This window comes from Papaver somniferum, chromosome 3 (genome assembly GCF_003573695.1).
Source record: "Papaver somniferum cultivar HN1 chromosome 3, ASM357369v1, whole genome shotgun sequence".
Lineage (NCBI taxonomy): Eukaryota > Viridiplantae > Streptophyta > Magnoliopsida > Ranunculales > Papaveraceae > Papaver > Papaver somniferum.
In genome coordinates this window covers 21,276,454-21,420,632 of record NC_039360.1, presented here as the reverse complement: position 1 = coordinate 21,420,632, position 144,179 = coordinate 21,276,454, and the positions used below count along the sequence as shown (strand labels likewise).

General features: G+C 36.1%; 5 protein-coding genes, 1 long non-coding RNA gene and 1 pseudogene across 8 annotated transcripts; 2 read left to right on the top strand and 5 right to left on the bottom strand.

Annotated features, from left to right (window-relative positions):
* Window positions 1–47,829: 47,829 nt before the first annotated feature.
* Window positions 47,830–49,851, bottom strand: LOC113361012. The gene is made up of 2 exons (XR_003364908.1): window positions 49,554–49,851; window positions 47,830–48,203 (listed from the first exon to the last, which is right to left on the bottom strand). It is a non-coding gene; the product is annotated as an uncharacterized LOC113361012 (long non-coding RNA).
* A 7,933-nt stretch (window positions 49,852–57,784) lies between these two features.
* Window positions 57,785–57,884, top strand: LOC113362364 (annotated as a pseudogene).
* A 12,601-nt stretch (window positions 57,885–70,485) lies between these two features.
* Window positions 70,486–75,856, top strand: LOC113355499 (KH domain-containing protein At1g09660/At1g09670-like). Its single transcript, XM_026598367.1, has 7 exons — window positions 70,486–70,768; window positions 71,808–71,902; window positions 73,094–73,227; window positions 74,376–74,501; window positions 74,596–74,712; window positions 75,225–75,368; window positions 75,457–75,856. The coding sequence occupies exons 1-7, from the start codon at window positions 70,647–70,649 to the stop codon at window positions 75,607–75,609; spliced, it is 891 nt and encodes a 296-aa protein (XP_026454152.1). The 5' UTR covers window positions 70,486–70,646; the 3' UTR covers window positions 75,610–75,856.
* Window positions 75,857–75,937: 81 nt separating this feature from the next.
* Window positions 75,938–78,148, bottom strand: LOC113355500 (floral homeotic protein AGAMOUS-like). Its single transcript, XM_026598368.1, has 9 exons — window positions 77,923–78,148; window positions 77,432–77,618; window positions 77,203–77,287; window positions 77,036–77,097; window positions 76,832–76,931; window positions 76,657–76,698; window positions 76,512–76,553; window positions 76,259–76,430; window positions 75,938–76,143 (listed from the first exon to the last, which is right to left on the bottom strand). Exons 2-8 carry the CDS (start codon window positions 77,611–77,613, stop codon window positions 76,281–76,283), a joined length of 663 nt encoding a protein of 220 aa, XP_026454153.1. The 5' UTR covers window positions 77,614–77,618; window positions 77,923–78,148; the 3' UTR covers window positions 75,938–76,143; window positions 76,259–76,280.
* Window positions 78,149–101,351: 23,203 nt separating this feature from the next.
* LOC113355498 (peroxidase 47-like) lies at window positions 101,352–103,499 on the bottom strand. Its single transcript, XM_026598366.1, has 4 exons — window positions 103,213–103,499; window positions 102,928–103,116; window positions 102,672–102,834; window positions 101,352–102,037 (listed from the first exon to the last, which is right to left on the bottom strand). The coding sequence occupies exons 1-4, from the start codon at window positions 103,408–103,410 to the stop codon at window positions 101,640–101,642; spliced, it is 948 nt and encodes a 315-aa protein (XP_026454151.1). The 5' UTR covers window positions 103,411–103,499; the 3' UTR covers window positions 101,352–101,639.
* Window positions 103,500–114,354: 10,855 nt separating this feature from the next.
* On the bottom strand, window positions 114,355–116,081 carry LOC113361011 (peroxidase 47-like). 2 transcript variants are annotated; one of them, XM_026604406.1, is made up of 4 exons: window positions 115,772–116,081; window positions 115,382–115,570; window positions 115,087–115,249; window positions 114,355–114,970 (listed from the first exon to the last, which is right to left on the bottom strand). In XM_026604406.1, the coding sequence occupies exons 1-4, from the start codon at window positions 115,964–115,966 to the stop codon at window positions 114,573–114,575; spliced, it is 945 nt and encodes a 314-aa protein (XP_026460191.1). In that variant the 5' UTR covers window positions 115,967–116,081; the 3' UTR covers window positions 114,355–114,572. The 2 variants fall into 2 exon arrangements, with proteins under 2 accessions (XP_026460191.1, XP_026460192.1); XM_026604407.1 differs by having other exon boundaries at window positions 114,355–114,865.
* A 1,198-nt stretch (window positions 116,082–117,279) lies between these two features.
* Window positions 117,280–121,296, bottom strand: LOC113355497 (luc7-like protein 3). 2 transcript variants are annotated; one of them, XR_003362469.1, is made up of 7 exons: window positions 121,119–121,296; window positions 120,839–121,007; window positions 119,163–119,238; window positions 118,845–119,045; window positions 118,524–118,733; window positions 117,976–118,437; window positions 117,280–117,882 (listed from the first exon to the last, which is right to left on the bottom strand). XR_003362469.1 is itself a non-coding variant. In XM_026598365.1 (6 exons), exons 1-6 carry the CDS (start codon window positions 121,159–121,161, stop codon window positions 118,054–118,056), a joined length of 1,083 nt encoding a protein of 360 aa, XP_026454150.1. In that variant the 5' UTR covers window positions 121,162–121,296; the 3' UTR covers window positions 117,280–118,053. The 2 variants fall into 2 exon arrangements, 1 of the variants encoding a protein (XP_026454150.1); XM_026598365.1 differs by having other exon boundaries at window positions 117,280–118,437.
* Window positions 121,297–144,179: the final 22,883 nt, after the last annotated feature.

Genomic DNA, 144,179 nt, shown 5'->3' with positions numbered 1-144,179 from the left:
CAATTATATAGCAGTCTCTTCCTATTTTAAGGAAGATACTCATGTGTTTGAATAATCAGGCAAGGTCAATGGAATTCTCAGCTTTTTTGATGATCCTAGGACGCTCTTGTTAATAGAGAGTGAAAGGCAGGACTTCGGGATAGCATAGGGGTGCTTTGGTTTAATGAGATGGGGGTGGGGGTGGGGGAGGGTCAAGTTTACTTTGGAGTTTGTCATTATTATGAGACATCTAGCAGTTAAGCTGGATCAAGTGGTGGTGTCAGATTTACCCATCTACTTACGCTTTCACGTAGTTCCAAATGAGACTCATAAGCTTGAAATGTACAACCAGGTAACACATGTTTTCTTTTTTAGTTCATTTTTATTTAGATGTTTATATCATGTTATATCTGGTTCTTCACTGGATTGGTATATATTTTTGCTCTTGTAACTGAACGGGAAATGTTATATCATGCAATCTGAAAATACAACTGAATAACAAGGATATGCATAATCTGAACAGTTATTTTCTCTTTGCAGCGTTCTGTTGGTATATGTAATATGCAAGTATTGGAATTTCATGATTGTAAAAATTTTTAGAATCCTTTCCCTCCTTCCATTATGCATGTGTTCACATGTGCATCCTAAGGAAGACTGTAGGTTGTTTGATTATCTGAAGCCTTTGTATGACAAGAAGAAGCATCATGCTGAAAGAAAGAAGTATATATCAGTAAGATGTTCAACGGGGGACGCACACAAGGCAAAGTACAAAGTCACAATCCTTAGTGACAGACCATATCAATTCAAAGATTTCAAATTTCTATCTGACGATGACCCTGCTGAGCTTTGGGAATCTGACACTAAATAGATGTTTGATTTTTTACCAAAGTTGTTAGTTTTGGTGGTAAGGTTTTTCAGGGAAGCTCCACAACCTATTTGAAATGACGAGAATACCCAAGTACACCACAATTTTTTCGTTTCATACTATAATAAGTTCGGGGAGGTGTTCAACAATAATATTGATGATGCAGATGGATCTGTAGAGTCTGGATAGGTGACATAAATGACTACTCTTGTCTCCCAATAGTTATAAGCTTATTATATATCTAAAAGTAGTTTTTCGGTTTCTTTTGTGTCTAGTAAGTGTAGTAACTGCCTCAAACTACCTAGTAGTATTTAAACTCAGAATCTTGATGATGGAGGAAATAGTTTTCTTAAACAAGAGGCTTGAAAGGGAATTCACTTCACACTTTAGTAGGTCGAGGGTCCTTCAACCTGCCATAATTGCCATAGCCTTTGTATCGATGAACCAAAACAATTTTTTGTACTTGTTGGTAGATTAAAAATAAACATGCTTGGTTGCTAAATGAAAATTAAGTTAACACAGTAATCTCATGTTCTGATTTACCATTTGCATCGGCTTAAGACTATATCCAAACCCATCTGAGTTTCATTTCAAAATATTTTTAGCTCAATGTTTATGTCTTTCGTTCAATTCATATCTTGTTGCAGGTACCGATTTGATGATACAAGGCCCGGAGTTATTGCAGTATGCCAAAAGTTCTGTGACCATCGACTGAATAAAGTCGTTTCTAAAGTAATTAATGTATGATTTTTTAGTATCTAGCATTTCTAAAGTAATTAATGGTGCACCCGTGCCTATGTTGATAGGGGAGTTTGTTGTTATTAAAGTAAGCGTAGAGAGTAAATAAGTAAACAAACAATTGGATTCGATCTGTTTCTCTCTAACACATTCGATAGAGAAAATTAAAACAGCTCAGCTTTAGCGCTCTCGGATGACTCTTGAGTAATGAGTCTAATGGCAAATGGCACTTTATTCTTTGTGCTTTTACTAGTAGGACTTAATCTGATGGATGGTTTTTCAATCTTTGGAAGAGACAACAAGAAGTCTTGTGGATTCAAAGTAGCCTCTAAATTCCTCGTATCCGAAATGGCGAAATCCTGAAAAGCCTTGATGAAGAAAGATAATGACTTTTCAGGAGCACCTTCAGGAGTATCTTGTCAAGACGGTAATAGGTACTGATGGAGCAATCAAGACTTACCAGGATGGAGTTATAACTTAACTGAAAGGCTGCGGAATCGGTATTAGAAGGCATGTTTGTGATTATTAAAGCATCTCAGCTCAACAAACGGAGCAATAGCTCACGAGATAATACATAAAATGAGAAAATATAAAAGTAAAATGGCCAGACGTGGTTAAAGATTGATATGTCAAAAGCTTTCGACAGAGTCGAATGGAATTTCCTAATTGAGATTATGAAAAAACATGGTTTTTCTGAAAAATGGTGTAATCTGGTATTTCAATGTATTTCAACAACATCTCTATCCTTCTAAATGGGTCTCCAACAGATTTTTTAAGCCAACGAGAGGATTAAGATATGGAGATCCTATATTTCCTTATCTTTTTCTGTTTTGCATGGAAACTATGTCTGGGGCTATTATAAATGCTGAAGAGAATGGAGATATAAAAGCTACCAAAATATCCAGATATGCGTCATCTGTGAGTCATCTTCTTTTCGCACATGACTGTATCATATTTTGTAAAGCTGAAAAAAACTTGTCACAAACTGGTGTCCATGTTTAAAGATTTTGGAATGAATTCTGGCTAACTAATAAATCTTAGTGAATCGGGGGTTTTCTTTAGCCCCAAAACTGAACCGGATAAAATGAGAAGAGTCAAACAAATACTAGGACTAAATTCAATTCCTCTAAATGATAAATATTTAGGATAACTGCTTTTTACTAACATATCAAAAGTTAAAAGCTTTGAACCCCTAATCAAAAATATAACCAAACGATTAAAAGGTTGGAATGGTAGTAATGTAAATAGTGCTGGAAGAACAATTATGATTAAATATGTAACATCCTCTCTTGTTGTTTACCACATAAACTGTTTTAAAATTCCAGACAAAATATGCAAAACTCTTTCGAATCTTCAAAGATATTATTGGTAGGGAAAGGATGAAAATGGAAAGAATACTAACGGTAAAAAAAGAATTTACCTAAAAGCATGGGAGTCAATGTGTAAATCTTTAGAGGATGGTGGATTAGACATACAAAATATAGAAAACTTTAGTCTAGCAATGATCTCAAAGATGAGGTGGAGACTAAAAGAAAAACCAAACCCATTAGGGGCTAAAATATTATCCACATTGTGATATTTTACGTATCAATCCTAAACCAAAAGATGGCGACAGTTGGGTATGGAAAGGGACTCTTACGGGAGTTGAACAGGTTAAGAAACATTGTACTTGGGAAATAGGAAAAAGGAAACTTATTGACATTTATGAAGACCAATGGATCCCAAATACTATTGCCCCTCTGCCTCAACCAAGTTCAGGTACTACAAACTTGAAAAAAGGTATGTCATCTTTTCACAATAAACAAAGAGTGGGATGAACAAAAGTTAAAAATTTTCTTTAATAACATCACATTAAATAGAATTCTAGATATGCCTATACCTGTATACGATTTAGATGAAAATGTTCATTGGAATTTAGAGAAAAAAGGTAATTTCACAGTAAAATCTTTGTACAGTTCAATAAATAGTAATGGTAATAATTATGAAAATAGAAGTAACTGGGGAAAGATATATAGATTAAAGGTAATTCCATCCATAAAGATTTTCATCTGGAAAGCAGCAAATTCAATTTTAACAACAGTTATGAGAGTAGCTGCGATTCTTCCTAATATCAATACTAAATGCAATCTTTGTAATGATAATAAGGAATCCTTATCTCATCTTTTTCTCAAATGCAATTTTGCAATTCAGGTATGGATGCACCTAAATTTTGATATTAATTTTTGGTACGAAAGCGAGATGTGAAGTAACATTTCAAATAAATAAACAAAACAGTGCATACACAAGAAAACAAATAGTTCGATTTATCAATGATTATTGATGATTAACAGACCAGACTACAACGTAATGCAAACACTATTCTATGATCCTATGCATGATGAATCTCTACAGATTTTGGACAGGGAACTGGAAAAACATATTACACACCTAAGCATGAGACTGTCCACATCCCTAACAATGCACCTGCCAATAAATGCATCTGGAATTGGATTAACTTTGATGGATTTTACAGGAAAAATTATTGAGGCACGAGGGTCTTTTGTATACTGCATAAACAGGGAGCAACTAGAAGAAAAGGGTGTCGAAGATGCCTTCTGTTGGGCAACTGAATGAAGTGGCTATAATGTTATCTTTCAAAGTGATTCGGAATCCACTTTAAAGTTGCTGATGGGAAGATACACAAAGGCTAGAAAAGAACGTTACAACATTAGTGAGGACTTTGAAGATAACATAAATACTTGTATTAAATTCAAAGCTACTGCTTTTGTTTTAACTTCAAGATTTAGTATTAGAAAGGCTGCAACTATAGCTACTTTTTGTAATCTTAATGTTGTTCAACACAATTGGACAGGAGAAGGCATTTTAGCTATTTTACATAATATTTATATTTGAAAAAGCGGGGGTCTCACAACCACACCCAATATTTTGCTTAGAAATATGTATGGACAAACTCCAATATACTTTCTAGAGAATCAACTAGACAGTTAGACTCAATCAACAGAAAAGTATATCAAAGAGTTTAAATCTATATCTCTCCATTTAAATCTTACTCAAGCAAACTGCGAGTCTCAATTTAAATACAAGAGAGATAAACTTGGACGGTACATAAGACCAATATCCAAGTGTCAATCAATTTAAATCAACAACCAAAAGGTCGGATATTCTAATTGATTGAACAACGCACAACCTGTATTATTTCAATTATATAAACAAATATAATGCAGAAAAGAAATAACACAGACACCAACAATTTTTTTAACGAGGAAACCGCAAATGCAGAAAAACCCCGAGACCTAGTACAGATTGAACACACACTGTATTAAGCCGCTACATACACCAGCCTACTCCAAACTAACTTCGGTTTGGACTGTAGTTGAACCCCAAACAATCTCACACTGATACAAGGTACAGTTATGCTCCTACGTCTCTGATCCCAGCAGGATGCTACGTACTTGATTCCCTTAGCAGATCTCACCCACAACCAAGAGTTGCTACGACCCAAAATCGAAGACTTTAATAAACAAATCTGTATCACACAGAAAAGTCTATGGTAATAGATAAATCCGTCTCCCACGAATATACCTACGAGTTTTGTTCCGTCTTTTAGTAAATCAAGGTGAACAGGAACCAATTGATAATCCGGACATATATTCCCAAAGAACAGCCTAGTATTATCAATCACCTCACAATAGTCTTAATTGACGCAGCGAAAAAATATATTGTGGAATCACAAACGATGAGACAAAGGTGTTTGTGATTACTTTTTATCTTGCCTATCGGAGATAGAAATCTCAAGCCAATTATTACAATTGTTCACGTACGATAGAAACAGCAAGATCCGAACACACAACTACAATAAAAGTAGTATCGGTCTGGTTTCACAATCCCAATGAAGTCTTTAAGTCGTTAACCTAGTTTAGAAGAAGAAACCAAAGGTTAAAGGAGAATCGACTCTGGCTTAGCACAACTAGTATCACACAGAATGTGTGGGGATTAGGTTTACCAGTTGCTAGAGTTCTCCCTTATATAGTCTTTCAAATCAGGGTTTGCAATCAATGTTAGATTGGTAACAAAGCATTCAATATTCACCGTTATATGAAAACCATATTTAGATTCAAGCTAATATTTATCAACCGTTAGATCAAAAACATAGCTTGTTATACACAAATGAAATGCACGTTTCTTGGCTTGTGTAACCGTACCCAAACTTGTACATTAGTTGGTTCAACAATAGTTAACGAAATGGTTAGCCATATGATCAATTTCATATCAACCATATTCTTCTTCACCATAATTAGTTCAAATGACTTAAATGAACTAGTTAGAGAGTTGTTCAATTGCAAGGAAATCTTATGTACTACACAAGACACAATTGAAGCAAAAACGATTTGATTCACATGAATCGGTTCATGAAATCTATAGCCACGGTTTGCAATTTCATTCCTTGTTTATAAAGATAAGTTCACTAAACATCGTTTTTAGACATAACCTTATCAAGTTCGCGGACTGGATTCCCGGATGGAGTTCACAAACTCCAGCAGAAATTCTCGGGTTTGAGAACTTCGCCAGTTCGCGGACTGGGTTCACGGACTGAGTTCGCGTACTTAGCTCACGCACTTCTCCGGTTCTGATCAACAAAGTTCGCAAACTTCGGTTCTAGCAATAAGGACTTATACATATATGTGTTTCCACAATAATGCTTATATCCTCCAAATGGTTATATAGTTTAATCTCGCATTTCAATCATTGAAACATTCTCAGAGAACGTTATATGGTTGTTATTCACAAACCATTTTTCGTCAGATCAATTTTCAAAGTGATTGAAACATAACATGACTTTCGTCACTAGGTAAAGCTGAACTTGGCTAAAGCGAAAGCTTTACCAACACATATTTCGAGAAACAGATAGGCGAGATAAACTCGGCTCGAAATACCAAATGTGTATAATCTAAGTCTATATATCAAAACGACTTTTGTCTCAAGATAGGAGATAAATAGACTTTTGAGTGATATATAAGTTCAAGTCTCCACATACCTTTTAGTCTATGAGGATCCACAGTTCCTTGAGTATTCCTTCGTCTTGTATGATGATTTCCATGGAGTTCTTGAGCTCAACTACACTTTCTATCCTAGTCCGAGACCTTAGCTATAGTAGACTAGAAATCAAGACTTATAGTTTTGATCACTAACATTGACAAACATTCTTGAGATAACAACGCATGCGAGTTCGACCGATCAATGCTCTAACAATCTCCCCCTTTGTCAATTTTAGTGACAAAACTATGAATAGATATGGAATACAAAAAATATATAAATTAACTTTTGTAGCTCCTATTCCACATGCCTAACCTTCAACATTACTTGAAATCTTCGTCACTGTCAAGTACTCCAATGATCCCAAAGGTTGTAAATTTAGCATCATCGTTGTTGAAAATCCGTAGCTATAACAATGAAAAAACAAGAGTTCTCAATCATTGTTATACAGTGTCATAGTATCATTACACATCATCAAAGTTCAATTGTATCACAACTTTATCACAACTTTATCAACAATACTATGGTGATATGTCACTCCCCCTTAGTCAATACTCCATCTCACATGGAAACCACTCCCCCTTACACAATGATCCGAAAACCACATGTATTTGTAGTGTGAACTACATACTAATTCTCCCCCTTTTTGTCAATAAAATTGGCAAAGGTACAAGAACGGGATCCTAATGAAATTTCCGAAAGAGGCATTTCATGACCAAAAGAAAGCACATATCATCTTATTTAGATGCAATCATAAAGCCGGAGCTAAATGCATTCATCAAGGAGTTTATTAAGATACAAGATAACCCCTAAAATATTCCACAGTCGCACTCCCCACAAAGATTTGGCAATTAAGCAGAAGTTCAAAAGAACTCTCCCCCATAATATGTCATTCCCGAAAGAACAACAAGAGTGACCTTAATTTCAAACGGAAAAGAAGGATTTCTTTGGACATAACAAATTATATACAAGTATGAATTTTAATCCAAAATATTAAGTTAATCATAAGAGAACCCATGATTAACTTAATCGGAAATGCTCAACACAAGTAAACTTATGGAGACTTAAAAACACTCAATTATATTAGTAACAAGAAAACCCATAATTAATCTAATCGAAATACACAATCAAACTAATCACAAAAGTAATCAATTTAATTGGTCATGCTCGATACAAAGTATCTCATGGAACAACAACTATGCCAAAACAATGACTCAGTCGATAGAGCTCAACATAAGACACCTTATGTAACAACACAGTATGTACACAAATTGTGGATCGGAGATCGACCTAATACCGTGGAATAATCAAGAACTCATTCTATTTTCCATCACCATTTGCACAATGACATCCAATGGACATAATCCTTGAACACAAAATATTTTAACCTATCTTCCATCAAAAAGTGACATAATAGGCTTAACTTTTGTATTTTTCAAAAGTCAATTCATTCTTTCATCAATACATACATATCAACTCACGAACGACTTTACTTTTGACAAAGTATGGGACAATCAAGTTCACGGATGTAAACACACATATCCCGTAACAATATTGCAATATATAAAACCATAAAGATTAATACTGCAAAAATCATCTTCCAAACAAATTTAGAATTCAAACCAATAAATATAAAAACATGAAGATGAAAACGTTGGACATAGCTATGTGTAACCACAATAATGGCTATTCCAAACTCTAGTTATTCTTCTAAGTAAAACAAGAAATAGAAGATTCACTACGCAAACTAAATCAAAATCAGAGTTCGTTGAGAGCCTCATATCTTTCAATGAATCCATCAAAGAAGGTATCACGGATTTCCTTTATTCTCTTTACCATAGACACACCATGTTCGTGAGTTAGAACACTAACTTTATGATCAACAACCCGAGAAAGTTGTCTAGCCTTGGCTTAGTCCATGATGAGCTTCTTTTGATTCCATTTTAGGAACGCTAATTTAATATCCATTTGGAAAAGTTTGACCTTGAGAAAACAAGCATAAGCCAATAAAAGTCTAATGGAATCAATGCGTGCCACAGGAGCAAAGATTTCGTCAAAGTCGATACCTTTAATTTGTGAGTATCTTTGAGCGACAATTCTGGCTTTATTTCTGACAATTATGCCAAATTCATCAGACTTGTTCTTGAATATCCATTTTGTACCAACAATATTGATATTGGAGGGACAAGGTACAAGTTCCCATACGTCTTGTCTCTGAAATTGATTTAACTCTTCATGCATTGTATTCACCCAGAAGGGATCGCTAAGAGCTTCATCAATATTTCTTGGTTCTACTTGTGGCATATAACAACCAAAATTGCACATATTTTGAAATTGTCCTCTAGTTTTAGCTGTAGAATCTCTTCCTCCAATAATACTGTTGGGATCATGATTCCTTTGAACCCAGAGGTGTCGTGTTCGTCAGGAGTACCCTGATCAGTGCTCTTCTCCTCGTTACTAGAAATATCAGGATCAGTAACAGTTGGGATGACTTCAACTAAATCTGGTATTTCTTTGAGTTTGTCAATTTTCTCAGTTGGAGGCAATTCAGCGGGAGGTTTATCATGATGAAAGTTACTAATATCATCAATAATAACATTAGCAGACTCCATCATGACCTGGGTTCTGAGATTAAATACTCGGAAACCACGACTATCAGAAGCATAGCCAAGGAAAATACCTTCATCACTTTTGGTATCAAATTTCCCTCTCTGTTCTCGATCTTTTAGAATGTAGCACTTACTACCAAACACTATAATATAGTGCAAGTTGGGTTTTCTACCGTACCAAAACTCATAAGGAGTATCGAGGGTCTTAGACCGTAAGTAGACACGGTTGATCAAATAGTATGCTGTAAATATAGCTTCTTCACAAAACCTTAAAGGTAAATTTTTGTTATGGAGAATTACCTTGGCCATTTCCTGAATGTTTCTGTTTTTTCTTTCTGCAACTCCATTAGCTTGAGGAGTAATGAGTGGAGAATATTGTTGAATAATTCCCAGTTTGTCACAGAATTCAAACACCTTGGTGTTCTTGAATTCAGTTCCATGGTCGCTTATAATCTTCTTTAGTTTGCGACCTTGTTCGTTCTGGATTCTATGAACAATAATCTTGAATTCATCAAGGGTTTCATTCTTATGAGATAGGAATGCAACTCAAGTGAACCTGGTATAATCATCTACCATAACCAAAGCATACTTCTTACCAGCAACCGTGGGTTGTTGAATTGGTCCGAAGAGATCCATATGAATTAAATCAAGTGGAGCTTTAGTGAGAATATCTCGATATGATTTATGGTGAACTTTCATTTGTTTACCCTTTTGACAGGCACCACATACACCTTCAATCTTTGCATTAATTTTGGGAACGCCTCTAACAAGTTCTTTGTTAATGATATTAGTTAGAAGACGATAGTTGATGTGACCAAAACGCTCATGCCAAATATGTGTAGATTCCACTTTAGTCAAATTGCAACAATTGCTGAACTGAGTATCCAGAAGATAACAGTTATTTTTTCCACGAATTCCCTGAAAAATTACTTTCCTAGTTTTGTCTACAATGTCACATCCATTTGCATTAAAGACAACTCGATGGCCTTTGTCACAGACTTGACTAATAGAAAGAAGATTTGCGGCCATACCTTTTACGTAGACTACATCATGAATTTCAGGTACGCCTGGTAATTTGATCGTTTCCTTCTTGCTTCTGTACCAACAACTCCCATCTCTGAATGTTACTGGTCCGCCTTCATAGTCATCTGAAGAAATAAACCAAGTGATATCACCTGTCATATGTCTGCTACATCCACTCTCAAGAAACCATTGAAAGGGTGATGTTGATTTTAAAGCAAAATCTCCCATGCTATTAGTACTATTCTGTTTAGAATTTCCTGATAGTTTTGTGTATCTTTTTAGAGATGCAACGAGTTGTTTAGTTTTCTTGTGAAGATTACTTGCAACTTTTTATCTCTTTTGAAAAGACACACAAACATGTTGAAAGTGATTAAAGGAATCACATGGGCCAACACCTTTTAGTTTGATAGAGTAGTTCTGATTCACATCAGTTTTCACAACATTTATTCGTTGTTTGTCACCTGATATATGATCATTCTTCAGAGAAGAACGTCTGGAGTTACTCACATCCAATAAAGGATTTATAATGGGTTTCAAATCCTTAAGTATTGCAATTTCCGCAATAAGATCAGAATTGATCTGGATTTATTCATCCAACCTTTTCTGGAGAATAACCAGTTTATCAGAACATCTTCTACGATTGGTTTTTAAACCCGGTGAAGCGTTACAAGAGACTTTATCGTCCATCGAGTCAGATCGCTACAAACACAGACTTGTAAGGTCTTAAACGTATTTGCCTACTCTGATACCAATTGAAAAAGCGGGTGTCTAATAACCACACCCAATAATTCGCTTAGCAATCTGTATGGACAAACTCCAATATACTTTCTAGATAATCAACTAGACAGTTAGACTCAATCAACAGAAAAGTATATCAAGGAGTTTAAATCTCTATCTCTCGATTTAAATCTTACTCAAGCAAGCTGCGAGTCTCAATTTAAATACAAGAGGGATAAAATTGGATGGTACCAAAGACCAATATCCAAGTGTCAATCAATTTAAATCAACAACCAAAAGGTCGGATATTCTAATTGATTGAACAACGCACAACCTATATTATTTCAATTATATAAACAAATATAATTCGGAAAACAAATAACACAGACACCAGAAATTTTATTAACAAGGAAACCGCAAATGCAGAAAAACCCCGGGACCTAGTCCAGATTGAACACACACTGTATTAAGCCACTACAGACACTAGCCTACTCCAAACTAACTTCAGTCTGTATTGTAGTTGAACCCCAACCAATCTCACACTGATCCAAGGTACAGTTATGCTCCTACGTCTCTGATCCCAACAAGATGCTACGTACTAGATTCCCTTAGCTGATCTCACCCACAACCAAGAGTTGCTACGACCCAAAGTCGAAGACTTTAATAAACAAATCTGTATCATACAGAAAAGTGTATGGTAATAGATAAATCCGTCTCCCACGAATATACCTATGAGTTTTGTTCCGTCTTTTGATAAATCAAGGTGAACATGAACCAATTGATAATCCGGACTTATATTCCCGAAGAACATCCTAGTATTATCAATTACCTCACAATAGTCTTAATTGACGCAGCGAAAAAAGATATTGTGTAATCACAAATGATGAGACTAAGATGTTTGTGATTAATTTTTATCTTTCCTATCGGAGATAGAAATCTCAAGCCAATTATTACAATTGCACTCGTACTATAGAAACAAAAAGATCAGATCACACAACTACAAGAAAAGTAGTATCTGTCTGGATTCACAATCCCAATGAAGTCTTTAAGTCGTTAACCTGGTTTAGAAGAAGAAACCAAAGGTTAAAGGAGAATCGACTCTAGCTTAGCACAACTAGTATCACACAGAATGTGTGGGGATTAGGTTTCCCAGTTTCTAGAGTTCTCCCTTATATAGTCTTTCAAATCAGGGTTTGCAATCAATGTCAGCTTGGTAACAAAGCATTCAATATTCACTGTTAGATGAAAACGTGATTTAGATTCAAGGTAATATTTATCAACCGTTAGATCTAAAACATAGCTTGTATACACAAATGAAATGCACGTTCCTGGGATTGTGCAACCGTACCCAAACTTGTATATTAGTTGGTTCAACAATAGTTAACCAAATGGTTTGCCATATGATCACATTCATATCAACCATATTCTTCTTCACCATAACTAGTTAAAATGTCTCAAATGAACTAGTTAGAGAGTTGTTCAATAGCAAGGAAATCTTATGTACTACACAAGACACAATTGAAGCAAAAATGATTTGATTCACATGAATCGGTTCATGAACTCTATATCCACGGTTTGCAATAGCATTCCTTAGTTTATAAAGATAAGTTCACTAAACATAGTTTTTAGACATAATCTACTCAAGTTCGCGGACTTAAGTTCCCGGATGGAGTTCACAAACTCCAGCAGAAATTCTCGGGTTTGAGAACTTCGCCAGTTCGCGGACTGGGTTCGTGGACTTAGCTCACGCATTTCTCCGGTTCACTTGATCAACAAAGTTCGCAAACTTCGGTTCAAGCAATAAGGACTTATACATATATGTGTTTCCACAATAATACTTATATCCTCCAAATGGTTATATAGTCTAAACTCTCATTTCAATCATTGAAATATTCTCAGAGAACGTTATATAGTTGTTATTCACAAACCATTTTTCATCAGAGCAATTTTCAAAGTGATTGAAACATAACATGACTTTTGTCACTAGGTAAAGATGAACTTGGATAAAGTGAAAGCTTTACCAACACATATTTCGAGAAACAGATAGGCGAGATAAACCCGGCTCGAAATACCAAATGTGTATAATCTAAGTCTATATAGCAAAACGAATTTTATCTCAAGATAGGAGATAAATAGACTTTTGAGTGATAGATAAGTTGAAGTCTCCACGTACCTTTTAGTCGATGAAGATCCACCAGTTCCTTGAGTAGTCCTTCATCTTATATGATGATTGCCATAAATTTTTGGAGATCAACTACACTTTCTATCCTAGTCCGAGACCTTAGCTATAGTAGACTAGAAATCAAGACTTATAGTTTTGATCACTGACATTGACAAACATGCTTGAGATAGCAACGCATGCGAGTTCGACCGAGCAATGCTCTAACAATATTGCAGATTGCCGTAATATTGTAACAGTTAATGATTCTCATACTTCTGAGAATCACTTTTATCAATATATGTTATGAGGGTTCTATCCTCTTTTATGAAAAAAAAAACAACAAACAGAGCAATACACAAGGAACGTCTGTTGGACACTGTTGCGGAGAAGCTTAGTCTTGATAGAGGGTTATAAGATTAAAAATAAAATGAACATGAAAACTCATAGAGCTTTAAACATTTCTTAATATTCATCAAAAACTACCGACTAAACATAAGTTCACAAGCCTAAATAGAACCCTAAAACTTGTAAACTAAGAAAAGATACATATAATCTAGGTACGCCACGTCCAATTATTCCACTTCATCACTATTCCTGTCACCTATCCAGATCCATCTGCGTCATCAGTGTCGCTGAACATCTCTCCGGAATATTGGCTTTCCAAAGCGTTATCCGACCCTTGATGAACAACTTCACTAAATTCCCCTTCATAGTCAAGATAAACAACTTCAGGTTTATCATCCGAGTCCCTTTTTTTTTTCGAAATCCCTTTTAATACGAAGCAGCGGAAATCTCAACAATTATCTCATCCTTTTCATCACTAGAAGTATCAGAAAAACGAACACGTTCTTCTTTTTCAGGAGCCGAGTAGAAGGTTCTCGCAACAACAAGTTGCTCTGATACTGTCTAAAATAATAACTAGAAGACTCTTAAATAGACTTGGGAGAAAATCCTAAATTGTGCGACAAAAGAGTATTAAAACAACCAAAACTTAACAAACATATAAAAAACTTATTTTCCAAGATATGTACTACCTTTAGGAAACTTTCCTAACGTATTAAAACTCTTAAAGTAAACTTCTAAACTCTTCTAAAGTTATCCTAATTAATAAATCCGAAAATTATTTATTTTTTTACTAAAATATCATTAATAAAATATAAATTATAATAAGAAAATAATAGATTTATTTTCTTAAATCTCCCTCCATCTAAACGGACCCAAAGATTCTCGATTTGCATCATGTACAAACTTAAAAGCTCGGTAAAATCAAACTCCCATATATCATGTTTCTTTTTCTTGTGGTGTCCATTTCTTTTTCATCTTTCACCTACAAATCATAAGATACACTGAGTTCATTATGAACAAATCTTGATTTTAATTATATACGTCTAAAAACAATAGTATGGTATAACCTAAAAAATTGAAGAAAAAAGATGGAGTAAAAAACTGTTAATTTAAAAAAAAATCGAACTTTAAAATTTAATAAAATAACGAAAAACATAAGTAAAAGGTGGACCTTTTTTATGTTGGCACATATCTTGGGTTGGCCATGTGTGCCGACCCAATATATATCTGGGTGAAAGAAATTGTTAAACACATGTTAATCTAACCATACATAATATTACACCAAAAATCTACTAAAATACCAACAATAATTTTTAATCATGTTATACAGTTGGATGATGGTAATACTTTTATTCTTTATCATTGTTTGTGCTTGTTCATATTTTTTATGCAGGTCTTGTCCTTGATGTCGTTTAGGCTACAAATAATCTTAGTTTGTTTGTTAAGATATGGAAAAATAATACAATGAAAAATGAAGAAATACCTCAAAATTTTAAAATATTACATATGTATATTTAGTAAACTAAATTCAATAATATTACACTTATATATCGTATAACTTACAATTATATTTGGTTTATCGCAAAAAAAGAATTTGAGGATTAAGGTAAAAATATTAATTTAATAGCACTAAAGATAACGCAATTCAAAAAAACGACACAAAACCCAACTGACAGCAACCCAAGCATTAGAAAGTACTATTTTATTTAGATGTTTATGTTATGTAATATCTTGCTGTTCACTGGATTTTTTTGTGTATTGAACTTATGTTTTCATGGTACTAAAGATTGGATAAGTATAAGCTGAACAGTTGTTATCTCTTGTTGCAGCGTGATGGTGAAAGATGTAATATGAGAGTTTGGTACTTGACGATGCTAAAAGAATTGATAGTCGTCCCGCTCCTTCCGTTATGCATGTTTCTTATGTAGTTCCGAAAGAAGTCTGCAACATGCTTGACTATCTGAAGTCTCTGTATGATGAGAAGAAATCTTATTCCCAAAGGAAGAAATATGATATGTTCAGCGCATGATACGAAAAAGGAATTGCATAGGGTCTCTGTCCATAGTGACTGTCCAGAACAATAAAAATATTTCAAGTTCATATATGGTGATGTTGATGAGCTTGGGGGATTTAATATATGGCAATTTGATTTTAAGAAGGTTGTTACTTTTGGTGGTTCAAGGTATTTTAATGGAGCTCCACAACCTACTCTCTATTTAAATGAAGGCCAATTAATTGTTGAATTCAAAATTGGTGAACTTGTTGCTGTTAGAAGCTTTTATTTGGCTCCTGATAAAGATGACTCCTTTCATTCTTCTGATTTCTCGGGTGATGAAAAGATGAGGTAATTCCTGAGATTTCTGCTGCTCTATACGAGAAAGGGTTTCGTAAAGAAAGGGAGTCGGACGATGGAATGTAAGATGTTTATTTAGACTATGGAGGGGAACTTACTGAAGTTGTTGATCAAGGGTAGGATGATGCATTGGGAAGTCAAGATTCTGGAGAAGTGTTCAGCGACCCTGACGATGCAGATGGATCTGGATAGATTATATTTAGATTGATTAATTTGTTCTTCTAAGATGGTTTGCTTTGCTGGTTGAGTATTTGATGGTGTTTGTGAAAATGCCAAGGAGAGAAATATGATTATTAAGCATGATAGCATATGGATTTTTCGACTGAGACTCCTTTGTTTGATTGATTCCAAGACACCTTTCCTGATAACTGGATCTGATTTCTATGACACCTAAGACCTCTGTGCTACTGTTTCTTAGACACATTCAGCTACTACTTTTGGTTTAAAGACCTGTGTCAATTTCAGAGACTTATTTGCGATTTGATATGGAGTTTTCTATAGCTACGACAACCCCCATATTCCGTCATCTTCTCCCTATTTCTTTTTCCTTTAAAGTCTTTGTTTGTTTTTCGGGTTCCTGATAGTGCTAACAATATTTAATTTGATTAATTTCCTTTGTATTTTACCAATCAGAAAGTTTCATTTGAATTTTGGTTTTTGCCTTAGATATTTGATTTATAGATATGTTACTTCAACCCTTTTACCCTCTTTTTTATCAGTTAATTTTTAATTGTTAAGCTTTTATTTTGATTTTTGTCCTTTCCCTTTTTCCTCATCTCTGATATTTTTCCTTTGTTCTTTTTCTAAGTTTTCTTGGCAGATTTATGTAGTTCTTTAAATTCTGCAAAGGAAATATTAAATCATTTCCAAATCTAATACATTTTAGTCTGATTACAGGTACCATGTGTTATAATTGGAAAAAAAAGAAACATCTGAGGAAACCAGAAATTCAAGGAAACTCACAGATCATTTTGGTGTCCCACTCTAAGGTGAATCCTGTAAGTTTTGAGAAGGAAATGAGTTTGTAAGGTGAATTAACAATGGAGAACTTGGAAGCTTTGGAGACCAACCCTGTGGCCGAGGTAAGTACAAACCTATATCCCAATTTCATATTTTCACATAAAATTCTAAAAATAAAAACTAGATTAGGTATGAAACAATTATACTTTATCCTTGAGTTCTCCTTCAATATCTTGCATGATCTGAACACTAAAACTAGAAACAGAATGAAAGTATGAAACACATTTATCAATCATCTTCCATGTGCTATATGAATGATATTGTTATGTATGAATTCAATGGGTATGTCTTACATGAATTAAAGTATCCTGTAGTGTCGTACTTTTGGCAGTTCGTCAAAATGATTACTTGGAACTGCCAAGGCTTTGAAAACATACCTATTATAAACAGCCTAGCTGATATTTTAAACAAAGAAAACCCAGACTTAATTTTCTTATCAGAAACTAAACAACAAAATAGCAAAATGAAAAACATCATGCGAAAAGTAAATGTTTCCAATTTCTGGCTTGTCCAACCAACAGGTACAACATGTGGACTGTGTTTAATTTGAAAAAATACTATGAATACAAATATTCTCGATTACGCCCATAATCACATAAATTTCGAAATAATTAACTCTAATAATAATATAAATTGGACTATAACATGTTTCTACGGCATTCTGTATACTTCTCTTAAAGAAGAGTCATGGAACATTATAAAGCAAATTTCGACTTCAGTATCCTCTCCCTGGATTATAATTGGGGACTGTAATGTGGTTCTACATGAACAAGAGAAAAATAGCACTCACCCTTTTAACCAAGATGAAGCTGACATATTTAAAAATATTATAAATAACTAAGGCCTGATGGGTGTCGTAAGCTCAACAAATTAATAATCTTATTTCCACACAATTAACTGGTAATATAATGGAAGTAAGGATCGTTCCCACGAAGAGCAGTGAGTTTTAGTTGTCAAAGTGTCACAAATTGGGGTTTGTTTTAGATTGTGAACAAAATAAATAATCAAAGCAAATAAAGTTGTATTGTAATCAATAGAGAGAGATATGATTGAGGAATCCTTCTTCGTTAATAAACTTTCAATGAGTTAATATATTCATCTATCCGTCATTAATCATAGATTATCACCAACCGTAGAATAACATGTACGCTTAGCTATTCCCAAAATTCCTTATATCATTGGATAACAGGTACGCTTAATTACCAGATTCTATTCAACTGAGACGCCCTGGGGTACGCTTACAAGGTGTAACTCAACCGAATGCTTTAGGGTTTGTGAATTTAGGTTTGATCCTAGTAGTTTGACTCAGTACGCTCGGTCTACTTGCTAGGGTTGTGTATACACACAGTTGCTTTACAGAATCCCTCTGCAAGGTCTCGCGTTCTCTACTCGTGTAAGGAATTATTCAACAATTACGGATATCTTAACCCTTACTAGCAATAGATTTGTTTAACAAATATATTTAGTTGGCCACCTAAACAATCTATCAATCAATCATAAGTATTTTAAATAGTAAACACAAACGATAATCATATGAAGAAATCAAAATATATTCATATACTAAATCAAATCAAGTGTACAACTTAGAATTCATCCTCAATCAATAGGTGTTTAGCTACTCATGGATGTAGAAACATCCATGATATACATATGAGAAAAGTAAAGAGATAACGTTACGATTAATAGTCCCTCAGTGTGTTGTTTCTCCTCTCCAAGATTTACAATTTTGTGACCTAATGATATGATATCATTTTACATAACCTAACACCTTTTTATAGATTTACATTTCTTGGCCTTCACGTATTTAGTTATTTAGTTCGGTTCAAGAACCCGACCCAAAAATACGAAATAACGACTCCAAACGTGACCTTAGGCCTTCCAAGGTATGAATACACTTTTTCCTACTTTCTAAGTACGCGTACCTAGTACGCAAACTTCAAATTCCAGCAGAAATTTCCGGAATTAAGTATGCGTACCCGGTATGTGAACCTTACTGTCTTCGGTATTCGATAAAAACTGTTTTGGCCACAACTTCTTCATCCGAACTCGGAATGACCTCATTATTTTTGCATTCTTTTTATATTTCAATTATCTTCAATATGGTGATGAGAAATACTTAATTTGAATGAGTTAAGATCGGTATTTGGCCATTCTCTTGATTTTGAGCGTTTTGCTCCTTTTCGTCGCACTTCTTCTATTTCTCTTGGACTTTGGCACTTGGATACTTGGAATACTTCTCTTAATAGCTATTTTCAGCACTTTGTATATAGATTTTTCTAGTCCTTGAGCAAACTAAATAAAACTAATCCTAAATACAACAACTCCATGTCGTTGAGAAAACGGTTACACTTAGCACTATAACAAGCCTTTAAACCCCTAGGTGCCCCTAGTGGACGAGTTATAGTCTCGTGAGGGCTTACAAGAGGCATACCCACAAAACCTACTCCAATTTCTCTCCTTGGAAGAAACACTAAGGATAGACACAAAGCAATGAGCCAAATAATTAGCTTGCATAAGTTCTTTAGATGCAAACATCCACATACATTCCAATCATCACACATAAGCAATTACTTACGAATGTCATTCAACCTGATTGCAAAACTTTACTAATATAGTAATTGTACTTGTTGCAACGTTTGTCACAACACTCGCATACTGAAATCACATGGATAGATAAGATAATGGAAATAGAAAAGTGAAGTGTGCAAATGTTGACTTAAGTGAAAGATGTTACCCACAATACTTGTATGAATGTTTTCAAAGGATCTTTATTTATAGCGCAATAGTTGAGAGAAGAACCCATTTAACTCGACCACATGATTGGATACTCGAAGTGCATGTTCCTTTTCAGCAAGTATGTGATAGTTGCCTTGGATCCTTCGTTCCACGCTTGCTTAGGCGACAGAGACATGGTCAACATTTCACACATACTACTATCCAAGTGTCAAGAACCTCATCAATAGTCCTTTTGACTTGCTATATAATGATGATATGGTTTTTGTTTTCATCGACTATGATTAGTCCGCAATTCCGGACCTATTATTTATTAGTGCCGACAAAAGAAGAGGAGCCTTATATATGTTTTTTTTTATTTTTTCGGATCACTCTTTATGATACAATTATATATGGGGATTTTATATACTCAACCAATGATTACCTTGCTACAACATCAACGGCAGTATCAAGATCCAACAAAATCATTTTAGAGAAACATAAAACTGCAAAAATAAAAATAAAGTGATTCAGTAATGATTAATTGCGAGGATGACTATTTCAAACGACTACCATAGCTTAGTTTCACATTCAATTATGAACGTATATATAATTAAGGATTGGGGAATGATAAAGTGTAACTCAATCTATAACCATGAGAACTGTTTCAACCTTAAAAGGTCTAGAGTGTCATCCTAAGTAGCTCATAATTAACTCCAAAAGATGAAGTCTCAAGTATGCAAGAAATCAAAGAGTAATTTTTTTTATGTGTATATGCATAAAGTATGATACTAAATGCTCCCCCACACTTAAACTCGACATTGTCCTCAATTTCAAAACCGTAAATTCTGATTTACGATATAACAGCCCTGCAAAACTCAAAAAATGTACCAATGAGTCGGGAAATAGGAAAAACATCCTAAACTAAAGTTGTTTCCCTACATCTTTTATATAAAGTTTAAAAAGGGAACAGTGTTTCGATAAATGGTCTGACTTTTATGCCCTCCGGACTGACTGACATGCAATCTGAAAAAGTTCTGTAAAAATACCGAAACTCAAATGTCCAGGCCTATCGCTCCAATTTAACAGACTCCGAATTCAGATTTTCTTTTTGTAAAAGAAAGGTGAGTATGTAATCTCTAAAGTTTGGGGTGAACCACTCAAATACGACTCCGTATGAAGTCTCGAGATCTATTTTCGTGACAAGTGCGCAGTCAGAATTTTCTGACGAGAATTCGTAAAAACTTTCATTATAGATATAGGACTTGTAAAATCTAAGATGGGAGTGCAAGATATGATATGAAAAAATAATAAAATTAAAAACAAAATGGATAGAGATAGAGATACAATATTGATGGGTTTACTCCCATATAGCGCTTTATTTAACGTCCTCAGCCCAACTTGGCATTCCAATGATGCTACTCCTCTAGAGGGAGAAAATCTTCAAGTCTCATTACTTCTACATTCTCCTTAGAGAATTTTTCATAATCAGGCTTCAATCTATGGCCGTTGACTTTGAAAGTTGTTCCCGTTTTCGTACCAGTAATCTCAACTACACCATAAGGAAAAACATTAGTAACAACATACGGTCCTATCCATCTGGACCTTAGCTTCCCAGGAAATAATCGAAGACGAGTATTAAATAAAAGAACTTTTTGACCCACAACAAAACTCTTTCGGGAAATCATCTTGTCATGAAAAAGTTTTGTCTTTTCCTTGTAAATACGAGAACTCTCGTAAGCATCATTTCGTATCTCCTCTAGCTCATTAAGTTGTAACTTCCTTTGTTTCCCCGCATTGTCATAATCCATGTTGCACATCTTTATCGCCCAATAATCCTTGTGTTCAAGTTCAACCGGAAGATGACAAGCTTTTCCATAAACCAACCGATATGGAGACATACCAATCGGTGTTTTGTACGTCGTTCTATATGCCCATATTGCATCATTAAGCCTATAACTCCAATCTTTACGTGTAGTGTTAACGGTTTTCTCAAGAATTGATTTAATCTCACGGTTCGAGATTTCGACTTGCCCACTAGTTTGTGGGTGATACGGCGTACCAACCTTGTGTGTTATGTTATACTTCTTGAGTAGAGCATGGAAGGATTTCTGAAAATGTGAGCCTCTGTCACTGATAACCACTCTTGGTGTATCATGTCCTAGAAAAAATATATTCCTTCACAAACTCACAAACAACTTGAGAATCATTAGTAGGGATGGCTTTAGCTTCCAACCATTTTGAAACATAATCCACGGCAAGAAGTATATAAAATTTTCCATTAGAATTGACAAAAGGACCCATAAAATCAATTCCCCACACATCAAATACTTCAACACGAGAATTGGTTTGAGTGGCATTTGATTTCGAGCACCTAGATTGCCCGTTCTTTGATATCTATCACAATATTTGCAAAAAAATATATGCATCCTCAAATAGGGTAGGCCAATAAAATCCACTTTTAAGTACTTTGAAAGCGGTACGTTTAGAACCAACGTGACCTCCACATGCATAAGTATGAAAAAAAGTAAGAATAGATTGAAATTCAGAATTAGGTACGCACCTGCGGATGATTTGATCAGAATCGTATTTCCACAAGTAGGGCTCATCCCACACATACTGCTTGGCTATTTTCATAAGCTTAAGCTTTTGAAAATTAGACATTGTACTAGGTACTTGTCTTGTAACCAAGTAGTTCACTATATCCACGTACCAAGGTGTTGAATCTTCAATTGAGAAAAGTTGTTCATCTGGAAAACGATCTTGTAAAGGAAGTTCTTATTCGGAAACAACAAGTCTACTAAGGTGATCCGCAACAGTATTTTCAACACCTTTTTTATGCTTAATTTCATAATCAAATTCTTGCAATAGTAGAATCCACGGTATAAGTCTTGGCTTAGCTTCTTTCTTCTTTAGTAGGTACCTAAGTGCTGCATGATCAGAATATACAATCACTTCTGTACCCACCAAATATGATCTAAATTTTTCTAGTGCAAAAACTATAGCCAAAAATTCTTTCTCGGTGGTAGAATAGTTGATTTGTGCATCGTTTAGGGTCTTAAATGCATAGTAAATCACATGAGACAGCTTGTCTACCCTTTGACCCAAAACGGCTCCAACTGCATAGTCACTTGCATCATACATTTACTCAAATGGAAAACTCCAATCGGGTGACTTGATAATTGGTGCACTTGTCAACAATTCTTAAATTTATCAAAGGTATCCTTACACTCCTTGTTGAAGTCAAAAATAACCTCCTTTTGCAATAATTTGCACATTGGCATTGAGATTTTGGAGAAATCCTTGATAAACCTCATGTAAAAACCTGCATGGCTCAAGATTTTGTAAACAATAATCAAATGAATCACCATAAATACTAAAATCATCCATAAATACCTCAATGATGCATTCCACATAGTCAGAAAATATACTGACCATACATCTCTGAAAAGTGGCAGGCGCATTGCAAAGACCAAACGGCATCCGTCTATATGCAAACGTACCAAAATGACAAGTGAAAGTAGTCTTCTCTTGATCCTCTGGTGCAATTACAATCTGACTGTACCCCGAATAACCTTCCAAAAAGCAATAATGTGAATTTCCCGCTAATCTCTCTAACATATGATCAATGAAAGACAAAGGAAAGTGATCCTTTCGGGTTGCTGCATTAAGCTTTATGTAGTCTATGCACACTTTCCATCCTGTTTGAACTCTTGTAGGAACGAGTTCATTATCTTGATTTCTAACAACAGTAACACCTGCTTTCTTAGGCACCACTTGAACCAGACTAACCCATTTGTTGTCAGAAATTGGGTAAATCACCCCCACACTTAGTAATTTGAGGATCTCTTTCTTCACGACCTCCGTTATTGGGGGGTTAATCCTACGCTGAGCATCACGTACTAGCTTGAAATCATCTTCCATTAGGATTCTATGCATGCACATGGATGGACTAATGCCTTTAATATCAGCAATTGTCCAACCAATAGCCGTTTTGTGCTCTTTCAGAACCCTAAGTAGACGTTCTTCTTGTATTGGGGTGAGGTTCTTTGCAATAATCACCGGAAGTTCTTCTTTATCACCTAAGTATGCGTACTTTAGGTGGTATGGAAGCGACTTCAATTCAAGTTTCGATGCCTTCACAATAGAAGGTAAAGGAACCTCATTAGTTATAGGTAACGAAATATAAGAAATATTACCCGTTTTTGCTTCTTGTAGTGATGTTAAGGCACCACACATCTCCACCGGTTCTTTGTATATCTCAACTTCCATGTTCGGATGTCCATGAACGTCCAAATCAATGCTATTTTGTATCATGACTGCAAGTTCATCCTCATTATTCAAATCAAACATTTGTTGCGCTAATGAACCAATAACATCAATTGAGAAATCTGAGTGAACATCACTAGGATAGCGCATGGTTTCAAAAATATTGAAACGTATTATCTCCTTATCAAATTTCATAGTGAGTGTACCACTATCAACATCAATCTTCGTATTTGCAGTCTTCATAAAAGATCTCTCAAGAAGTAACGAAGTAGATGAACAATTATCTCTATTGTGCATATCCACAATATAAAAATCAACCGGAAAGATTAATTGATTCACTTGAACTAACACGTCCTCCACGACTCCCTTAGGATATATATTGGACTTGTTAGTTAATTGAATAGTAATCTTTGCTTCTTTCAAAGGTCCAATATTCAAAAAATCATAAACATCGGCTGACATAACACTTATGGAAGCTCCCAAATCAAGCAAAGAACGCTCAAATCGTCGGTTACCAATGGTAACGGCAACTGTGAAGTCGCAAGGATCTTCACACTTTGTAGGCATCTTCTTTAGTAACATAGTTGTAGCACTTCCGCCCACCTGAGTAGTCTCATTAGCAATCAACCTATCCTTCCTTGTACACAAATCCTTCAAAACCTTGGCATACCTGGGTACGGTTATGATGGCCTCAATAAATGGAATGTTGATGTGTATCTTGCTGAAAATATCCATGATCTCCTTGTCTTGAGCTTCTTTCTTGGATTTGGCAAAACGACTAGGGAAAGGAGGTGGTATGGTAAAAGTGGGAACCGTGTCCTTAGGTTGGCCAGTTGAGGTTGTCTTTTCCTTTGGTACGGTTTCTGCTTCTACTTCCTTTTCAATATCTTCACTAGGTACACGTACTGCCCCCGTATCCAAATTAGAATCAACTACTTGCTTTCCACTTCTTAAAGTTACTGCATTGACGTGCTCTCCTTGGTTCACAAATGGTTGTGATGGAAACTTTGTTGAAGGATGTGCCTTTAGTAAATTCACATCGGTTGCCATTTTCCCCATTTGTAATTGTAGGTCTTTGACATCAGCATCGTTCTTTTGTTGATAATGTGTGTTCTGTTGCAATATTGCATCTTGTTTTTGGGAAATAACTTTTGTTTATTGAATCATAACCTTGATCATCTCCTATAAATTAGAGCTTTGGTTTTGTTGTTGATGTTGTGGATGAAATTGTGATTGTTGAAAACCACCTTGTCGTCCAAAAATAGGGTTGAAAACAACAACTTTCTTGTTTGCATAGCTGAAATTCGGATGATCTTTCCAACCAGGATTATAAGTATTAGAGTAGGGATTATACCTTTGCCTCTGATTTGGAAACATAGCGTTCACCTGTTCGGCCTCTTCTTCATAAGGAGGAATGAGCACGGCTGATGTGATTTTTAATCGTTGTTGTAAATAAGGATTCGAAATCTAAGACTTGTGAAGACTAAATTTAAAGATTTAATGAAAATAATAACAAAGACGAGAGTTATTGGGACTAGGATTCCACCGAATTCATATCATAAGGCTCAATTATTTATTCTCAAAAATTATCGCTTAATAAATAAAATAACATGGACTCTTATTTTTGCCAAAGTAGATTCTCAAAATATTAGTTATAAATTGTAAGCATGGGACATCAAACATCTAAGCAAGCATTACCCATCAAATAAAATGATAACTAATTAATTCAAATCATAAATCTATTTTAGTTAGTGCAACAGTCAAATAGAAAAATAAAATAAATTTACCCATGCATGAAATTCGGATTCCTCCGTCGACCCAGTGTAGGGGTCTAGCTCATCATGCTGTAGACATTCTTAAAAGATTATTTTATTGCTCGAAAAGTGTTTACAATGGTGAAAATGAAGAAAAATTAAACGCAACTATTTTGCTCTTCCAAAACTCCCCCCTCTCTAGATGCCTGTTTGGTCCTATTAGCACCCTATTTATACACAACAACCCATTACTCAAACATCTTTTCAAAATATTCTTCCATAACTCCACCAGATCTTCTCTTTAATGAAAGATATCTCAGGGATAATTTCTTTCTCCATTTATCACACATTTTCCTCTATTTGCTAGAGTAAAATCCTGGGGATATTATCTTTTTTTTTTTTATATAAATAAAACCACAGATTTTCTTTCTCCTTTTCAATAAAAACAAACTCATCAATATATTATCTCTTTTAACTTCAAGATATGAAAATTTCATGTATAATAGGCAAGAAGATATCTTTTCCTTAAATCTTTGAGATCTCCCATAAATTATGTGAATCTGTTTCAAATGAAGAAGAAGAGGGTGCCTCTATCCATTTGTTGGGTGCCCATATCTGAAATGATGGGTGCCTTTATCAGTTCCTCTGGTTGCCTTTAACACTTTTTCGAGCTATTTTTCCAAAAGAGATTATTTCCTTGAAAAGACTTAAAACAAGATTATTAGTGATTAAATTAGTCATAGCGAATGTAGTTATGGGTGAAAATGCGTCACACTTGCGTGCTCATCAAATTCCATCACACTTACATTTTGCTAGTCCTCGAGCAAAACAAAAAATTGATCCGCTACACAGCTGGTCATATAATAAGATAGAGAGAAAGAGACCCGCTACACAGCTGGTCATATCAACTTTTTTTAGACCCACTAAACAGCTGGTCATAACATGCAAGAAAAAAAGAAAAAGACCCGCTACACAACTAGTCATAACCTTAACAATCATAATATTTTTTTAGACCCGCTAAACAACTGATCATAATGTTTTATTTTTTTAGACCCGCTACACAACTGGTCATATAATAAGATAAAGAGAAAGAGACCCGCTACACAGCTGGTCATGATTTGCAAGGAATTTCCTGAAAAAATAAAGTAAAAAGTTAACCTCTCCCCCACACTTAAACATTACATTGTCCTCAATGTAATTGAGTCATCCAACGCAAATATTAAGATGGGAAATGCAAAAAGTAAAAAAAAAAGGAAAAAAATTAAAATTAAAATACCTAATGGAATGTACAGAAATGGATCCCCAAAAATTAACAGCCTGAAAATTTGAGGATCAACCCAAAATACGGTATTTACAAACGACGGCTTCACAATTAACTTATGAAAATGCGGGGACACTGAAATTGTCTGAAATAGAGGATTACCCCCAAACCTAATTTTTACTTCACATGGAAGTGAGCATAGCACATAATATGGGGATACTATTGGGACATGGAAATTGTCAATAGGCTCATGCACGGTATCAGAAACAGGCAATTCTTCTGGGTACTTAGATGCAAAGTAATCCAACAGCACTTTAGAAACACGCAATTCTAACCCTAAATTAGGCAACTTTTGGAAGTTTAGGGGACTAGAAACAACCTCTAAGTCGGGTGAAAGATCTTGTGAGATAGATTCTTCTAATAAATTAGACAAATCATCTACACAATCATTCACAAGGTCATCTAAAAATTCTGTCTCGACCAGAGAGTCACTACAAGACTGATCATCATCATCATTAAATAATTTTTTACATTCCAGAATTCTCAATCTTAAGTCCAAACTAAGTGGTGCGTGTTTATAATACTTCTCATATATCTCTAGAGGAGATTCTTCACTTACCACATGTGGATCAAAAACTCCATACCGTTGCCTACGCTTATATTCAGCAAGCGTCATCTCAGACGAGGTATTCTGATAATTTGACTTTCTACGCTTATATTCCGCCAGCGTCATCTTAGGTGATGTCTTCTCAAAAGAAGTCATTATCCTCAAAAAGTCCCTGGAAAAAAATACAAAAAGAAACGTATAAAAAGGAAAAAAAATCTAAAATAAAATGAAAATACTGTACATAATAAAAAAAAATAAACCTAAAAATTAATCTAAAAACAAATCCGCGTCGGCGACGCCAAAATGATGTGATTTTTAATCGTTGTTGTAAATAAGGATTCGAACTCTAAGACTTGTGAAGACTAAATTTAAAGATTTAATGAAAATAATAACAAAGGCGAGAGTTATTGGGACTAGGATTCCACCGAATTCATATCATAAGGCTCAATTATTTATTCTCAAAAATTATCGCTTAATAAATAAAATAACATGGACTCTTATTTTTGCCAAAGTAGATTCTCAAAATATTAGTTATAAATTGTAAGCATGGGACATCAAACATCTAAGCAAGCATTACCCATCAAATAAAATGATAACTAATTAATTCAAATCATAAATCTATTTTAGTTAGTGCAACAGTCAAATAGAAAAATAAAATAAATTTACCCATGCATGAAATTCGGATTCCTCCGTCGACCCAGTGTAGGGGTCTAGCTCATCATGCTGTAGACATTCTTAAAATATTATTTTATTGCTCGAAAAGTGTTTACAATGGTGAAAATGAAGAAAAATTAAACGCAACTATTTTGCTCTTCCAAAACTCCCCCCTCTCTAGATGCCTGTTTGGTCCTATTAGCACCCTATTTATACACAACAACCCATTACTCAAACATCTTTTCAAAATATTCTTCCATAACTCCACCAGATCTTCTCTTTAATGAAAGATATCTCAGGGATAATTTCTTTCTCCATTTATCACACATTTTCCTCTATTTGCTAGAGTAAAATCCTGGGGATATTATCTTTTTTTTTTATATAAATAAAACCACCGATTTTCTTTCTCCTTTTCAATAAAAACAAACTCATCAATATATGATCTCTTTTAACTTCAAGATATGAAAACTTCTTGTATAATAGGCAAGAAGATATCTTTTCCTTAAATCTTTGAGATCTCCCATAAATTATGTGAATCTGTTTCAAATGAAGAAGAAGAGGGTGCCTCTATCCATTTGTTGGGTGCCCGTATCTGAAATGATGGGTGCCTTTATCAGTTCCTCTGGTTTCCTTTAACACTTTTTCGAGCTATTTTTCCAAAAGATCTTATTTCCTTGAAAAGACTTAAAACAAGATTATTAGTGATTAAATTAGTCATATTGAATGTAGTTATGGGTGAAAATGCGTCACACTTGCGTGCTCATCAACGACTTTCATTTGTTCCATCATCTTCTTCATATTACCCATTGTATCCTCTAAGTGTGAATAAGAACTAACTTCATTGACCCTCCTAGCCATCGATGAGCCTCTTGTATTAAATTGTTGCGTATTTGCATCCATATTATCGATTAGTTCCGTGGATTCATCAACGGTTTTGTTGGTTAATGCACCACCACTAGCCGCATCTATGAGATTTCTTTCCGATTGAAGCATTCCATCATAAAAATATTTCACTATGAGTTGCTCACTGATTTGGTGGTGTGGACATCTAGAAAACAACTTCTTGTACCGTTCCCAGTAATCGTAAAGAGTTTCACCAACAATTTTCTCAATTCCATTTATTGCTTTGCGAATAGTTGCTGCTTTTGAAGCGGGAAAGTACTTTTCTAAAAACACTTTTTGCATATCATTTCATGATGTAATACTTCCTTGTGGAAGGCTGTAAAACCATTCTTCCGCAGAATCTGTCAAAGAAAATGGAAAAGCTGTAAGTAAAGCTCTGTCTTTGTCAGTCCCAGTTGGCTTCAAACTTGTCAACCTATGTTGAAATAGTAGCAAGTGTTTATTTGGATCATCTCCAGGTAATCCTTTAAACTTTGGTAACCAATGTATCAACTGAGATTTAAGTTCAATAGAATCATATAAGTTGCAAAGCTTTTGTTGATCAAACGATGGAGATGTTAGATCTTTGAGCGTCCTCCTTTGAGGAGGAGGTGGTGGAGGATCTATGTCATCGTCTGTATTAACCATCTCTTCAGTAGAGGGTTCTCATTGCAAGTGATGACTTGTTTGTAGCACTGTTCCCTTGCGAGTTTGAATACCGCACCTCAAATAATCCCAATCTTTTGGTGCCAAAGATTAAGCACCTGAAACCAAAATCTAGAATACGAAATTAAAAACTACAAATAAATACTCAAAACAATAATAAAACTAAAAAAAGTAACAACTAAAGCTACCGACTGCTCCCCGGCAGCGGTGCCAAAATTTGATGGGTGTCGTAAGCTCAACAAATTAATAATCTTATTTCCACATAATTAACTGGTAATATAATGGAAGCAACGACCGTTCCCACGAAGAGCAGTGAGTTTTAGTTGTAAAAGTGTCACAAGGGGGGTTTTGTTTTAGATTATGAACAAAATAAATAATCAAAGCAAATAAAGTTGTATTGTAATCAATAGAGATAGATATGATTGAGGAATCCTTGTTCGTTGATAAACTGTCAATGAGTTAATATATTCATCTATTCTTCATTAATCATAGATTATCACCAACTGTAGAATAACAGGTATGCTTAGCTATTCCCAAAATTCCTTATATCACTGGATAACAGGTACACTTAGTTACCCGATTCTATTAAACTGAGCCGCCCTAAGGTACGCTTACAAGGTGTAACTCAACCGAATGCTTTAGGATTTGTGAATTTAGGTTTGATCCTAGTAGTTAGACTCAGTACGCTCAGTCTACTTGCTAGGGTTGTGTCTACACACGATTGATTTACAGAATCCCTCTGTAAGGTCTCGCGTTCTCTACTCGTGTAAGGAATTATTCAACAATTACGGATATCCTAACCCTTACTAGCAATAGATTAGATTAACAAATATATTTTGTTGGCCACCTAAACAATCTATCAATTAATCATAAGTATTTTAAATAGTAAACACAAACGATAGTCATATGAAGAAATCAAAATAGATTCATATATTAAATCAAATCAAGTTTACAACTTAGAATTCATCCTCAATCAATAGGTGTTTATCTACTCATGTATGTAGAAACATCCATGATATACATATGAGAAAAGTAAAGAGATAACGTTATGATTAATAATCGTTCTCTGTGTTGTTTCTCCTCTCCAAGACTTACAATTTCGTGACCAAATGATATGATATAATTTTATATAACCTAACACCTTTTTATAGGTTTACATTGTTTGGCCTTCACGTATTTAGTTTGGTTCAAGAACCCGACCCAAAAATACGAAATAACGACTCCAAACGTGACCTTAGGCCTTCCAAGGTATGAATACACTTTTTCCTACTTGCTAAGTACGCGTACCTGGTCCGCAAACTTCAAATTCCAGCAGAAATTTTCGGAATTAAGTATGCGTACCCGGTATGCGAACCTGGTATGCGAACCTTAATGTGTTCGGTATTCGATAAAAACTGTTTTGGCCACAACTTCTTCATCCGAACTCGGAATGACCTCGTTCTTTTTGAATTATTTTTATCTTTCAATTATATTCAATATGGTGATGAGAAATACTTAATTTGAATGTGTTAAGATCGGTATTTGGCCCTTCTCTTGATTTTGAGCGTTTTGCTCCTTTTCGTCGCACTTCTTCTACTTCTCTTGGACTTTGGCACTTGGATACTTGGAATACTTATCTTAATAGATATTTTCAGAACTTTGTAGATCCTTTTTAGATGATTCACCTAATAGAGGCAAATAAGAGCAAACAAGAGTAATAATACGAAAATATGCAAGAATAATAGCTAAAACAAATATGGAATGGACACTAAAATCATATGAATTATGAACTTATCAAGGCATTCTTGACTTAGGTTTCACATGCTATACTTATACTTGGAACAACCATAGGTTAGGATTAGACTTCACTGAAGAAAGACTAGATAGGGCTCTGGCGAATAATGAGTGGAACATAAATTTCCCTAACTCTAGTATTAGACATTTGAACCCATTAACTTCTGATCATGTGTCAATTTGCCTAAATACTGACAATATATGGAACGATGGTCCAACTCCATTTAAATATTTTGGAGATTGGATGAAACATGTTGAATGTAAACCTCTTATTGTCGACTATTGGAACAACAATGTTTAAGGTTTGCATGTTTTTAGCCTTGTTAAAAAACTGAAAAATGTAAAGTATACTCTTAAACCTTGGAACAAAAACACCTTTGGTAACATTGGGACAAACATAGAATTTACTAAGAAAAAGTTAGACGAAACTAACAGAAGACCAAACTATCTAAAAAAAGCTTTTGATTTGTCAAACCTAAATTCAGAGCTCAAGAATTGGTATAATATTTTTGAAAAATTCTGGAAGGATAAAAGTAGAGATCAAAATCTAGCCTTGGGTGATAGAAATACGAAATATTTCCATGGTAAATCTAAACAAAGATTTAGACGAAATAGAATCGAAACAATGAAAAATAAAAATGGGGTATGGCTTAATAGCAGAGAGGATATTACTGATTGTATATCAATTCACTTTAAGGAAATTGCGACCACTATTAATCCAAACGTAGACAGACACATGATAGCTCTAATCCCTGAATGTATATCGACAAGTGACAATGAAATACTACAAGAAATTCCTATAATAACAGATATTAGAAAAACGCTTTTTTAATATGGAACCAAACACTAGTCCAGGTCCATATGGTTTCTCCCCCAGCAAAACTGGGATATCATAGGAGAAGATCTAACTAAAATGGTACAATCTTTCTTTAGAACTGGTCACTTGTTAAAGGAAATTAATGCAACCTTTATCTCCCTAATCCCTAAAACATTGAATCCCAAAACTCCAGCCGAATTCAGACCAATAGCCTTAGGAAACACTATTTACAAAATTATCTCTAAACTAATGGCAAATAGAATGAAAGGAATGCTAAGTAAGATTACATCCCCATTTCAATCGGCTTTCATCCTGGGGAGACAAATTTCAGATAATATAACAATTGCGCATGAATTAATCCACACTATGAGAAGAAAAGAAGGGGAAAATGGTCTAATGGGTCTAAAAATTGATATGTCGAAAGCCTTTGATAGAGTAGAATGCAAATTTATTATTGCAATTATGAAAAAAATAGGCTTTTCTGAATTTTGGTGCAATTTAGTATTCCAATGTAACTCTTCTACTTCCCTGGTAGTATTGCTAAATGTCTCTCCAACTGAATTTTTTAAACCTTCTAGAGGTCTGCGGCAGGGGATCTTATATCCCCTACCTTTTCCTGTTTTGTATTGAATCTTTATCTAGAACCATCATACATGCTGAATCGATTGGTCTTTTAAAGGGAATAAAAATATGCAGAAATTCTCCGTCTGTTAGTCACCTATTGTTTGCCGACGACTGTTTAATCTTTTGTGAGGCAAATATAACTACTAGTAGTAACTTAGTGTTGATGGTGGTTTTAAGCTTAGGGTTAAAATCGTAAAACCTTACATCTGACATGACGTCACTACGACCACTAGCACATTTATTCAATCATTCAACATGCCTACGTAAAAATTACTGGGGTACCTTTTTTTATACGCTATATTCCACGACAGAACTCTTAATACTGACTGGCAACATCTCTGTGCTAAGGTATGACAACCATGCCAGCCAAATATCCGCGCCAAGGCATGCCAACCATGCCAGCCGCACCACAGTGTCAATGGCATACCGTGCCATCCACATCTCCGCGCCAAGGCATGCCAACCATGCTAGCCGCACCACGGTGCCAATGGCATCCCATGCCAGCCACATCACCGTGCCAAGGCATGCCAACCATGCCAGCCGCACCAAAGTGCCAATGTCATATCATGCCAGCCACATCTCCGCGCCAAGGCATGACAACCATGCCAGCCGTACCATAGTGCCAATGGCATGCCGTGCCAGCCACATCCCCTCTCCAAAGCATACCAACCATGCCAGCCACACCACAGTGTTGATGGCATCCCATGCCAGCCACATCTCCGCGCCAAGGCATGCCAACCATGCCAGCCGCACCACGGTGCCAAGGAAATACCATGCCAGCCACATCTCCGCGCCAAGGCATGCCAGCCGCACCACAGTGCCAATGGCATGCCATTCCAGCCATATCTCCGTGCCAGGGCATGCCAACCATGCCAGCCGCACCACGGTGTCAATGGCATACCATGCCAGCCACATCTCCGCATCAAGGAATGCCAACCATGCCAGACACACCACTGTGCCAATGGCATGCCCTGCCAACCACATCTCCGCGCCAAGGCATGCCAACCATGCCAGACGTACTACGGTGCCAAGGGCATACCATACCAGCCACATCTCCGCGCCAAGGCATGCCAACCATGCCAGCCGCACCACAGTGCCAATGGCATGCCGTGCCAGCCACATCTCCGCGCCAAGGCATGCCATCCATGCCATCCGCACCACGGTTCCAATGTCATCCCACACCAGCCACATCACCGCGCCAAGGCATGGAAACCATGCCATCCGCACCATAGTGCCAATGTCATACCATGCCAGACACATCTCCGCGCCAAGGCATGACAACCATGCCAGCCGCACCACAGTGCCAATGGCATGCCGTGCCAGCCGTATCCCCGCACCAAGGCATGCCAACCATGCCAGCCGCACCACAGTGCCAATGGCATGACATGCCAGCCACATCTCCGCGCCAAGGCATGCCAACCATGATAGCCGCACCACGGTGCCAAGGGCATACCATGCCAGCCACATCTCCGCGCCAAGGCATGCCAACCGTGCCAGCCACATCTCTGCGCTAAAGCATGCCAACCATGCCAGCCGCACCACGGTGCCAATGGCATAGCATGCCATCCACATCTCCGCGCCAAGGCATGCCAACCATGCCAGCCGCACCACAGTGCCAATGGCATGCCATGCCAGCCACATCTCCGCGCCAAGGCATGCCAACCATTCCAAAGAGACAATCATTTCACCCCACCTGCATATGGATGTGTGAGTGTTTGGACACCATCGAGAGACGAAAGCAACTAAGCTCAGGATATCTTTCCTGATTTGAAGCGCCGCAGAAGCTGTGACAGCGCCAAGGATTTTCGCTTTGATCAAATTTGTTTTTACGCAGTCCTGACTTATCATGAATTGCATCCACTTGTCGAAAGAGCGCAACGGACTCTGACAGATTCTGAAGTAAATAGAAGAAGCAGGATACTCTTGCCTCTGAAAGCAAAATCGTATTACACAACCTGGTCGAACCGACTGGGTGTCTCCTTCATCCTATGAACCGGTCAGGAATACGTGCACGAACTTAGGATGATTTCTCCTAGCTGTGGCGGACGTTATAAAAAATTCATCATCCATGTTTGGCTTAGAGCTGCCAATATTTTTCGACGCCGCGACAGGGATTTCTCAGGTGACATCCTAACGAAACCTTCTTAAGCTACTTTCAAATACAACAAAAGAAAAGGGTATAAAAAAATTACTACTGGAAGGAGGGTGCACGAAGATTACTTTGTCAGCAATGAAGAATTCATTTCGGTTGAAATCCACTTTATTTTCAACCACAAGTCATAACACACATAACCGAAGAAATGGAAACTAGTGAATCCTACATAGCCACGGAAAGCACACTCCTTGCCAAAACCGTACCTCGCAGCGGAAAGTACGAGCCCGACCAAGAAATCACGCTCCACCGCGTAAATTATACGCATGTCAACACCAAGAAAAAGGGAAACCCTAAAAGCTAGGTTTTCATGGGAAAGGAATTGGTGGCATTCACCTGCCCGTGCAGGCCTACTATTGCATAATAATTGAGGTGTTTAACGCTATTGCGGTCTTCGCGCTAAAATATTTCTACAAGTTCATAGAAGATATACCTATGGTTAGGGTTTGCGCCAATAAAAAAAAAAGGAAAGAGATTGAAGGAGAAAACCTGGACTACATACCTGGAATGCTTGCTCGCTTTATTGCTACCACTCTAACGCTAGCACAAGGACGTGTACAAAATAAAAGGGAGAGCAACCCATTTTATAGGCGTGACACTTTTGGAATTTGAATAAGGAAAGGATTCCCTATTTGAGCCATGAATAGGAAAAGGCAATTGGGCCCGCAAGAAACAAGTCTCACGGTGTTCAACAGTCTGCGCCAATAAGATATACCTATGGCTAGGGTTTGCGCCAATAAAAAAAAGAGGAAAGAGATTGAAGGAGAAATCCTAGAGTACATATCTGGAATGCTTGCTAGCTTTATTGCTACCACTCTGCCGCTATCACAAGGACATGAGAACAAGGGTACAAAATAAAAGGGAGAGCAACCCCTTTTATAGGCGTGACACTTTTGGAATTTGAATACGGAAATGATCCCTATTTGAGCCACTAATGGAAAAAGGCAACTGGGCCCGCAAGAAACAAGTCTCACGGTGCTCAACAGTACGCACCTTGCCTTGCCTTACGGTGCCCAAACAGTCCGTGCCATGCCTTTCCTCGCGGTGTCCAACAGTCTGCGCCTTGCCATGCTGGCACCGTGCAAAGAGTCCGCGCCATGCAGAGTGAGAGACATACCAAGCCAACATTCTGCATCTCAGCCAGCAACCGATCCTACCATTCTCACGGTCTATCCAGCAATACCACAGACAGGATTTACGCAAGGCCGTCAACGCAAGAATCACGGATTCTCAGAACACTCCCAAAAAAGGTTAGACAGAACTTCCTGATCATGTTTTCATGACTTTCCATTTCGATTTTGTCCTTGTCTGTCACCATCTTATGCTTACCTCGCAACAATGCTCATGTTCCGAGCTAAGCAGGGGACTTAATGTTGACGGTGGTTTTTAGCTTAGGGTTAAAATCGTAGAACCTTACATCTGACATGACGTCACTACGACCACTAGCACATTTATTGAATCATTCAACATGCCTACGTAAAAATTACTGTGGTACCTTTTTTTATACGCTATATTCCGCGGCAGAACCCTCAATACTGACTGGCAACATCTCCGCGCCAAGGCATGTCAACCATGCCATCCAGATCTCCACGCTAAGGCATGCCAATGATGCCAGATGCACCACAGTGCCAATGGCATGTCGTGCCAGACACATCTCCGTGCTAATGCATGTCAACCATGCCATCCGCACCACGGTGCCAATGGCATACCATGCCAGCCACATCTCCGTGCCAAGGCATGCCAACTATGCCAGCTGCACCACAGTGCCAATGGCATGCCGTGCCAGCCACATCTCAACGCCAAAGCATGCCAACCATGCCAGTCGCACCACGGTGCCAATGACATGATGTGCCAGCCACATATCTGCGCCAAGGCATGCCAACCATGCCAGCCGCACCGCCGTGCCAGACACATCTCCGCGCCAAGGCATGACAACCATGCCATCCGCACCACGGTGCCAATGGCATACCATGCCAGCCACATCTCCGCGCTAAGCCATGCCAACCATGCCAGCCGCACCACTGTGCCAATGGCATACCATGCCAGCCACATCTCCGCGCCAAGGCATGCCAACCATGCCAGCCGCACCAAAGTGCCAATGGCATGCCATGCCATCCACATCTCCGCGCCAAGGAATGCCAACCATGCCAGCCGCACCACGGTGCCAATGGCATGCCATGCCATCCACATCTCCGCGCCAAGGCATGCCAACCATGCCAGACTCATCTCCGCGCCAAAGCCATGTCGGCCCTACCACATGTCGCGGGCTTCCAAACGAAGGGTTGCAACAATCAACGGCTACCCTTCCATCTGAGATGCAGATCTCAGCCGTCCAAGTTCGCCATCTAACGCATGTCAACTTCCATCATGGTTTTGCCAAAACCCTAATTTTGGTCGCGCCTAAAAGATGCCAAAGCCATGCCGGCCCTACCACATGCCGTTGGCTTCCAAACGAAGGGTTGCAACAATTAACGGCTACCCTTCCATATGAGATGCAGATCTCAGCCGTCCAAGTTCGCCACCTAACGCATGACAACTTCCGGCCCAAGGCCAAACATCACGGTTTTGCCAAAACCCTAATTTCGGCCGCGCCTAAAATATGCCAAAGTCATGCCGGCCCTACCATATGTCGCTGGCTGCCAAACGAAGGGTTGCAACAATCAGCGGCTACCCTTCCATCTGAGATGCAGATCTCAGCCGTCCAAGTTCACCACATAACGCATGGAAACTTCCGACCCAAGGCCAAACATCACGGTTTTTCCAAAACCCTAATTTTGGTCGCGCCTAAAATATGCCATAGCCATTCCGTCCCTACCACATGCCGCTGGATGCTAAACGAAGGGTTGCAACAATCAACGGCTACCCTTCCATCTGAGATGCAGATTTCAGGTGTCCAAGTTCGCCACCTAATGCATGGCAACTTCCGGCCCAAGGCCAAACATCACGGTTTTGCCAAAACCCTAATTTTGGCCGCGCCTAAAAGATGCCAAAGCCATGCGGCCCTACCACATGCCGCTGGCTGCCAAAAGAAGGGTTGCAACAATCAACAACCACCCTTCCTCCTGAGATGCAAATCTCATCTGTACAATCTTGCCACCGAACGCCTGGCAACATTTAGCCTAATGACAAGCCCTAATTTTGGCCGCACCTAAACTATGCCAAAACCTTAGTTTTGGTCGCGCCTAAACTACGCCATAATTCTAGCTCGGCCGCGCCTAAACCATGCCACTAGCCGCAAACGAAGGGTTGCAACAATCAACGGCCACCTTTCCTCCTGAGATACGAATCTCAGCCATACAAACTTGCCACCAAACGATTTGTGGCAATCTCTTGGCCACGACGCCAAAAACCTAATTTGGTCGTGCCAAGAGCATGCAAGTGTTGCAACCATGCCGCTAGTTTCCAAACGATGGGTTGCAACAATCTACGGCTACCCTTCCTCCTGAGATGCAGATCTCATCCATACAAACCTTCCACCAAACGACTCGTGGAAATGTCTTGGCTGCGATGCTAACTCTTGGTCACTGCACCAACCTGGATACGATGCCTATCCTTTGGTCACGACACTAACTTGGATACAAACGCCAAATACTTTGGCCATGCCACACGTAGAAACATGCACACGTTTTCCACGAAAACACTCGAGACATCAAAACATGTCACAAACTGGGGGATGCTCATCAGGGTATTGGTCTAGCAGTTTACAGCGTGCGGCGTATACTACGCCCGTTACAGGAAAGTGTCATAAGGGTGAGGAGGTTAGTAAATACAAGAAGTAATGGTGAAACGTTTCCTTCATTATGGAAACATCAATTCCAGGCGTTAGCCGTTACCATTTTCTTCCATTTACTCAACCGTTTCCACTTCTTACAAGACCAGGGTGCGTTTCGTTACGACTTGTATAAATATGTCCCACCAAAGACAAATTTTGGTCAGGAGAATACAACACTCAGAAATCCCTTATTAGCTTTCCCATCTGTTAGCTTTCCCATCTGCTAGCTTTCCACTTTCTGATACAAGTCGTCAAACAACTACTCTTCCCGAATCAACTATTCTGGTATCAACACTCTCTTCGCTTCCCTCCCTAGACCAACCCTTCTCCTTCACTTTATGACCGAAGAAAGTCTGGAACGTCCATTTTTTGGTTTAGGCCGGATTTGTACATATTGATCTCTCGAATCAAAGTACTCCCTTGCAATACATTTGTTTAGGGTTTAGACTCGTTTCACCCACACACTCGAAATTACCAAAATCAGCAGAAACTGTTTTCACCCTCAAACACTTAGTTAAAATGTTCTCTGATTTTGGAGAGGCCTCGGGGCAACTAATAAATCTTAGTAAGTCCGGTGTTTTCTTTAGTCTTAGAACAGACCCCTCATTGAAGTTAGAGATACAACAAATCTTAGGAGTGAAAGATATTCCCTTGGATGATATATACCTAGGATCCCCTCTATTTACGAATAAATCTAAGATTAAAATCTTTGAACCATTAGTTGAAATAATGCTTAAAAGACTAGTTGGGTGGAATGGTACAAACCTGAACACTGCTGGGAAATCTGTCATGATAAAAATAGTTACATCTTCGCTAACTGTTTACCAAATGAACTGTTTTAAAATTCCTAAGGAAATCTGAAAAAAACTTAGCAATATACAAAGAGATTTTTGGTGTGGGAAAGAATGAAATATAAAAAAATGACCAAGGAAAAAAAGGCGTATACTTAAAAGCTTGGGAAGCAGTTTGCAAGTCTCTAACTAAGGGTGGTATGGGGTTTCAAAATCTAGAAAATAATCTTGCTATGTTGGAAAAAATGGGGTAGAGGTTGAAGGAAAATCCTGATTCTCTTTGTGCTAAACTTCTAAAAGCTAAATATTATCATGATACATATATTCATCATATGAAAACTAAACCAAAACAACGAGACAGTTGGGTATGGAAAGGTATCCTAAATGGAGTGAGACAAATTCAGAAGTATTGCTTCTAGAAAGTAGGCAGAGGAACAAGGATTAACGTCTGGACCGATCATTGGATACCAGGAATAAATCCTCCAATAAAAAAACCTGGTACGGGAATGGAGGATATAACATTAATGAGTCACCTGATTACTGACAGACAAACTTGGGACATGGATAAGCTAAGAAATTTCTTTGATATAAATACTATAAATCATATTCTCAAAATTAACCTATCCCTTCAAGACGAAGATACGACGGATTTGGATCTAAACTCTAAAGGTAACTTTACGGTAAACTCCATGTATAAAAAAATAATACTACGGGTGCTAATAGCAAGGACTGGAGCAAAATTTGGAACCTGGAAGTCCCCCCTCTACCAAGACGTTTGTCTGGAAAGAAGCAAGCGCTATCCTTCTTAATAGTTTGAGGTAGCTGCAGTCATTCCACATATAAACACTACCTATACTCTTTGCAATTACTCACCTTTTTTTGACCTGCAACTTTTCCAAACAGGCTTGGATGCACTTAAATTTTAGTATGGACTACGTAGTTGAAAATAACATTACTTTTCATGATTGGTTAAATTCCTGGTTCTCTGATACTGATAGAAATGGTTTTGTGTTGAAATGGCCTGAATTTTGCAGCATCATTACATGGAACATCTGGAAATCCAGATGTGATTGGGTTTTTAGAAAAGAAAAACAAAGTAGTGTGGTTACAACGAACAAGATAGTTAAATTTATAAATAGCATCTCTAGAATAGCAGACCCAAACTACAACATGAATCAAAATTTGTACTACAATCCTATGAATGACGACTGTCTCAATATTTGTACTCCTGAAAATAGAAAGATGGAAACAAAATTGGTCTATAAATTCAGCGTACCCCTAACTATGATGAATCCTACTTCCTCTTCTGGTATTGGCATAACTCTCACTGACTATGCACGTTTCACCATTGAAGTCATGGGATCTACCTTCAACTAGAGAGGAGTTAGAAAGAAGAGGAGAAGAAATAGCTTTCCACTAGGCAACGGAATGGAGTGGTCACGAGGTGGTAGCTTTTCACAGTGATTCCTTGCCTACTTTGATGCTTCTCAAAGGAATTTATGTTGAATCCAGGAAAATTAGATACTCTATTAGTAATGATTTCCAAAATAAACAACTTGGTCCTAATTAATTTTAAAATTTCAGAAATTATGTTAACTCCTAGATTCAATATAATGTGGGCGGCAAATAAGGCAGCCTATTGTAATGATCTCCAAAATTGTTGGAAAGGAGAAAACCTAGGCCATCTATTAAGATTTTTCATTTCGCAATACTTTAATCACAATATATCTTCGTCAAATCCTGTTCCATCTTGATTAGAAACTTGAATATGTAATGTTAGAGGAATCCTTCCTCTTGTTTTATGGGGAAAAAAAACATATGGATTTTTCAATTATAGATTCGAAGTACTGTTATTAGACTATTTTTAGTTGATTTGGATGCCTTAGATTAATAATCCCTTTGAGGTTAAGTTAACCTAGTCACATATAGAGAGTGTTCACTATTATAATCCGTGTTCACAGTTGTAAAACATGCCTAACTTAACCTAGTCACACATAGAGATGCAAACAATCGAATATTATGCATATTGTCCTGGCTTGTTAAATTGTTTGTTCTGATATTAAGACAGCAATGAGGACTGATAGGTCGTAACGATTGAAGTCTTTTCTATGGACTTTTCTTTCTAGTTTAAAGGTTCTCTATTTCAAATTGATCTGCTGTGTTTATTTTGTTATTTCCTATTTTACAATGTTTGTTTTAGCTTAAAACCCCAAAGCAAAGCAAAGTAGACAGGGTGCCCAATACAAATTGATTGATTCCATTTGCACTTGCAGGTTTCATCTTCTACCGTTTAGGTGATTGGTTTGTCAAAAGGGGAAACTGAGGAAGATCATTATTAGATCCTGTTAACAACTTCCAACTTTGAATTTGTTTCAGTTCTTATCTGTATTTGTACTGTTTTGCTCTTGGTAGGAATTATTTGTATGTATCGCTCAACTTCCAACTTTGAAGGTGCTATAGTGGACACAAAATATGGCAATTATACTCTGGTTAGTCATAAATATATTTGTATGGTGGCTGGAGTCCAGTAAATTAAGGATAGGTAGCACTTAGGTGATGGAGAAGCCCACGTTGACCAGTTAATCCTCTATTATGTGGAGCATTCGGCATGGCTATAAGGTAGGTTATTCTAGTAGTATATGATTATTTTTGGAAGTAAATATGTCATTTTGGATTTGCAACGTAAATTGTGATGCATTTCAAAATTTTGGAAGTAAATAACTTTGTTTTGTCTATCACTTCATATCCAAACATTTCAAATTCTGGGTACTCAAAGTGTTGTTTTGTCAATTTTTGATAAAATGATACTAGCCAGGACAACATGCATAATTTTTGAAAACTGTCATTTGTTTACAAGCACAATTTTTTTGAATGTGAACATGTTGCAGAGGGGAATACCCAGAATCGGTTATGCAAGCTGTCTTGGCTTGTTAAATGGTTTATTCCGATATTAGGACAGGAATGAGGACTCATAAGCCATAATGATTTGGTGCCCACCATTGCTTTTACTTTTCACTCTCAGAGGTTCTTTTCTTCATTCCTGCTGTATATAGAGTAGTGATCATTGCTTTTGTATGGTGCAGGTAATAACATTAGCTCAGTAGGCATACAATGGTTGCCATCACTGGATTCTAAAACAGGTACTACTCTTTCAGTTCGGTTTCCAACTGGACCTCATTTTAATCTCTACACATTCTAGACTTTGAGTGCCCATTCCTATTGTTAGCATTCGAGATAATGATTATCCTACTAGAGCTTTTGTATCGGGATGTTTCTTGTTAAATCCTTCACCCCTAATTTAACATAGTTCACCTTCCTATGTGTCACATTATGAATGTCAGCTCTCAATCATACTATGTCCCTACTACCCAAATTTAACATAGTTCACCACATTTGATATACACTATCAATACAACTACATATATAAATGATAATGATTATAGCATTATGCCAATTTTTCGTTTGGACTAAAGGGTCTGCTTTTGATTCTATTTCCCAGCAAATATCTAACATTGGGATAAAGGAACAAACCTCAAAAACTCTTTGAATACTTTATGGTGAGCATGTCTGCGACTAAGGATGTCTTGGCGCGTGCTGGTTCATCTTCCCTGATTCGACTGATTGTCCGCAAGTTTGTTTTAGGCATGTATGTTAGTAAAGATGTCTTGGCCCCGGCCTCTTTCAAATTTGACCTGTCAAGTATTGAGCATGGCTCTACTGTGACTGTCAAGTGGCGTGGGAAAGCAGTTTTCATCAGGCGCTGTACTGAGGATGATATAAAACTTTCCAACAATGTTGACTAAGGCACCATGTGTGATCCAGAGGACGATGCAGTTAGAGTCGAGTACCCAGAATGACTTATTGTTGTTGGTGTTTGTATCCATCTTGGTTGCATCTTTTTTCCTAATGCCTGGGGTTTTGCTCTGTCCATGCCATGGTTCTTACTACGACTACTTTTTGGAGGATAACAAGTTTCTTTATGTTCTTAGGATTTTAAACTTGAAATTTACTGTTGAATTTATTGTTTAGTGATGTTTGATTACATGAAAAAGAAAGATGGTTAAAGAGTCTATCGAATAAGTTGGTAGTGGTAAATGCTTATGGTCTAAAATGTGTGTAAGAGTATTTTCTGTCCTACAAAATTCAGTCAGTTGTGTCAGGTCTGACTCACAAAACAAATACATTTTCTGAGTCAGATCTTAGTGAGTCAGATCCAGATGAGTCAGGTACTTTCACTCAGATCCAGACGACTCAGATGAGTCAGCTGCGAACAAACAAGGTGTAAGAAAGTAAAAAACTGAACACGAAACTCGGTATATGATAACCAAATGAGCCAGTAGTTAATTAGCTATATGCAAGACTCTATTACACACATATGTATATGGCCACATAAAATTTATGTACAAAATCCGAAAATGATCCCATGCCATAAGATATATGTTTACACATACTATAAAGGGAACCGATTGTCGTAAGTCATAACATGTATAAAGTTCACAGCAATTTGTAGTCATACCTAGTTGCTCTAATAGCATCTTTCTGAAGGCTCACATAAATATCATCTTCTTGCCACTAGCAGGGCCGGCCCTGACAATTTGGTACCCCGAAGCAAACCAGAAAGTGTTGCCCCCTTCCGTTACAAAGATAGGTAATTAGAAGCATAAGGTATATAAGTCAGAACATAAACATATTTACTGGCCAAACCTTTATATAAGCATATCATTTTCGATATGTAAATATGTCAAGCAAATTAAATGTTCATAGTTAAAAAAATGCATCATAGGAAAAGAGAAAAAAGAACAGTGAGAAAGAAATCTGCTCCCAAAGTGTGTCTCCACGGAGAAACGGGAGTGCAAAAAACTTAATTCCCTTCCATAACACGTGTTTTGCTAACGTGTCAATTCTGAACATTTTGCTGGCCTAGTAACAAAAAGAAATTTATTTGGCTTTTCGTGAATGTGGTTTGACCTTTCTGTAATGAAAAAGAGACATGAATTTCGATTTTGATGCCCCAAATATTTTGATGCCCGAAGCAGTACTTCGGTTGCTTCCCTTCAGGGCCGGCCCTGGCCACTAGGGTTCGATGGGAGCAGTTAGCACCTGCCTACAGTACAAATTGACAGGTGCCGTGATGTCATATAAGTTACTTTTAGTAGAAATATTTTCCAACATTAGGTTCCCCAAGACATTCCTCAACGAGTACATTATTTATAGACAAATGCTATCTCGCACCGTTTTGCGGGAAGCTATCTCGCTCAAATAGATTTTTTTATCGTTAAATGATCAAATCAACGGTTAGATTCGCATTCAGGAAGGACCCACCATTTTTTCTAAAGGGTTCAAGGCTGTTAGATTTGGATTTTAGCGTGATCTAGCGGTAAATAAGTCGTTTGAGCGGGATAGTTACCCGCAAAATGGTGCGGGACAACATTGCTCTTATTTATATGTCCCTACTTTTGACACCCTATAAATATATTCTTATACAACAATAAATATGTCCATAGTTTTTAATAACTTTATCCATTTAAAATTAGATTACCTTAATACCCCCACCTATATAATACTTTTCTTTATTTCAAAATGGAACAAATTTTTTCATCTACTACTTCATCACCACCACTAGCACCACCACCACCAACATTCAACTACCATTCCACCACCACCGTTCAACGACCACCACCTACCAACCACCACCACCACTAATATTCCACCACCATGCCTTCACCACCACCATTACACCACCAACAGTCCTCCACCAGCACCGTCGTCGTCGCCGCCACCACCACTAGTCTACCGCCGCCACCACCACAGTCACCGCCACTGCCACCATTGCCGCCGCCGCCACCACTGGTTCAGATATTTTTGGATCAACAACAGTAGTTGATCCAAATAAAAATAGAACCAACAGTAGAAGTTGATCCAATTTAGGGGATCAACAACGGTAGTTGATCCAAAAAAAAAGGATCAACAGTAGAAGTTTATCCAATTCAGGGGATCAACAATGGTAGTTGATCCAAAAAAAAGGATCAACAGTAGAAGTTGATCCAATTTAGGGGATAAACAATGATAGTTCATCCACTAAATTGGATCAACAATGAAAGTTGATCCATGTAAATGGAGTGAACTTGGCGTGAGTCGAACACGCATCATCTGACATGGAGTTGTTAGGATTTCGGGAAACCCTATATGATAACCGCAATCGCACGGTGTCTAACTAGTAGATAGAGGCAAGTACGGGTCGTTCCCACGAGGAGCAGTGGAAATACTGTAATCAATATCTCTAATAATCAGAAATAATGTCTTTTTTTTTTTGAGATTTTTATAATTAAGAAATGTAAAATGAAATAATAAAATTAAACTAAAGTAATGAAAGAAATTCAATGGGAGAGTCGGTAACCAGGGTTTATAGTATCCACCACAACTTTTATTCAATTACTGAAATGAAACATAATCCATGAATATTTGTCTATTCTTCGTTCTATCTACATCACCTATTATAAGTATTAGAGTCACAAATATCGCTGGGACGCCCTAAGCATGGTACAGACTAAACCAAAGCATGCACCATCAAATTGCGTTAGCGAAAAATTACACGAAACTAAATATAAGTTCACAGATTTTATTTGGCTTTTCTAAGCATAACCCATCAAAGAAATTAACCAAGCATGGATCATCAAATAATAAGACAAACTTATTTGTAAAACTATCGATTACGCACATAGGTTTTAAAACCGGTGAAGCAACAACTTGTATTTCGATTAATCAATAAATATTATTCAAGAATTAATCTAATCAAATCATAATAGTCTTTTGCTAAATATTATTCAAATGAAAATAGCCTAATACTCTAAATGGTTTCAACATAAACCCTAGTTACAAGGATTTAGCTAGACATGACTTTCTCAAAAGCCATAAAAAAATCAAAGAGAATCACTAGAAAATCAAAATGGAAATGAAATCACAAGAATTGCAAACCCTTCTTTTCACTTCCGTAGCCGCGCCTCTCTTTTCTCTTCTCTGGTTTCGGCCTCTCGCAAGAGAGATCTCCCAAAACCGGCCTCCCAAAACAGTCACCAGAACCCCCCTTTTTCTTCTTCATAATACATAAAATATATACCAAATAAAGGCATGTCGTCATTCTCTTAATTAGCCTTAATTGAAACTTGCATGGTGGTCATCAATGTGATCTCCCCATATATATTCTTCTTCATTTTGCTTGCATGCATATTTGTTAGACTTAAAAAGAATCCCACGGGTGAGAAAGCAAAATCTTTTAAATTCATTTTTCTCCCTCCAATAATATATTCACGTGGACCCATTTATTTTTTCCAATATTCCACTAACTAACAAGATTTCCTTAACAACTAATGCCTTTTCAACTTCCCAAAACTGGATGTGTAAATATGCGACGACACATGGGATAATAACCCACTATAATGTTTTCTGCTTGCAATTTGCTGAAAATCACACGACTGTTCTTCTGAGCCCCACAAAAACATGATTCAGGGGAAAGCATGTGTACGTGCTTGACCTTCTTATTTTCAATTAGACCGTCCCACTTGTGTATCATCCCTTCTCTATCTCGTTTTGGTGTCTCGGGTAACCTTGCTAGGTTTTTTTTGTGGCAAGCACTGTTTTAGTTTCACATTTCGCCATTTATTTTTGGATGATTGGATTTACTTCTACTTTCTACAAAAGAATTAAAATAGTATTATTAGCAACAATATCGAGTCCTAGCTAATATAAATATGGGTACAAAATGTAGCACATACGTGCTTATCAGGAGTCAGTCATGCTACCATTGCACCACAAGTTCAAATTGGAAGAAAATTACATGATTTAAACTAAAAGCATGATTATACTTATCCAAGGAAATATTGTCAACATTAGGAGTTGAAAGGATGAACAACAGTAATTGATCCCATAAAAAATTGGGTCAACAACAAGAGTTAATCCAATAAATGGATCAACAACCATATTTGATCCCACAAAAAATTGGGTCAAAAGCAAGAGTTGATCCCATAAATGGATCAACAACCATAGTTGATCCCACAAAAAATTGGGTCAACAACAAAAATTGATCCCATAAAAACATATAAACAATATCAAATGATCATCACATGTAGCTTCATAAACCATCAACCATAAGAGAATGCATTGGCATTTGCAGAATCAGGACAAAGAGAGTCATTAAAACGTAAAATTATATGTGTTGCACTCAAACTTGAATACAAAATGCACAGTATAATCATGCTTTGAGCATATCTCTGACAAATTTGTATAAAATGGCCTAACCAACAACTTAAAAGAGCATACCTCAACAAACCATAGCATTTTCAGTCGCAACAAAGTATCCAAACCATTATGTTCCTCAAAAAAAAAAATATGTGAAGACTTACAGGAGAAGATCAAATAAATATACAGTACCCAATATGAGAAACTAAATTCTCGTCCACCACTTCAAAGTCACCAATTCCATCACCAACACAAAAGCATATCATACTCTAAAACCTAATCCTCCACTTCCACCAGCACCACCTCCAACTACGTCTCCATCAAAGCCAATTGCACCACCAGCAGCGCATCCGACTCCAGTTCTACTTTACTAATCAACAGTATTAGTACCTGTAACACATGCAACGGTATTTACAACAAAAAATAATGAAATCAAAGTTTAACAACTTCTATCTAATTTTGAAATCTAAGCTTGAATTTAGACCTAAATTTGTATATCGGAATCTATAATAAAAATCGAATTACCAGAAATCGAATCCTAAGAAGAGATCTCATTTGAATCTTAATGATGGACTGTTGATAATAATGATTTTATCTCGATCTCAGTTGATTCTTCGACTAATTTCCAATCAGAATTTTATTCCTCTTTCGATTATTCCGCTGGAAACTTTCTTTCTCAAATGAAATTAGGTTACTACAACATGTTCGAATTGAAGATGGTGGCGGAGATGGTAGCGATGACGCTAAAGAAAAGAGAGATGGTGGTGGTAACAGAGGTGGTAGTGTTGGCGGTGTCTGTTGTTTGAGAGAAAATATAAAATTTGGATCTCAAAAGAAAAGATTGGAAACTAATCTATTCATGTTTAGAAGGGTAATTATGGAAAGAAGAAAAATCATTGATGGATCCAAATGGGCTTAAAGATGGAGAGGGATATATTTATTGTGTGATAAGGATATTTGTATAGACCATCAAAAGTCGGGACAATAATTCAATTACCACTTCCTCAACCAAAATCTTTGTTTCTTCTGCAATGTTTTGGGAGGGATCACTTCTATCCGAAGTGTATGCTTTCCCAGTCTGATTGGAGTTGTCAGATGAAAACATAATTTGCAATACAGTAGATGCATGTGAGAAATCATTACTTACAGATCCTAAAATATCCCCAATCAAGCTATCATCAGCCCACTTATGCAACTCTTTCAATTTCTCCACATCACTAACACCCTCATTGTCAGGCTTACTACTAGAACCAGTAGCTAGTATTTGTTCTTCAAATTCGACACTCGAGGACAATACAGAAGCCGCACAACTAAATAAATGATTTCGCTGATCCATTCATTAGTACTTGTTTCAATGGGAGCAGAGATGTGGGGTATTTTCAACAGGTGGATAAGGGTCAGAATCAAATTCAGCCTTTTTCAAACCTTGTCTTTCTTGCTGCCCAAAGGCATCCCAACCAGAGGTTCTATTTCTTAACCCCATAACCTTAGAATGTGGAGAATTACTTTCAGAGATGGTGTTTTTGGATCTCAACTATTCTCTTACACCATCTCTCATATTTCCTTCTTAGAAAAAAATGCAAAAAATAAATAAAAAATCCACTGAATATGGGTGTGGGGTATTGGTATCTGCACTATAAAACAAATTCGAACTGAATTTCAATACCCCATTAATAAAAATTACAACTTGAAATGAAAAAAATCAATAAAACATAGAGAGTGGGGTTAAAAAGGTTATACCTTTGTGTGTCTTATTGATTAATTGACCTTTAATTACTATTTGGTGATTCTGATTTCCCAGAGGTCTCGAAACCAAAGATTAGACGGCTGCTGAGATATGAGAATCAGAGAAGAGTGATAATTGAAGCTTAGTGATTTAGTTGATGATGATGATGAAGGTGTTATGCAACTGGAATCCATCAACGGCAATCAAAGTTGTGACGGAGGAAATAACCGGAAAAGAAGGTGGTTTGCTTGGGGTTGAGGAGGAAGAAACAAATGGAGGCGGAGAAGATGATTAAACCGAATTATCTGTTGTGGTTTGTGGATCATATGCACCACATACTCTCAAGTACAAGGTGTGTCTTACTATGAACGGTCCATCAAGTGAGCACAATGATTGTGCGTTACAGTGTTGTAGGCTAAGTCAGTGCAAAGCCAAAACAGCGCAATGCAAAGCCATAATGCACTATACTGTATAGACCGTCAAGCATTAAAATAGTGGCACCCTGTAGGACTGATGTGATTTGTAGATAGTGGTAAAAAGTGATTCGATTCTCGAACTTGTGAAGGATAACTTTAGACTTAAATTCAAAACTAAATAGAAAACTCGCTAATAATTATAATAAACACCGACAAAGTTGGTATCAATATTAAAAGAACACTGAGGCTAAGATTCCACTATTTTCCAAGTTCAAAATCATTTGGTCCAAATATTTATATTCATGCAATTTTCTCGTTTAATCTGATTCTAAAATATCGCAACTAATAGATTTTCAAAAGTAATAATTGTAAATACCAAGTATGGAGCATCAAGAATCTATAAACTAAGCATACTCCATCAAAATAGATCACAATCACTCAAATAAAAATCATATTCAATAATAGTTCAAGGCAAATAATCATAATAATAAATGCAATATATTAAATAAAATATATTGTATCGCTTTTTGTTGGAAAAATAGCTTCCTCTATCGCCTCAGCAATGGGGTTTACCTCCTCATATTAATCATGATCTCAAAGTAATTGTTTATGGCTCAAAAGATGATTAAAAAGATGAAAAGTGATAATACAAACGATTCACAACAGTTTGCTGGTGTTGCAGAATCACTGTTACAGGGAGAAAGAGTAGCTAAAGACCTAATGCAACATATGTGATGAACGACACATAGGTACTGCTGTGAAACAACGATAGTTTTCTGCGAAAGTTGCTTGTGCGTCAATGTTCTTCGTGTTCTTCCTCTTCAGCAGCAGCATCAAAATAAGGTATTTTCCTGCAACTCGATCTCTGGAGCTCTGTGGTGTTCTAAACTTCTCATAAGGTTTCTTACCCCCTATATGAGACTCAAAACAACTTATATATACTCTACAGGTGACGATATTTCGAGAAAGATTTCAATTATCTTCCCGTTCTTTTGTCTGCAAGTCACGGACTTTTCTTCACAGAAAGTTACGGATTCTTTCCCTTTTCTTCTCTGGTTTCCGTTGTCAACCCTCTTCTTAGGATAGAATCAAATCCAACAGGTGATATTCTCTTCCCTTTCTGTACATATTTACTAAAAATAAATCAACTTCCCATAACTTCTCTCTTGCCCTGTTTTCACGAGAACCACATCACAACTTCTCCTGGTTCGATTCAAACTCTACTACCACCCCTGTTTTGTAGCAACGGGCTAATTCGAGTCATATCCATGAAAATATCCAGCATAATCCACGTAACTTTCAACAACAAAAAACCCGAGATTATATCACTTTCCTGTTTTGCTTCATACTAAAAATCCAGCCCAAGTTCATCGAATAAAACACCCATACACGCCCTGTTTAGTCCACTGAAGCCTAACCCAAGAGAATTTAGCGGTTGAATCTCTCCATAATCGTTCCAAAATCAAACCCTAAAATATGCTTCGCTGTAAAAATAATTCCTGCCAGAACTTGAATTTGAATTCTTGAAGATGACCTCCCCTTATCCTCTGATGGGGTGTAAATAACATGCGGCAGCAAATAGTAAAGAGGATACCCCTTATCAGTAAGTGCCCCTTAGTAATTGAAGTGCCCCTTATCTCAACGGTGAGTCTGAATAGTAATTTTCTCGCACGAGCGCAAATACCACTTTTCGAGCCAATTTTCCCGCAAAAGCTTATTTCTCCAAAAACACCTACAAAAACATAAAATACCAAAATAAGTACAAAAACTGGTACTAAAAAAATAGAAAATCTAGATCAAAATAGACACATAAATGCGTCTATCAAATACCCCCAAACCTATTATTTGCTAGTCCTCGAGCAAAAAATAAAATAGAAATAAAATCCTAACTCACTATCGCATGCATCGTCGATTGCATTTAGCGTATGCAATGAGCCTTTAAACCCCTAGGTGTCTCTAGTGGCGGAGTGTTGTCTCCGGAGGGCTTACCAGAGGTATACCCACAAAACCTTTATACTCCAGACCCTAGCTATCTACACAGAACCTTGGAAGGCACTAAAGAATCTCCTTGGTTGGCATACTTATTGACTACAGGAGGAAGTACCCTGATGCGAAATTCCAATTGTTGTACACGAGTTCGCACTCAAGCATACTAAAATTCATATAAAGTGACAGAGCTCTACTCAGATTGTCGCATCCAAACTCAGAATCAAACAAATCACATGGATAGATTAAGAAGATGGATATAGAAAAAAATAGATGCTTTTGATGTTGACTAAGGTGAACGGTGTTTCTCATATCTGTCTGAAGGACACTTCCATAATGAACATATCCTAATGGACTGAGATACCGGTCTGATTAATATCAACACACTGGCATATACAAGGGTACCAGTGGTTGATAATCCTAACTCTAGGTCAACACAACTGGCATATACAAGGGTTCCAGTGGTCGACTTTATTGAATTTATTCCAGTTGGTCTGGTCTCAATTTCTTTTTTTTTTCTTTTTTTTTTTAATTTTTCAACTTTTTTTCTTTTTTTCTCTTTTTTTTTATATATATGGATATCTCAATCACTCTATTTCACCCTAGCAATGGCAACAACTTGAATCGTGAGCCCCACCTAATCACTTAGAGAAACATATTTTTCAAAGAAAAAATAAAAATAAAAATAGAAGTGAAAAGGACTCAATGAGATATGGCGAAACTACCATGCTATTTCTAACACCTGAGCTCTATGCTTTTATGAATAGACTTTTTAGATGTTTCCATCTAATCAGATTGGTCCCTCAACTCCTACAACCAAAATGCTTCCATCCACTTGGATTGGGTAGTGCCATCCTTAATAAGGATAAATTCCTAGGCTCTGGAGTTTATTTATTGCAACGAAAAGGTAACAAAAAGTCAAAAAGTTCTACCCCACCCCCAAACTTAAATCTAACATTGTCCTCAATGTTTCTAATTAAAGAATAGTACCAAAAATATAAGTAACATGAAGTCGGAAAGATAGTACCTGGGTGAAGTGTAACCAAAAACCTACAAAAATAATATACAACATACAAAATCGCCTTGATGGTCAATCAAGGTAAACAGGGTCCTCCAGAGGGACCTCCTCAACATCACCCGTAGAAAAAGGCTCTAAAAAGGTCTTCAACCACTGACCGTTAACCTTCGAAGAACTACTACCATCTGGTGTCTCAATCTCAACAACGCCATGAGAAAAACAGTACGGACCACAAAAGGACCGGTCCATCGAGAGCGCAACTTCCCGGGGAATAGATGCAACCGAGTGTCATATAGAAGAACTTTTTGACCTGGAGAAAATGACTTTCGTAAAATATTCCTATCATGCACAAGTTTCATTTTGTTCTTACACTCTTTATCACTATCGTATGTATCTCTAAGAATCTCGTCCAACTCATTGAGCTGGAGCTTTCTTTGAGCTCCTGCCTTGTCAAGTGAAAATTTTAAGTTCTTAATAGACCAATGGGCTCGATGCTCTAACTCAACAGGCAGGTGACATGCCTTGACAAATACTAAACGATAAGGTGACATTCCAATGGGTGTCTTAAACGCAGTACGGTAAGCCCATAAGGCATCAGTAAGCCTCGACGACCAGTCTTTCCTATTTGGATTAACTGTTTTCTCTAGAATACGTTTAATTTCTCTATTGGAAACCTCTAACTGACCACTAGTCTGAGGGTGATATGGGGTTGCTACTTTATGGGTAATACCGTATTGTTTCATTAAAAGAACAAACGGTCTATTACAAAAGTGTGAACCTCTATCACTAATTATAGCTCGCGGCGTACCAAACGTGTAAGTATATTCTCTTTCAAAAACTGGACTACGACCCTGTGGTCATTCGTTTTACACGGAATCGCCTCAACCACTTAGACACATAGTCTACAGCGACAAGTATGTAAAGATAACCAAACGAAATAGGAAATGGACCCATAAAATCAATGCCCCACACATCAAAGACATCAATCACTAAAATAGGGTTCAAAGGCATCATATTTCTACGGGAAATGGTTCCTAACTTCTGGCAACGCTCACAAGAAACACAATGACTATGGGAATCTTTAAACAACGAAGGCCAGTAAAATTCACACTGCAAAATCTTAGCAGCAGTCTTCTTAGCACTAAAATGACCCCCACATGCATGTTCATGACAAAAGGAGATAATATTAGACTGGTCACTCTCATATACACATCTCCTAATAATCTGGTCCGGAAAATACTTAAACAGATAAGGATCGTCCCAAAAGAAATGCTTAACCTCGGCTAAAAACCTAGAACGATCTTGCTTACCCTAATGTTGAGGCATTCGACCAGTAACAAGATAATTCACTATATTTGCATACCAAGGTGATTAGGAAACAGAGAACAATTGTTCATCAGGAAAACTATCCCTTATAGGAAGGGAATTATTAGGGGAACTAACAACTAGCCTAGACAAGTGGTCTGCTACTACATTCTCTGCACCCTTTTTGTCTCTAATGTCTGGAAAAATTCTTGTAACAAAGGATCCATCTAATCAATCTAGGTTTGGTATCCTTCTTAGACAAAAGGTATTTCAAAGCAGCATGATCAGTATAGATTACGATCTTAGAACCTAATAAATAGGATCTAAACTTATCCAAGGCAAAACGATGGCTAACAATTCCTTCTCGGTAGTTGTATAGTTCATTTGGGCATCATTCAGAGTTTTGCTAGCATAGTAAATCACATGGAGTAATTTGTTTTCTCGCTGACCTAGCACAACGCCTATAGCATAATCTGAAGCATCACACATAATTTCAAAGGGTAGGTTCCAGTTAGGTGCCTGGACTATCGGGGCAGTAGTGAGTAAAGTTTTAAGCTTATCAAAAGCCTTTAAGCAAGCATCATCAAAGACAAACTTAACATCTTTTGCAAGCAAATTGCAAAGAGGTCTAGAAATCAAGCTAAAATCCTTAATGAATCGACGGTAAAAACCTGCATGCCCTAAGAATGACCTAATATCTTTTACGGTTTTTGGGACCTGTAAGTCTTAATAAGGTCAATTTGGCTTTGTCTACCTCTATACCCTTTGAAGAAACGATGTGCCCTAAACAATTCCTGATTCAACCATGAAATGGCATTTTTCCCAATTAAGCACTAAATTTTTTCCTTACACCTAGTCAACACTAATGTCAAATGATGCAAGCACTCATCAAAATGAACCAAACACTGAAAAATCATCCATAAAGACCTCTAAAAACCGTTCTACCATATCAGAAAATATGCTCATCATACAACGCTGAAAAGTCGCAGGGGCATTACATAACCCGAAAGGCATGCGTCTATACGCAAAGGTACCAAAGGGACAGGTAAAAGTGGTTTTCTCTTGGTCTTCTGGGGCAATAACGATCTGATTATAACCGGAGTAGCCATCTAAGAAGCAATAGTGACTATGTCCAGCTAATCGCTCTAGCATTTGGTCGATAAAAGGAAGGGGAAAGTGATCCTTCCTTGTGACCTTGTTCAATTTCCTATAGTCAATACACACACGCCATCCCGTGGTCACTCGGGTTGGGATTAATTCATTATTATCATTCTGGACTACAGTGATACCTGATTTCTTGGGGACAACCTGAACAGGGCTGACCCACTTACTGTCTGAAATTGGGTAAATAATACCCGCATCTAACAACTTAAGCACCTCTTTTCGAACTACCTCTTTCATGTTAGGGTTCAGTCGACGTTGCATCTCCCTAGAAGGTTTGGAGTCTTCCTCTAAATGAATCTGATGCATACACACAGTAGGACTTATACCCTTAATGTCTGCTATAGTCCACCCTAAAGCTTCCTTATTGTCTTGAAGTAACTATTACTAGCCTACTTTCCTGATCACTATCCAAATCGGAAGCTACAATCACAGGTAAAGTCTCAGATGGGCCTAAAAACACATACTTTAGAGTATCGGGTAGTGGTTTAAGGTCCAACTTTGGGGGCTCTTCTAAAGAAGGAATTAGGGTAGTCTCAGAAACTGGTAACGGTTCGAACCTAGCTTTCCATCTATCAGTGTCTAACACAGGGGTAGAATCTAATAGAGCATTCACTGTTCAATAGTGCTATCGTCATCAAAATCTAAACCAAAATGGGATAGACAACTTTCTAATGGGTCTTCAAAAAAATGTTTGGTAATGACTTGAACTAAGGCTTCTATCATGTTCACCTCTTCAACACATGTGTCATCTAGCTCATAAGGTAGCTTACTGACATTAAAAATGTTCATCTCTATAGTCATATTACCAAAAGATAAATTCATCACACCATTTCGACAGTTAATGATCGCATTCGACGTAGCTAAAAACGGGACCTAAAATCACAGGTATCTGGTTCTCTGGGTCAGGGACAGGTTGGTATCTAGGACCACGAAATCCACTGGATAGATAAACTTGTCGACCTCAATAAGGACATCCTCAATAACACCTCGAGGAATTTTAACAGACCTATCAGCTAACTGCAGTGTATCTGAGTAGGTTTCATTTCACCAAGTCCTAGCTGTAAGTACACATGGTACGGAAGTAGGTTCACACTGGCTCCTAAGTCAAGTAAAGCTTTTTCTACCCGTGTTACCTATTGTACAAGCAATGGTAGGGAACCTGGGTCTTTGTACTTTGGAGTTGTGTGTTTTGAATATTGAACTTACGTGACTAGCTAAAAAGGCTTTCTTATGGACGCTAAGTTTTCGCTTTCGCGTACACATATCCTTAAGGAACTTGGCATAAGCAGGAATTTGCCTAATTGCATCTAATAAAGGAAGGTTTATGGTAACTTGCTTAAAAACCTCCAATATGTCATTAAAGTTCGATTCCTTCTTTGTTGGTACTAATAGCTGAGGAAATGGGGTCTAGGCACAGAATCAGACCTCTCAGAACTGAGTTGGCATCATCAGAAATTTTATCAGTTTCCTTAGCTAGTGGTCCTGAGGGGTGAACTACAGTATGTTCACTATCGGGCATGGTTACCTGATTGTCTACTATTCTAACTATCAGACTAAGGTTTCTAACATTCTTCTATTGATTCGATGGTTTTGTACCTACTTCATGAACTCCTCTAGGATTGGGATTAGTCTGACTAGGGAACCTACCATTATCTCTCTCACTTAAGGTCTTAGCTATTTGGCCGACTTGAAGTTCTAACTTAGCAAGGCTCTGAGCATTAGTTTGAAAATTCTGCTTGGTTTCCTGTTGAAAACTAACATGGCTCTGTGCTAACATTTCCTGAGTTTTTGCTAACATCTTAATAGATTCCTCTAAGCTAGTCGTTTTATTTTCTGGGCCTGATGTATTCCTAGTGTAGCCAAAACCTGGGGGAGCATTAGAATTATTAGACTGACCCTGACTCTGGCCCTTAGACCATGAAAAGTTCGGATGGTTCTCCAACCAGGATTATAGGTTTCTGAATATGGGTCAAACTTCTGACGATTATCAAACCTAGTGTTATTATATAGAGCATTGGCTTGCTCTTCATTATTCTGGCCTTCCCAAAAAGGCTCCAATCTACCACTAGTGTTACCCACTTCTAAAGCTTCTAACCTTTTCGCTATAGCAGCAATTTTGGCATCTGATTCATAGCCTCCTTCTACCCTATTAACGTTTCCTCTGCCGAGAAGAATTGTTTTCTGGGGTCCCCTACTACTTTCCCATTGTTGGGTCTTTTCGGCGACTTCATGCAAATATGTCATCGCGTCATCAACTGTTTGGTTCTCAAATCCACCAGTACACATAGATTCTACTGTGGTTGTGGTGGGATAATCTAAACCCTCATAAAGGATCTGAACTAACCTAACCTTCTCTAAACCATGATGAGGACATTGGGCTAATAAATCATTGAACCTTTCCAAATACCTATACAAAGTTTCTCCCTCCTGTTGAGAAAACGTGCAGATTTGCGTCCTAATAGACGATGTTTTGTGCCTAGGGAAAAACTTGTTCAAAAAGGCAGAGATGTAAGTTGTTCATACGTTTCGATTGACCCGGAAGCCAAACTATATAGCCACGATTTAGCTTTATCTTTCAGGGAAAAGGGGAATAACCTAAGTTTCAAAGCATCATCATCTAGGTTTCTAATCCTGAGGGTACTACAAATTTCCTCAAAGTCCCTAACATGGAAATAGGGGTTTTCATTTTCTTTCCCTAAAAAGATTGGGAGCAGCTGTAAGGTCCCAGGTTTAAGTTCATAAGTTGCTTCCGTCTCAGCTAACCTGATACATGAGGGACGAGTAGTCCTAGTTGGATTCAACAAAGCTTTCAAAGTTGCCATTTCTGGCGCTATCGGAGCAACAGGATTCTCTCCTCAGTCAAAGGACGTTCAAAAACAGACTCTTCAAAAGTACTCTCTAGATTAAGGTAATCGAGACGCTTCGAACTACTAGGTTTCTCTTTAACAAATCTACCTAGTGCGTCTCTTTTACGTTCAGGCATACAATAGAATTTTCTAAATTGGAAGGGTAAGCAAACACAGATCAAGGCCGACTCAACCAAATCAAACCTATTGATTTCTAGCAAACAAAAAGCATGATGGCTCCACTTAGATTGTTTCTAGACCAGCTTCTAATCCTTCGAACGGGAATTCGTTACAATTTAAGCAAACCCCTCTGGAATCAATCCGAGTTAAAGTAAGTTGAATAGAGGCGAGGGAAGCTCGGTGGAGCTTTGATACCCAAGGCCTCACCGGTATTACAAGGCGGCGCAGTCACGCATTCAACTTACAGAAACCGTCAAGAACTTCGAAGTATGCTTAAAAGAGTAACCAATATTTTTCGAATGACTTTCCTGTTAAGCTCGTTACCCTATCGGTCTCGTTCTAGTCAAAATTTTAGGCTTAGGTTCGCGTAGGTTACGTGTTCCTAAAGAGGGCAAGAAGAGAACGGTGATGAAATCCGAACCCTTATCTTGTATGGCCAGACCTTTCCCTTTACTAGAAAATTAAATGTCTGTATTCAGTCCTCAACATATATTCATACGAAGGATTCCAGTAACTCGCTGACAGGGGATTCGCGAGTGTTTATAATCTTACCTCCCGTTCCAGACGGGGGACGAATCGGTTGTAGTCGACTCGGGCCACTGACTCTGATGTCAAGTGTACGAACCCAAGGTGCAGAGGCAATATCGTAATTGTCCTCCTTCTCTGCAAACAGTTTATATTTAAAGTACCCTTTCGTAGGTTAATAAAAAATAATGTCCCAAAGTCCAAAAGTCCAAAAAAGAAAAGAAAAATTACAAAAATAATAAACCCTAATACAGTTTCTTTTTCTAAAAGAAAATAAACAAACCCTAAACTAAAATTTTCTAAAATAAAATTGTCTTCTTTTCTGTTCTTTTTGCTTTAAACTTTAGCTCCAAGTCTTTATGAAATCACCAAACTCTTAGGCTCAATTTTCTTTATGATCCAGAACCTGTAGACACAAGATAAATACCCAAAAACACAAAAAACAACAAAAATAATAACAAAAAAAATAAAATAAATAAAAATAAAATAAATCTAAAACCCTAAAAACAAGTCCGCGTCGGCGGCGCCAAAAATTGATGTGATTTGTAGATAGTGGTAAAAAGTGATTCGATTCTCGAACTTGTGAAGGATAACTTTAGACTTAAATTTAAAACTAAATAGAAAACTTGCTAATAGTAATAACAAACACCGACAAAGTTGGTATCAATATTAAAAGAACACTGAGGCTAAGATTCCACTATTTTCCAAGTTCAAAGTGATTTGGTCCAAATATTTATATTCATGCAATTTTCTCGTTTAATCTGATTCTAAAATATTGCAACTAATAGATTTTCAAAAGTAATAATTGTAAATACCAAGTATGAAGCATCAAGAGTCTATAAACTAAGCATACTCCATCAAAATATATCACAATCACTCAAATAAAAATCATATTCAATAATAGTTCAAGGCAAATAATCATAATAATAATTGCAATATATTAAATAAAATAGATTGTACCGCTTTTTGTTGGAAAAATAGCTTCCTCTATCACCTCAGCAATGGGGTTTAACTCCTCATATTAATCATGATCTCAAAGTAATTGTTTATGGCTCAAAAGATGATTAAAAAGATGAAAAGTGATAATACAGATGATTCGCAACAGTTTGCTGGTGTTGCAGAATCACTGTTACAGGGAGAAATAGTAGCTAAAGACCTAATGCAACATCTGTGATGAACGACACATAGGTACTGCTGTGAAACAGAGTATGTGTACCTCAACATCATAGAAAATACAGTTGGCCAGAACGTATAGAAAATAAGCTGACGCAGTAGTATTCATTAGCACCAAGTCCACACTTCATTTCTTATCATAGATTTTGTGGGTACCAGAGTATGTGTACCTCAACATCTTCAGACTTAACTTATTGCTTAGGTAACCATCCTTCTTTACAAACATATTCTCTGACTGCTTCTCATCCCACCGAACAAGATCTTGGTCAATTCGAAAGGATTCTCCCAAGAAATGTCCTCATCGTAGTCATCTTGGATGGATTTTCCATCAACCCCGAGTCCTAGAATTTGATGAGCATCATCAAGAATTATCTTCATCCCACCGAATGGGAATAACATTGTATCGGTCTCTCCGTAAAACCTCTCACAGAATGCAGATACAATAACTTTGTCATACTGAAAAACTGAACTCTTCATCGCAGGCCACAACCCGGAGTTTTGGACAATCTCTCTCACGGCGTCACAATATTCCAAATGAATTGTCCATTTCTTCATCATAGTGTTTGAAACTTTGCGCCTCATAAAACAAATGTCATTCTTATGATCCTAAATAACATAAACAAAAAACACACAATTTAAAAATATAAAATACAAACATTTGAAGCAAATTTAAGATAGATACACTTAAATAAAAACAAAGTTGGATTGAAAACACTTATGATCGTATTATAGATTTCACATGCCCATGAGTCTTGCTATCCAAAAAAAACATGTCCACCATCTTCCCGTAACCCTAGTGGAGGGTCACCATCTTTCAGTTGCTTCTTCAAGTAAGGGGGAGGCATGTGGAAATCAGCTGGTTTATTGATAAACCTCTTCTTCTTTCCGGTTGCGGTTGCAGCTGCATCTTGAATTTGTTGTTCAACCCCAACACATGTTGCTTGATCATTACCTTTTTGTTCTCCAACTTCTTCCTCCTATTCATTATCCTCTTACTCTTCAAAAATTTCACCTTTTCCATCATTATCTTTATCTCCATCATTGTTATCACCATCATCATTACCTCCTCCAACATGTGGCATATCTTGATCATCATCATCATCATCGTTATCTCCTTCATCAATCGAAGTTCCTTCAACATCATCATCATTATTACCTCTTCTACCAGATGGAATTGATTGGTCTTCATATGGAGTTTGATCTAGAATCGCTTGGTTCCGGTGGTGGTTGAGAATCATTCCGTTCATGAATCTTGAGCCTTCCGGATCAACGAATGCCCCTCGATGTATCGCAGTCAAGAGTTTGTCACCAACGCGAGGAGGTTTTGAAGGAGGAGTAATAAGTTTCTTCTTTCCTTGCTTGAGCTTTTGCAACCTAAACAAGAACAATGAAAAAAAATCAACTATCCGTCAGGGTCGACAACAATAATCAATTCCGACTAAACAATAGTCGGCAGGGACGAATACAATAATCTATGCCGGCTAAACAATAGTCGGCATGGAAGTATTCAAATAACATGTCGGCTAATAACATGCCGGATAATAACAAAATGGAATACAAGAACACAAGGATTTTCACACAATTAATAGGCAGGGTCAAAAATATATAGAGTGCCGACTAATATTAAGTCAGCAAGGTTGTCTTCAAATAACATGCCGACTTATAACTATACGGGACTCAGGAAACTCAGGAATTCTCACAGCATTAGTCGGAAGGTTAGAAATTTCAAGAACCAACGACTAACAAAACTACATTTAGTCGACAAAGTCTTAAGGTTGAATATCGTGCTGACCTTGTAAATGGCATTTCCAGATATAAAAAGTTGGCATGATCTTAAACCTAGGAAGACAACGACTAACCCTCAATATGAAAAGTCAACAAGGTCGTGCATTAGAGACCCTGCCATCTAAGTAACTGCAGATTCACAAATTCAATTTTTCTGACCTAATTTGACATAAAAATATGAAATTAAAGTGCTAGAGTGGGTTTAAGTAGGACCTTACTTTCTCAATCACGTCATTTCTTCGGTTTCAGCAGTTTCCGTGATTTGTTCTTCACCCGCTGAATTTTCCTTCCGTTTGTATTGAACTGATTTTACGATGCCATGGTCTTCAGTACTAGGTCTTCTATAAGTTTATGTCACACACAGATTCATGTTTAAATATTAATCGACGATGGAATTTTCGAATCGACGAGTTTTCGATGGAGGGGAGAAAAAGAAGAAGAGGGAGGTCGGTTGGTATGGTAGAGGAGAAGAAGACAAGAGGACAAGATGAAATGAAAATGAGTAGAAAATGATTAGAGTAATTTTAATTATAATGGATAAGGATATTTTTGTAACTTCATCCATTAGGACACCCCCTTAGCCCTTTAAAAAAGTCTACTTAAGATCGGGTATACCACAATTCAACAAGATTTTTTAACATGTTAGTTTCTACGCTAAGTTCTTGTAATTGCATTTCATGGTGTATAATTAAATTTAGAAATGTATAGAAATATTTTATATGAAAATTTTGAATGAATACATCGTTAACTACTAGATATCTTAGAATATGATTTTATAGATATGAATATAACCCCCTCGTAACTAGAATGATGAGTATATGTTCATGAATATAGGTGTTTTAAGTTTTTGCAAGAAAAAAAGATCGTCTGATTGTGAATTAATGAGTTATGTTATTATTTTGAATAATTAATGAAATTCCTTTGGTATTTCTATGAATTACAGAAGACTCATGGTGAATGAAGAAACAATTGCTTGGTCTGGATCAACTACAAAACAGTCTCTTCCTATTTTAATAAAGATAATCATATGTTTGGACGATCGGGAAGGGTCAAGTAATGGAATTTCATTTTTTCTGATGATCCTAGGCCGCTCTTGGTAATAAAGAATGAAAGGCGGGACTTTGGAGTAGAGATTTTCATGACTGATTTTTCTTTTCAAGATAACAGAGGGGTGATTTGGTTGAATTGGGTTGGGGTTGGGTGGGGATGTCAAGTTTACCTTGGAGTTTGTCATTATTATGATACCGCTAGCAGCTAAGTTGGATCGAGTGTTGGTGTCAGATTCACCTGTCTACTTCCGTTTGCGCGTAGTTCCATGTTTCTTGTTTTAGTTCATTTTTATTTAGATGTTTATATCATGTTATATCTAGTTCTTTACTGGAATGGTATCCATTTTTACTCTTGGTGATTGAACAAAAAGTTTTATATCATGCAATCTAAAAATACAATTGAATACCAAGGATACACATAATCTGAACAATTATTTTCTCTTGTTTTAGCTTTCAGGTGGTATATGTAATACACAAGTATTGGAATTTCATGATTGTAAAAAAGTTGACAATCCCTGCCCTCCTTCCACTATGTTTGTTTCACATGTGGATCCTAAGGAAGTTTGTAGGTTGTTTAATTATCTGAACCCTTTGTATGACAAGAAGAAGCATTATGCTGAAACAAAGAAGTACATATCAGTGAGATGTTCAACGGGGTACGCAAACAAGGAAAAGCATAAAGTCACAGTCCTTAGTGAAAGTCCTTATCAGTACAAAGATTTCAAGTTTCTATCTGGTGATGACGCAGTTGAGCTTAGGGAATCTGACTTTAAATGGTTGTTTGATTTTACCAAGGTTGTTAGTTTTGGTGGTACAAGGTTTTTTAGGGGAGCTCCGCAACCTATTCTCTATTTAAATGAAGGCTTATTAATTGTTGAATTCAATATCCGTGAACTTGTTATTGCAAGAACCTTTTACTTAGCTACTGAAAAACAAAAATCTGTTCATTCTTGTGATACTTCAGGTGATGAAAATGATGAGACAGTGGTTGAGATTTTTGTTGCATACGAGAAGGGATTTCCTAAAAAGGGGGAGTTGGATGATGGAATTGAAGTTGTTTATCTTGAGTGTTAAGGGGCATTTAGTGAGGTTTTGTGTTGGATTATCTTTAGCGATTTTGAGTTAAATTTTTTACCTTTCTCCTCAAATTATTTTTCTACGAAAAATCAAATATAATTGTAAGTTATACAATATATAAGTTTATATATTATCGAATTTGGTTTACTGAATATGCAAATATAGTATCTTAAAATTTTGAGGTATTTCTTCATTTTTTATTGTATTATTTTTCCATATGTTAACAAATAAACTAACATTATTTGTATCTTAAATGACATCAAGGACAAAGACGTGCATATAAAATAGAAACGAGAACAAACAATGATAAAGAATAAAAGTCTTACCATTATCCTATTGTAGAACATGATTAAAAAATTGTTGGTATTTTAAATAGATTTTGGTGTAATATTATGCATAGTTAGATTAACATGTGTTTAACAATTTCTTTCGCCCTACTATATATTGGGTCAGCACACATGACCAACCCGATGTATATGCCAACAAAATAAATTTCACCTTTTACTCATGTTTTTCGTTATTTTATTAAATTTTAAAGTTCGAAAACTTCTTAATCTTTTAACAGTTCTTTACTCTATCTTATTTCTTCAAATTGTTAGGCTATACCACAATATTATTTTTAGACATATATCATTAAAATCAAGATTTGTTCATAATGAACTCGGTGTATTTTTATGATTTGTGGGTGAAAAATGAAGAAGAAACACTTGGATATATGGCAGCTTGATTTTACCGAGTTTTAAGTTTATATCTGATGCAAATCGAGAATCTTTGGGTCCTCTTAGATGGAGGAAGATTTATGAAAATAAACCTATTATTTTCTTATTATAATTTATATTTTAGTAGAAATATAAATAATTTTTGGGTTTATTAATTAGGTTAATTTTAGAAGAGTCTAAAAGTTTGCTTTAAGAGTTTTCATAAGTTAGTTGCCTAAAGGTAGTAGATACCTTGAGAAATAATTTTTTTTTTAATATTTTTGTAAAGTTTTGGGATGTTTTCATGCTCTCCATTTTATTGAACTTGTTCAAGTTGTATTCAGATTCTTATCTATAGTTGAGAAACCGAGGTCTAAATAATTATCTTCGTTCATCGTCGTTATTCCTAGGATAATTCGAGGTCTAAACAAACTATCATTTTTCTTTTTTTCAATGTTATCCGATGTACTAGTTTGATAGTATCAGAGCAACGTCGATTCTAGGGATGATATGATGCCTTTAAGACGAATAATTTGGGTTAATAAGTTGTTACCAAGACGAGATCCAAGATGTGAATATCTGATCAAATTAAGGAAGAAGATTATAGGAGAGGTAGAACGTTATTTGAATTCTCTATCTAAACCATGCTCACTTATAAAAGAAAATAATGGTTAAGAATACCATGTTTAAGATGTATTTTTCCATCATGACAATGATGTTCAAAATCAAGATATTGTTGATTGGAATACAACTTCAATCTTTGATACATATCCCGAAGACGATGAGAATATGTAACCTACTTCTCAACAAGACAAAAAACTTACGAAAGCATCTTATGAGTTTAATGGAGAGAAAGGAAAAGATTACCCGAACGTTGCGATAAAGTACTGCTTCAACCGGTAATCATGGAAAACACAAACACTGAAAGTATTCAGGTAAACCTATGTCATTCTATTTATTCAAGATATCAAGCTTGTACATGGATTCGCGTTGTTAATCTGATAATATATATCTTGCTAGAAATAGGATTTGCGTTTCCATTAATACAGTCAATAAATGAGCATCGATGCATGAATTGTTTTATAGGGTGGGTATTCGTGATCTGTATATTTTTCTTTCTCAAATTCCATAATATTCCTAACAGAAAGCACATGTACATGGTGTTGCTACAAAGTTTAGGCTTCATGTTAACATGGGACAACACAAATTCTTGAATTTTTTGTAAGTCTCTTATAGGATATAAAGAGTTAAGTGATCGAATGATTGGAAGGGTCTTTGATAAAATTCAAAATATTTATGGAATTGACAGTTTAGAGAGTTTAAAAGTGGGTATCTTGTTTCCATTTATGTATGCATCAAAACAGTTGGGTTCCAAGGAAGTTTTGTTGCAACTGGAATCAAGACTGTCAACATTCGGAGACCTATAAATCTTCAAGGATGTTTGGAAGCAAATAAAGAATGTAATTGTGAAGATGTATGTTTTTCTGTTGTACCATATAAATTCTTATCTTTGGTTTGGTATATGTTTGGAACTGCGTTTCAATTATAAGTTGGATAATGAAACTAAAGTTACTGTACCTTAAGGTTCAAATATTTTTGAGCACGCAAATCTTGAAAGAGACAACCTTATTAAGAGAAATCAGGATAAACTTAATACTAAAACACTTGAGGAAGTTCAAGAAGTGCTCAACGCAAAGAAATTTTTTGAGACTAGCAAAGCTAATAAGATGGTTCGAGTAATTGTTTCTAGGACAATGGTTAGTAAAATTAATTGTCAGTACATAAGGACAATAAATACTAACCTAATGAGATAGAAATTACATGAAATGACAAGGATAGTTCTATTGCTTGCATGACAGGGTTTAATGGCTATATCGATCGGAGCAGGGGGTATTATTCTAACGTGCAAACTCCTACGTTTAGGGCTGTCAATGGAAGAATATCCGTCGGATATCTGTATATCCGATATCCGACAGGTTAAGAACTATCGGATATTCGATATCCGAGAATATCCTATAGGATATCAAAATCAGATATCGATATCCGGTAGGTTAAGCTATCGGATAACGGATATTTATCCGATAATATCCGTTAGTAACAAAAAAATCTGTAAAGGTGAAATTATTCTCATATTGTCATACATAAAACTTGGAAACAGTACTCATAAGATGGCATCTGAATTGTCTTCATCTGAATGTAAGTCTCTTACTCACACACATACATGAAAAGAAGCACAAGCAAATGCTAAAGAAAGTAAAAACTTAACAGATATTCAAACAGGGTCTCTCTTGTCTTCATTCGTCTTCGGTTTCCAAAATTTCCATATCTGGATTATAACAATTAACAAGTCAACATTCAGATAGAATAAGATACACAACAATTGTCTAAGTAGTAATAATAGGCTACGTTTATGTGGGTGCCTTTGATGTCCTGTCTAGGAAGTATTTCCATCGTAGCATCAAAGAACTATTGTGCAATAAAGTATGTTATCGGGAAAAGTGCTTCAGAGAACTACCATCAAAAGACATGTTATCTCCCATGAAATATGAGCCTATTTCCTTTTTAGTTATATTTTTGCGGAACTAATCTCATGGAAAATACCATTTTATTGGTACATATGCCCCTATGCAACTCTAGCTGCCAAGGATCTTATTATGACCGGTATCGCAGAGTACGGGGTACTCTTACAGTGCCTGGATTGTCTAGCTACAAGATATCCAACAATAAAATTCTTCAAAATAATGTCTCATTAATACACTCTAAACTTCCCAGATGGTTATGTTCATATTATTTTGGTTTACAATATCAGTACTGTCAAAGGAACATATGTAAGCTCGCGTTATTTTGGACGAAGATGTGCTCCTTAAGCTGTTGAATTAGTCATCTTCTAATCCGACCTTGTACTTAACGATGGCCGGAGTTCAAGGGAATCATCCAGAAATGCATTTCTCGATCAAGTTTAGAGAGAATTTATTAAAGCGTTACAAACTATCTTAATGCAAATCGGAAGCGTTACAAAAGATGATAATTGCCGCGGCGGAATAAAAATAAAAAGTAACAGATAGTTTGTTTATACCTCGAATTATTCCTAGGAATAATGACTATGGACGAAGATAATTATTTAGACCTCGATTACACGACTATAAATAAGAATCAGAATTAAACTTGAACAAGTTCAGTAAAATAATTTTATTAATCAAAATCAACTGTCTCAAAAAATAACTAGAAGACTCTTAAATAGACTTGGGAAAAAAACCATGCGACAAGAGAGGATGTAAACAACCCAAAACTTATTTCCAAAAGTATCCACTACTTTTAGGTAATTTTTGTAACTTATTAAAACTCTTAAAGTAAACTTCTAGACTCTTCACCTAATCAATAAATCCAAAAATCATTTATTTTTCTATTAAAAATATCATGAATAAAACATAAATTATAATAAGAGAATAATAGATTTATTTTGATAAATCTCACTCCATCTAGACGGACCAAAACATTCTCGATCTGCATCAATATCTGGTGATGATGCCAAGCCTAGATATTTTGATATATGGCAGTTTGATTTCACCAAGCTTGTTTTTCTTGGTGGCGCAAGGATTTTCAGTGGAGCTCCAAAACCTGTTATTTATTTAAACGAAGGCCTTTTAGTTGTTGAATTTAAAGTTGGTGATCTTGTTGCTGCAAGAAGTTTTACCTGGTCTCCTTGAAAATAAGAATCAGATCATTCATCGGATAGTTCGGGTGGTGAAGACGATGATATATTGATGGAAATATCTGTTGTTGCATATGAGAAGGGGTTCGTACTCAGGAGAAATCAAATGTTGGAATGAAAATTGTTTATGAATATGGAAGGAAATTTACTGAGTTTGGTAATCCATGGTCTAGTGATGCTTTAGAGAGTCCTGATCAGGAGACGTGATCACTGATACCGATGATGTTAGCATGGGTGGATCTGCACCAAGGGGAAGATCTATGTCTGGAGAAGGATTCAATGATATTAATGACACTACTAGCATGGTTAAATCTGGAAAGTCTGGATATGTATTCAATTGTATGAACACTTTTCGTTTAGTTTAAGATTTCTTGTTAAACATATTATGCAATTGGGTAAATTGCAAAGATTGTGTTCATTAGCCATCTTCAAGTTTTAAGTTTTTATATCTAAATCATTTTGCGTTTATTTTATTCGTGCTAAAAAGATTTTACAGGCAGTACATAAAGTAAGCATTTTTTATGTAACCATAGATATAATCAATGATAGTATTCCTGCCATCAGTATTCAACAACTCATATGCGGATCTTTTCTTAAAATATTTCAAAATCTAACTCGTTACCTTTTGGGTATTTTTTTAATACATGAGACCTAAATCTGCCATGTGAATTATACATATGTTTTCTGACTAAATATTCACTTTTCCTAGTTTAAAGTTCGATGAAACCCAAAATATGTCGTTATAAGGCTAAGTCTTTCTCGTGTTAAAGAAAATATAAGAATCAAATATTATCACAACCCAAATCCAAAATCTGAAACGAGATAAATTATGGATAGATATGAAAAATTTATATTTAGGGTACCACATTATATATTTTATTATTTTAGTCTTTAGTCACGAGACGTATTTTACGTTACATAGGTAGAGCTCAGATCAAAATATTAGGTCTTGTAAGACAAGTCATTGGATCAAAACGATGACCCAGGTAATAATAATTAATAATCCATTATGAAGGGTCATTTTGTTCCATACATACATGAAGACATGACGTGACATAGGCTAGGCCTTACGAAGGTTCCCATTTTTTTTCTAGCACCAAAATCCGTCTCGAATCAAGTTGGAAAAAGGATTATAGAGGTATAAGTAAACTGGTTAATACCGTCTAAAAAATATGCTCTCTCATACGTCAGAGGGCCGCGCTAAACCTAGTCTCTTATCATGGTTGTACCTTCGATTTTTCCAACAAACCATAGGTGAGCATTTGGGATCGAATCCACGGATTTGCACCGGCCCCCATTTTCTCGCCGGTGAGTGTCTAGTACGCATTAATGGATTTGATTCGGCTGCGAACTTAAAAACCTTTAAACATCCACATCTACATCCGCTAAGTTAATAGTTACTCTTTTTTTGTATGTTTATCTTGTTCACTAAGGTTGATATTAGTTGCATAGTTGAAGTATTAATTAATATATAACTTTTCTTGATATTATTATATTAGTATATTTTCTTTACTAATATTTGACGAGGAATGAGTTTTTCTATTGGTATTTAATTTGATGGGACGATTTTTTTCAACGGTATTTAATGGACGATTTTTTTCAACGGTATTTAATGGAGACGAGTTTTTTCACTGGTATTTGATGGGTAAATAAAAGAAGCGTCAATCAAAATTGTGTATTTTGGAGTTAATTAGAAATCACAATGACAAAATCTTAAATCATTATCATCTTTATATATTTTAAATATTAATTATAGAAAAATCCACATCCAACCCATTCGATACATATCTCAAAATTGAAATCCGGGATACATTGGACCAGATGCACTGGAGAACACCCATAAGACCTAGCATGAGGCCATGAGACCTGGGCCGATTACAATCCTCCCAAATGATGAAACCGCTGCCACACTATCTTCTAAGGAGAGACGAAGGGATTAGTCGGTGGACTCGTTGCGGGTCCCACACTCGTGTTTCCCTATACTGTGAATTTTCTTCCGATTGAAATCACCCAATTTTTCAATTCTATACTTCTTTTTCTGTTTTCTCTTCGGAGCAGCAGCAGCAGCCAGAGCTGCGAAACCCCAAAAGAGTCTGAAACATATATCCATATATACAGTATCAACCGCAAGTGGTGGTGGGAGTGGTGTTAGGAAAACGAAGAAGAAAGGGTGATGGGAGATAGAATCATACCTGGAAGTTACTTCCAGTATTCACCTTCTGGACTTCATGCATCATCCCCTCATACTCATACTCATAATAGACCTCCTTCTTCACCTTCTTTAGATCGTGAAAGGTTAGATTTTTTTTTCCTTTTTTTTTTTAGATTTAGTCACTTGATTCAATTTCACTGTTTAATCTTGTTGGTAATTTTACTGTTAAAGTTATGATTTTGATTCTATGGGGTTTTTTGTTTGGTATCACTTGTTGTTGTTGAATTGTTTGTATTATCCGTTTTTCGCTTGTTGGGGTTTATAAAATTGAGTTCATTATGGTAGAAATTGAGCAGTGGGAGTTAATTGTGATTGCGGGTGTGTGTATTTGTGTCTCTGGATGTGTTTGTACTCCGGGTTTATGTAGATTTTATGAGTTAAAATTGTTACTTTGTGAATTCTGTAGATACATGATTTATTATCGTAAATGAAATTTGGATTTCGTAAGTAAGGAGGGTTCAGTATATGTCAAAAAAGATGGAGATGAAGGAAAGGGAGAGTTGGGGCATGCCCACAACTTATGCGCGTGATACACCAGTCACACACCATTTAAGAAAGCAGTAAAAACTAGAAACCATAACATTTAGCATTAGCTGGACTGTGACACTCATATTGGTGCAAATCAATTGATTCGACATGAAAAGATAGAAACTTGAATCCTACTGCACCTTAACAGTAGAAGATTTTTGTAGGGTTTTTGTTGTATCTGATCAGATGCGTTATGTATAAGTACTAATTGCTGAAGTTCTTCTCAAATCTCAGTCTGGGCTATTTGATAATAACTTGAACTGTTAACCTTTAGGAGGATACCAATCTTGTCATGAATATGTAGTATAAGTAACTAATAATGAACACAATTACACAAGGTATAGTAAGTTCACATAAGATGAACTTATTCTCCATAATCATGGTTCACTTCAAACCATTGTATTTAACTTTCATATCCAGGTTTTCCCAGTGTCATGAGATAGTATATTAGTGCACAGATTATGTAGTGACAGAAGAAGTTTGTGTATCAAATTATTAAATTTCACTTGCTCTTTTAAATTGTTTCATGTGTGGCTTTGCTATTCTATTTTATTCTCATTTAAATTATTCTTATCTGTCATTTTGTCTCTGCAGCAATGCGAGATACATGGCTGAGTTATTGGCAGAGAGGCAAAAACTTGGACCATTTATTCAAGTTCTACCACTTTGTACCAGACTTCTTAATCAAGGTTGGTTTTTTTTCTGACAACTTTTAGGACTGGTATCCATGGTTGCTATTATTTTTTGCACAACATAGTAGTTTGCGTTGTTATTAGTTTTTTTTTTAGCACCTAGATATAGTAAAAAGTTGGGAGGTGGCAATATAAAGCTGCGACATGTTTGAGGTAGTAATTGACATTGTATGTGTTTTCTTTTGTTTAAGGTTGGCCAATTGCAATTGTTTATTTCTGTTAATTTCCGTAATCAAAGTAATTGTTCATGAGCATTCTTGTCTTTGTTTATTTTAATACATTTCTATTTATATGGGACAAATGATTATGTGTTTATGGCTGGTCATGTCATTGGAGTTCATACAAACACGATGAATTGTTACATGGGTTTGAAACATTCTTTTCTATTGAAACTCTGAAATATGTGGTTGAAGTCAAAATTTTGAGGACTCGATCCACCTCATCATTGCGCATACAACTACACAACGGTAGACATCCTTAAGTTTGGCAAGATAAAGGATGGTATATTTTCTTAATTACGTAAGTGGTTGTACGTCAGTGGTGCAAGCAAAAGGGGTATTAAGTGCTGGGGTGCAGGTTGAAGGCTCCAAAAGAGCTGGTGAAGGCTGAAAAAGATGTTGACTGAGAAAAGATTTGAAGGAGTGTACCTTTTACTGCAGAATTCACTCCAAACATGAAGGCATAACTTTGCCCATAGAGTTGGCTTACTTTCCCAGATTGTAGAAACAGTTTCTGCCGACTAGAGTTTGTTTTTGGGCCAGTTTTTCTTCATTACTGCAGATCATAGGCTTTGATGACCCAAGTCCGTTTTTCTAGTGGCTTTTATATTTTACACGTCTACGTAGTATCTAGTGCAGTCTTGTTTGATTCTCTTGTACCTTTGAACAGGGTTCGCTAGCCCATTTGGTATCACTTTATTAATGCATGTGCATGTATATTCACTTGTTGAACGAAATTAAACAAAATTTTGAATGGGCACATCTTACTAACTTACTGAAGGGTTCATATCTCTTCATTCTTTTCATTTTTATTACCTTTTGTCTTTTTGTTTGTTTTCCTTTTTTTTTGCATGCTGGTCCTGGATATAAAATTCCTAAGAGTTTTGGGTTGGACCTAAACACTGACTAGCGTCTTGACAGTTTACTGTTTTTTCTGTTCTACTGTTGATCTTTTTTCATCTCTTTTCAGAGATCGTACGCGCATCTGGTTTGGTCCCTCATCAAAACTTTTTGGAGCACGAGAGTCCGTTGAGGTCACCAATTCCTCATTCAAATGGAGGAAGAATGGATTTGGAGGGGTGGTCATCTGTAATGCATGCAGAGGTAAAGCTCTTTTCTTCATGAGGTTCCTCATTTAAAATGGTCGGTATGAACTCTTATGTGTTGTTTCTTCTTGTTTCTCTTTAAAGAAAGTTCAAAAAGTAGAACTTTTGTGTAAAGATAAGACAAGGAAACCCTTCACTCTCTGTGACACCACAGAGCTCCATATTTGTTGATATAGGAAAATAAGTAGTGCAACTATACGAGTACTTAATGTGAACTATGATTACAGTTACTAGTGCCAAGTAAATTCCATGTATAATTGTCCTCTTATTTGGGGTTTCTTAATTGTGTGGATCCCTTCTTTGTCACTATGGACTCCACTCTCGCATTAATGATTTACAAGTTCTGGAGGGGTATATCTCAAAATGTCAAGATACAGAATGGCTAACAAAACAGGCAGTAGAAAACCACGATTAAGACATAAGGTTGCTGGTGTAATGAAAGAGTAAGAGGCAATAATGTATAGAATAGTTTTTGTGCTTTGGGTTACCAAATAAAAAACGGAAAAGAAAAACAGATGTGTACTCAAGCTCTAAATATTGGTTTCTTCAAGACTGTAAGAGCCTTATAAAACATAAAAGTTAATCATTGTGATAGTGGATGCAATGTTTGTGTTCATCAGCTACGCAATCTTGTACCTAAATAATACCCTTTACAGTTCTATTGTCCATAACAACACTATTAATCTGTTGTACCATTATCACGGGTTGTTTACATTGTTATGTAATATTATTCACGGAATAGGATGCACATTGATAATCAAGGTAGAAGCTGTTCTCCTTGTATCGAATAATTTATCCTTGATTAAGTTTATGAACCACCCGGTAGGCAGATAACTGCAAAATCTGTCCCAATATATCTGCCTAGGATTCAATGTGTACTATAATGTTGTACAGTTTAGATTGATTTTCTGGTTATGAAGTCTGACAAAGATGCTACCATTTTGTATATGAGCATTGAGCATCAATTTTTTCTTATTGTGATGCAATATGGGCACCCACTTTACTATTGGTAAAAAGAACAGTTGCATAAAGATTGGACGCAGCCTATTTTGTAGCCATAGCAGACTAGAAACTAATTTGCCAATGTTGCATGTTTAATTGTTTCAGATAGTAGTATCGTTATATGACAAGTAAACTTTGTTTCAGGAAAATGGAATGTTTCTAAGACATGGTGGTCTTCAGTCACCAATGGGTTGGCATGGGTCTCCTGGTCTTACAAGCACTGTGAAGAAAGTCATTCGGTTGGATATTCCGATCGACAAGTTTCCTAGTGTGAGTAAACACTATATTTCTGTTTTGGTTGTTCACGACTGTGGGAGTTGCTATTTTGTTCGGTCTGCCTGAACCTTGTGCCATGATTTTACAGTTTAACTTTGTCGGGCGTCTCTTGGGACCTCGCGGAAACTCCTTGAAAAGAGTTGAGGCTACAACTCAATGTCGAGTATACATCAGGGGTCGAGGCTCTGTTAAGGATTCCCTTCAGGTATTTTGGACATTGCTTTTTCTTATTGATGTTTCTCAAGGGCACCGAATTGTTTCTCTTTTCCATAAAAATGGTGGAGTGCAACTTGCAGGTTCAGGTTATTTCGTACCATTTGTCATACAGATTAATGCACATTGCATGCATCTGTTATGCAGCACGTCAAAATGTTTTATTTTTATTTTTTCATACTTGGTAGAAAATGCATCACGTCCAAATATAATAGGGAGCTGTGAGGTACTGAGTCTGAGGTGCTTAAAACTGCAAAATAGGGTTCATATGCGATAGATTTGATGCATATATTGGAAAGTGTGGGTTCAATTTTTTTGTAATTGCTACCTTGTTGTACTCACCTAGTTTTAATTCTAGATCAGATGATTTTACTTATTGAGAGGTGGAGCAACTTCATTAGAATTTTTTTAGGTGAACCTTATTGGTGCTGGGTTCTGTACTGACAGTGTTATTTCCTAGGTTAGCACTAATTCTCTTGAGCTAATTTTCTTTTTCGATCCTAGGAAGAGAAACTTCGAGATAAACCTGGCTACGAGCACTTGAATGAGCCATTACATTTGCTGGTGGAGGCTGAATTTCCTCCGGAGATGATAGATTCTCGTTTGACTCAAGCTGTGGCGATATTAGAAGACCTCTTGAAACCTGTGGTAAGCTGGAAATCCTTGTCACTATTCTCTCTGTAACATATGAATTTCGGCATCTATTTAATCTCTCTTTTTATCGCAATATTCTCAGGACGAATCCTTAGATTATTACAAAAAGCAGCAACTGCGGGAGTTGGCTATGATAAATGGTACACTGAGGGAGGAGAGTCCTCAAATGAGCCCAAGCATGTCTCCCTTCAATAACAGTAGTGCAGGAATGAAACGAGCCAAAACCGGTCTCTAAATGTGTATATCTCTAATCAGTCGTTAGCTATTTGAATTGGTCCTAAGTTATCTCTGACGTGCCTAAGATTGAACCCATTAATTTTTTACTTTTTATGCTGTAGTATTCGGTGTAATTTTTCCTTCTTAAATTTATCATGTCGTTTATTCTTTTTGCTTGTACCGTTTCGGCCTAACTACTTTTGCGCACTTCAGAAATCTGAATTTGAGACGATTACTTTGTCAATGAGCATTTGAGGTTTCTTTTGCGTGCTTGGGCCTCTTCGGCCATGTTGCCCTTTGGCTATTATCTCATTTCTTATGGCAATTTTCACTATAATCTAATTAACTTGAACATAAATCACAAACAAGTTTGGTTGCATAATATCTTTTACTAGTAAATCATCATATGCGTACCACAGAAACATTACTTATTTCATACAATTATTATAGTGTAATTAGGATTGGGTTTATTATACTCATTGACTGCAGAACAGAGAATCCTGCATTCATATATCATCATAAATGGCATATGGCTGTCATCTCTCGGCCAAACCTGTAAAAACGCAAAAATAAAAAATATAAGTAAAAACGGTGGATTCTATAAGCTGTGGGCCTGTGGCCCGTGGCACTCATGCCAGTGTTGTGATGAACAAGCCTAGAATATGTACCTTGGATGAAAGAGCTTATGAATTAGCCAAGATGGAGCGCAGTTTGATGATCAGAGTAAGAAGAGGGTCCGGCATTCAGCATGTTCACTTGGAAATAGTTCACTTGATGATGATCTAACTGATCAGGTACCGGCCTTAAGTTCGTTTGCTCGTTCTCCTCGTCTTCTGTTACCTATAATAAGTTACGTGAAGTCAGACTTCTATATGCTGAGGCCAAAAGAAAAAAGACAGTCTATTTGTGTAATCGAGCTACCTTAGCTCGAAGGAAAACATTCTCCTTTTGAAGCTCGACCTCCTACACAAAATTTACAAGCATTAACTGATTAGCAGTATACCCAGATAAGAACGTAGTAATTCGATGAAGTTTCGAAAAAAATTGTATATATAGAGCAGCATACCTTTCTTTGCATGTATTCAATTTCTGCAAACATCAACTCATTCTATCGTAACACAAGAGCGAAAACAACAAGAAGAAATCATCAAACAGTATCAAAACAATGAAACAGTACGTAACCGTATTAATCTCATATTTTGGAGGTTTTGATTTCTCCCTTGGTTATAGAGAGTACATACTTTTTTGGATCTAATCCGGGTGAGTCCTCGTTCGAGCCGGTTTTCCAGCTGCTTCAATTCTTTCACCGTCAGTGAACTTATAGACTCTCCCATCAAATGTCTGCTCCACATCATTAACAAAATATGTCAGTACAATTTATGTTGAACCCAAATAAATTAAGAATTGTCCCGTGGTGACCTTTTTAACGCATTGCATTGTTGTACCTGTTTGTATTCTGCAAGATTTGTATTTGCTGCTTCAGTTTTGTTGCTTCTTGTTGATAGTACTGCATGATCAGATTACATATACGCATCAGCATGAAATTTATAATGCGAAATAAAAACCCCGAAAGTAATCGGAGAATATTCATAGAGTTGATCGTGTTACGTACATGAGCATTAGCCTCGATGATGGAGGTAGTGTTCGAACACTCAGCTGAGCATACCTTCTTGTACCTCTCTATGGTTGATTTGATGCTTCACACAATTAATTAGATATGCTTAGTACAGATATCACCATAATTCATTTATGATTAAGTGACCTTTGATTCTGGAACCAAAAGGACAAAAGAGAAGAAGAGTGATTTGAATGGTTAATTAGCTAGGTATTATGTTAAGTACCTGCTATTAGCGTATTCGTAGAGACGACCACGGCTTGAGAAGACGATAAGAGCGACTTCAGCATCGCAGAGTATCGATAACTCGTAAGCTTTCTTAAGTAAACCATTCCTCCTCTTGCAGAATGTTACCTGACGGTTTGATGTGTTCTCTATCCTCTTTATTTCAATCTTTCCTCTCCCCATTAGATCTGTTACAAACAATTCTCTATCTCATCAATAACTTTCAAGCACTCAAACAGGAAGATGAAAAGTGACCGTAATGATCATAGATATTATATATATAGAGAGTAGTATATATACACAAAGTTCAGATTATGAGTTAAAAGAAAACCATGTCCTTGACTCTGATCATGATAGATCTATACAAAATGGAAGGCTAGAAAGAACTATTATTAGATAATTTTCTTTCAAAACCCTAATATATTCCAACCATGGACCAAAAATATCTTCACACCAGTTATATAGCTTGTAATCATCAAAGAACTTCTTTACCTGATCTTCCAACTTGGAAAAGATGAACAGCAACGTTTCGTCTGATCGACTTACACCGAAAGGAACAGATTCAGAGAACTATTTTATCAGCTTCCGGTGATTCGGGTCTGGCAAAGAACTGATCAGAATATAGAAATTTTGGAGGCACTAACTACTGCTAGCTAGTTCAAAGTAGCTAGGAGTTGTACCAAATGCATATGCATCTCTGTACTCTTCTTTCTCCCAATTTATGGTTTTTTCTGTGTAATTTATTTCTTCTTTCCTTGTATCATATGTGACTCAGAGATTGAAAGCGAAATAGAAAGAGAGCAAAGAAGAGTGAAAATGACCTACGACTTGCTTCTGGTAACTCTCATTAATTTTTCTTTAACTCTCTTTTGTGTCATTAAATACTTACTCCCCCACCGCATGTGCGAGAGAGATGAACTTGAATTATAGGCATGCCAACAATGGTCGAAGGACAACCATTATAACGCGAATCGTTTCCGGTCATTACACAAAAACCAGCCACCATACAACAATCATTTCTGTGGTTATCACCGAAATAACTTGGTTAAATGGCCGCCGGACTAATGAAGGGAATAAGATATCTTCAGCCAGTCATACGTCGAGACTTCGTGGTGATCAGCTAGCATGCATATGTTGAAATATCGTTGTGTTTCACCGTCCACATCATGAAATAACATTGTGCTGAGGACACTGCAGAATATTATCTTTTGGCAATGTTATATATCGCACAGAGACTTCCAACATCAATGTCCAGAAAATTGAATGAAAAAGTATACCGATGAAAATGGACGGATGCGAGTGAAGTAAATAGTTAAGTGGAGTGAAGTAGACGTACACGTGAAGGCCAGAACCTATATTTCTGAATTCTATTGGTTATCACTTTCATTCTTAAGTTACTGTGTTCTTTAAGAGTGTGCTTATTCTGGAAACCCTTATTTTTTAATTTCTAACCCACATCTCTTTCTTTCTTTACTCTTCTTCTTTATGATTCATTTGATTCTACTCTGAATCTTGCTCTCTCTCTCTCTTTGCACCTTCACCGCGTTTGTTGGTGTTAGCATTATTGCTGCCAGTTTCCAGCTAGCCTCCGGGGTCTCTCAGATTTTAAATGTGTCACCATCTACCGGTGGAGCCAGATAGAAGGTAACAGGGGACAACAAAATAAATAAAGGCTAATAATAATTAAAAGAAGGTCCTTATCAGGTTATTAGGTGAAAAAGCGTAAAGTTAGGTTTTTGAGCCACTTGACAAATGAGAACAGTTGTCTCAAGCAATTTCGAGTGGACGCCGTCATCACAATAATGATAGAAATCGTCAACAAAGTCTTTATTTGATTATTTTTATAAAAAATATCGTAAAGGGGTACATTTAATGATAGCTCCTAGGAAATTTTGTAATGTACATGCATAAGCTCAACTATAATGAGTCAAAAATAAAAGTGAAAAAAGAATAAAATAAAATAAATTTAAGGTAGCACAATTATTTCTAAAAATCCGGGAAAATATCATCAAAATCACACTGTCAGAATCTTCATTTTAAGTCAGTTTGATCAAATTATATATGGCCGTGTATACTTGTTAAGCACCTTTTTTCACGGATGATTCTCATGACAAAGATTTATTCTAGTAGTACCCAAGGAATGTCACAACCATAAGCTTGTGCAGCATACTGCTCACTCTGAATCTTAAGCATTTGCCAATTGTGTCACACATAATGTTTTGCATCAAATTTCATCAGATCAAACACCAATGATGCTTTCTATATTACAAAAAGTGCATTTACCATACCAATGATGCTTTTTATATCAAATTCCACTCTCTTTGTTTTTTTTACAGCACCACCATTTCATCTTTAATTTAGTTTAAATCTCTAGCCACACAGTAAATGACCCAAAATTAACATTAACCATTCACAATAATGTACAATATTGTAAAAAAACCAGTTTCACAATCAACTTGTACAAAACATACATGATAGTATGACACATGAGGTACAAAACAGCCAATGTGACCAGAGAACAATACCGCTCGCGACGTACATGAGCATTAGCCTGGAGGTAGTGTTGTCCGAACACTCAGCAGAACTCACCTTTTTGCACCTATCTTATGGTTGATTTGATGCTTCACACTTAGCTAGAGATGATTACTACACATGTCCTAAAACTGAAATTCTTCCCTGCGACACTTTGGCGCTTAATAATAAGCGTCACCGTAATTCATTTATAATAAAGCAATATTTCTGAAACAAAAATGAAAAGAAGAAGAAGAAGAAGAAGAAGAAGAGAGAATTGAGTAATCTGAGTGGCCAAGATCCATTCGACAATCTTAAGACGAGGCTGTTGACGTAGCTGTATCATTGTTGTCATCTTCATTATCATCAGTTCTATGTCTAGGATCAGTAATCTGAAGTAGTAGTGTAGTCCCGTTGATAATCTTATAAAATTCGGTATCACGCTCGTCCATTAAGACACGACCATCGCAATCGTATAGTTTTTGTCTTAAGATTGGAATGCCTAAGTATTTGCGGATCTTTTTTTTAATCTCACGTATGGTATCAAAATACCACAGTTCAAGGTTGTATGACTTCCCATCTGACAATCTGATGCATACATCCATCTTTTTTCCGGCAGTTGCAATCTGACAGCGCTGCTTGATTTTTCCCTCCCGTTTGTCTTCTACTTTTAATAATTGTAACAGTTTTCTTCCACCTCAACAAAAAGAAATACCCAAGGATTCAGCTGGATTGTTAAAAGCATCAGCGAGTAGTTGTTGTTGAGAAGAAGAACTTTACTTAGAGAATTAACTTCAGTAAGCCAATAGAGACTTCATCGTGATCAGCCAATATGCATATAGACAAAAGGTTTGCGTTTCTGTGAACATGCCTCCTTAGTGTAGCAACTAAGTTATGAGAAAATGGACGGATGCGAGTGAAGTAAATAGTGTTAAGTAGAGTGAAGTTGACGTACACGTGAAGGCCAGAGGCCAGAGACGCATGCACATTTCTCACTTGTGTTGGGTTATCACTTTCATTCATAAGTTATTACATTTTTAAGAGTTTGCATATTTTGGAAACCCTTCTTTATTCTTATCTGTTTCAACTTTAGATCTCTCTCTCCATCTTCACTTGGGTTGTTAGTGCTTAGCTTTCCGGATTCCAGCTAACTTCCGGCGTGGGTCTCACCGATTTTAATTCACGGTGGAGCGAAATAGTAAGTCGGGCCGTAATTGAAAATTCTACTGTGGGAGGGCCAGTAATAAATACGTAGAAAGGAAGCTTATAGGTTTATCGTTGGGTGACAATATGCGGGAATAGGGCTCTAGGCGTAATTCAGTGGACTATCATCACAAAAAATGATAGGAACTTTTTTTTTTTTGACATTAAAAGTCTTAGTTTTCATATTTTTTCATCTCAAGTTAGGATCGGACGAATAGTGGTTCTCATGCTTGCAAGCCTCGTAATCTACGGAACATATACATCCTGTCAAAAAAGAAAAAAAGGAAAAAAAAACGTTAAAAAATCGGTTCATATTCCATTCAAGAAGGGTGAACGTATAAAGGATTGATTATGCCTAGAGGAGATGGCAGTAGTGATAGATAGTCTTTGGGTAATAATAGGAGATTTAGATATTACTTTAGCAAGTTCAGAAAAACAAGAAGGGAAACCTGTTGAAGAAGCTCCGGTTCAGAATATAAAAGACATCATAGAAGATTTAGGTTTCATCGATTTAGGTTTCATTGGACCAACCCATACATGGTCTAACAAACAGAAAACTTCCAAACTTATTAAGGCAAGGCTTGAAAAAGCCTTAGCCAATGCTAAGTGGTTAGCTCATAACCAGCAGGCGACGGTTACTCATTTTCCAGCGGTTGGGTCGGACCACTCTCCCATTCTCCTCAATTCTAAATCTCTAGCTCAATCTCCAGCAATTCCTTATAAATTGTTTAGTCTCTGGCTAGACTATCCTGAAGCTCTCCAAATAATTAAGGAATGCTGGGAAACACCAGTCATAGGATCCCCTCCTTTAGAGTCATTTCCAAGTTAAAACTAGTTAAGAAAAATTTGTCCAAATGGAACAAGGAGGTTTTTTGTTTGGTTCAACAGAAAATTAGAACTCTAGAAACAGTTAACTTAGTCCATGCTTCAAATCAGGATGGTAGCAACGATAGACTTTCAGCGACATACATAGATGTGCTAGAACGGTTATATGATCAAGAAGAAAAAATATGGAAAGAGAAGTGTAAGGAAAATAATTTACGATTTGGAGATAGAAACACTAGGTTCTTTCACTCGTGTACGTCCCTGAATAGAAGAAGAAGAAGAAATAAAATTTCTTCATTAGTGGATAAAAATGGAGTGACTCACAACTCGCATGCGAGAATCTCAGACACTCTTACTCGTCACTTCAAAGATTTTTTCAATGAACCTTCTGCCATGCTTCTTAACGGTTAGAGACATGTTCTCTACCGAGGTTTTAGTCGCGGAAGATGTCTCTCTAATTGTTATTCCCTCTTCTTTCGAAATCGAAAAAGTGGTGAAATCTTTGGCCGTAGATAAATCCCCGGGACCAGATGGTTTTAATGTAAAATTCTTCTCCCACCAATGGACAATCATTAGTAATGACATTGTGAACATGGTACAACATTTCTTTCAAACCAAACACATTCTTAAGAAAATAAACACCACTTTCATTGCTTTAATTTCTAAGAAGGAAAATCCCTCCCCTCCCTCAGACTTTAGACCGATCAGTCTCTGCAAGACAATTTATAAAATTATCTCTAAACTTCTAGCTAGTAGACTAAGACCAATTTTATCCCGAATTCTTTTCCCTTTCCGGTCGGCCTTCATGGCCAATAGGAAGATAACCGTTAACATCATTATGGCTCAAGAAGTAGTTCACTCGATGCAGAAAAGTAAATCCAAAGTAGGACTGATGGGAATTAAACTCGATATGAGTAAAGCTTTTGATAAATCTCCAGAAATATGGAATATTTTTCAGCCATAAGTTTCCTAATAAGTTTGGTAAAATGATAATGAAAATCCTAAAAATTCAAAAGATTAACATTTCTGACTCTTATTTGGGTACTCCTCTTTTCATTTTTGGCTCTAAAATCTAATTTTTTGACTCGATGGTTGCTAGATTTAGAAGTAGATTGCAAAATTGGATAGGAAGAACACTCTCTCAAGCGGCAAGAACTGTAGTTCTCAAACCCATTCTTAAAACTCTCCCCATTTATCGAATAGGATGTTTTAAGATTCCTAAACCAACTCATTTCCCTACAAAGAGATTTTTGGTGGGGAAAGAAGGAAGGTAAAAAAGACTTTTATCCAATAACTTGGATAGCTCTATGCAAGTCTATTAATGAAGGTGGCCCAGGTTTTAGAGAAATTGAAGATAATAACTTGGCACAACTAGGTAGATTAGCTTGGAATTTGTTAACAAATCAAGATGCTCCTTGGACAGTTGCACTTAGAGCAAAATATTATAGAAACTGTAGACATGCTCTTGATACAAAAATTACGAAAATAGGGTCTTGGATGTGGAACTATATCCAAAAGTGTTTAACTCAAATTAAACCTTATTGTTTTGGGAAAATAGGGGATGGAAGTTCCGTACACATCATCGAAGATAACTGGATTTCCATGGACAAGGAATTGTCTCCAACTTTCCTGCCTCTTAATGTTTATCTAGTCTCTCATCTTTTCCTTCCTAGTTCTTGCTCGTGGAATATCAACTTACCCCAAAGAATTTTTGACCCTCATACGGTAAATGCAACCCTAATGGTTACTGTGAATATGACTAAAAGGGATATTATTAGATGGACAGAAAGGAGAGATGGAAATTTCTCCGCGAAATCCTTGTACAATGCGATTAGAAACCAACAGGAAATTCAGAATTCTATATGGGATTAAATATGGAGGATAGATTCTTCACCTAGAAATGTTTTATTCGTATACAAATGTAGGCAAAACATGGTAGTTTCGGCGGATAGTCTAGCAAGGTATGTAGATATCGAAAATGTTTGTGCTTTTTGCTCGCAACAGGGGGGACGTTTGAGCATATTCTTGTTAACTGTTGTTTGCAAGAAGTGTGTGGTTTGCTTCTCATTCAAATCCATTTCCGCCAGGGTACTCCTTACATTCAGTGAGTGAATGGATAGATAGTTGGCATAACGCTCCTACAGGTTGGTGCAATTTGCGCTTCAATAGTGTGGCCATATATGGAAAGCAAGGTGCTCGATAAGACTTTTGAAGGAATTCAACAAGATCCAAGACAAGTCCATCTTAATGCAGTTCCCTTTTGGGAAGAAAATCGTCAAGCAAGAAAAGTGGAGCACCAATAAAATCACTCTAGCCACATCAATGTGGTTAGGGAAATAAATGACTGGATCGCACCCATGCCTGGGGCGGTTAAAATGAACATTGCCTCTTATTGGGATATCAATACTAACACTTCTATTTATACTATTGTTTTACGTGATCATTTGGGTGTGTGCAGGCGGTGATGTGGAAAACATCCCAAACACAAACTAGCGAGGAAGGCGACGTGTTAGCAGCAGTGGAAGCTTGGAGTTTGGGAGTTCATCTCGAAGCTATAGACATTCAAATTGAAACCAGTTGCAACAATCTCTACAGGATGATAAGTGGAGCTCCAAACAACATTTCTTGGCAAGATTTAGCGAGATGGGATGCTAGTAAACAAACAATTATCGAAGCAAATATATGTGATAAATCTTTTCTTTTAAGTATTGTAACTTAGAGAGCCAATTAGGAAGCTATTGATTTGAGGAAGATGTCCAAAGCAACAACAACCTGTGAACTTTATGGATCTCCCCCTGTTTTTATTTTCAGAGCACTTAATCGGGATATGTTGCATATCAGTGAATACAACCAAACCAGACAGTATGTAACTTTCGTCAATCTTTTTATGAGATCTATATTACAAAAAAAAAATTTTGTCAGAAAGACCATTTCGGTCAAACTAGTTTATAAGAACATTTCCATGTCAAACAATCATAAAAACATGGGATGTTTTAGAACCCATAATCATGGGATATGCAAATTAATTGAGAATATAAATTGCTTTTATTATCTTAATTATCTTGCTAAGAGTCTCTTAAAAGTGTAAACAAATCAAACTAAATTACTATTGATTTTTTTGTGTTTTTAACTTTTTTAAAATTTAAAATTCTTCTTATTTTATTTTTAGGTTTTTCCTTTTTGTCTTGTCGACCTTGAGATAAATTTTTTTTTTTAAAAGAATAAAAAATTATAAAAAAAAAACCAAAATGTAGAAAATAAATTCAAATTATTTATTTATTAAAAATAAAAAGCTAATTAAAAATACAAGGGCTAGTCACTACAAAAAAATATATGGATAAGATATTTTTCATTTTTACTTCAGAATTATTCTATTTGCCTTTTTTTTATTCAATATAAAAAATTCTAAACCGTTAAGACACATATAGTGGGCCCAACTCATCCATAAATGGTTCTCCTTCTAATTCTCGCCGGGTCTCACCCTACCCACTCATATGATGATTTTGGTATGTTTTTTTGGTTTATTTGTCCAGAACCACTGATTTCATATATATCCCCCGATTAATCCTCATATACTTAATTTGTAGGATCACGTTTTACTCGGGAGACTCGAGACTAGAATTGAGATGCTGCCAATCTGACTACATTGCTCCTAGCCACTTCAATCAAAGCCAAAATTGGACAATATATGGCTCCATTGGATGCTTGCAGTCTACATAAACACAATAAAATAATTGGCTCATTTTATTCTAAATTTTATGTGTACCTGTCCTTACAAAAGTCGTCAGTCACATTATTGGTTGTTTCTTTTTCATTTTAAGTCCGGAAAAAGAATGACTTCGTGTTTAGTTTACAGTCTATGTATGCATCTTACTAAAGAGGAATCCACCAAAAAAAAAAAAAATCAAGTTCATTTTCGCACAATTTTCAGTGGAATAACTCCTATAAGAATAATTGCCAATATCATATATTGATTTATTTGAGTGAAACTAAATAAATGATGGCTCATAGGATAGCTCAGGACCTGTAAAAAAGATTATCTTGAAAAAGTTACTAAATTTTTTCCTCAATTTTCAATAGATTTGTTTTTAAAAAGAACATAAAAGCCATATTGTTAATATTATTTCTTTTTTGTTTAAAGTCATAATAACACTACAAATGACGGTTCATTGGATAACTTGTGTTTTATAAAAGCATCTCTTTCTGAAAAATCCACAAATAATTCTACCTCATGAATAATTTTTTATGATCTCAGTGGACTAGCATGACTGGTTGGTCAATTGGCCTAGGAAAATGCAACATAGGCATGCGTCAAATGCGATTTGGTCATGGCCAGAAATGAACGCCACATTCAGAGTTGCAAGCTAGGTATTAGCATGCACCAAATGTTATTTGGGCATGGTCAGACATGCAAGGTGCATTCGACAATGCAAGATAAGCATTAGCATGCGCAAAACGAGATTTGGACATGACATGTATGCACGAGGCATTCTGGAATACGTGCTAGGCTTACAAACACATACTTACATCATCTGAAGAATGATGCACAAAGGTGTTACTTGGCGTGTGTACGCATTATTGTCCCAACAATATCACAAGCATGCACTAGGCATATGGTCATGACGGTTATGAGTTGGGTACACTTAGTTGGCATAGCTTTATGGTTCTCTAAAAGGGAAGGAAGTGCCTCTTTAGATTAGACACAGATATGCAAGTACATTTCATAAAGTGAATCCATAATTGCTTGGAGGCTACTTTGTAAATAATATTTGCAAAATTATATGGGCATTATCTTGTAAAGATCTAGGTATCCGGTATAAGAATAGTTTGTGTAACCATAGGTGTGTTGTAATAATAAGGCTTCGGTCAAGATTAAAGATAAGTTATGTGTGTTGCATATTGTCCTTGTTTTGGATTGAGTATTATGTGTAACTGTTATATGTGTGTTTGATAAAAATAAAGCGAATAATGTCGAACATAACCTCTGTTCAGTATGTGACAATTAGAACTTAGCCAAGAAGAAAAGAATAGTTTAAATATCAGTAGGCTGATGAGCCTGTTTTGGGGCTATATAGTATCGTTGTCGAGGAAGGTTGTTGCACTTGTAAAATTCAACCCTTTGACAGTTTGGGTATCATAGCCCTGTTTAGGGTCACTCTTGAAAAAGCGGGGGTCTAACAACACCACCCAATAATTCGTTCGGTTATTTGTATGGACTAAACTTTAATATAATTCCGAGAGCACCAGCTTAAAAGCGAGCTCAATCAAGAAGGATGTCAAAGAGATTTATCTCTTTCTTAATATAATCAACAAATCTAACAGATAGAATTCTACGAGCCTGATTGATATGAGAAATAACTTGGAAGGCTCAAGTTATATCCCACAAACAAGGTCGGATTTATCAACTGTGATTGAAAAACGCACAACCTGTGATATTTCAATTATATAAACAAATATAATGCGGAAAAGAAATAACACAAACACCAGAAATTTTGTTAACAAGGAAACCCCAAATGCATAAAAACCCAGGGATCTCTTCCAGATTGAACACCACATTGTATTAAGCCGCTACAGACACTAGCCTACTACATGATAACTTCGATATGGAAAATAGTTGATCCCTAACGAAGTCTCACATCGATTAAGGTACATTCGCATTCCTTACGCCTCCAGAACCACGACGGATTATGCACACTTGATTCCCTTAGCTGATCTCACCCACAATTAAGAGTTTCTACGACCCAAAGTTGAAGACTTTTAAACAAATCTATCTCCCATAAATATGTCTATTCTTGGTTTTGTTTATTACGTTTTTTGATAAATCAAGGTGAACAGGAATCAACTAACACCCCGAACTTATACTCCCAAAGAGCATCCTAGAAATATCAGTCACCTCACAATAACCCAACTGATTAACATAAATTTTTTTCGTGGAACCACAAGAGTCTGAAATGAAAAACTGTTGTCATTACTCTTTATATCTTACCTATCAGAGATAAATCTTGAGTAAATCTTAGAGAAGATAAAACTCAATACGATAGAAAAAGTAAGATTAAAATACGCAACTACAAAGAAAATAGTTGGATATGGCTTCACGAATCTCAAATGAAGTCTTCAAGTCGTTAACCTATAATGGTTTAAGAAAAACCTAGGTTAAAGGAGAATCAATTTTAGTTTGCAACTAGGACAAAGAAAAGTGTTGGGATTAGGTATCCCAGATGCTAGAGTTATCCCTTATATATCCTTTCAAATCAAGGTTACTTACAATCAAAAAATGGCTCCTTACATCTTACGATCTATGCATAACTTTTAGTGGACTAACTCTTACAAAAATCGTCAATATCACGCATTATTGACATATCTTATTCGATTCGAACTAAATAAATGATGACTTGTCGAATAGCTTATTATCTGTAAAAACATATTTATCTTGAGAAACTTGCTAAAAAGATTCCTCATTTTTCACAATTTCCAGTAAACTAATTTCTAAAAAAATGTGAAAGTCATATTGTCGGTGTATTTTTTTTTTTGTACGAAGTCGTAATAACATGACAACGATTGTCCATTTGATACTTTAGATTTTATATATAAAAAAAATCCTTCTCGAAAAATCCAAAAACATTGTAGCTTATTGGTCATTTTAATTGAAGAGACTTGAATTTGACGTGTTTTTAATGGATGAAGAAAACAAAAGAAAACTTGTATGTTTAAAGATTTTGCATACTTCCTTATTTTCAAAATTTTAAGTTTATTTGTGTATGTATTATCTTAATGAAAGTTTTGCAAAATGTATAAGATTTCGAAAGGATTCAATAAACTTATAAATATTTTAGTTCTTTTTTATTTTATTTCAAAAATAACTCATATATTAAATGCATTATGAATTATATAATATGATTAAACAATTTTTTTTAATTGTTATGTGAAAATATGTAATACTATATTTTATTAACAATCTCAATGCTATCCTTTGAAGCAGCAAGATGCAGATGAGTTGAATCTAATATATCATTCTGCAAAACCAGGTTTCGTCTGATTAACAATAACCTTTCTGCTAATTGCACATCATCATCTAGGACTGCAATATGGAGTTTACTTCTACACACACGAGAAACTAACACATCAAGATTTCCTAGTCTGTCGTCGAATTTACTCATCAGTAAATCAGAAACAACGGTACCAACAACTCTCCATTGCTGACCACAATTAGTAAAACCTTGTTGAAAAATTCCACCAGCATTTGTACAACCATTAGCACAGAATGTAGCAACTTGAGCTCCAGTTTGATTAGCCCTTTGCATTTTTTTTTCTCTAAAATAATTTGAATGAATATGTTAGACCAGGAGAAGAGAAGGTTTTTTTTTTTTTTTTTTGAACAAAGAAGAAGAAGGGAAGTTTTTGGCTGAAGACCTGGAATATATTTTTTCTCAATTCTCTCTCATTTTTCCAAAACCCTGTTGGTTTTGATATTATCGACTTACATCGAATTAACACATAAAATATAATTACCATTTGTGGGTAAACGAAAATCCAGTACTTATTAAAGTTAAATGCAGGAACTACTCAATTTACAAAAAATATTATGTTATATGCCTCATATCTTGCAGAGACCATATGGCTGACCACCGTTTGATTTGGTGAAACATGTTTAGAGATAAATATGTAAAAAGTTTACCCCTATCAGTTAAGTGTTGACAGCAAGGCAAACACATGTGAACTTCCGCTCATTATGGTGTACAGTAGATGGGCTTCTCTTCTTTCAGGTCTCTAAACTTAGTTGTTGATACAACTTATTATTTTATAGTGCAACTCCTTATACTGGCGTATAGCTATGAATAATATCATTTTATCTTGAGTCAATAAAGTAATTATAAAACATTATCAGCACGAATAAAAATAATAATACTTTTCAGACCTTGCATATTTAATTTAACTATTTGTAAATAGTTTTATGCATACACTTTTATCACGTTTAATTTTGTTTCTTATTTTGATTAGAATTTGTTAAAGTGAAAGTTAGAAATCTTACCCTATCTTGTTTGTGCTATTTGGAGCAAAGGAAATTATACGGTATATGAATAGATATCCAAAATAGGTAGGTATTAATAACGACTCATATTTGCGATGCCATTCGATTTGCGAATTTAGCCAAATATTTGAGTTTTGTAGCGTTTTTGATATTTTCCTCTTTAGCCAACCAACAGAAGGTTTTTTCCGTGTCCTTTTGGATGACATAGAGAATATAATTACCTTTATTGGTACACCAATGATTTTTTTTTATAGTGCTAACGGTTTTAATATCGGCAGAGCGAGGAATTGTTGCATCCTGAGGGATATCAAAATTTTAATATTTCTTTGCTATAATAATCTCTGGAATTCAAATTCGTTCCACCTAAGGTTGGAATGCAATGAAAAATGGACACCGGGTTAACACGGTTAGCTAGTCTCTATCAACGGTCCATGAAACGACCTCTAATTGATATCGAGACAGTTTCTTTTAGGATATAAAGAATGTGTTCATATTTCAACTTTGATAAATTAATATTTTGTTGACCTTAATAGACGAAGTTGGAGATTTGTCGGTATTATGCTAGAACCTCATATATTACATTTTGAACATTTTCTTCCTTGTTTCACCATTGATTTTGTGGTAAATAGTTCAGCTTGATCTTATAGAAGATATATGCACCGTATATAATATTGCGGCAAGCAATAAGGAGAGTCGCATATTTTGCACCCTTATGTGTTCCTGCTAACTTTGCAGCGTGCATCATATGAGCCTATTATGTGCATCGATGAGCTTTAAAGAAGTAGCGCTTAATTTGCACTTTGTATATGTTGTTACAGCAATTCATATTTTAATTGCGTCTCGTAGATATACAAAAGTCAAGCGATAATTAGTGTTGCATTTATTTAAATGATATTTAGAGTTAATATCATGTCTTCTCTTTTCCTGAGCTATTACCTAAATCACGAATTTGGTGAATTAAATTTGCAGCAGCACTTATGCAAATAAGTCTATCTTTGGAAAAGAAGAAAAGTAAAATTGTGGTAGGCATATTTGAATATGGAAATCACAATAGTTATCAGGTTTGAGAAACTGGTAAACCCCATACCACTTGAAGTGAAAAAAACGGGATAGTAGCATAATGAATGGTTTAAATAAGTCGTTCTCGAGCCTGGTAAAGATCTGTTATCGTTGTGACAAACACGGTACGTGCATCTGAAATGTCGTTCATTGTTGTTAATCTCTGTTGGTCGTCTTGGAAGGACTGGAACTGATATTGAGATATTGTCTATGTTCACAAAATTTAATTTACAGTTTACTGTTGATTTTACATGATAGTGTACATTTTTAAATTTATTTCATCTGGACAGTAAATTATAGAGGAAACCTGATCAGTTATCTCTCCTGGGTTGCATATTTTATTGTCGTTTTCTGCACCCAGTTTCTCCCCTTGATAGGTAGAGTCATGCGGAACTGGATGTTATGTTGATGAGACATTCCCGCCTGAGGATCATGGGGAGGATCGTCGACGACATTGGTTAACTCCAATTATGTCTCATCTAAATTCTCACACCAAGAAATTCCTGAGGTGTTGGAGATTACTCTGTTGCTAGATTTAACAATAGTACGCTTGCTTGATTGGGCATAACTAAGGTCCTTGCAAGGCATGCCATGGAATCGAAGCGATTGTTTCTTTTGAGTGTGTGCATATCAACATAGACGAAAACCTCTAGTTCGAGGTATGCCAATCTAATCAGATAACGTCCATATTCTCTTTGAGTTATGAGTTGATATATCTCCTGACGAGGAGCATGCACTTGAAATTTGCGTTGATATCTTATGGAGAAAAATATCTACATGTTGAGATTTGGTACCAAATTGATTAGAATATCATCATACGCGAGAAAATGATGTGAGATCGTTACTAACTGATTAAAAATTGGTTATCGATAATGTTTCGAAGTAGCTACTGAAATCAGTATGGATAGATATCCCCCTTTGCAAAGAAATTATCGACAGGGTTCATATGGTTGACAAATATGGATCTCAGTCCATATTGAGTTGTTCTCTCACTTGTATCTTCTTTTAGGACCTCAATCCTAGCATCCACGAACTTTAGTTCGAAATTTGATGCTTATAAGAAAGTGCAATAAGAGAATTAAGGTCGCTTATTGTATAACGCCAACCTTGACAACGAGTTTCCACAGATAATAACCAGGTTTCTTGAACGATGGTCTGGTATCATGCATGACTCGGAATATCACCTGAGTGGTAACTGTGTATCTATAATCGTATAGATTTTAAAAGAAACTCTTGTTTGTCAGTAATTGATGTTGTATCATTCTAGTGATGCTCTGGGCATTGATAGTGAGTATTTTATTATTCTTATGCATTCATTGAAAGATTTAGTTAATTAATTCATAAAGCATTTAGAACTTGTTACTCATCAAACCATTGTCATGTTTACTGTTTAAGACGTGTTACATTCCACGGTTGTTACTTCTCTATAACAAGATTTTCACATTTGATGATAAAGTCTTCCCACCGTTTTTGGGGGAAAAAACACAGTCGCCTGAAAAACGGCGTGAAGTATCCTGGTTTGCGCAAGATGAACCAGGATGTATCTCATCTGGATGTTTTCAGCAATGAAAGACATGCCGAGATTAGATATCTTTAGAAATTGCAAATCAAATTGCTTCCTTGAGAAGCTGTGTATGTAGTAAATGTTTGTAATTTAAAACACACCTCGAGCGTTGATGATTAGTTGACTCAAAATATTCTGCTCCTCCTAAAAACAAAGAATCAATCGTAATCATTGGAAAGATAGTACTCTCAAAGAGACTATCTAAGGACGATCTGATTTCTCGGAGTATAGTTTTCTTGATAAGAGAACATATCTGCAAAGACCGTTGAAATTCAAAAATGAAGGGATTCCATAAGACAATTTTACAATAGAGAAATTGTAGATCTTAATACAATGACTATTGGTGACATATTTTAAAGTATCCACCAATACTTTCGTAGATGATGCTGGCTTTAAGCCGCTCTCTATAGGAAATGTCATCAAAGGAATGATTAGTTAAACTGCAAAGGAGAGATTTAGGCAGAATAACAGTTTCTCATAAAATGCATAGTTTTGGTACTGTAACCAGAACTCTCGATAATGTGAGCTACTCTTAGCTACATGTGAGTGTCTGTAGTACTAATATCCGATGATGTAATCCCGAGTGGCTACAGGTGGGTGTCTGCACATAGTGAGAAAAGCAAAGTAAACTAATGACACAAACTCTTTCACAGAAACTTGAGATTGATTGCAGAGACACATATTCCCTGTTATGGATGTAAACCCTTTGGTATGTGTCTAGAAGTCTTTGTAGGACTCGACATGCATCTAGTGGATGTGGTTACTTCAATTCTATATGAAAAATCAGATATAGATAACTTCATACATATTCCTGAAGGTTTTCACCTACTCAGTAGAATTACCATGTCAAACGCATTTGCTCAATATGACGAAAGTGGTCTGTCGTCTAAGCGAATGCCTATGTTATCCTGGAATATGTGAAGTGTGAACCATCTTATATTCCCATGTATTTTGCATTGCTAGAGTGGATTTATGCAACATTTACTCGGGTGGAACTTCTAAATTTTTTTTCCAAAGTACTAAAATGCTTAAAGCAGGAGTTCGAGATGAGAATCTCGGTAAAACAAGATTGTAGTATGTTGATAAAACGTTCTAGCTTACATTCCATTAATTTCGTTAAGCTTGAAAGTTTAGACATGTTTAAATGGACAATCTAACATGATTACAGTCATTCGATATCTTACTTTTAAGATCGATCGGTTTACATCTCAATAAATGAGATGTATCTTTATATTACACAAAGGATGTGTAAATGATACATTAGCTGAAATAGGCTATAGATACCTTATATTGGGTTTTTAGTAAACATGTACGTCTAGTTACATACACCAACAATATCGAAACATCGATCCGAAGAAAAGTTCCCCATCTTCGTGGTACCATTGAGCTTGATCTTTTACATAAAAGATCGTAGGAAGTCTCCCATAGATAAAAGCTAATCGGACTGTTTAATATTTGATTTTTGGCAGGCTTGTTAAAGCATCTAAACATTTTCCTAGATAATAGTCTGGTAATAGAGGATACTTGTTAATCCTCAGATCGATTATGATTGTTCAGACAAAGCTAGTTGGTGAATAAAAGTCAGGCACAACCAGATGATCATTTAAAAATCACACAGAGGAAAATCATACTGACTTTCTCAACTAAAGGAAGCTGAAGCTTCTGAAGACATTACAGGATGGTGTGTGATCTACATGTCGTATTATGGGGCATAATGGTCAAATGAGAAGGCTACTAATCATGGGAGTAAAGTCATGGAAGACTATGAATATGGATATGTTGGACATTACGTCGTGTACTCTTTTTCCTTAATCAAGGTTTTTTCCCACTGGGTTTTCCTTGTCAAGGTATTAATGAGGCATGCGATTCCACTGTTATCTGCAATCGAAATGTTATACTCTTTTTCCTTCGTTCCACTTTTTTCCCCTATGGGTTTTTCTGGACAAGGTTTTAACGAGGCAACATATGCGGGTTTATCATTGCTCTGAGGTCTCATGTTTTCCTACGTTAATGTTTTGTCCCTCTGGGTTTTCCTGATGAGGTTTTTAATGAGATAACAACTTTAAACAATGATCATAATCTAAAAAAAGTATATCCAAACCTTGAAATGCGTTTACCGATAAATGCATCTATTATCTGGTTCTGTTTTTTACTGCACAAAGTTTTTCCTGAAAAGATTTTAATGAAGAAAAATGCTCATTGTTGTCTGCATTATTATGAATTTTAGACGCTCATGTTTTTGTTCCACGTGGTTTTCCTGGCGCAGTTCCGACAAAGAAAACATTTCGCAGCTGTGACCAGCCTCATTCCAAGCTCAGGTTTTTGTCCTAAAAGGTTTTCCTGACGCAGCTTCAAGGAGATTATGGCAACCATCAACATTTTAAAAGTTTCAAGTTGCGTAATCTTTTCTTTCGACCAGTATCCTACAGTATTTTTTTATCAACATCTTTTAGATCGGTGGTCATCCAAGGGGGAGTGTTATATGCCTCGTATCTTCCAGAGACCATATAGGTGACCATCCTTTGATTTGGTCAAACATGTTTAGAGATGAACATGTAAGGAGTTTACCCCTATCAATTAAGTGTTGACAACAAAGAAAACACGTGTGAACTTCCATTTCATTACGGTGTACAACAGATGGGCTATAAATAGCCTTGATGTAAACTGATTTTGAAGGAATAAAACCATTCTCTTCTTTCGGGTCTCTGAACTTAGTTGTTGATACAACTTATACAACTCCTTATGTTGGGATATAGCTAATTAGTAATATCATTTTATCTTGAGTCAATAAATTAATTATAAAAATATCTATCATGTTAGGTTTCGATACAATTCTTTAGATTTACGTAGTTTACTATATATATAATTTTTTTTCTGCAACTCTTTGGGACTTTACAAATTTTTGTAAGATATTAGATAACTCTGCATAACTTCACATGATGTTTCCCAAATTCTTTAGAACTTTCAAAAAGTTATCAATTTTCATGACTACTTTTAAACCTATACAAACATATTGAAGTATTTATCGAATAACCCTTAGTTAATATAAAAATGATAAGGATTGAAATTTTGGAAAGACTACTTAAGTGGGCCTAATGTGCCGACTTATTATAGCATGATACGACACAATACAACACAATTGTTCATGTTTTCCGTCACATACTGTATAGACAATATCGTGGATGTTTTTTGGAGATAAAACACTAAACAACAACACGATGCAATTTAATTTTTTTAACACAATACAGTACTAAACACTTTAAAATATTTTATATTTTTTTAATTTACCTGACAGAGAAACTGTGTCCTGTCACTTACTTACTAATTAAGTCTTTAAACTATTCAAGACAAATCAAATTTATCTTTCCAACAAATTTGTCTATAATTTAGGGTTCTTCATCTCCTTATTCATAACAAAATACCAACCATGGAAAATCATGATGGTGAAATCATCAATGAGGAAGAAGATACCGGTGAGTCGATTCTTTCACGGTTCATAACTTCAACAAAAGAACATAATCAACATCTCTGTACAGTAGTTGATTTAATCTCACAAATAGTTAAAGAATCAACAAAACAAACTTTAATCTATGTGATCTATTATTTCGGTGCAGCTATTTCATCTTTAACTAAAATATCTGATGAGTCAAATCCAGCTGAACATATTATTACATCTGTACTTAATTTTTATCAATAGTTTTGCCGAGAGTTTCTAAACCGATTTTCGGGAAGAAGAGAAGTGAAGTGAGTGAATTGATTCTGAAGATTTTGAAACGGCATAGTGGTGGATCGATTGAAGTTGGTTCAGTGATTTTTGCAAAGGACCTTAATCTTGTAATATATTTACGCTAACCTTAAAGACATATTGGTGTTCCTTAGTGCTTCTTTCTTTTTCAAAAATGCTTGGCATCTGAAGAAACTTACCTCTGTGACATTCACTAGTGCTTGGCCCTTGTCTGTTACTATAATCTTCGGAGTTTGACCACTACGGAATATCTCCTTCAAGGTCTCTAACATCCAAATAAAACTTACATTATTCTCCCGATACATAAAATTTCCATGCCACCGTGAAATTTATTAACAAAACTTGATGGAAGCACTGGGACAATTTGATTATCTCCAGATGCACCAACAAAATACGAATTACTTTTCCTCTAAATACCTGCTTCTTCATTATGTATTTGTGTTGATCGGCTAACCACTGAGATTGTTCCATAGACACTCTATCATCCCATGTCGTCCTCCTAGGGGTTTCTCTTGCCGCGTAAATTTACCTCAAAACGGACAAGTTATTCACCTTCTCCTCCTTAATCATCCTAAGTATGTCATTTGGTTTACATAATTTGTTTGACTTTACCGTTGCCAACTGATGTGGTTTTGGTCCACAAATGACTGAGTATCTAAGAGACTCTGGACCATCATGATTATGATAACCATTCATTACTTTACAGATCTTGTATACACCATTAGGTATATTAACTCTAATCTTAAATGGGCATTCACACTTCTTTGATTTAGTCATGTAAACCCTAGTCGTCTTCTTCACATATGGTTTGTCCTTTGCCTTGTGACTTTCTTGATTTACACTTCTCTCCCAAATAATATTTCATTCACGGTGTAAACGATGGCTTAAAACTAATGATGACTTCGTCTTTATGCCCATGTCCACACACCATTGTTTTGCATAGTTCCTCTTTTCCCATACCAAATCAATACGATAGTGAGAAGAGGTATTAGTACCCACATAAGATATGTATCCGGGTTGATCGTCGTTGAACGCTTTAATAATCTACAACATATGTCAACACGTTAGGGACACATAATTGGTATATGAGTAACAGTCCAGAAGACATATTCCAAAAAATCGGTCTATAGAGATAAATATATCTACCGATTGCCGACTTGATGATTTTTGTTGAAAGTTCCCAAAAAAATTTGCTTAACATGTATTCTGATTCACACATGGGTTGAACATGTATTTTTATGTAACTTTTATCTCCGTAATCGGATTACTTATAAACGTACATCAGCCGATTGTAAACTTTATGTTGTTTATTTCGTTGAAAATATCCAAGTAAAGGGATCGTCACATGTAATATGCCACAAAATCCGTTTGTTTCACCTACTAATCCCGCCAAAAGTGTATGAAAACCGGTTTATATGGTGATGAACAACGATAGATTGACGTTCCCAATTTGAGGAGATAACCAAGAATTAGTAAATGTGGTGCTATAGAATCTACCAATTCTAGCTTATAATTGGTAGGAAAAAAATGAAAATATTTTCCATGTGTGGAAGATTATAAGATGCAAATACATGTTTGGATATCCTCAGAACGCATACATGAAAACTAGGAGCGTTATGCCCTTTATTTTTCCCGGTAATATTCTTCTTGTACTACAATAAGATCCTCATTTATGCTTCACTTGACATAGTCTTTTTCATTCAAAAAATAACCCAAATTGGTTGAATCTAAATCATGATAATATGATTGCTGAGACGTAGATGCACCCACAGCTTCATCAATATTAGGGTCTTTATCGTTGCTATAAAGTTTCATTTTTCCTAACATAATCACAAACCCTAGTTTTTTTCCTCTACTTCTTCTTCTTTTACAAATCAAGTCAGAACTGGAAAAATGTTGCTCCTTAGGATGCTTTATTTATAGGAACATTTCATGTCAAAAAATAAAAAAATATTTGTCTTGTTTTAGTTGAAAATTTACGAGAAGTACTAATCCCGAATACTTTCAAACAAGTTATTTTGGTCATATCCATTTTAATCCAAGTCGAAATTGAACAAATGATAGATTCTTATGATGCTTGTAACCTATAGAAACTTTTCATGCCAAAACAAACAAACAAAAAATCCTAATATAATTTGGCTCATTTTTGTTAGAGAAAAAGTTTGTGTACCAATTATTAGAGCACCGCTCGGTCAAACTCGCAAGCGTTGCTATCTCAAGCTTGTTTGTCAAGTTTAGTTATAAAAACTATAAGTCTTGATTTCTAGTCTACTTATAGCTATGTCTCGGACTAGGATAGAATGTGTAGTTGAGCTTTAGACTTCACAACATTCAACAATGGAAGACGAAGAACTACTAAGGGGAGCTTGTGGATCTTCATCAACAAAAGGTATGTGGAGACTGAAACTCATCTATCACTCAGAAGTCTATTTCTACTCTATCTCCTATTTGAGACAAAAGTCGTATATCTATATAGTATTCGATTTATACACATTTGATATTTCGAACTGAGTTTAACTCGATTACATATTTCTCGAAATATGTGTTGGTAAGCTTTCGGTTTAACCAAGTTCATCTTATATTCTTGACGAAAGTCAAAATATGATCATGTAAAAATCGCCTGGTAACATCTTATATGATTTATGTGAGACAGTCATTTGATGTAGACTCGGAATGTTTCGTATTGATCATTCGATCACTTGAAAATTGCTTTGAAGATAATAGTTTGTGTGAGACAGCTATTGTCGTCTTATAAGAATGTTTCAATGATTGAAATGGAGCTAAGAACACTTAACCATAATTAGATTATAAGCACAATATGCGTACTTGCATGTGTGTTGATCCAGGACCGAAACTTAGTATGCATACCCGTATACTGGTTGGTCAGGTGAAATCCGGGAGCTATAGTATGCGTACCCCTACGCATAATGGCGAAGTCAGTTGAAGTCCGGGAACTAAGGTACGTGTACCCGTACGCGTACTTGTTTCAACTGAAGTTTGGATGTGTGATAGTATGCGTACCCGTTTGCGTACTGGCAAACACAGTCCAATTTCAGTTACTTAGGTTTGCGTACCCGTTTGCATACTTGAGTGGGTTATATTCTAGAATCGGTTGTGACATGAACTAATACATTTATATAATAAGGAATGCAATCTTTTGTAAACCGTGACTATAATGTTCATGAATTGATTCGAGTGAATCAAACCGATTTTGCTTCAATTGTGTCTTGTATACTTCTATGATAATATAAACAATTGAACAACTCTATAGTTAGTTTCATTTCAGTCATTTGAACTAGTTGTGGTTAAGATGAATAAGGTTGATATGAAAGTATTCATATGGCTAACTTCACTTAACTAATATTGAGCCAACTTGGTGTACACGTTTAGGTACGATTACCCATATCTAAATGAAGGTACATTTCATTCGCGTGTAACAAGCTAAGATCGATCTAACGGTTGAAAGATATTAGCTTGAATCTAATCAGGTATTCATTTAACAGTGAATATTGATAGCTTTGTTCCAAAGCTATCAAACCCTGATTTGAAGACTATATAAGGGAGAACTCTAGCAACTGGGAAACCTAATTCCGACACCTCTGTGTGATACTAGTTGCTACTAGAGTCGATTCTCATTTAACCTAGGTTTTTTCCTAAAACCCTAATAGGTTAACGACTTGATGACTTCATTGGGATTGTGAATCCAGACCCAACTATTTTTCTCTGTAGTTATGTGTTCTGATCTTAATTTTTACTACCGTGATTGAGTACTATCTTGTCTAAGATTTTCTCGAGATTTATCTTTGATAGGTAAGATAAAAAGAAGTCACAAACATATTCGTCTCATCGTTTATGATTCCACAATATCTTGTTTCGTTTCCATACGATTAAGATTGTTGTGAGGTGATTGATAATACTTGGCTGTTCTTCGGGAATATAAGTCCGGTTTGTCAATTGGTTCCTGTGCACCTTGATTTATCAAAAGACGGAACAAACTCATAGGTATTTCTGCGGGAGACAGATTTATCAATTTCAATAGACTTTCTGTATGAGACAGATTTGTTTATCAAGTCTTTGACTATGGGTCGTAGCAACTCTTAGTTGTGGGTGAGATCAGCTAAGGGAATCAAGTGCGTAGAATCCTGCTGGGGTTCAGAGACGTAAGGAGCGCAACTATACTTTGATCATTGTGAGATTGGTTAGGGATCAACTACATTTCAGTCCGAAGTTAACTTGTAGTAGGATAGTATCTATAGCGGCTTAATATAGTGTGGTGTTCAAAGCTATACTAGGTCCAGGGTTTTTTCTGCATTTTCGGTTTCCTCGCTAACAAAATTCTGGTGTCTGTATTATTTTTTTTCCGCATTATATTTTCTATATAATTGAAATATCACAGATTGTGCGTATGTTCAATCAATTCGGGAATCCGACCTTTAGGTTGTTGATTGAATTGATTGACACTTGGATATTGGTTTTTGGTACGGTCCAAGTTGCTTCTTATATTAATCAGGCTCACGGATTTCTATCTGTTCGATTTGATGATTACATTAAGAAACATAAATATAACTCTGTGATATATTTTTCTAAAGATTGAGTCTGACTGTCTAATTGATTCTCTTGAAAGTATATTGGAATTTATCCATATAGATTGCTAAACGAAATATTGGATGAGGTTGTTAGACCCACGCTTTTTCACCAATTCCCTACAAAAACTGTCCAAATTACATCGATGGTCAAATCTTTTCCATTATAAGTCTGAGATGGACAAACAAGCGCTTATCTTACAATCTATATAAACATTTAATTAAAAGAAATACAACAAAAAATTAGGCCATGTTTGTACAGTATTTAATAGACTAACTCCTACAAAAATCGTCAATATCACAATTTAATATATTCTTCGATCGAAGTCAGAATCTGACAAGTGCTATGGCTCGTTGAATCGCTTATAATCTATAGAAGAATATTATCTTGAAGCCCTCATAAATAAAAAAACTGCCTCATTTTCATAGTTTACGGTATACTAACTCTTGATAAACCCGCTAAAATCACATTGTTAGTCGTATCTTTTCTTATTTGAAGTCATAACATGACAAACAATGGTTCTTTCATGAGTAATGATTACTTATTCTTCATCACTATGGTAGAATTTTCTCAAAAACATATATTTTGCATCCGATGCACAAGCAATAGAGAGATTATAAATAAGCTCGTGATCGAAAACATTGCATTTCATTCTCTTGCTTGGTAAAACAATCTTCTACGCATCATCATTAGTTAATCACTCGACAATTCTGACGCACTTCTCCTTGGTTACCTTCTTTGACATCAATAAGCCCCATCTTCAACATGGCTTGCTGGAAATCGAAGAAAAACCTAGCAGTGTTCATGGCATAAGCATTTACAAGACCTCTTGTTCGGGGACTTGAGTACAAGGTTTGGTCGGAGCTTAAAACACCAGCTGACCTTCTTAGCCCATTGAAATAAGAGTTGTCGAAAGAGTTTCTTGTTTGGTCAAAAGGTACCTCTGCATTATCACCTGCGGTACAAGTTTTTGACAACGTACTTGCAAAAGTTGAATCAAGAGTAGGATCTACTTCATGAGAAGAATCGAATTTTTGTAAACGATTCTTGAATGAAGAGCATCGCGCTACACCCAGTGTATGTGCACCTGCAAATTTTATATACTCAAAAATTCAATGAATTACTCGTTATACTAAAATGTAAGATTCCTGAGTGAGGATAGTCTCACACTTTTGTTTTCACACGATCTCATATATTTTAGACGTCATTTTTATCAATAAAAACCAGACAATAACGGAAGTTAATATTTTTGAGATACGTTCTTTTTACAAGGCTTTACAATCCTACCGAAAATAAGCTTATTGCGAGACGTATATTTTGAAAAAGAGGTTTTGAAAATCAACGGATTTTTAACCATTGAATTTAAAACCAGTAAATTGTGAGTACGTATACATCTTTTTAATATGAATATATCCCAAGATATAAGCTTCAAATTCGATATGATTTGGTTTTCATTCACAAAAAAGACATCCGAAAAGTGAGATAGTACGACGATAAAAGTGTAAACAGATTTTCCTTCATTAAATAATTTTAAATAGGCCAAATGCAGTGACTTAGCATAGCACGACACAAAACAACATTGAACAACATGCCAAGTTGTGATAAGTTTTTGAAGATAATTAAGACACTGAACAACATGCCACACATAATTTTCGAGCACAATACCGGACACGACACGTAATCAACGTATGCCCAAAATATAATCTGGGTATTTGAATTACCTGACAGAGAAACCATGTCCTGAACACTAAATCCATGCCGAGAGAAAATGCTAATGAGCTCTGAGCTATTGAAGAAAGGGGAAGGGAGGTTTCTTGTGTCTTCTATCTTTGATCTTCTTCCATCTTTCCTTCCTTTTGGTATGTCATACAAAGGACCCCCAGCCTGGAAAATATTTGCAACAAAGTTTAATGGCATTAGCTAAATTAATATACGCCGAAACAAAAATCAAATTGAGGTAAAGTTAATTTTACATACCCAGAGGACTGCATCTCGAGCAGCCATTGCAACAATATCAGCACATGAAACAATTCCTGGGCACTGGTCTTCGATTAGATCCTTGGCAGCGTCAATGATTTCATAACCACGTAGGCTCAAATTCGCAGGAGAGTCTTTTTCACCTGTGTTATCTTTTGTTGAATCAAGCAGAACCGATCCATCACAACCCTGACAGATGATTGATTGATAAGGATTAGCAGCAGCATCCTATGAGAGTCGGGACACTAGGCCGCTGACTTTACCAAATATAAACTACGTACGTACCTCTACAAAGCAGTCATGGAAATGCATTCTGAGAAGACCAGCTGCCAGAGATGGATCCGAATCTAAAGCTCTATTGACTGTATTCCTCACCAACATTTCCACCATTGGGCACCGCATTCCATAATAATTCATGCTTAACCCATAAATTCCACTAAATCTTGAGACAAACAAACAAAAAACTAAGATTGAAATCATCATTCTTATTAGTTTGATATACCAAAGAATGGGAGAATAAGAGAATTAGTGAAGAACTTGTATTAGCACATACATTTATATATGAGGTCCATCACATCACGTTTTGGTGAAGAATTGATAGTATATATAAGATAGTGGAAAGAGTCGCACATAGTGGAACAATATGCACTTAGTGGTCCGGCCACTATTTTTTCTCCACTCAACAAAATGTGAATCATACTGTTTTATTTTATCCTTAAACCAACCTGGTGGACAGAATTCAGTTTCAAGTACAATGGAGTTCATTACTAGGGATGGTGTTTTCTTTTTAAAGGATGGGGTTTGTGATTCAGAAGTAGCCGGAGGCGCAGCAAGAGATTAAAAATAAAAGGCTTACTTAATTTATAAAATGGATATGAAATACCACTAGGTAGTGTTTACTCTTGTGGACATGAGCTTGACAAGTGTTTGATACTAGTAGGAATTACCAATAGGTACTATTATGGTAGTCTTAGTTAGTAGCAGGTCCACCCACTAAAGCCCGATAACCAGAGGTCCATAATAAAAAGAAAAAGAGGAAATTGGACCAAATTTTTTATCCCCTGGTCCGGTACACGTGCGGGATGTCATAATCCACTTTTAAAAATACCCAAACTACCCATTCCCTGATAATACATATATATCTCTTAAAAAAATCTCCATTTTTTACAGATCTGAGTTCCGCTCTCCTCCTATCTTTCTTCAACTTCTCAAATTTTGCTCCTGCTTTTGGATTACGAGTTAGAGTTTTTATGAAGATCTCTTTGAAGATTTACAAGTATGTTATGTAATATCTCTTTCTGTTGTTGTTGTTTTTTTCCAAATGAAACTGTGAAGATCGGATCGTTTTGATTACGGTTTCACTTTCTTGTTTCGTTTTTTGTTTGTTTTTTGCATTTATTTTTGTTTTGGTTTGTTTTTTATGAATCTTGATCGTAATTATTCAATTTTTTGGCTAGAATATGATGTTTTTAACATATTTGAACTTTCGATTTGATTATCTTGTTGTTTTCGCTTCTTCATTTTATCAAAATCGTGCTTGTTTGTTGTTTCAGGGGTATTATCCAACAGTACATATGTTGAATACTGATACAAATTGCTTTTGATTCTGTTTTGTTCTTAGTTTTATCACTTGTTGTTGTTTGATTCATAAGTACATATCTTCGATACTGAAATAAGACTCTCTCGATTATGTTATTTTGATAGATTCTTTATATACAATTGTTTTTTAGTTCATGAATCAGCAGTACATATGTGGAATACTGATACAAACTGTTTTTTTTTTGGGTTGATCCATTAGTACGTATGTGTAGTACTGAATATGTGCTTTAATTCATCTATATTCATGGATTCGTCACTTTTTCTTTACATGCAGTTGATTTTTTAGTTCATTTGATTTTGTTTTATTCAAAGTTTTTCCACTGTTTTTGGGTTCGATCCATGAGTACATATGTGTAATACTGAAACATGTGCTTTGATTCGGTTATATTCAAGGATTCATCATTTGTTCTTTACATGCGGTTGATTTTTTAGTTCATGAATACTACGCAGTTCGTATACGGTGTACTGATAGAAACCTCTTTTGATTTTGTTTTATTCATAGTTTTGCCATTGTTTTTGGGTTCGATCTATGAGTACGTATTTGTAATACTGAAATATGTGCATTGATTATGTTATATTCATGAATGCATCAATTCTTATTTACATGCAGTTTTTTTTTAATTCATGAATACGCAGTACGTATATGGTGTGCTGATAGAAACTTCTTTTGATTCTGTTTTATTCAGAGTGTTGTCACATTTTTATTTGTTTGATCCATGAGTACGTATGTGAAATACTGAAATATGTGCTAATTTTGTATAGTTTTTCTGTGTTTACAGTGCATATAAAGGTTTTCCTTTATTTTTCCTATGATTTAATACTGTATTAAAGAAATATTAGAGATTAATTGGTATGATCCTACAGTATATGTGATGTAAAACGTTTTCTAGTTCATTTATCATTGATTCTAACAAACATGTACTTTTCCTGTAAGCAGTGTAGCAGATACATACTCGAATTCATAAGCAGCAGATATATACTCGAATTTGTAAGCAATTTAGCGGATACGTGTTCTAAATGTAAGCAACGCGACAGATATGTACTCAGATTTGTAAGTAGTGTAGCAGATATGTACTCGAATTTATAACCAGTGTAACAGATATGTACTCGATATAATGAACGTGTAAACACACACGTTTGGTAATAATGGGTATTATGATCATTTCCATGTTTTAATTAATTTTGGACCTCTAAATAAAAAAAAATTCTGTTAGACCCTAGTATAACTAACTTTGTGGGCTTAAGACCAAACAACAAAGTTTCCTTGATACTAATGCATGCACTATATGGAAATGGAAAGGGAACACTGTCCATTTTAAGACGCGTGAAGTGCACTAGCTTTGAAGTGATCTTCTTATGGACCAAACAGAAACCCACTTATGGAAAGGTAGAGATGGAAATGAAAAAGAAAAAACATTAGGATGGTCAACAGATGCATGGGAAACAGCTTATAAATCCACCACGGCCACTACCAAGGACAATATGCCTCCACTTTGGAGGAGTTACGTGATTTCAAAGTAACTTACAACTAGTTGAATTCGTTCTATAATTGATAGCAATGATGACAATGTAGGATTTGACAGTGCTACAGGCTCAGGGACGTTTGGAGGTAGGCCTGGCCGCCTGAGAATAGAAGGTGGAAGGTGTAATTCGGAGGTTCGAGAGGACGCTAGTGAAAGGGTTATCATGATTATGCTGAAGGGTGGCAAGATATGCCACAGCACAAGGAGGAAAATCTTTATGCTCTTGGGAGTTACTAAGCCGAGGGAGGAAGCTTTCTAATTTAGTTCTAGTTGTAGCTGGGCTTCATTAAACGACATTTTACAGCCCAAAATCAAGTCACTTATTCAAGTTAGTTGGTGTCCGTATGAGCTAGCAAGTGATCTATTCGTCCAACTAGTATTTTGATTTTTGAGGTTCGTTTAGCCATTTGACTAGTTTAATTGTTTGAGTTCGTTGTATAATCTATTATTGCATGATCATTTGATATTTTTACTGAATTCTGGTTAGATTTTATTATGTTAAGGATTTAGGGATGCCAATCATTTTTGGAGAGAGCTGTGCAGTGAAGTAGATAACTAATGGCTATTTGTTTCCATTAACAAATTGCATTGAAGGGCATTTAAGCTCTTTCCTCACAAGGTCGTCTTAACTTTCAGAGAAGGCCCTGGTTAGCCAAACCTCCCAACTTGGTGGATCAGTGCTCTTTAGCAAGCACATGTGTGATAGTGAAATTTTAGTAAGTTAGTCATTTGTGCATGCTAGTCATTATTCAGTGTTGGTTAAGGGGCAGTGATGTTGACTGAGTCTTGTATTTAGCCTTATCCATCGACTTAGAGCATCTCACATGGTATCAGAGCCATTTTTGATTTCCAAACCCTAAAAATAATTATTCTTTCGATCTTTACTCTTTTCTTTACAAATTTTAAGATTTTATTAAATTTTCTCTCATTTCATCGTTCGACGTCGAATTCATCAAGATTTTCATCTTCAAATCCATTAAAACATAGTATTTCTCCTCCAAAAAATCTTAGTTCTATATATTTTGTATTATGGAAGTCTTAAATTGTTCCGCTATTAAGAATTTTTGATTTGTACAAATATGTGGATAGATCTACACCTGAACCTGCTAAATTTGTTTGAGATCCAACAATGCAAGTTCCGATTGAAAATCCATCTTACTTAAAATGGATTCAATAAGATCAACTTCTTCTTTCATGGCTTCTCTCAAACGCTTATATGATGAAACTCATCCTTCTGTTCTTAGATGTACCACATCTCTGAATGCTTGGAAAACTTTAGAGATAATTACAATTTTACAGTCGAATCTCATATAATGCAGTTAAAGAGTGATCTAAAACACCTAAAAAAGGGATCTAAGTCAACGTAAGTTTAATTTAGTCGTGCTAAGTTCATTTCTCGTCAACTTGCGTAAGTGATAGACTTGTTCTTGATGAAGATCTTGTTTTTCACATCCTAAGTGGCATGCCTTTTGAATTCAATGTTTTTTAAACCTCTATCAATACTCAACAACTTAAGAGCTTATAAATATTACTTCACTAGCTCTTCTTAGTTTGCATTTAAGTGAAAGACATCAAGTAGTTGATTCCCCTTCTAATTTATCATCCGCTTCTGCTGATGTTGCTCAACACATTTAACCAACAAGATTTTCCTACTCCTATAAATCTAACTTCAAAATTCCAATAATCGAATGTCTTATGATTGGCGTTCTGGCAATCCTGCTGGTGGATTTCCTTTTCGAGCTCCTCGTGGTGATAGACATTTTAATAAATTTAGATCTTGTGGTGGTGGTAGATTTGATCGTGGAGGTTATCGTGGTAACTATGGTGGTAGACAATATAACTTATTTCCTCATCATAAATCTCATATCACTTATTAGATATGCACCAAATCAGGTCATACTTCTCTTAAATGTAGATTCCGGTAAACTAAAGTATTTTTCGATCATCATTAGTCCAATCTTATTAGTTTTGATGATTGAAGATTATTATGATGATTTTTGGAGTCCTGATCCCGAAGCTTATGCAGTTTCTACAAATGATTATTCTGCTGAATCTTCTTTTATTAGTGGCAAGAGTTGGACTTCTGATTTTGGTGCCACTCACCATATCACCAATGACTTGAGCAATCTCAACTTGCACACTGAGTGTCAAGGTGCTGGACAAGTAAAAGTAGAAAATAGTGCAGGTTTTTCCATTAATCATATTGGTTATTCTCACTTTATTTTTGGTTCTTCTAATTTTGTCATGAACGATGTATTACATGTGCTTGATATTTCCAGAAAACTTCTCTATGTGCTTCAATTTACAAGAGACAATAATTGTTACTTTGAGTTTCATCCTTCTCATTTCTAAGTGATGGATCTTCAAACTCACAAGGAATTACTTCAGGAAAGTGTTAACAATAGCCTTTATGATATCAACTTTAACTCACCATCCTTTCAAATTTTTGTTGGCACTACTTCACATTTGTTGCTTGGCATAGGCACATTGGACATTCAACTTACAGAATTTAAAGCATGTTTTTCGGTAGTAAATGAGTTTATTTCTGCTAATTTGAGTCCTATTATTTGTGGCGAGTATCGAGTGGAAAAACCTCATGTATTTATTTTTCATAATTATGTCAATAAAGATGTGCATGGTCCTTTGAACCTTATCTACTATGATGTATGTTGTTCACCGTTTTATTCTGTCAATGGATTTAGGTACTATGTTAGCTTTATTGACAGTTTTACATACATGGTTGTATCCTCTTATTTATAAACTAAAGGTGTTTTCAACTTTTAAGTATTTCAAAGCTCACTTTGGCACTAAGATGAAGATGTTTTAGACTGATTGGGGTGGAGAATAAAAATATGTTTCTAGTTTCTTATCTAGCTGTGGAGTTTTCCATAGAGTAACTTGTTCTCATGAACATCAACAGAATGGAAAAGCTGAGAGAAACTGTAGGAACATTGTTGAGACGTGAGTTACTTTGCTGAACCATGCTTCTATGCTTTGTCAACACCAATTTTGTATAATTATACTCCTCTTGGAACTCTTTACTCAACGTTTCAAGATTATGCTTTTCTGAAAATATTTTGCGGTGCATGTAGACCATATAACAAACATAAGTTGGTGAATAGGTCTGTCAGATATATATATCTTTCTAAGGTATGGTTTTATGTGCAAAGGATACATGTGTCTCAATCCTTCTACCAACAAGTTTATTATCTCCAGAAATGTGGGACGAGTCAGAATTTCCATATAATACCATGTTTTGTCCTACTTGTGTTTCATCTCCATCTATTACTTCTATTTCTTTTAATGCACTACCATCATTCCTACATCCTACATCACTCCCAACCCATCCGTCTCCTCCACCATTACCTATTCATGTTGCCGAGCTGTATACATAAATGGAACAAAATGCCCATTCACATTGCCAATTTTTACAGTTGTTTCTCATCCAACGCAAGCCAGAAGCAAGAATGGTATCTTCAGACCAAAGGTGTTTATCATCATTTCTTCTGAGGATTTAGAGACTCCCACTATTTTTACTGAGGCTAGCAAGAAACCGGTTTGGATGAAGTCTATGTGTGAGGAGATTGATCCTTTGGTAGAAAATAGGACATGAGAGTCAGTTCCTTACCAACCTGGCATGGATGTTGTGGGCCGTGAGTGGGTTTTCAGGGTTAAGGGGAATGCAGATGGATCTTTTGAGAGATATAAGGCCAGATTGGTAGATAAGGGTTGGACTATCAGGCAACTTGATGTAATTAAAGAATGCGTTGCTTCATGGTTTTCTTAATGAAGATGGTTATATGCAACAATCACCTGGATTTTTAGACAATGAGTTTCTAAATCATGTTTGTGTTCTTAAAAAGTCTCTTTATGGTCTTAAGCAGAGTGTTAGGGTCTGGTTTGAAAGAGTAAGTCAGTTTTTAGTTGCTCAAGGTTTTGTCTCCTCCAAGACTGATACTTCTTTCTTTTATAAGGTCACCTCTAATGTCTCTCTCTATGTCATGATCTATGTTGATGGTATCCTTGTGACTGGTAATTTTGCATCAGGTATTCAATTTTAATTGCCGCTTTGAATTCTGAATTTGCTATTAAGAATCTTGAGGCTCTCCATTTCTTCTTTGGTATTCAGGCTACATATAGTAGGGTTGATATGTATCTCAGCCAGCAGCAACATGTACATAATTAACTTGAGAAAAAAATATATTAACATCAAAGTCAGTCTCTACTCCTATTGTTGTTCATAACACTCATTCCACTCCTCCAGCTGCATTTTTTGTTCCACATCTGTACATAAGTACTGTGGATGCTTTAAACATGACACAAGACCTAACATTTTTTTTTATAATGACTGGAGTTCTGTCAAGAGATTCTCAGGACATTTAAATGGCATTAAGTATCATGGTCTTCATTTCAAGAAATCATCAACTTTATCATTAAGGTATTTTGTGATGCATATTGGTGTGGTGATCCTATTGATAGAAGATACACTAGTGGAACGGCTTTGTATTTGGGGCCTAATATGGTTTCTTGGTATTCTAAGAAACAAAAGTTTGTTTCTATATCCAGCATATAAGCAGAGAATACATCTATGGAAGAGTCAACTTCTGAGCTTCTTTGAATTCAATCTTCAATTTTCATCCAACATCCCTCATGTATTGTGGTGTGATAATATGAGGGCTACTTATCTTTCTATTAATCCCATATTTCACAACAGGGTGAAACATGTGGAGATTGCACTCCATTTTTTTCAGGAAATTGGTGTCTGCTCAAGCTCTTAAAGTTTAACATATCTCCACCACAATCAAATGGATGATGTTTAACACAGACCCTATCCTCTAAAAGATTTTTATTTCTCAGAGACAAGCTAAATGTATTTGTTCTGGATGACATTTTCTTGCGGAGGTTGGGTGGGGGTTGGCATAGAGAGATCGGTACCAAGCACATACGTGTCAATGATAGTTTTTTTAGTTATCCATGTGTGTCTGTTATTCATTGTTTAGACTTGGTTAAGGAGAAGTCATGTTGATTGAGTCTTCTCTTATATTCTATGTATAAATATGTCATGTATCTCTTTATTTGATCTTATGGAAAAAGATAATTAGGCCCTTGTCCACCGGCTTAGATCATCTAACACAAATGAACTTCAATCTTGGTAATTTGTGTGTAATGTTTCCAAAACAACTATAATTCAAATATCTCAAAACAAGTCTATAGGAATAGAATCCTATTACTGAACCATTCCAGTTATGTTGAACTAAGTTGATGATTAAACCAGGACTTATTGAACCTAAATGGTTTATGGGTAGAATTTTCCATCCTAGAAGTTGTCAGAGGATTGGACATCGGTTACTACCAATAACTATTAGGTGGTAAACAACCATGCTACGATGATCTAAGAGAGATTGGGAAGGACTTTATATAGTCTTTTAAGTATTAGTTCAGAACCGCCTCTATTATTTGTGAAAGTAAATGGATTTCAACTAAAAGTTTAGGTAAGTTGTGAACACCAGCTTCATAAAACAAACACAAAATAAATAAATAAATAATAGATTGGGTCAGATCCAGATGAATTAGGTGATTTCAGTGAGATCAGATCTAGAAGAATCAAGTGATTTCAGTGAGACCCAGATGAGTCGGAATCTGAGGGTAAAAAACCATGACGTACATCACTAGGAATCAAGGAGATAGACATGCGACTAGAGTCCTGGATCGACATGGGGTCTTGTTAATCTCATATAGATAGTTCAAAGGAGAGCGTACCAATTACATCACCAACTTTTTCGTTTTGCAGCCTAATACAATTTCTAGTATACCAACTTAATGATCCTTGACAATATGTATATAGAATTTATATCGCTATCCCTTCTCAATCAGAAAGTATAAACTATGGAGTCTGTAAACCTGATTGTTAAGAAGAGTTCTTGGACGACCTCAAAAATCAATATTCAAGATTAATCTAGTCGTATCCAAATAACTCAATCGGAATTCTGCCAAGTGATAAACGTGTTATTTATCTTTCAAGATGCAAATTCTAAAAGAAACAAGTCTTATAATCCATTATAATTATGGATATATCTTCTAAGATTGAATATATACTACTTCCGTAAATCCTATTATAAATATAAATAATATAATATGAAAAAGGAAAAAACACAAGACACCAGAATTTTTGTTAACAAGGAAACCGCAATAGCAGAAAACCCCGGGACCTCGTCCAAGTTTGAACACCAAACTATTTTAGGCCGCTACATACACTATCCTACTATCAGACTTCGGTCTAGAATGTATTTGAGACCGCAACCACCCTCCAAGCGATTCAGTTACAATCACTCTCTTTATGTCTCTTGAACCTTGCAAGGCTCTATGCAATTGATTCCCTTAGTTGACGTTCTTTACAGCCTAAGAGTTGCTTCAACCTAAGTAAAGACTTTTGATACCAATCTACGTCTAACAGATAAGCCTATTTTATTTCTCTTTAGATAAAGGATTGCAAACGGTTTGCAATAGACAAAGCTAGCATCAAACTTTACAAATCAGGAATACTTATACTCGCTTTTGATGATAATCTCGGATTCTTTGCCACCTCTCAAGAACAATCTTACTCTTATCAATTAAGAATAGTTTTCAGATATCTATCTTGAGGAATTATAAAATCTGAGACGAAGAGAACTTTGCGATTAGTATCTGTCTTACCTGAAAGAGATGCGAGAACCTCGATAACAGAAAAGAAAGATCAGGATAAACAAACTATCAAGGTAAAAGATAGTCGGACCTGGCTTCACCAATCCCTAAAGTGAAGTCTTTTAGTCGTAAACCTAATAATGTTTCACATAGGAAACTTAGGTTAATAAAGGAGGACTCTAGCTATCAACCAGGACACAAAAGTGTCAGGGATTAAACTTCCCTGTTGAAAGAGCATCTCTATTCATAGATGTTCAAGACTAGGGGTTGCTTAGAATTCAAGCTAAGATAACTTGAGATTCAAGCAAACACTTTCTCTGTTTATATGAAACTTTAATTAGGGTTTCAAGTAAGAATGTGAAAATAAGTCTTGAAATTACATAAAAGAATATACACAGTGGTCCGAGTACGTGAACCATATGTACAATGAATGTTCTTTGGAAAATATGCCTTATGAACTATAAACAATTTGATGTTCATTTAAACACTTAAGAATTTAATCATGAAACACATAAAAAAGTTTTTTAGTGATTAATGATGTCTTAGAGGTGTTTGTGAGAGTCATAGATGTGCTAAACATATTTTAAAAAATTAATCTTTAAGCATATACTAAATTTTTACTAGGACTATTGGTGAAACGGTTCATGAACCGTGTAAGAGGTTCACGAGTCATGGTGCAACAGTTTGTGAATCGGTTTCTCCAAACCAACTCGGCTCGTGAACTCAGAAGCACATGGTTCATGAACCGGGTTCCCAACTCCTTAGCCTTTTACACCAACATTAAAAATTCAGATCACCACGGTTCATGGATAGTCCCCTTCTGAACTTAAGGTTTGCGAAGGTTCGCCAACCTTCCTGTATTTCAGAAACTCAGATATCTATGGTTTGTGAACTGGTTCACCAACCTACCCCGAGTCAAAATATCAGAAGTTCTGAACTTTTCTCTTTTGATGTTTGAAACATTCCCAAATGATAAAATCATTGCTTGGTCTATTTTCAAATTCATCCACAAATTAATTCTTGAACAATAAATTGTTTCGAACTAATATTATTAATGACCTTTGCATATCCAATGCTTGAGTCATATTTTGAGATGTTTAACAAGAGAAGCTTGACTCGACGTTTTTTATTTGCAATAAATCTACTAGAAGCCATGAGACATAGTCTCAGAAAATAGAATGGTTCAGTCTTCACATACTTTTTTGATGAAGCTATCCAAATGTATTCGTCGATCTTCAGTCGTCGAGGGTGATTCTGATAGTCAAATACCAAATGCTAACCTAGTCCGAGAGTTGCTTATTAGACTAGAAATCAAGCTATAATTTTGTTCAATTAATATTGACAATAAGCTTGAGATCGAAAAACTTGTGGATTCAACTGAGCATTGCTCTAACATATAGAAACTCAGATTTGAGGAGCAGATGAGTATTTTCGGCCAAGAGAATTTTGATTTAGCCAAATTCAGGTTTATGCCAGAAGTATTTTGTCTACAAAAAAAAAAAAGAAAAAAACGTGCGTGTTCTTTTTTCTCCCTTCTCCACCTACCACCTTTTTTTATCACTCAAACTCAAAAAACGTTGTGTTCTCACTGTTGATTCTGAAGAATATTTAAGTGGAATTTTTGTATGCCGTTAAAAGGATTAATTTCTTTTAGTTTCAAACTTCAACCACTGTATTACAATGACATCGGCAATTTCTACTACTTTAAAGGTGGTTTTGTATTATTTTTCAACCTCAAACGAATTTAATCCAGAAAAAATTACACAAAGAAATTTTTTCCGAAACTTAAGCTTATGTAACTATATAAATTGCATTTCATTCTCTGGCTTAGTAAAACAAGCATCAGTTAATTCGTTGACAATTTTGACGCACTTCTCCTTGCGAACCTTCTTTAACATCGATAAGGCCCATCTTTACCATGGCTTGCTGGAAATCGAAGAAAAACCTAGTAGTATTCTTAGCATAAGCATTTACAATACCTCTTGTTCTGGGACTTGTGTACAAGGTTTGGTCTGAGCTTAAAACACCATTATTCTTTCTTAGGCCGATGAAATAAGAATTGTCGAAAGAGTTTCTTGTTTCGTCAAAAGGTACCTCTGCATTGTCACCTGTGTTGCAAGTTTTTGACAACGTATCTGCGAAACTTGAATCAAGAGTAGGGTCAATTTCATGAGATGAGTTGAATTTTTGTAACCGTTTCTTGAATGAAGAACATCGTGCTACACCCAGTGTATGCGCACCTGCAAATAATATATACTTGGATATTCAATGAATTAATCCTAGTATGAAAACTGTAAAACACGACACGACACGTTATCAAGATATGCATAAAATATAGTCTGGGTGTTTAAATTACCTGATAAAGAAACCATGTCCTTGATACTAAGTCCATTCTTGGAGAAAATGCTAATGAGCTCTGAGCTATTCAAGAAAGGGGCAGGGAGGTTTCTTGTGTCTTCAATCATTGACCTTCGTCCATCTTTCCTTCCTTTTGGTATGTCATAGAAAAGACCCCCAGCCTGGGATATATTTGCAACAAAGCTATATGTCATAAACTAATTTAAAAGACACAACACAAGCAACATCAACAATAATATAGTTAACAAACTCTGACGATGTAATTCGTTGATGCGCAAAGTTTATCTTTATACCCAGAGGACTGCATCTCTAGCCGCCATAGCAACAATATCAGCACATGAAACAATCCCTGGGCAGTGATCTTCAATTAGATCCTTGGCAGCGTCAATGATTTCATAGCCACGCAGGCTCAAATTTGCGGGGGAGTCTTTTTCAGCCGTGTTATCTTTTGTTGAGTTAAGCAGAATTGATGCATCACAACCCTGACGGATGACATTGATTAGTAAGGATTAGCCAGCAAAATCAAGGTGTTGGGATTTTAGCAAAACGAAATTTAAACAACGCGAGTATATTGTGACTTAAAATCAGCAGAAATAGTGTTTTCAAAAGATCAATAAATTCTCTGAACGAGACTCAAAACATCTGACCTCAAATATGACAGTCGAATTTTCAAGTTAAACTACCTCTACGAAGCAGTCATGGAAGTGCATTCTGAGAAGCCCAGCTGCCAGAGATGGATCAGAATCTAAAGCTCTATTGACTGTATTCCTCACCATCATTTCCACCATTGGGCCCCTCGTTCCATAATAATTCATACTTAACCCATGAATTACACTAAATCTGGAGAGGAACAAACAAAAAACTAAGATAGAAATCATCACTCGCTATAATCTCTATACACACCCACCGAAGGATTACTGCAGAGTTTTAATATAGAATGGGAAAATAAGAGGAGCAGTGAAGAACTTGTATTAGCACATACATTTATATATGAGGTCGATCACAACACACTTTGGAGAAGAACTGATAGTATATAAGATGGTGGAACAATATGCACTTAGTGGTCCGGGCACTATTCTCCACCTAATAAAACGTGAATCATACTGTATTATTATTATATCCTTAAACCAGCCTTATGGACAGAATTCAATGTCTAGTACAGAGGAAGTTCATTACGCTCTATTTTTCTTTGGGAATTAAATGTGGTTTTTTTCTTTCAGTAGTTAATTAACCATAATAATCTATCTTAATTAATCATACTACTTTATTTGTATGAAATACCACTTGAGGCAGGTGTTTACTCCTGTCGACACGAATTTGATAAGTGTTTAATACTAAATACGTTGCACTATATAGAAATGGAAAGAGAACACTGTCCATTTCAAAAAGCGGGAAATGCGCTAGTTTTGAAAACCCACTTGTGGAAAGGTTGAAGCTGAAAATGAAAATTTAAGACAGATGCATGGGAAACAGCTTAGAAATCCACAGCCACCAATGTGCCTCCGCTTTGGTATAGAAAAAAATTTAAGACGGTCAACAGATGACATGGGATTTGACAATGCTACAAGACCAGGGTCATTTGGAGGCCAAAGGTGTAATTTGGATGTTCGAGTAGAACAAAAAAATTAAAGATGTACAAAGTACATATTCCCAACACCACCAACAGATCCAAGTTACCAACAATGTTTCATCTTTTGAAAGCCTACTGGGTGACCAAAACAACCTTCTACCACCAACATCCTTTAGAACTAGAAGTGTTGAGACAATAAACTAAAATTGTTCCTCTGATTCCTTTTGACTCGGTGCATAGCTTATGAAGTTCAACAACTCCTATATGTAGCAACCATTTTTGAATCGGATTCAATGTCAGCAACAACACCTGCGAGTAAAAACTAATACAATCATTCCAAAACCGCTAAAAGAGGCCGCAGGCAGTCATTACCAATCATATTATTAGTTTGCACATTATGTGGCGGAGAGATGCCTACAATGCCATAATCATGAAAATTGGACACGCATAATTAAGCCATACGGACGGACACTATTTTACCGTCTTCCATCTACATAAAAAGGGGATTCAAAAATATTCTTGATGGTTGATGGCAACTCATAGTAGAGGGCACACGGTAGACTTCCATTTGTGGAACAAAGTAAATTTAAAAATAAAAAGTAGTGCACTGTGAAATCGAAGAAGACGACTGACATATAGCCCAAAAAGTTCTGCACGACATTGCTTATATAATGAGTATTCAGCACGCTTCAAAAAAAATTAAACACAGTAATCAGCAACAAGGCCTATCTACCATCACGCAGCCAGGTGTGGGTGTGGGTGTGGGTGTGGGTGTGGGTGAGGATACACATTCCCAAGTGTTTTCTTTACAGTAGCAAATTGACAACTGCCACCAAGCAGGAGTAAATTTGGAAGTACATCAAACTGCAACTACACAAGTGCAAAATTCCCACTATGTGAATCCGAACAGGGTACAAGCCAAGATTTATGGGTTACCTTGCTAACATTTGAAATAACAAACATCTCCCTCTGCAGCAGCTTTATTGACGCACCATAGTCTACCACCTGCTGTCTTAGTTACTCGGAACATTTGTTACCAACATTGGCCAAGATAAGTGCTCTGAAACAAGTATGCCCATATAGAACCCATGCGAAACTATTTAGCTCAACTCATACCTACATAAAATAATTAAATTTGACAGCACAAATAGACCTACCTCAATCCCCTTTTCCTCTAAAGTATAATTGATAGGGAGATGGTATAGTACTAAAGTCTCAACAGATCTGTGAGATAACAAAACAAGTGTTGTCGACTACATTCGTACTTGAAACTTCACAAAATAAAATATTTAGATGTATGAGATAGAAAATGTCTACCTCTTTTAGGTTCAAACTCGGTCAGCTAATTACAAAGTCCGACCACTAATATAGGCCGACTAAGCTTCTTGATGACCTCTAGTGACCATGCCTAACAGGTGAGCGGGACCTGCTTCTGTCCCAACCCCTCTCACGAGAGAGATCTCCTTTTCCATTTCTGTCATTGTACCGATCCCTGTCTACTGCTCTTCCATTTCTGCGGTTGTTATACTTCCAGTCTCTCTCTCTTCCTCCATCCCTGCTTCCTCTGCCACTCCATTCTGTAGACCTTTCCCTGTTAGAGTCTCGTTCACGATGTCGATCTCGCCCTCGATCTCGTTCACGGTCATGATACCTATCACTCTCGCCGGAGTTGCTTCGCTTACTTCTGTTCTCAACTTCGTTCTCCCTCTGCTTTCGCCTTTCTTCAACTTCCTTCTCCCTAGCTAGTCTTTCTTCTTCCCTTGCTTTCTCCTTAGACTCCTGCAAATCATTACCCCATGACTTTCTACTGAGAAAATAAAATAAAACCAACTTCAACATGTTAAGGAATCAATGCAAATGATTACCTTGTACTCGCTGATGAAATCTCGGACCATGCCATAACCGATGTGCTGCTTGCCGGTCACATGTGACTGTGTCCTTTCTGCCGCATCATTTGCTACAAGAAAAGAACCACATACCTCACACAATGCCATCTTCTTCTCCTGTGTAATCAAGAGCTTATCATTCTGTGGCAGTTGCGTCAAGGATGTCTTCTCGGCATTTAGCGAATCCACCTGTAAGAAGTAGTCCCCAAAGGTTAGATAGCTCACTTTACTTGTGATTGTTAAAGAAAAACAAAAAATACTGCACACATGAGAGTGAGCAATTTATAAACCAGGCAGTACCTTCCTCATGAGTGCCTCAGCTTCATCCACCTTGCCAGCTTCACCAAGGGTCTCCACTTGCTCAAGAAGCTTCTTTATCTTCTCCTCCAGCAATGATAGCTGCTCAGATTTCTCCATAGAGACTGGAGCAGCTGGTGGAACTTCAACTTCCTGGGCTAGGCGCTCCCTGCCACGTCTAACTTTTCTGTCCAAGTCCATTACCTAAGGTAAACACAAAGTCATTATTGAAGGGAATTAGCGGCATTACCAAAGCCAAAACAGACGGTTACCAACAAAAGAATAAAATAATAATAATAATAATAATAAAGCAAAACTTACCAATTTCTCGCAGAACTGGCCAAGTTCAGCTTCAAACCTTGGCACAAAAGAGTCATGCCTGGGAGACTTCTCAAAGCTAAAAATAGAAGTAAGAACCTCTCATTAATATCCCATAAATGAGTCAAACAAAACGAATAGTAGCAGTGACACTTGATGATGGAAAACAAGACAATTCAGTTAGCCACCTAGGTAAATCACATGCAAAAATATCTCGTTGCATAACTCTTGCCCATATTAAATGTACGTAATATGTACCTGCCTGTATACAACAAACCCACACACTCTTAGACACTAGACCATTACCTCGACTAGTACCGACTAACCAAGGAGAAGAGAACAGACATACACACTCAGGCCATCAGTACTAAAACCAATCATGGAGAGGAGATGTATATAGACTGTTACTTCGGTGGTAGCCTCTCTTTCTGGATTATGGAGGACTAGGAGTAGATGAGTTCACTAGCTTGTTATGATCTAATAAATGGAGTAAGACATCCACCCAATCCCAGAGAGTATATACGAAAATTCTGTACTTTGGTTGTACATTAGAAAAATCAATTTTCCTTCACTTCCCACAAGATGACTTAATAATTTCACCACAGTTACCTTCATTTCTATAATTGAGATTGTTGCATGCAATCAGTGATGCACTGATTAGATATTGAGCATAGATAAACTACAATTAGTTCAAATTCTTTACAGACAGTGTTACAATATGTGAACCTTGATATCTTTTTTCTACAAATTCTCTCTGGCAAAGGGGTGCGGATACTACCAATACTAATCACTGTCATTTACCCTGTTCTGATTTCTATTGTCCAATAATTGGCCTCCTGGATATAAAATTGAGTAGACGAACCCATACATAATCCTGTCCACCTATGGTTATAGCATGTCGAACCCTAAGCACTTACTCCACCTCCCCAAATTAAGCATATGCCGAACTTTAACAAGTATTTTAGACTACTTGACACTGCAAACTGAGAATTGGAATGTATTAAAAATTTCCTTTCAGGTGAAGCCACAGCATAGCACTTTCAGTACTACATAGATTTCTAATAATAGATTGCAGACTCGTTATTACAAGTGCAATTAGTCTAAGTCCAAAGAAAAAGGTCCAATATCATAATCATTTTTCCTATGAGAATTTTACAAGTTTCAATTACAGGTGCAGTAGGTCAACTTATGCTTAAACTGCAATCAGTTTAACAAACTGATTAAAAAGTTTCAAAACACAGGGGAGGGTGTTTGTTTCACTATTTTAAGTCTGCCAGCAAGGGATCTGATCTCTAATCAGAAAGTTTTAAATCAGTTACCTCAAATGAAAAAAACCTGCAACAGCCTTCAAAATTCCAAACATCTTATTTAGCTTAGAACGCCTGTTACTCATATTAAGGTTCCATCCTACACAACATATAGCAGGTATAGCTTACTTAACACTTTCAACTCCGCAAAAACAAAAGGGGAATAAAAATAAAAACAACGCAGTGGAGATTAATGGAGGGAATGTGGTCACTGGTAAACATGAGTCACACAAATCAAGCCGCAATCCCAAAATTATCATCAGCGACACGATAACGCATATTCCTGTGCCCTTACAATACTTAAACCCTAGTAACCCAATCCCAACAGTATATAAATCACAAAATTAAAAAAAGAAAAAACATTTAGGTTACCTTTCTTTGAGTTTCGGATCATGAATTCTAGGGCATGGTCCAAGATCACTGCGAGTATTGACAAAAAGATCATGTGGACAAAATCGAATCATATAAGATCCGCAAACCTCCTTATCATCCCAAGAGATTTCCTTGTATCCCTTCTTCTCCTCTTCCGTAAGATTACGAGCTAAAACAAACAAACAAACAAATCCACAATTATCATCTAATTATTTCAAAATCTGAGGCAAGAAAATCAAAATCGAAGAGATTTATTGAGATGAATGATGAAATAGATTACCTGCTCCCATCAACTCATCGAGCAAAGCCCTCTGAGCATCCATGATTCAACAAAGAAAGCGTTAAGCAATGGATTTTGGATGAACCAAAACCCTAATTTGGAGATTTTGATGGAATTTTGGGGGGTTAGGTTTTCTTTCTTCTACTTGACGAAGAGAACTAACAACTAGACCTTCTAAGTTTTGATATACCGAGTTGGGGTGTACTGCGGAACTAGTTAAAGTATCTTTGAGTTTTACCAAAATAACCTTTACGGAATGGTAACGAGATAATGACATCTGTTTATTTTTGGCCAAGTGCACGGCCCACGCCTGGTGCATTCCCTGCACGATGCCTGCATGAACCATGATGGAGCCAGGACTCGTACGTTGTCGGATTAAAAAAAAAATTGGTATGCACCGGAAAAGAAAAAAAAAATCACATTCACACCAAGAGCTGATATATTATACATGAACCCCATAACCGGTACAAATTTTAGTTTTATTATTATTGTTTGCATGTACTTAAATTCCAAAAATCCGAAACCTTTTCTTACTGTACATGAACACCTTGACAATCTCTCTGTTGAGTGAATAATTTGTCCACTAAATATGTGAGATTATAAAGAGTAAATGGAAGAAATCAACGATGAAAAATGCCACTTTTATGTATTTCTATTATTTATTTTTATTTCATTACATTTTTCTATTTGTATAGCAATTAATGTATATGTCGACTTTGCTGCAGAGGCATGTATGAAACACTTAGATCAAAATCTAACAAAAATTGGGTCTGATGCTAAAATATTTCAAAGTGTTAAGCCTGATGCTAAAATATGCTTTAAACAAAAAAACTAAACAAAAATTGGGCCCACCCTGTGTAGTGAAAAGATTTATGTATATGGTTACAGTGGTTTTAAACAGACCGTGTGGGTAAATCACACAAAAACCGAATTTTGAAAAGTTCTAGCAGATTTTTTTTGGTGGGTTCCAGTGGGTAGCGCGGAGGACGGCAAGGGATCCTGTTTTGTGAGAGTTATTAACGCGGGTTTTTTTCACTGTTTTTTCTCGGTCTGTTTAGACTTTTTGATATAGTTATCACAAAAGTAAGAAAGAAAAGATAAACAACGATAGTATACCATTATATATTATTTTAAGACCTTCGATATTTACCTGAACCAACTCTATCCATTTCTGAGTTAAACTGACTTTGGAAATAGGTTCTAACGTTTTTCAAACCAATCCTCATGGTCAAGTCAAAAACCGACCGATCCAAACACGGAGAATAAATTTACCCGTGAAGTTTAAGATGCACAAATTATTTTAACCATTTTGCAAGATTTTTTTACTTCTAAGTGGGTTTAACGCATTGTTTTGCACAACTCAATAAAATTCTCACCATTCCATTATTGGATTAGATGCTGATGGGGTTGAAAGACCAATTACGAACCTAAAGCATCCAAAAGAGAACACATTACCAAAGATCAAAATAAGAGAGAAAGTATAGAAAAATTAAGAAAATATTGTACCTTTCTTTTTTTCGGATTTCTTCCATGGATCTAACTTGATTTCATCCTAGACATACACCGGGTTTTCATTTATTTTCTCAATTTTTGACTACTTTTTTTTTAACATTTTCTTTAATATGTTTTCTATTTCGATTTGTTTTATTATGGGAAACTATAGTGTTTTGATTTGCAGAATTTGATTGTTGAAACATCAGTATATTAATGGTGATATAGTGGAAAGCAGTGGTGTCTATGATCTCCTCTTCTGATTAACAGTGTTGTCAATTCATGTTTTCTTCCATGGATCTAATGCAGAAGATTTTGAGTTGGGTTATTCTAGTAATAGCGATGTTCAATATTTCTTTATATACAAGTTGTAAATAGATCAGAACAACGGTGTTCTGTCTAGTCCAATACCATGTTCCTACTTCAACCCATTCCAATCCTCCATTACCAAATTCAACCACGAATAGATTCAATGGAGTGTTTCATAGTTCTAAGGTTATTTTGGGAAAATGAAATTGTGCAAGTAAGAAGTTCATGGATAATTCAAATTTCGTTTACCAAAAATGAAGACCTATTATCATGGAAAAATATTTAAATCAAATATTCGTTGTAGCTGGCATATCTTAGATGTTACATACGTTCATAACCCTAGTCACAAGTTTTCCCTTCATTTATACCTTATAAAACTAGGTTGTAGCCGTTGTGTGTTATCAAGAAACTCTAAGCATCTTCTTAATTATTTTCCTTATTCCATTCGTCTAAATTGATCCTTAAGTAAGTTCCCATTTCACATCATGTTAGAATTTTCTCAACTTCAACTTTCAAAAGTTAAAAGGAGAATGAGAGAAACTCATATTGATGCTAGTGGAGCAGGAATAAGGAGAAGAAGTTTAATCTCTTCTGAAGAAATTGATGTTGCTGCAACTAAGTGGTCCAACTGTTAAATTAGAAAAATCTTTCCAAAAGATGATGATATTGAGTATAAGGATGTTGTCACTGAAGTTAACATAATGTGGAGAAAATACAAAAGGGTATTGGTGAAAACCATGGGAGTAAACTTGTAATTTTTTTCAATTCAAGAATGAGAAAGATATGAGAGATGTTTTAAAAGGAGCTCCTTGGAACATCAAGGAATGTCTGGTGGTTTTGAAGCCTTATACTAAGATTGAACTAGATAAATATGTGGTTTCTCATCAAATCTTTCCAGTTTTATTCACGGGTTTCAACTAGAACATTTGGATAAAGGTATAATTGACAAGATGTGTAATGATGTTGGAAAGAAGATTCCCAAGAGTAACAAAACTTGGCATATTATAAAGGGTAGAGTAGTTTCAGCCAACATCGAAGTTGATCTACGCAAGCCTATGTTCAAAGGAAATTGCTTTTGTAAATAATACTAGGTAGCATGTGCGGATCAAATATCATTACTTAAAAAGCGGGGATATAACAACCACACCCAGTAATTCGTTCGGAAATCTGTATGGACTAAACTCAAATTTAATTCCGAGAGCACCAACTTAAAAGCGAGACTCAATTAAGAATTATATAAAAGACTTTATATCTCTTTCATACTACAATCAGCAAATCAAACAGATAGAAATCCGCGATCCTGGTTGATATGAGAAATAACTTGGACGGTACCAGAGACCAATGCAAAAGTGTCAATCAAGTTTTATCCAACAAACAAGGTCGGATTTATCAACTAATTGAACTACGTACAACCTGTGATATTTCAATTGTATAAAAATATAATGCAGAAAATAAATAACACAAACACCAGATATTTTGTTAACGAGGAAACCGCAAATGCAGAAAAACCCCGATACCTAGTCCAGATTTGAACACCACATTGTATTAAACCACTACAGACTCTAGCCTACTACAAGTTAACTTCCGACTGGAATGTAGTTGAGCCCTAACCAAGTCTCACACCGATTAAGGTACAATCGCATTTCATATGCCTCTAGAACCACGCCGGATTCTGCGCACTTGATTCCCTTAGCTGATCTCACCCACAACTAAGAGTTGCTACTACCCAAAGTCGAAGACTTATAAACAAATCTGTCTACTGATATGTCTATCCTTTATTCTGTTTTTGTTCCGTCTTTTGATACAAAGATCAAGGTGAACATGAACCAACTAATAATCCGGTCTTATACTCCCGAAGAGTAGCCTAGAAATATTAGTCACCTCACAATAACCCAACTGATTATAAGGAAAAGTTATTGCGGAATCACAAGAGTCTGAGATGAAAAATTTTGTGATTACTTTTTATATCTTAAATATCGAAGATAAATATTGAGTAAATCTTAGAGAATATAAAACTCAATACGATAGAACAAGTAAGATTAGAATACTCAACTACAGAGAAAATAGTTGGATCTGGCTTCACGAATCCCAATGAAGTCTTCAAGTCGTTAACCTAATAATGGTTTTGGAAAAACCTAAGTTAAAGAAGAATCAACTCTAACTTGCAACTAGGAACACACATAAGTGTGGGGATTAGGTTTTCCAGTTGATAGAGTTCGCCCTTATATATTATTTGAAATCAGGGTTGCTTACAATCAAAGTTAACATAACTTAGTAACAAAGTATTCAATATTCACCATTAAATGAACTCCGGATTAAGATTCAAGCTAAGTATGCTTAGAAATAAAGCAATCATTCTCCAATGTTAGATGGTCTTAGCTTGTTACACACAAATGAAATATACTTATATTTATATATGGGTTACCATACCTAAACGTGTATATTGAGTTGACTCAATAACAGTTAACCGAAGTTTATCCATATGGACACTTTTTTCTTAGTCGTGTTCATCTAACAATTCTAAATCAAATATGATGATCAATCCACCATGAAAGATACTCAAATGAATCTAATTGTGCTTCAAATAGAGTTGCTCAACTGTTCACTATCTCATAGAAATATATATGAACAAACTAAATCGAAATCGGTTTGATTCGTAATCGTACAGAGTACTTACACAAGAATGAATTCATGAACATTAAGCCATGGTTTGCAAATACTGCATTCCTTAAATTATGAATGTTTTAGTTCATGAGTATGAGAATCATACATAACCGAATTTTAGAACTTTACCACTGTATTTGCAAACTTGGTACGTGAACAGCAGCTCCGGACCTTGGCCTAGTCAAGCCGTTCGCAAATCCGATTCGCGAAAAACTGTTTCGGACCCAACTCAGGTAAAACCGTTCGCATACTAGGTACGCATATAAGAGTTCCGGACCTTCTCAGGTAAATCCGTTCGCATACTAAGTACGCAAACAAGAGTTCCGGACCTGAATTATCACAGTACAGTTCGCATACTATGTATGCATACCTTTTTCCAGACATGAGTAATTGTTCTAAACTCTCATTTCAATCATTGAAACATCCTTCGAAGACAACAATGGTAATCTCACACTGCAGTTACCTAAAATCGGTGAGAGGCTAGACATGGGATTCTAGGGCTTCTTAAAGTGAGTTACGAGAGGTTGAGCACGAACAGTCTTCGCCTAAACCACGCACAGTGGCCGTTCAAAGGCTACTTCAGTCACAGGGAAAAAGGATTAGGGCTGGTCTTAGGGAGGGAAGCAGATGAAGAGAGATCAGAGAACAAGTTATTGCTCTGAGAGGTTATGAGAAAGATGATCGTAGCTTGGAAAATAGATGACCTATTTATAGCTGAATTCTCTTATCTCAAGTTGGTGAAGATAAGGATTGCTTTCCGTGTCGTGCGGAACAATTCTCCCGTCTCTTCAGGAATAGGGATAAACTAGGTTGAGTTTATCTCATTATTCCACCGCCTTTATTCTATTCTGCGGTGAGAAATAAGCCTGGTATTTCTCACACGTGCCATAGACCGCCAGTCCAAAACCCTAATTGATATCCCCCTATTTGTGTAAAGGTGAGTCAGCCTTTGTGATGAAGTATTTTAAGAGAGGAACATTCTCTTTAGCCGAATTGGCTAAGATAGAGAGATATTCTCTGATTTGTGAGAATGACTAGTATGAGTCATGTGAAAAGGAATGGAATTCCTTAGGAATCGTGTGCAGAGTGTGAGAGGAGTTGAGTCTGATATCCCTCTTTCCATGGCCGGTCACACATGCCACATGAAAACCATATTATTGTTTGTAGGTCCCTTTGTTGAGCATGCAGTGCTCAAGAGAGCCTATCCACGTTTTTGGATAGCCATGTATAATTCAGGCTCAATTTACTATTCGTGAGTGTATTTGAGAGGCTGATAAATAGGCTTGAGCACTAGGTAAGGCGTGTACATATCATGTGAATCTATCCGAGATTTTGAGGAGAGATTTTGAATCTCTCAGAGATTTTTGCGGACGACTCAAAAAATCTCTATGTGATTTTTGCGGAAGGCTCAAAAAATCTCTTTGTGATTTTTGCAGAGAGATTTTGAATCTCTCCGAGATTTTTGCGAACAACTCAAAAATCCCTTTGCGAGTGAAAAAGCGGGGGTCTAACAACACCACCCAATATTTTGCTTAGCAATTTGTATGGACTCCGAATTACTTTTTAGAGAATCAACTAGACAGTCAGACTCAATCTAGGTAAAAGTATCTCAAGGAGTTAATATCTCTCTCTTGTTTTGATTTACTCGATCTAATAGAAATCAGCGAGTCTTTAATCAAACACAAGGAATAACTTGGATGGTACCAAAGACCAATATCCGAGGATCAATCAATTTAAATCAAAAACCAAAGGTTGGATATTCTAATTGATGATCTACAACGCACAACCTGTATTATTTCAATTATAAAGATAAACAATATAATGCGGAAAAGAAATAACACAGACACCAGAAGTTTTGTTAACGAGGAAACCGTAAATGCAGAAAAACCCCGGGACCTAGTCCAGATTGAACACACACTGTATTAAGCCGCTACAGACACAAGCCTACTATAAACTAACTTCGGCATGGACTGTAGTTGAACCCCAACCAATCTCACACTGATCCAAGGTACAGTTGCGCTCCTTACTTACTGATCCCAGCAGGATACTACGTACTTGATTCTCTTAGCTGATCTCACCCACAACTAAGAGTTGCTACGACCCAAAGTCGAATACTTTAATAAACAAATCTTATATCACACAGAAAAGTCTACGATAATAGATAAATATATCTCCCACAGAAATACCTACGAGTTTTATTCCGTCTTTTCATAAATCAAGGTGAACAGGAACCAATCGATAGCTCGGACTTATATTCCCGAAGAACAGCCTAGAATTATCGATCACCTCATAATAATCTTAATCGACTAGTGAAACAAGATATTGTGGAATCACAAACGATGAGACGAAGATGTTTGTGACTTCTTTTCTATCTTGCCTATCAGAGATATCAATACCAAGCCAATCTTACGATTGTACTCGTACGATAGATACAACAAGATCAGATCACACAACTACAAAAAAAAGTAGTTTGGTTTGTCTTTACAATCCCAATGAAGTCTTTCAGTCGTTAACCTACAGGTTCTCGTGAAGAAACCTAAGGTTAAAGGAGAGTCGACACTAGATAAAACAACTAGTATCACACAGGAGGTGTGAGGATTTTGTTTCCTAGTTGCTAGAGTTCTCCTTTATATAGTTTTCAAATCATGGTTTGAAATCAATGTTAGATTAGTAACAAAGCATTCAATATCCACCGTTAGATGATAACCTGATTAGATTCGAGCTAATATATTTCAACCGTTTGATCGAATCTTAGCTTCTTATACACAAATGAAATGTATTTCATTTAGGTTTGAGTAACCGTACCTAAAAGTGTACACTTAGTTGGTTCACAACAGTTAGCCAAATGGTTAGCCATATGAGCACTTTCATATCAACCTTATTCTTCTTTACCACAACTAGTTCAAATGATTCAAATGAACTAGTTAAAGAGTTGTTCAATTGCTTAGATCTTTTGGAAGACACAATTGAAACAAAATCAGTTTGTTTCACTTGAATCGATTCATGAACATTATAGCCACGGTTTGCAAAGATTGCATTCCTTATAATTTAAATGTTTAAGTTCATGAACTAACCGATTTGATAAAGTAACCAGCTGAAGTATGCGTACGGGTATGCATACCTAAGCAACCGGATTTGTTGTGTCTCCACAACAAAATACAGTAATTAATCTAGAAATAGAAGAGAAATCTGATTATAAATCAGCCAGGAGGAAGAGAAAAACTAATAATTGAAAACTAATTTTTACTCAATTATTTCTTAGCCGCAAAACAACAGTTTCTTAAAAATTAAATGTCATAATCCACTCAGGTGTGGATAACAACGACTAACCGATGTTCGAAATCTGTCCACATCCTAAAGGATCAGGAGCCCAAGATTATTACACCCCATGAATTACTAACAACACCTAAAGAAATAATAAGTAATAGGCTAGCCATATGACAATACCCCTCCCATGAGAAAATCCTTGTCTTCAAGGATTGAACTAAGGAAAATGAGATGCAATATTGGCTGAGTCTTCCCAAGTGGCTTCCTCAGCTGTGGAGTTGGACCAGTGGATAAGTAGTTGTGGAACTGAATGATCCCCTCTTACCAATTGTCTTGAGTCCAACACTGCACTAGGAGTAACAATTATCTGTCCTTCATGGTCTACTAGTGGGAGTGTTGGCACAGGGGTGTGAATAGAACCAATTCTCTTTTTGAGACGTGACACATGAAAGACTGGGTGTGTTCTAGCTTCATCAGGAAACTGCAACTTATAAGCAACATACACAATTTTTTGAATGACAGGAAAAGGGCCATATTATTTAGCTGAGAGTTTAAAGTTTTCGCGGAGGGAAACTGAAGCCTGACTGTAGGGTTGGATCTTGAGATACACCATATCACCCACTGCAAATACCCTATCAGTTTGCTTGGAATCAGCAAAATGCTTCATGCGCTCCTGATCTTTAGAGAGTGTGTCTTTGAGAATAAGTAAGATGCCTTCCCTCTGTTTAAGAAACTTTTCAACAGAATCCACAGAAGTTCCAGCTGAAGGTGGAAAAGCGAAATGTGGAGCTTCATACCCATATAGAGCTTTGAAATGAGACAATTTCAGACTAGTGTGGTAGCTAGTGTTATACCATCACTCAGTTAAGTCCAACCAACTCATCCATTTTGTTGGTTGATGGCTTGTCATACATCTGAGATAGTTCCCAAGACAAGAATTTACCCTTTCAGTTTGGCCATCAGTCTGAGGGTGGTAAGCAGTGCTAAGCTTGAGGCTGGTACCCAAATTAGTGAACAATACCTGCCAGAAATTGCTGGTAAATACTTTGTCCCTGTTTGAAACAATAGAAGAGGGTAATCCATGGAGTCTAAAAATGTGATGCATTAAGGCCTTTGCAACTGAAGAAGCTGTATAGGGATGTTGGAGAGGTGTAAAGTAACTATATTTGGTGAATCTGTCCACCACCACTAATATGACATCCTTCTTATCACTCTTAGATAAACCTTCAATGAAATCCATGCTGATATGCTGCCAAGCATGATCATTGATTGGTAATGGTTGTAACAATCCAACAGGCAAAGTGTGTTCACCTTTATGTCTTTGACATACATCACAAGTGGATACTATGGAGAAAACCTCTTGTTTCATGCCAGGACAGAAGAAGTGAGTTTTTTCTCTCATGTATGTAGCTTGCATTCCAGAGTGACCTCCAACAGCAGAACCATGAATTTCCAAAAGAAGGTTCTGTCTGACAATATTGCTGGTGCCAATAAAAAGTCTGGATTTGTATCTGATAACTCCTTGCTGATAAGTAAATGGTGGGTTGGATTCAGGAGAGAGACTTAGTTGAGATAACAGTTGTTGGGCCTTGGAATCTTGTTCATAGATAGAGATCACCTCTTGTACCCACAGTGGTTGAGATAGAGTATTACTGGGAATGTTAGAGTCGGTGTGTGGCCTCCTAGATAGAGCATCATCCACCTTATTTTCTATACCCTTCTTGTACTGAATAGAGTAGTCATAGCCTAGCAATTTCATAAGCCATTTCTGCTGAATACCAGTATGAATCTTCTGCCAGGAAATATTTGATGCTTTCTTGGTCAGTCTTGATAATAAATTGATGGCCTTGAAAGTAATGCCTCCATTTAGTGACAGTTGAACCCACAACTAACAACTCTTTTTCATAAGTAAAAAGTGCCAGTTCCTTAGTCCCCAAAGGCTTGCTAAAGAAAGCAATTGGTCATCCCTCCTGCATCAACACTGCCCCAATCCCCAGTGCACAAGCATCAGTTTCAAGGATAAAAGGCTTGGAAAAGTCTGGAAAAGCCAAAACTGAAGTTGTTGTCATTGATGTCTTCAGAGCATTGAAGTCCTGAGTAGCTTGATCAGTCCATGTGAAAGAATTTTTATTCAGTAAATCAGTAAGGGTTTTACTCAAAATTCCATAGTGTCTCACAAATTTCCTGTAATAATCAGTTAAACCCAAGAAGCCTCTGAGTTCTTTGATAGTTGTAGGAGCGGTCCAACTTGTCATTGCAGAAATCTTAGAAGGATCAACCACAACACCTTGGGCAGTGATGATATGGCCCAAGTACTCCAATTCAGTTTGGGCAAAACAACACTTAGACAGTTTGGCATGTAGTTGGTTTTGTCTCAATAAAGAAAGGGTAATGTGTAAGTGTTTAGCATGAGACTCCAAGTCAGGACTATAGACTAGTATATCATCAAAGAATACTAGAATAAATTTGCGCAAGTAAGGTTGAAAAATATCATTCATAAGGGCTTGGAAAGTGGCTGAGGCATTAATGAGGCCAAAAGGCATAACATTGAATTCATAATGCACATGGTGTGTTCTGAAAGCTGTTTTGTAAATTTCATCTAGGATGACCCTAATCTGGTGGTAACCTGATCTTAAATCAATCTTAGTGAACACACACGAATCAAATAATTCATCCAATAGCTCATCAATACAGGAATGGGAAACTTGTCTTTTATTGTGATGCTGCTGAGTTTCCTATAGTCCACACAGAACCTCCAGCTGTTGTCTTTTTTCTTGACAAGAAGTATTGGAGAAGCAAATGGGCTATGGCTTAGCTGAACTACTCCATTTTTGAGAATCTCTTGCACCAGTTGCTCAATGACACCTTTTTGAACATAAGGACATTTATAAGGTCTTTGGTTTACTGGTGATGAATTTTGAATGAGGGGAATGGAATGATCAAGGGATCTGTGAGGTGGGAGGGAAGTGGGTTCGGAAAAAACATCTTGAAATTCATTATGAATGGTACATATTTCTTGAGGAATGGGTGGTGGAGTGGCAGAAGATATTGCATTGTCCACTGTAAGGAAGCACAAATTCCAGAGCTCACAGTATTTTCTCCATTTGCCACAGTAACCAACATGTTGGATAGACCAACCCAAGGATTTGGCTAAAGCACAATCAATAAAACTGTGGGTACTCCCAGTATCAATAAGAATAGAGACAACATGTTTTTTGATAAACCCTGAAATCCTTATGGTGTCACCTATAGAAGTACAAGTGAGGGCATGAAGAGAGATTTCCATGTCACTATTCACAGCTGGTATATCCTCAGCCTCTAAAATCTCTTCTTCTAATACACAAGGCTCAACTTCAGCTTCAGTGGCTACCATCAAATATAATTTTTGTTTCTTACAGAAATTCCTTGGTCTGTAAACTTCCTCACAATTATAACACAATCATTGAGTCTTCCTCTTCTGAATTTGTTCAGGAGTTAATCTCTTGATGGGTAAAGGTGGTGGTAGGTTGGGTGTAGTTAGGGTGGGAAGCAAGGGAGGGAGGGGTGTGTTTTTTGGTGAGAATGATGGAGAATGGGATTGCATGTTAGTGTTGGAAGTATTTGAAAAAAAAAAAATAGTAGGAGTCCTGTGGGTTTTCATTTGGTTATGAGTGTTTGTTCTTGCATCCTAGCAAGGGAAAAATCTTGCATTAAGTTGGTAGGATTAAACATACTGAATGAATGCTTAATATCTTCTCTCAAGCCTCCAATGAAGCTCATTACATAATAATGTTCATTAAGCATGGGATATTGTCTGTAAAGCAGAGCCTTAAGATTCTCAAACTGTTCAAAATACTCATCAACTGTGGTAGTCTGATATAACTTATTGAACATCCCTAATATGTTTTCATTTGTAGGATTTTCAAATCTTAAACAAGCCAGTTCAGATAATTCATACCAAGAAGTAATATACCTAGTAGTTTGTAAGTTAGATAGCCACTTATCTGCTTTACCCTCCAGATGCATAGCTGTCATGGTGATTTTCTGGCTTTCATCTCGAATGTTGTTGAGGAAGAACTAGCGGTCACATTTCTGAATCCACCCCTTTGGATTCTCACCACTGAATATAGGAAAATCCAACTTAGGCATTCGTGGGTTGAAGTTTGTATCATGATTACCATATTGAAAATTGAACATCCTCCCTTCTTGATGTTGGTAATTAGAGTGAGAACTTTCTGTTCTTGTGTTGCGTTGCTCCCCATTCCTCTTCCCTGAAAAGGTTTCCATATCCTTGAAGAAATCTTCCTTTGATAACACTGACGATTTTAATTCATTTTTGAGTTCGACGTTTTGCGCAGCAATATCATCCATCCTTACAGTAAGATTATGCAAATGACCTTTAACCGATTCTTCGAATCTATGCAATTCCTCATTTAATTCCTTGACTGTGGGATTATTTTCGACCACCATGATAGGAAGGAACGGATCGTGATACCAATTGTTGTGTCTCCATAACAAAATACAGTAATTAATCTGGAAATAGAAGAGAAATCTGATTATAAATCAGCTAGGAGGAAGAGAAAAACTAAGAACAAAAAACTAATTTTTACTCAATTATTTCTTAGCCGCAAAACGACAGTTTCTCACAACTTAAATGCCCTAATCCACTCAGGTGTGGATAACAATGACTAACTGATGTTTGACATATGTCTTCATCCTAAAGGATCAGGAGTCCAAGATTATTACACCCATGAATTACTAACAGCACCCAAAGAAATAATAAGTAACAGGCTAGCCATATGACAGGATTTGAGTTGGTTTTGGTCTCCAACCTCAGCATAAATTCTCGGGTAGAAAACTTCCGTCAGTATGCGTATGGGTGCGCATACTTAAGGTGACTGGTTAAGAGTTTGTCAATTCCCGAACTCATCAGATATTCACGGACGTGAACTTCCGCCAGTATGCGTACTGGTACGCAAACTTAACCTGTCTCATTCACCAATTTCGTACACAAACATATGCAAACACTTGGTTCCCGGTTCATGGATTTATACACTAATGTGCGAACACACTATATACGCTTATATCCAAATATGGTTACATAATCTCAACTCTACACCTCAATCATTGAAAAATTCTTAGAGGATGTTATATAGTTGTTATTCACAAACTGTCTTTCATCAAAGCGATTTCAAGATATTGAAATGTCAACATGACTTTCGTCATGAGTAAAGATGAACTTGGCTAAAGCGAAAGCTTACGAACACATATTTCGAGAAATATATAGGCGAGTTAAACTCGGCTCGAAATAGCAAATGTGTATAATTAAAATCTATATACTTATACGACTTTTGTCTCAAGAGTAGGAGATAGAGTAGATAGACTTTTGGGTGATAGATAAGTCCAAGTTCCACATACCTTTTAGTTTATGAAGTTCCACTGGTTCCTTGATTAGTTCTTCGTCTTCATATGATGATCGTGGTGGAGTCTGGAGCTCAACTACACTTAACTATCCTAGTCTGATACTTTAGCTATAAGTAGACTAGAAATCAAGACATATACTTTTGACAAATAAATTTTACAAACAAGCTTGAGATAGCAATGCTTGCGAGTTCGACCGAGCAATGCTCTAACAATCCCCCCCTTTGTCAATTTTAGTGACAAAACTGTCAATATATATGGATTACAAAATAAGTAAAACTTTTTAGCTTCTCGTCCACATGCATGATCTTCTTGGTTCTTCAACATTACTCGAAATATTCATCACTTCCAAATACTCCAATGATTCCAAAGTTGTAAGTTCATCATCATTGTTGTTGAAAATCCGTAGCCATAACAATGAGAAAACAAAAGCTCTCAATCATTGTTATACAGTGTCATAGTATTATGGCACAAAGTTTAATTGTATCAAAACTTTGACAACAATACTATGGTGATATGTATCACTCCCCCTTAGTCAATACTTTCATCTCAACATGAAAACTACTCCCCCTTACATAATGATTCGAAAACCATATGTATTTGTAGTGTGAACTACACATTAATTCTCCCCCTTTTTGTCAATAAAATTGGAAAAGGTATGAAAAATAGTGGGATCCTAATGAGATTTCCATGGAGATGCTCCAAGACCAAAGAAAAGAACATATCAACTTGTTTATATGCGATCATAAAACCGAAGCTAATGCATTTATCAAGGAGTTTATAAAGATACAAGATAACCCCTATAATATTCCACAACCCCACTCCCCACAAAGATATAGAAATTAAGCGCAAGTTCAAAAAGAACTCTTCCTCACAAAATGTCATTCTCTAAAGAACAACAAGAGCGACCTTACTTTTTACGAGAAAAGAAGGATTTCTTTGGACACCCAAAAATCACAAAGGAAATGATTTTGTATCAAAAAATCTCAACTAAACTAACCACAAGAAAACCCATGATTAATTAATCGGAATACTCAACCAAATTAGCCACAAAAGAATTCATGATTAATCTAGTTGGAAATACTCACATAAGAGAACTTATGGAGCCACACAGGATTTACATAAAATATGGATCAGGGAAGATCAATACTGCGGAATAGGCAAAGATTCATTATATTTTTATCACTATTTGCATAACGACATATAATAGACATAATCTTTGTAAAAAAAAATCATCAAATCTTCCATCAATTATTTGCATAATGACACAATAGGTTTAATTTTTGTTTGTCAAAAGTTCATCGAACTTTTATCAATACATGCATATCGACATATGAAAGAGATAACTTTTGACAAAGTATGGGACAATCAAAGTTCACAGACGCAAACACATATCCCATAGAAAATTGCAATATATAAAACCATAAAGATTAATACTGCAAAAATCATCTTCCAAACAAATTTTAGAATTTAAAAAAAAATAAATATAAAAACATTAAAGATGAAAAACGTTGGACATAGCTATGTGTAATCACAATAATGGCTATTCCAAACTCTAGTTATTCTTCCTAAAGACACAAGAATAAAATTTTCATAAGAATATTTCCTAGGCACAATGAAATCAACAGGCTAAAGAACAGGAATAGACTATTAAACCATCAAGATGAACACGAACTGAAATCAAATAGACGTCTCGAAATCCTCATGATCCTTGAGGTCTTTCAGCTTGTGATTGACAGCATCTACTGCTTCTTCAGAGAAGATATCCTCATTGAGAAGATCTTTAACATGTGTCTTTATGAGACCAATGTCAGAAGTAACCTTTTTCAACACAGTCCTTAACACATCAAGATCCTTCACAGTATCAACAAGTTCCAGTTTTTCTTCCTCAAAGTATTTAAGAAAGTCATGAACCACTTCAGCAGAAGCCATATCCTCATTCTCAACATCCTGATATGAGTAGGCATAGTAGCATGAGGCATTAGGAGCGGCATCTTATACAAGGGTTCTTTTCTTCCTCCCTTTTGATTCGAAACCAATACCTTTCTTAAGAAATCCTCTTGCAAAATCACCATAGCGAGATGAAGAAGAAGACATTCTTGACAATCCATAAAATAACCTAGAGTATACGTACGTGACTTACATGACTCAATAGGTTTGGTATTTAAAGGTTTCTTAGGGAAGGTATTTTTAGGGTTTCCAAAAAAGATTCGTGACAGTTACACAGGTTTTCCGCACGACCACAAGTAGACCCAGAAACAGAACAAGAACACACAAGAATCGTATGCTTACGTCTTGACAGAAATTTTCGCTACGTGAAAAACATTTACATGTGAATTTGGATCAATAAATTCTATATCCCCATAGAGGAGCAATTTAAAGCACAAGAGTAGCAATTTGTCAAACCAAGTTTTCCGGAAGCAAATTTAAACAAAAAGTTTTGACAAAAAAAAAAAAAAACTAATACTTAAGCAAACATGTCTGTAACGATACTCCTGCTAAAGACGATAAGAAAATAGCTTGAGAATCAGAAGAAACTTTTGCCAACAAGTATACCAGAACATATCTCTCTCAACCATGATTTTTGTGAGTGAGGTATCAATCTTGTGATCAAATAGCAAAAGTATGAGCCTTAAGCTCATCAAATATATGAACATTGTTTTTGGTTAAGCCTCTTTCTTCTGTACTTTGGAGGAAAACCGATATGATGCGAAAAGTTATCATAAAATTTACTATCATCATAATATGACGCATAACGCTGATTCTTACCTGATGGATTTTGGCCAGAGGGAACAGACAACATGTTGATAATTTCTTTATATCCTTCAATTATCCTTTTTAAGTTGTCTTCCATACCTCCATTTTTGCTTCCTTCTTCTGGTACCATTTTTCACATCATGAACAACATAATCTTCTTTCTTAATTGAAGAATATCCATGATTTCTTCTTCGACGAAATGGTTTAGGAGGACTCTTTGGAATTTGAACATTTGAAGAACTCATTGAACTGTATTTCCTAGTAAGGTACACATGGTGAGTACCAATACCAATTGTCTTAGGCATACGAATGTCAGATACACCCTTGAGAATTAAATATAAGGTGTGTTGAAGACGAATAATAGACTTGTCATTCAACCTGTTCACCAATCCCTTTTGAGTTACAAAAGAGACATACTTTCTGATCACCAGAGTGATTAGACAGAACAGTCTTAACACCATTTTTGGGAGAATTCTGTCTTCCGAGTGATGTGGACATTCCTAGATTAAAGAACGACACAGGCACATCTCTTTGAACAGGAAGGGATTTCGATTTTGCTTTTGAATCATAAAATTTTCCAGTTAAAACAGAAATAGTTGGTATTTTGGACTCTTTGGAACATTCTTGAATAGAGAGTTTACTCAAAAGAAGTTCATATTCCAAAGTATCCTCCTTGAGTTTTTCCTTATGCACGGTCTGTGAAGGACAGGCAGAGGCGTTTCCCTCATGAAGGACTTTTATACGAGAGTCACGTTCATTTATTATACCAACAAGAACATTGACTTTGTGCTTCAACCGATTGACCTTTATCAGCCTGGATCCTAAATTTTTTTAGAATCGTTGAACTCTTTTTGGCTGTATTTCTTTCAAATTCTGAGTCAGACTCGTCAGTAAGGTAGTCAGGGAAACACTTGTCAACGCACGTCTGTTTCATTGGAACATTAGGTTCATCTATATTCGAGATTGTCAAATCTTTCTCTTTGATAGACTTCTTAAAAATAGAACATTTATTTCTGGCGATGCGTTTATCAGAGACAATATTGTCCATCCTCAGATTGCTACAAACACAGACTTATAAGGTCTTTAATGTGTTTGCCTGCTCTGATACCAATTGAAAAAGCGGGGGTCTAACAACCTCACCCAATATTTCGATTAGCAATCTGTATGGACTAACTCCAATATACTTTCAAGAGAATCAACTAGACAGTTAGAGTCAATCTTAAGAAAAAGTATATCAAAGAGTTATATCTCAGTTTCTCGATTCAATACTTACTCAAGCAAATAGAAATCTGCGAGTCTAATTGGATACAAGAGAAATTAACTTGAACGGTACCAAAGACCAATGTCCAGGGATCAATCAATTTCAATCAACAACCAAAGGTTAGATTTCCTAATTGATTGATTCAACACACAACCTATGATATTTCTATTATGTAACAAAATATAATGCGGAAAAGAAATAACACAGACACCAGAAGTTTTGTTAACGAGAAAACCACAAATGCAGAAAAACTTCAGGACCTAGTCCAAATTGAACACACACTGTATTAAGCCGCTACAAACACTAGCCTGCTACAAACTAACTTCAGTCTGTATTGTAGTTGAACCCCAATCAATCTCACACTGATCCAAGGTACAGTTACGCTCCTGACGTCTCTGATTCCAGCAGGATACTATGCACTTGATTCCCTTAGCTGATCTCACCCACAACTAAGAGTTGCTACGACCCAAAGTCGAAGAATTTAATAAACAAATCTTGTATCACACAGAAAAGTCTATGATAATAGATAAATATGTCTCCCACAGAAATACCTACGAGTTTTGTTTCGTTTTTTGATAAATCAAGGTGAACAGGAACCAATCGATAACCCGGACTTATATTCCCGAATAACAGCCTAGAATTATCGATCACCTCACAATACTCTTAATCGACTAGCGAAACAAGATATTGTGGAATCACAAACGATGAGAGATGTTTGTGACTTCTTTTTTATCTTGCCTATCGGAGATATCAATCTTAAGACAATCTTACGAATGTACTTGTACGATAGATACAACAAGATCAGACTACACAACTACAAAAAAAGTAGCCCGGCCTGGCTTCACAGTCCAAATGAAGTCTTTCAGTCGTTAACCTACAGGGTTCTCGAGAAGAAACCTAAGGTTAAAGGAGAATCGACTCTAGACAACACAACTAGTATCACACAAAAGGTGTGGGGATTAGGTTTCCCAGTTGCTAGAGTTTTCCTTTATATAGTTTTCAAATCAGGGTTTGCAATCAATGTTAGCTTAGTAACAAAGCATTCAATATCCACCGTTAGATGAAAACCTGATTATATTCAAGATAATATCTTTCAACTGTTAGATTGAATCTTAGCTTGTTATACACAAATGAAATGTATTTCATTTAGGTTTGAGTAACCGTACCTAAACGTGTACACTTAGTTGGTTCACAACAATTAACCAAATGGTTAGCCATATGAGCACTTCCTATCAACCTTATTCTTCTTTACCACAACTAGTTCAAATGACTCAAATGAACTAGTTAAAGAGTTGTTCAATTGCTTAGATCTTTTAGAAGACACAATTGAAACAAAATTGGTTTGATTCACTTGAATCTATTCATGAACATTATAGCCACGGTTTGCAAAGACTGCGTTCCTTATAATTTAAATGTTTAAGTTCATGAACTGACCGATTTGATAAAGTAACCAGCTTAAGTATGCGTACAGGTATGCGTACCTAAGCAACCAGATTTGAGTTGGTTTTGTTTTCCAACCTCAGCATAATTTCTCGGGTAGAAAACTTCCTTCAGTATGCGTACGGGTACGCATACTTAAGGTTGTTGGTTAAGAGTTTGTCAATTCCCAAACTCAGCAGATATTCACGTACGTCAACTTCCGCCAGTATGCGTACGGGTAGGCATACTTAACATGTCTCCTTCACCAATTTCGTACACACACATATGCATACACTTAGTTCTCGGTTCATGGATTTATATACTAATGTGCGAACACACTATATATTCTTATATCCAAAGATGGTTACATAATCTCAACTTTACACTTCAATTATTGCAACATTCTTAGAGGATGTTATATAGTTGTTCTTCACAAACTATTTTTCACCAAAGCGATTTTCAAGATATTGAAATTTCAACATGACTTTCGTCACGAGTAAAGATGAACTTGGATAAAGCAAAAGCTTACCAACACAAATTTCGAGAAATAGATAGGCGATTTAAACTCGGCTCGAAATAGCAAATGTGTATAATTGAAATCTATATACTTATACGACTTTTGTCCCAATAGTAGGAGATAGAGTAGATAGACTTTTGAGTGATAGATCAGTTCAAGTCTCCATATACCTTTTAGTTGATGAAGTTCCACTCGTTCCTCGAGTAGTTCTTCGTCTTCATATGATGATCGCGGTGGAGTCTCAAGCTCAACTACACTTAACTATCCTAGTCCGAGACTTTGGCTATAAGTAGACAAGAAATCAAGACATATAGTTTTGACAACTAAATTTGACAAACAAGCTTGAGATAGCAACGCTTGCCAGTTCGACCGAGCAATGCTCTAACAAGGGTAATGAAATCTCTTATCATATTCCTTAATCTTCACTTGAAAACCAAAATCCTTCAGCTGATAATTAACTGGTGGAACGATTGGCAACTTGTGATAATTGACCCAACATATAGTAATGGTGATCTAAAAATGGAAAGAGCTGAAAAAGAGTTGAGTGCAGAGAATCTCAACCACCGCGCTGCTGCTGGTGATCAATCTCGCTCTGCATAAAAGATTTTTTCTACCTTTGTTACATTAATTCAGTTTTAATTGAATCTTACTTTAATTTATCGTTTGCAATTTATTATTTGAATTCTAGGGTTTTAATATGTTTTCTAGATAAATTATGGGTCCATAATGGTTTTCAGAGTAGCAATATTTTTAGAATTAGTATTTCTCTTTTTTTTTTTAGTTAGCCCCAATTTTAAATCTATCTTGATTATTGATAAAGAAAGAGTTTTTGGAAGAGAATGAGATTTAGGGTGGTTTGCCAATATATCGAACTCAACTTGATTACTTTAGAAATCTTGTGGGGTCTGTAGGATTGTCAGATATCAGTTATTCAGGTAATCCTTTTACTTGGTCTAATAAACGACATGGGAATGAACTAATATTAGAAAGACTGGATAGGGTATTTGGTACTGATATTTGGTTCCAATTTTACCAAACTTTTATTGTTTATCATTTAATATCATTTGGTAGTGATCATGTGCCCATTATGCTAGCTAGTACTTAATTTTCAGATGTTGCTACAAAATCTTTTAGGTTTAAATGCATGTTTAGGGATGATAATTTTAAACAGGTTATTGCTAGGAACTGGATGCATAACACTCAAGGCTCATATGCTTTTAAACACTCTAAATATCCTTTCTATGCTAAAAATGGTCTGAGAGTGGTATTATAAAAAGATGAGAGACTTTAATGTGCATATTAGAGATACTAAGGCTGAAGTTGAAAGGGTTAATAGTCTCTCTCAATCAACAGCTAATGTTGATTTGTTAATTGACTTAAATAATTAATTGAAATACGGGTATGATATTGAGCATGATTATTGGAGTCAAGGAGGTCAAGATGAAAACTTGGCCTTTGATGACTCAAATACTAGATAGTTTCATGAAAAAGCGAACTATAGGAGACGGAAAACGCATACAGAAACCCTTCAAAAATAATGGGCATTTGGTTGATTGAAAGGGGTGAAATTGCATGTGAGTTGACTAAACATTTCTCCAAAATGAGTAAATCCACTAGACCCATTATTACTCCTGATTTTATGGATGGTATTGTTATGTACCTAGATATACCATAACAAGATTGTTAGATAATTTGAGGGAAACCTCTCTTAATCCAGAAGGATCAATCCTACTGGTTCCTAAGAACACATCCTATATCGTTCAAACGATATTTTGATTATGAATTTATTAGGATTCTCATTACAGACTCCGACTCTTTATAGTTAGGTTTTCCCCCAACTAGATCAAACGATCCTAAGCATCACAGATGATTACATCCCGACCATCCATTACACTTCTAATTAATTCTAATTAAACTACTAATTAATAATTAGTATTAAAGGCTAACTGACACCTAATTATGATATGTGCCACTCTCCTATGTTATGCAGGTACATGACGTTGCCTACTCCTTCGGAACATCCTTCTCCTCAAGGATGTAAACTGAGTTGCCAAGACATCGCCTCTCTTATGCAGGTACATGATGGTAAGCATCCGAGGCTGCATCTTCCAAGGTAGAAAGTGACGAAGATAAAAATAGCCTCCAGAAACATGCCCACTGTCTGACACCAAAGAGATTGGAGTTTCCCTGAGTTTCTCTTTTGTGCAATTTGCATAATCTCTACTCTGAACTGGTACAATGTTGTCTACCCTTGGTGGAAGTTGCTGGAGTTTCGACATAATTGCAAACACAATCTTGGTTTCAGATACAAATATATAAGCGAAGTTCCCCACCATTACTCTACCCCCGAGAAGTGGACTACGTATATAACTCTTGACTATAAGTCACCCATTAATCTTCAAGTGCATGGGAATCTCAGCATATCTCCTCATCACATGTGTGAGTACCAGTACCTCATCGAGCTGAGAATCATCATTTTCCATAAACTTCCATATAACATGGTAACAAGGAAGATAATATTCACTTGAATCAAATTTGTGTAAATCTGTCAGTTTCTTGTAGTGAGGAGTAAAATACCAGGTAGGGTAAAGCATGTGGAGATAACTACAAAGGAACTGCCTAACTTGCAATACGATTCTCTTGTGAGTCTCAAGGCTTACACATACTTCGGGTAGAGGCCAAAGAAAATACAAGTAGAAACCTATCCTTGACAGATAAAAACGATTGCTCGTACTAGTAGAAACTGGAAGGACCACCAAGAGAATTTCACACTGTTTCGAAAGAATATAAAGCACAAGAATATATCTCTCTAACATTTTAACATACAACTTAACACCACCACCACTATTCTCAGCTTCTGCAAACAACAACACAAATAAAAACATAATTAAGGTTGCCCATAAAAAATCCAATTGGTACCCATGGTCTAAATAAAACTCATAAATAGATGTCCCATTGTAAGAATCCATGAAAATATACCCGTCAAACAACTTTTTCCTTGTCATTTGTACTATCAAAAAATATCACAGTAAATAATCTTGTTGCGGCATTACATTATCCAGCTTACTAGCATCACACTTTTCGCCAGTTATAACAAACTCAAACACATTCAAGACACCAAGGAACATAATTAAATGTTATCGAAACTCCCAAATCAGCTCATGAGCAGGGTTGCCATCACAAATATTTCTATCATAAGAGGACTACCTCTGAACAGGTTCAATTTCTTTACCACGATCAAATATGAGGTGGATATACTTAATAGTAGGTAAAAGAGCAATATAGAAGTATACCTTGGTGAAATTCTGATTTCTTGTGTTTCATTCTTGAAGTAGGCATTCTTGCAGCTTACCACCGACACCACTCACCCAAGATAGTTGGAGTATTGAGCGGATGTGGCTGTGAATATTGCGTGCTAAGAATGAAAACTGTGTAGGAACCATAATACAAAAACTGTTCTTGCATTATGCCCCTCATCCCAACCATCCATTACACTTCTAATTAACTACTAATTAAACTACTAATTAATAATTAGTATTAAAGGCTAACTACCACCCTAATTATGATATGGGCCACTCTCCTCTCTTATGCAGGTACATGAAGAGAGGAGAGTATGATCAACAATACACAACCAATCAGAACAATATCCAACTTTATAAACCTGCTCTAATGTCATTTCAGTTCTCAGTACTCTAGCCAACAAGAGTAACCAAGTGTCATTTCTTTTAGAGTTTTTAACAAACAACTTACTATCATCCAGAATATCGGTATGATCAACAACGCACACAAGAACCATCAAATGTATAACCCAAAAATTTGATTTATACCCAAGGTTATTAGGAAGTAATTGAAAAGTTAGCATGCTAGAAGAAATCCAGGAAGGCACTGCACACTTACCTCGATCGAACAACGAGCGAGTATCATCAAAATAGAGATACAAACCATCCATACATAGTAATTTGCTGTAGAGAATGAA

Coding starts and splice junctions, on each gene's coding strand:
- LOC113355499 (XM_026598367.1), top strand. CDS start 70,647: ATGGGAGATAGAATCATACCTGGAAGTTACTTCCAGTATTCACCTTCT. Junction 73,228..74,375: donor CATCTGTAATGCATGCAGAG/GTAAAGCTCTTT, acceptor ACTTTGTTTCAG/GAAAATGGAATGTTTCTAAG. Junction 75,369..75,456: donor AAGACCTCTTGAAACCTGTG/GTAAGCTGGAAA, acceptor CAATATTCTCAG/GACGAATCCTTAGATTATTA.
- LOC113355500 (XM_026598368.1), bottom strand. CDS start 77,613: ATGGGGAGAGGAAAGATTGAAATAAAGAGGATAGAGAACACATCAAAC. Junction 76,932..77,035: donor ATCTTGCAGAATACAAACAG/GTACAACAATGC, acceptor GATGTGGAGCAG/ACATTTGATGGGAGAGTCTA. Junction 76,699..76,831: donor CCCGGATTAGATCCAAAAAA/GTATGTACTCTC, acceptor GTGTTACGATAG/AATGAGTTGATGTTTGCAGA.
- LOC113355498 (XM_026598366.1), bottom strand. CDS start 103,410: ATGATGATTTCAATCTTAGTTTTTTGTTTGTTTGTCTCAAGATTTAGT. Junction 103,117..103,212: donor TCCATGACTGCTTTGTAGAG/GTACGTACGTAG, acceptor ATCATCTGTCAG/GGTTGTGATGGATCGGTTCT. Junction 102,835..102,927: donor CTCGAGATGCAGTCCTCTGG/GTATGTAAAATT, acceptor AATATTTTCCAG/GCTGGGGGTCCTTTGTATGA.
- LOC113361011 (XM_026604406.1), bottom strand. CDS start 115,966: ATGATTTCTATCTTAGTTTTTTGTTTGTTCCTCTCCAGATTTAGTGTA. Junction 115,571..115,771: donor TCCATGACTGCTTCGTAGAG/GTAGTTTAACTT, acceptor GTCATCCGTCAG/GGTTGTGATGCATCAATTCT. Junction 115,250..115,381: donor CTAGAGATGCAGTCCTCTGG/GTATAAAGATAA, acceptor AATATATCCCAG/GCTGGGGGTCTTTTCTATGA.
- LOC113355497 (XM_026598365.1), bottom strand. CDS start 121,161: ATGGATGCTCAGAGGGCTTTGCTCGATGAGTTGATGGGAGCAG. Junction 121,008..121,118: donor CGATGAGTTGATGGGAGCAG/GTAATCTATTTC, acceptor TGTTTGTTTTAG/CTCGTAATCTTACGGAAGAG. Junction 119,046..119,162: donor GCCAGTTCTGCGAGAAATTG/GTAAGTTTTGCT, acceptor TGTTTACCTTAG/GTAATGGACTTGGACAGAAA.